At 34.9% G+C, this 144,179-nt stretch overlaps 2 protein-coding genes across 3 annotated transcripts; both read left to right on the forward strand.

Moving 5' to 3' along the window:
• The first annotated feature begins 13,174 nt into the window (after positions 1–13,174).
• On the forward strand, positions 13,175–86,180 carry LOC138713917 (ornithine decarboxylase-like). Of its 2 annotated transcripts, none has more exons than XM_069846454.1 (10): positions 13,175–13,346; positions 49,576–49,761; positions 52,492–52,684; positions 53,933–54,029; positions 63,412–63,488; positions 66,014–66,186; positions 69,170–69,467; positions 73,513–73,758; positions 74,924–75,132; positions 80,090–86,180. In XM_069846454.1, exons 3-10 carry the CDS (start codon positions 52,595–52,597, stop codon positions 80,343–80,345), a joined length of 1,446 nt encoding a protein of 481 aa, XP_069702555.1. In that variant the 5' UTR covers positions 13,175–13,346; positions 49,576–49,761; positions 52,492–52,594; the 3' UTR covers positions 80,346–86,180. The 2 variants fall into 2 exon arrangements, with proteins under 2 accessions (XP_069702555.1, XP_069702556.1); XM_069846455.1 differs by lacking the exon at positions 13,175–13,346 and adding an exon at positions 37,705–38,022.
• A 21,798-nt stretch (positions 86,181–107,978) lies between these two features.
• LOC138713918 (uncharacterized) lies at positions 107,979–125,399 on the forward strand. Its single transcript, XM_069846456.1, has 4 exons — positions 107,979–108,302; positions 115,327–115,447; positions 117,285–117,360; positions 125,158–125,399. Exons 1-4 carry the CDS (start codon positions 108,109–108,111, stop codon positions 125,214–125,216), a joined length of 450 nt encoding a protein of 149 aa, XP_069702557.1. The 5' UTR covers positions 107,979–108,108; the 3' UTR covers positions 125,217–125,399.
• The last annotated feature ends 18,780 nt before the right edge of the window (positions 125,400–144,179 follow it).

Raw genomic sequence — 144,179 nt, forward strand, 5'->3', positions numbered from 1 at the left:
TGTGGTCCATGTGAGTTAAGCCGACCACAAAAAAGTGGTCCGCGTGTGATCGGTTCCGCCGAGAGTACGAACTCAGGGAAACTGCGAAATAATCGCAAAGTTGTGGTCCATGTGAGTTAAGCCGAACACAAAAAAGTGGTCCCCGTGTGACCGGTTCCGTCGAGAGTACGAACACAGGGAAACTGCGAAATAATCGCATAGTTGTGGTCCATGTGAGTTAAGCCGACCACAAAAAAGTGGTCCGCGTGTGACCGGTTCCGCCGAGAGTACGAACTCAGGGAAACTGCGAAATAATCGCAAAGTTGTGGTCCATGTGAGTTAAGCCGACTACAAAAAACTGGTCCGCGTGTGACCGGTTCCGCCGAGAATACGAACACAGGGAAACTACGAAATAATCGCAAAGTTGTGGTCCATGTGAGTTAAGCCGACCACAAAAAAGTGGTCCGCGTGTGATCGGTTTCGCCGAGAGTACGAACTCAGGGAAACTGCGAAATAATCGCAAAGTTGTGGTCCATGTGAGTTAAGCCGATCACAAAAAAGTGGTGCGCGTGTGATCGGTTTCGCCGAGAGTACGAACTCAGGGAAACTGCGAAATAATCGCAAAGTTGTGGTCCATGTGAGTTAAGCCGACCACAAATAAGTGGTCCGCGTGTGATCGGTTTCGCCGAGAGTACGAACTCAGGGAAACTACGAAATAATCGCAAAGTTGTGGTCCATGTGAGTTAAGCCGACCACAAAAAAGTGGTCCGCGTGTGATCGGTTTCGCCGAGAGTACGAACTCAGGGAAACTGCGAAATAATCGCAAAGTTGTGGTCCATGTGAGTTAAGCCGACCACAAATAAGTGGTCCGCGTGTGATCGGTTTCGCCGAGAGTACGAACTCAGGGAAACTGCGAAATAATCGCAAAGTTGTGGTCCATGTGAGTTAAGCCGACCACAAAAAAGTGGTCCGCGTGTGATCGGTTTCGCCGAGAGTACGAACTCAGGGAAACTGCGAAATAATCGAAAAGTTGTGATCCATGTGAGTTAAGCCGAACACAAAAAAGTGGTCCGCGTGTGACCGGTTCCGTCGAGAGTACGAACACAGGGAAACTGCGAAATAATCGCAAAGTTGTGGTCCATGTGAGTTAAGCCGACAACAAAAAAAGTGGTCCGCGTGTGACCGGTTCCGCCGAGAGTACGAACTCAGGGAAACTGCGAAATAATCGCAAAGTTGTGGTCCATGTGAGTTAAGCCGACTACAAAAAAGTGGTCCGCGTGTGACCGGTTCCGCCGAGAGTACGAACACAGGGAAACTACGAAATAATCGCAAAGTTGTGGTCCATGTGAGTTAAGCCGACCACAAAAAAGTGGTCCGCGTGTGATCGGTTTCGCCGAGAGTACGAACTGAGGGAAACTGCGAAATAATCGCAAAGTTGTGGTCAATGTGAGTTAAGCCGACCACAAAAAAGTGGTCCGCGTGTGATCGGTTTCGCCGAGAGTACGAACTCAGGGAAACTACGAAATAATCGCAAAGTTGTGGTCAATGTGAGTTAAGCCGACCACAAATAAGTGGTCCGCGTGTGATCGGTTTCGCCGAGAGTACGAACTCAGGGAAACTGCGAAATAATCGCAAAGTTGTGGTCCATGTGAGTTAAGCCGACCACAAAAAAGTGGTCCGCGTGTGATCGGTTTCGCCGAGAGTACGAACTCAGGGAAACTGCGAAATAATCGTAAAGTTGTGGTCCATGTGAGTTAAGCCGACCACAAAAAAGTGGTCCGCGTGTGACCGGTTCCGTCGAGAGTACGAACTCAGGGAAACTGCGAAATAATCGCAAAGTTGTGGTCCATGTGAGTTAAGCCGACCACAAAAAAGTGGTCCGCGTGTGATCGGTTTCGCCGAGAGTACGATCTCAGGGAAACTGCGAAATAATCGCAAAGTTGTGGTCCATGTGAGTTAAGCCGACCACAAAAAAGTGGTCCGCATGTGACCTGTTCCGCCGAGAGTACGAACTCAGGGAAACTGCGAAATAATCGCAAAGTTGTGGTCCATGTGAGTTAAGCCGACCACAAAAAAGTGGTCCGCGTGTGACCGGTTCCGTCGAGAGTACGAACTCAGGGAAACTGCGAAATAATCGCAAAGTTGTGGTCCATGCGAGTTAAGCCGACCACAAAAAAGTGGTCAGCGTGTGACCGGTTCCGCCGAGAGTACGAACTCAGGGAATCTGCGAAATAATCGCAAAGTTGTGGTCCATGTGAGTTAAGCCGAACACAGAAAAGTGGTCCGCGTGTGATCGGTTCCGCCGAGAGTACGAACTCAGGGAAACTGCGAAATAATCGCAAAATTGTGGTCCATGTGAGTTAAGCCGACCACAAAAAAGTGGTCCGCGTGTGATCGGTTCCGCCGAGAGTACGAACTCAGGGAAACTGCGAAATAATCGCAAAGTTGTGGTCCATGTGAGTTAAGCCGACCACACAAAAAGTGGTCCGCGTGTGGTTGGTTCCGCCGAGAGCAGAAGCTCACGAAAACTGCAAAATAATCTCAGAATTGTGGTCCAGGTTAGTTAAGCCTTACTACCTTATAGAATTTTTCAGTTTGTTTACATTATTATGAGAACCGATTCATGACGGACTGTAATGTGACGTTGCATTGCACGTACAAATAGTGATACCTATATACTGTTAATTAATGACCGGAATTTACTCTACACGCATGGATGTGCGAACAGTGTTATCTTATGCGAATTGTTTTACAGAGGTAAAGGCTTAATTCATATTGCCAACACTTGAATACCGTAAAAATAGCTATGGATTTTTGTCTGAAGTCAGACGAAACATTAAGCGAAACTCTGAAAACCCTACAGTATTAAGGCTGGTACACAATAAACCGGGAACGAAAACCAGAATGAAAACGAGAAGCAGAGGACGTGAATATGAAAATGTTTGATTCACAATAAACCGAGAACGTAGACGACTATGCATATCGATATGTATGTCAATAACGATATGTAAAGTCGATATTACGCATTCTGATGTTATTTGTGTATAATTGACCAATGGTGTTCTCTCATGAGTACAAGGCAGCCAACATAAACACAGGTTAACCAACTTCGAAATTTCAACTGAAACATTTCATTAGGTATGGTACTATAAATATGCCCATGCATCTTTATTATCACAACCTTTTTAAGTCTACCATAACGTAAAATAATTAGAGAAGAAACATTTTGTAATAGAACAAAAATGAACACAACTGTAGTTATTGAATTGAAGCATGAATATGTAGTGGTAATACAACCAATACAGTAATAAAATATGATTCACTTACGATCTGTGTTCAAAGATGCAGCTATTGAAAGCCACGTATTCTCCTTCATTTTCTCATCTTTATACGAGGCGCGCCGCTTATCGTAAACGTGAGGATTTTCTTCAACACTCAAAATTAGAATCTCAGCAAACAAAACTTGCTCCATGATGCACAGCACAGAACAAAATAATGCATAGGTTATGTCACGGTCTTCTTGCTACAAAATATACGACGACAAAATAGCTTTTAGATGGCAATAGAATGAATCTAGTGGGCTGTGATCGGAAACGTGGACGCCAAAGTTGAAACTTGGCCAACTCTCCGTTCCCGATCCCGGGCTCCGGCAAGCTTTTCGTTAATTGTGAATGCTCACATTTAAATGTACACATTTTAACAATTTTACCGTTTTCGTTTTCGTTCCAATTCTCGTTTCCGGTTTGTTGTGAACCAGCCTTTACCATGTCCTTCATAGTACTTCGACTTGACACTAATTTTCTTTTTCTTTCCCAATGAGAAAGAGTGACTTCATGACTGTATACTTTGCAGTACAAGGAATGCAATGCAAGCTCTTCGTTCTATTTCAAAATAATTTTATTTTCATTATTTTTTTAGCATTTCTAGCTGGGAAAAATTACGTAGAAGATGAAGCTGCATAGTAGTATTGTCTGAAATCCACAGTCTTATTGAATATAGCCTACTACGTACATCTCAAATAGTTTCTTGTGTAAATTGGTGCTGTGAGGTTATCTTAAACTTATCGGTTGTATCATGTACTCTAGCACCCTCCTGGCGCCAAACCCGAGACTTCTCAGACGTCAATAATGATAATGAGGGTCGGTTTCTCGGATGTATTATTTAAACATCGTGAAGGCCTTATCTTCACGTAGTATCAATATCACAGACAAACATTCCTTGTGTCTCTCTTCAATACAATAATGCTTATCGCTTTAGAACTCAGAAAGATCGTTGACTTTGCTTGTTGTAGAATTCATGTCTGTTCACATGATTACCCCACGCTTCCAAAGAGACGAAATGTAAAATTGTCAAGACTATTACCATGCAAATTACACAGTTAGGTCCGTAACACACTTGAAGAGTTTTTGCTAGCGAGAAATGTGTTGCGAGAAAATTCAAAGATTGATAACATGGATTCAAATGGACGTCCACACACTGGAAGAGATTCTCGTTCGAGGCAAAAACCTCGCGCGAGTTTCTCACTGGAATCGGTAGCTCAGCGAATTTTCTTGACACATTTATCAAAGATGTTTGACATTTATACTCTGTATGACGATTGAATGTAGAAAGAAGATATCACAGGTGGCGATGAATTGTATTGTTTTTATTTGAAAATGAGGAAAGATGGCTGATAATTTCAGTCAGAAACTTATCGAACTTGTACGATGTCACCCGTAGGCCTATTTATAGGATACACGGGATGAAAACTATAAAAACAAGAAACTTAAAGAAGAAATCTGGAGACAAATATCAGATTATCTGAAAATAAATAGGGCTATACTTTATTTTGATGAGATTTAATAGTATTGATTAAACATTTGAAATAATGTATCTATATGTCTTAACAGTTTACGTAATTTTAATCAGAATATAGCAAAGAATTCTCTATCATATCATGAATGGCAAAAAAAAAAATAAATAAATAAATAAATAAATTGTGGTCCATTGAACCTGAAATAATGCCTAAACATATCATCATTCAAATCGAAACCAGTGTCCAAACCTCGCCCTTATTTTCGTAAGATACAATGTGATTTTCAGATATTTCTGGCTTTAATTTTAGGCCTACTTCTTCTTTTCATGAACAAAATATGTTCATGTAACTCCATTTCCTCATCATCTGAATACTCAGATTCAACATAGAGTTCGTACGTAATTTGTAAAGTACGAAGTACGACAATATACACAGGTTATATATTTAAGTACGACAATAACCTATAATATTCCCCCCAACGAGTGATTACTATAATCAGAAAAATGCTTTCTGCATGAAGGCAGTGCATAGATGATCATAGGAGGTGTGGTCTGTGATAGTCTTAGGCCTACTTGTGGTTTGTGGTGTATCAGAATTCTGGCCAAATTGTTGGGTCTCGCCTGCTATATCAATAAAGTTACACCGTTGATTTTCAAGTTCATTGTAAACAGCTGTTTTGTGATCCCATAAAATAAGTTGCAGTTTTGAAGATTCGGAATGCCTACTATATGTCAGAACTACCTATAATTTCTAGGTACATACGCTCAATTTGTTGGTTTTCAAGGTTTGTTAATTAATATTATTTCTTTTGCAATAAATTAGTTATAAACATGTTTCTTTTCACTTCGTATTTACAGGATTTAAAGTTCACTGAGTTTACGCTAATTGGCACATACCTAATAGATAATGATGTGTTTTGTTACGTATTATGTTGAAGGTATGTTTCTTCATTTTTTCATAGATCTTTATACTTGGCCTAACTGTATTTACATCCTCATACTTTATTATAATATGTCAATAGTTTCCTCTGTTTACATTTTTATTTTATTTGCATAATTTACATTCTTAGCTTGTTTTCTGTAGTTATATTTATTTATGCTCGACCATGCCGAAATGTAGTAATTATACACCTGGTAGCAGTCCTTCAATGCATGTCATTAAAGTACACCTACTCATTAAAGTTCAGGTATTTTCAGCCAATGACAACTCAGCTTACAGGTGTTCAGCCAATAACGAGTCAGCTTTGTACCGTTATAAAACCGCACGTATCGATTATTCTCGGATATGCAGTCGAAAGAGAATTAGCGAAAAGTCACGGAGGCTGGAAATCCAATACTGTCGCAGAAGGTTATGTTCTGTTACTATAATAATTAGCGTTAATTGTAAATAATATTCAAATAAATTCAATTTGTCATCTCGTTTGCAATGTCGAATTCAATAATCAAGGTTATACCAAGTTTAACGGGATTACACAAGGTCAATGACATTATTGTTCCTCGGAAAAAATCAATACTTTCGCGTCTGCGCACATCTCACAATTCACGACCTAGAACAAGGTCACTTCCGATCTTGTCAGATACAAATAAAATGTATCTGAATAATTTCAAGTCGAGCATAAAAAGTCGTATGAAACTCGCCTATAATGGTAATTAAGAAGCTCGTATGAAAATTATGAAACTCGCTTGCGCTCGTTTCATAAACATCCATACTCGCTTCTTAATTACTATCATTATAGGCTCGTTGCATAATGTACCATTAAAATTATACCGTATTTTAAAAAGTTTATAACAAATAATTTAGGATAACAGTATTGTTACGGTGACTGCCAGGTTCACGCTAAAACTGGCTTTCTGGGCATCTGAAATATTTATAGAAAAGCACGATAGATAATCACATGAAATTAAAATGTACATGATATTCTAGATCTTTCACGTCAGAGGTGAAACAACATAAAGCGGCAAAACATTGTCAATTTAGTAGCCACATAATGGTTAATTGATTGGAATAGGGTATTGCGAAAGTACGTCGTTATTTTATTTATTTTTGGTACAAGTAACATTTCTTTAAGTATTTATTTATTTTCCCTTGTACTATCAATAAAAAACACGTATACTTTTAATTTTTTTAAAGTTATAAGTGGATGTATGCACCCTACGTGGTATTCTGAAACTCAAATAAAATACCATTTCGGATTACGTACATCAATACACTGAATCTTGATCATATGCTCTTAGTTTTGTATCAGTTAATGTCGAAAATGTAAATGTGACAACGAAATCAAAGCACTAAAACGTCAAACGTCATGCCTTTATTTCGCTTCCGCCCGCCTCCACTCAGGGTTGCCAAACCTACCCATGCTCTGGCTTGTAACTGAAGATGGCTCTGGTGAATAAAGTCATATAGATAGAGATGAGCTTAAACGATATTTTCAAGTATCTGTGACAACTGTGACTGTGACAATTAAATATCTGTGACTTTTATAGGTGATTTTGTCACACCGATATTTTATATCGATACGTAAGCACAATGCATGAATGACACCGATATTTTGTCACACCGATAAAAATTAACAGGAAATAATGAAGAGCAATGCAATGTGAATACGATTTCTCTATACACACCAGACATAAGTGATTTATATGGGAAAATCCAACAAAGAAATTATGTACATGTACCATTAATAAATAAATACTTACCTAACTGAACAGTAACATGTCAAAAGTTAACCTCATGTACCAAAAGGTTATATTATAGATATTGAACCAGTTGGTCATTTTTAAATGTAGTTGGGTATGGAGAAATTGAGGTTATGTGATTATCCTAATCGTTTTAAAAATTGATCCTTTTTATTGTATATAATATAATGGATAAATTATTTTAAGTCGTGCATTAACATTATAATATTGAGTCAGAATAAAAATTAATGAAACATAAGTATTCAGAAAAACATTGGAACATAATTACAAAACAAAACAGTTGTTCAGATAGGATTTTACACAAGATTAAGTACTGGTAACCAATGCTGTTATTATTTAAATCGTGTAATAACTACATCACTTATAATAAGATGGAGAAACTACCGCCCGATTGCTGTTATTGTATCATGCGCACGCGCAAACCTCGACGTAGAGGAGAAAATATCAGTCACAGAGTACTGAATACGGAGCAGATTTCGATAGCGATATTTTGTCACAGATATTTCGCGTCATCAGTCACAGGTTTATATGTGACAAAAAATACCTGTGACAAAATATCGGTTTGTGAAATATCGGCCATCTCTACATATAGATAAGTAAGGAACCGGAGCAATATGAAATTCCCAACTGTCCATTCTCAGTGCAGAAACAAATGAATGCAGCAACGTGAAATACTCCACTGTTTACTTATGTCTATATCAACAAATATCTTAATGTAACTTTATTCGTTTTCTGGAGTATAACTTAACAAGGTAACATCACACATGTCACCAACATGTCGTGGGCGTTTTGCAATAGTTCACTTTACCGTGTTAGGAATATTTATCATTATTTATAGCGTATTTCTCCAATAAAGCTAAACTCAGCTCCATGAAGCCACAGCTACTCTTGTAGTCGACTCCTTAACGTCCACGGGGTAGGAGCGCTGCGAGCTCCCACAGGTATTGATAATCAACTTTTATTTAATCACTTTTTTTAAATTATGTTTTTATGTACAAGAATAAGGAGGTACACTTTCATTCATTGAACAGAATACAAAAACATTCTTCACAACAAAAAGTATATATGAGATTAACTTATAATTTGTAGGGCTTAAGAATCTTAGGTCAATGTAGAGTATCCACCGGCCACTGAACGAATGTTTCACACTTTTATCACTGCCAATGCTGCGCTATAAACCAATTTTCGGCAATCTAATGTAAGACTGCCTACAGATATTTGGAAAGTTTCAGAGAAAATACACAAATTCAATCTTCTAACACGATTTTTTTTGTTTTTATGAATTCAGTAATTTGCTGGGAGACATCGTTAGATATAGACCACTCTTACACTAAACCTGGAGTAATTTAAGCTTATTAATCAGATATGATTCTACTTACTGTTTTTTTATATGCTCACCTGTATGCAAATTTCTATTTTATACATATTTCATTGTTATTTTCCATCCAAAGATCATTAAGAACGCTGAATATTACTTAATATCTCCTATCTTTCTTCAAATAGTGTTTATATGCCATATTAGTTTTCATTTGTTTTCATAAGTTAACAATGATGCACATTGGGAGCAACATATAAGAAATTATTTTCCTACACAATCCACGCTATATTCACGTTGTTTTGAAATGATTACTCGAAGATGGTTTGCTTATTGTTTATAACACGCACATTAATTGTATGTAATTTCTATTCCATACGTTTTTTTTTATATCCCAAGATCATTAAGAATGGTGAATAATATTCATGCTTGTTTCCTGTATTTCTTAAAATATGTGGCATGTTAGTTTTTATTTGCCGTTATTTACGTAAAAATGATGCGCCAAAAAATAATAATTTCGTACTCACTCCACATCCTATATTCACATTTATTTTTCAGTGATTTATTAAAGAATGTACCGGTATTTAAAAGACTAATTTAGAAACATGTTACATAAATCATCCTTTTGCCAAAAGAGAATGCTCCCTGGACCAAATTATATTAAAGAATGTACCGGTATTTAAAATACTAATTTAGAAACATGTTACATAAATTATCCTTGTGCCAAAAGAGAATGCTCCCTGGACTAAATTATATTACAGAATGTATCGGTATTTAAAAGACTAATTTAGAAACATGTTACATAAATCATCCTTGTGCCAAAAGAGAATGCTCCCTGGACCAAATTATATTAAAGAATGTACCGGTATTTAAAATACTAATTTAGAAACATGTTACATAAATTATCCTTGTGCCAAAAGAGAATGCTCTCTGGACCAAATTATATTAAAGAATGTACCTGTATTTAAAAGACTAATTTAGAAACATGTTACATAAATCATCCTTGTGCCAAAAGAGAATGCTCCCTGGACCAAATTATATTAAAGAATGTACCGGTATTTAAAATACTAATTTAGAAACATGTTACGTAAATCATCCTTGTCCCAGAAGAGAATGCTGCCTGGACCAAATTGTCGTATTTTGCAGTGGTCGTCAGTACTCGTTGAAATGGGTAATAATATAATATAATTATGTTGTACGTAGCAAGATCGATTATTCAATTGATAGGATATTTTATGAGGTTGTCACGACTGAGATATCTATTGTCAATTGCTTTTATTTGTCAGAAGGCCTTGACTGACGGGTATATAAGAATTGGCGCTCTTAGGGGTGGAGGTCCGGGTTTGGGATGGCCCACAAGCAACAAGGTATACTAAATATTTTTGGGATTAGTGTAAAACTGGCCTATGTCTCCTATAGTGGGCGGGACATAAGTAACATTCACCATCACTTTTTTTTAACTATGTTTTTATGTACCAGAATAAGGAGATACGCTTTCATTAAATTGAACAGAATACAAAAAAATTCTTCACAACAAAAAGTATATATGAGTTTAGCTTATAATTTGTATGGCTTAAGAATCTTACAATAGATAATATCACAACGTTTCTTAATTATAATGAAAAAAAAAAACAATTACTATTAAATGAACTACTTTAAGCTGCTAACTTAATATATTTCACTGGCCGCATGGTCTTGGCCTCCTGCAATACGAAATCCATGGCCGAACATTTGACATTGGCAATGGATGAATTGCACAGTTAGCAAACATCCATTTTACATCCATAGTATCAGATTGATGGGGTATCATTCGCACACGGTGCTGGCGTACCACTATCTTATCGGTCTCTGCCGAGTCTAACGAACAGACTGGCAGCGTGAACAGCTGCTCACTGACGCAAGGCGCTCTGATGGGGGTCTGCGCCGGTTCTGTCCGGATCCTGGAAGATCTCAGCTTGCTCTTGTATGCTCTTATTTCTGTCCGACAGCATTACTGATAAAAATAAAAAAGGTTCCTTCATTCTCCGCTAAAATACGAGTTGTTCTTGTGTGCTGTTGCTTAATCTGAAGAAATATTACATGATTAATTACTCATTTATAGCGATTATGGCAAAGATCCATACTTTGGCAATGAATTAATGTATTATACTCGTATTTATGTTAGGAAAATGGTTCAGCGCTGATTTAAAACAAATATACGGGGTAAACTGTAAGTAATGTCATTAATTTCAGTGGGTTATTCTTTGAGATATTTGAAACAAAAACATTTAAAAACATTTAAATTCCACTGAAAATCATGAAAATTTTTGCAAAATTTTTTAGCTATTTCACTTATTCAGAATTTATATTTTCATACCCCAAATGGATTCAGCTCAATTCTGATCACAAATACTCGTATGTTTACACTTTTTAAATTAAGGCTGGAAGGGGGCGTGGAATTTAAAGAGCTGTCAAAATTGTTTTTCATCGAAGAATTCTTTTTTAAAATTTCTGATTACAAATCTAGTAACTTTTTGTTGGCTCCCTGAAGTTACTAGATGAATGTAGCGGAGGAGAATATTAATTTACATAAATATTCATTTTATTTTCAAATCTATTTTTCTCTGTCCATTTTTGTTGATTCAACACCAGTTTTCTTATGCCAAATATTAATCAATCTGGATGAAATTTTTACTGCAAGTATTAAATTTATGAGGTGGCTGCATGTTTCTATGCATTTATTTTGTGAGAAATGCTGCTAGTTTATTTTATTAATATTTTCGTAAGAAAAATATTAATAAAATAAACTAGCAGCATTAAGAAAAATATTAATAAAATAAACTAGCAGCATTTCTCACAAAATAAATGCATAGAAACATGCAGCTACCTCATAAATACTTGCAGTAAAAATTTCATCCAGATTGATTAATATTTGGCATAAGAAAGTTGGTGTTGAATCAACAAAAATGAACACAGAAAAATAGATTTGAAAATAAAATGAATATTTATGTAAATTAATATTCTCCTCCGCTACATTCAACTAGTAACTTCAGGGAGCCAACAAAAAGTTAGCTAGATTTGTAATCAGAAATTTTAAAAAAGAATTCTTCGATGAAAAACAATTTTGACAGCTCTGTAAATTCCACGCCCCCTTCCAGCCTTAATTTAAAAAGTGTAAACATACGAGCATTTGTAATCAGAATTGAGCTGAATCCATTTGAAAATATAAATTCTGAATAAGTGAAATAGCTAAAAAAATTTTGCAATAATTTTCATGATTTTCAGTGGAGTCTTCCCTTAATACAATTCTGCTCGTTTTTGCTTCCTTTCGAGATAAGAATTGTTTTATATGAAACATTTCATAGCGTGTTTTGGGAAAACCATTGATTTTGTACCCAAAAAAATCCACTTTCCTCACCTCCACGCTAGGGCCCTCTGGGATCACTTAAAATGCGAAAGAGAGAGTAGTGTGCGGAGAGCAACGGGAAGCTACCGCATTTATCTTTCCCAAAAACTAAACTGATGGGAATCCTAAAGAAAGAAAATAGGTGTGGATTCGAAAGAGAGTGGTACAAGTTAATAATTAGGGTCAACTGCAAATGAAAATCTGTTAGCCGAAAATGGCACGATACTTGATGTACAGTACATAATATCTTTGTAAGATGGCGTAAATTGAATAATCTTTGTAAGTCTGGCTTTTTATACTATGCACTTTATCATTCTAATTAAATGAGATAATTGTACATCGTCTTCGCTTCCTAAAGCTATTTCTTATCAGTTTAACAACACAATCCACTAACCAATGACCATAATTAACAATGTTTAAATATAATTTACACAATAATTATCATATTTTGGATTACTCCATTAACGCGCCTTTGTCGTCCGCAACCAATCACAATCACATGATACATCCAAATACATTTACAATAATTACTCAAATCCATCAGACCATCAGATTTATCAGTCAAAAATCGGGTGATTGATGAGTCCCATGCTCATGAGCATCGGTGAATTTAAAACGGGTTCCAGTGAGATCGTGCTGAATTTAAGAACGCTAGATGAAATATATTATCAGTCTCCTTTAGTACGAGTATAATATACTTTGGTGAACAATCGTCGATTTTAAGGACTATTTGCTGTACGGTCTACAATTCTTTGGTAGGGATATTATTTCCGCATCTGCACCGATGTACCGAAGTTCTTCCAATTAAAATTCGATAGTGTTGTTGAAAAGCTGACTGTGATAATGAAACATTTTACTTCAATTTATTTCTGTAGTAAAAGTCTAGAAATCATTGTTTCCAAATCAAGAAATTACAGATAAGAAGAAATCGATTTGTACTTTGCGCATGGATACGATAAACCATGAAAGTAGTTCCATGAAGCTATTATAGTTTATCAAAGTACCACTAGAAGGCTCCCCAGCGCAGCATGGTGGTTCAGTGTGGGTTGAAGGTGTAAATCTGGCAGGATTAACAACAAACGAGCCTTCCTTATTAATTCTTAAAGTGTTTAAAAACCATTCACCATTCCGTCATCAAATAAGCGCCGGCCCAAAGGGTGGCTAGCGTCGGTACAGGTGAGTAACTTGTAAATAGAGAAAAAAAAGAAAATTCATCATAGGTGTTATCCCCATGAGTCACAGGTTCGGTTGCCTTGAATTGAAAACGTGATTGTAATAGAGGATATTAGGCCCTGAAAGGATTGGATGATGTTATGAACAGTTTATTTTACGAATAGATGTAAAAATTATTATTCCAAGCCATGTGTATATAATTTAAATTTGGAGGGAGTAAGGAATCAGATTTATGTGCAGCGTGGTGTAAGGTTACTTTTTGTTGCTATGCTCAGAATTGGTTGCATCACATTAAGTAACGTTGAAGTTGAATGTAGTCGGTAATGTTGTAAGTAAAATCTATGTTACTTTTCTTCATGTATTGGAAAGAAAATGATTTATTTCTCACATTCCATCTAAACTGGTCAGACTGGTTCAAATTGTGAATTTCATGCACCGGGGAAGCTTTTCAAGCCCACCAGTGGAATACAGTAACTAAATGCAAGTCATCTTTGTGGTGCTTGCCACAGGATTCGGGGTTCACGGCTTCACACCCTGCCGAGGGGGATGATTTTTTAAGGGTGATAAAATATGCGGCAATGTTTGATTACATGGTACTTTACCCTCACGCACGCGCATTTCAGTGTTTCTGTTTTCTATCACCAGGGACGTAAGAAACGTTTTGACGCCTTTCTCTTTTCTATCGTCAGGGGCGCAAGAAGCGACTATCAGACTCATAAGAGCAATTTTTTAAAAATATAATTTATTTTAGTACGGTGTCGATTTAAGTACCTAGACAAGGCTTAAGTGTTGCTTAATCGAGCTTATCGTGTGTGACATGTTACCAACACATTAGTAATTTAATACTAATTTTGGTGAATCTTCGATCCCGCTATGCACAACATTGGGAGAAAACACTTATTTAAATCACTGAATGAAAATAACCTCAAAATTGTACACCACTCTAGAGACACGATGTGGTCATTGGGAAAGCTGTAAACCTACCCAAGACGCCCCCAAGTAACTTGGATTCTTTTATTCCCGACCGATGATTTTCTAAGATGTTTTCACACGAAATCATCACGTTTAACCAAGTGATTCGATCATTACGTTGCACTACTCGGGAAAACGCTCATTTCTTCGGTCCAGGGTAAATCTGTTTGTGTACTTATCTACCAAGAAGTCTATATGCAAGGCAAACTAAAAGTCTGAACAAACCAAACCTAACTTGTCACTGATCCTGGACCTTACGAATATCGCGTATTTATTTTTTCAGATATAGCCTAGGCCTATGTATATTTGTAAAGCTGTACCATCTCTGTTTCATTTCATCATGAGGCACAACACACATCAGACATCAGTCCAATGTGTGGTACGTAGTGAGATCAAAGATTGTCTAATTTTTACGCCACATGTATTACATTTTTTGCAGGGAAAAAACTCCTCTAAAAAATTAAATGTGTTTTTGTAAAAGACCAGAAATACAAATTCACTGACTTCACTATGATGGAGGCTTCTTACGCCCCTGTTGGTGAATAAAAAACCGCTCTTGTGCGCCAGTGGTAGAAAAAGAACTAAGGAGCAGGCAAATTATTAACAAATATCTGAGTGCTGTGTATTCAGACTTCACAAAATATCCTTAGCATGGTTTTCTTTTGAAGAAAAGTAAAGATTGAGGTCCCATGTCGTAGATTTACTGCATGTAAGATAACCTATTCAAGACGACAGATAGCTTCGGTGATAGCACAATGGGTCAAAGCACTCATAAACTTAACCCACCCACAGCCATACAAATTGTGTTAACGAGCATGACGTATTACCTTTCCCCCTCCCTACAGCATAGGCCACAGTAGTGAACAGTGGCGTGTGTGTCACATCAGATGAAGGAACAGATGAGGCGCGCTTTCGAACAGGGGCAGCAACATTCCCCCTAAGGTTAGAGCCCAGTTTAGGTGTGCGTGTATTAATCGAAAAAAAATGTCATATAAACATGCGACCTATTCTCAATATTTTCTAGCTCCTAATTTTCGATTAATACACACACACCTAAACTGGGCTGTAACCTTAGAGGAAATGCTGCTGTCCCTGTTCAGAAACGCGCCCAAGATGAATCGCAACGAACTTTCATTTTCCATCTCTGAAGGCTTTGCCAGGTATTTCAGATGACAGACGTTAAGAATATTGTAATGCCCTTGAAAAATCTATAAGTAGAAATTAAAAAAAGATTCCAAGATGTCAGAAATTGAGAAAAGTCGTTTACTGTAGTTTATTTTGGAATCCGTTTGCAATAGGAAATATTCAGGTTCCTCTTGAGTTACAAATGGAAGTAATTGAACTTGCACGTCAGGAATAAGTATTAGTCTTAGAGACTTAGAGGAATGGATTTATTCAGGAAGTGGCGGAAAGTTAAATACCCAGATATGCATGCTTTTGGAGCCAGGGTAATGGCAATATTTGGATCTACTCATGTTTGTGAGAAATTCTTGTTATACATATACCTACATCACGAGATCTTCTGTAAGGTCAACATGAACTTGAATTTGGCTCTGCGACGTGTGACATCAGATTTCATCCAAAGAATCACCTTAATAATTCGGAGCAAATGTAAATCTCCTTTTCGTAATACTAATAGCCTACTCTGTACATTATTAAAAAGTTAATTTCATAAAAGCAACTAATTAACAATTTATTTAATGCAGAAATTTTATTGTTGTGAAGAAGTCTTATGTTCACTTTATTGTATATTGCATTGCAGCGGCTAAGACATTAATTCATTTATTACGTTTCATCAATGGTTCAGTTTGAATGTTCTACTGTGTTATGTTACTTACTTACTTACTGGCTTTTGAGGAACCCGAAGGTTCATTGCCGCCCTCACATCAGCCCGCCATTGGTCCCTATCCTGAGCAAGATCAATCCATTCTCTATCATCATATCCCACCTCCCTCAAATCCATTTTAATATTATCCTCCCATCTACGTCTCGGCCTCCCCAAAGGTCTTTTTCCATCTGGCCTCCAAACTAACACTCTATATGCATTTCTGGATTCGCCCATATGTGCTACATGCCCTGCCCATCTCAAACGTCTAGATTTAATGTTCCTAATTATGTCAGGTGGTCCCGCACCGTGGTGTCATGGTCTAAGGCATCCTGCATCATCAGAGTTTTGGATTACAAGAAAGAATGTCGAGTTCAATACCCCTGATTTTTTCTTTTTAAATTGTAATCAATTCTCTTTACAAATTTAATTTTCTTCTCGTAAAGTTTCCAGCTAACGAATTACATATTATACCGGTTGAAAGGAGAACTAAACAGGGTCTTTTTGAAATACGAATCGTGCAGAAGGGTTGGGCATAGAAGTCTAATGATTGTGGTCGTTTGTGAACGGTTTTTGAAATTTTTACACAAAAAAACTGTACACTGCAACACATGTTCACGTAACAGCAGCAGATAAGTCGTGAAATTATGTACGTGAATGCACGAAAGCTTCAGTAACTTAATACGTCACAGAGGGACATTGGTGGCTGTGCATTTCCTCCTCCTCACTCTAGTCTTGCTTTCAATTTGCTGCTACAGTCACTGAATGCACGGTTGCCATATCTTACTGTTACATACTCTGTAACGATCTTCAATGAAATGCCTTCCGGACCGTCAATGCAAAAATAGAAAAAAAAAATCAATTTGTTATCTGCCTTCAAAATTCTCCAATATCTTTCCAAAGTTGTCTGTTTGCCTGGAATATACTTACTTACTTACTGGCTTTTAAGGAACCTGCAGGTTCATTGCCGCCCTCACATAAGCCCGCCATTGGTCCCTATCCTGAGCAAGATCAATCCAATCTCTACCATCATATCCCACCTCCCTCAAGCATGGTATTTCATTTCATTTATGAATTGTACTGTTCCAGTAGAAATTCACATCATTTTTTTTTTTATTTTATTGGGTTATTTTACGACGCTGTATCAACATCTAGGTTATTTAGCATCTGAATGATATGAAGATGATAATGCCGGTGAAATGAGTCCGGGGGTCCAGCACCGAAAGTTACCCAGCATTTGCTCGTATTGGGTTGAGGGAAAACCCTGGAAAAAACCTCAACCAGGTAACTTGCCCCGACCGGGATTCGAACCCGGGCCACCTGGTTTCGCAGCCACACGCGCTGACCGTTACTCCACAGGTGTGGACTTCACATCATTGATTGTAATTAATATTATTTTGTTTTTCGTGAACGTCGGTATTTTCATATTCAGAAATTGCTTTCACCACCACACACTGTCTACCTTCCCAGATCTGTTCCACCCTATGGAATCAGGCTTGCAGTAATCTGTCCTTTGCAGCATCCTGCAAATGAGAAGAAAGATGAAACTGTTCTTTAATTCCCTTCTTGAAACAGTTGTTGCAGATAGGCAATACACAAACATCTCCACATCAGTTTCTAGCTAACAATGAAGTCATTTCTAATGATATTTCATTCCTTCATACCAAGTGTGCTGCGTGATACAAACCAACTCTAACCAGTTCTCTCCTAGCTGGTTCGGTTCTTGTATCTTATCCCAATATTGTAAGAAAGAGGTCAAGATATTATCCATTGCAGGATTGATGCATTTGCCATTACGTAAGATTATGTGCGAGAAATCAGATTCAGTCTTGTTTAATAATAATCAATTTTTATGTACGGTACCCCATCAGCATAGTCCTGAGATAGTTTTGCATGGTGTTGGTCAAGTAATGGAGTAGAGATATATTCCAGGAACTGAAAATTGAACTTGTACTTTACTACATTCAAAATTACGTAACTAAAAAAGTAGGAAAAGTTGACTTCAGAATACATGGTTAGAGACCATAGGCTCCGACTTCTGATTTTAAGGAAGGGAGCAGAAAGTGATGCAGGAGTTACTTACTTACTGGCTTTTAAGGAACCCGGAGGTTCATTGCCGCCCTCACATAAGCCCGCCATCGGTTCCTATCCTGAGCAAGATTAATCCAGTCTCTACCATCATATCCCACCTCCCTCAAATCCATTTTAATATTATCTTTCTATCTACGTCTCGGCCTCCCCAAAGGTCTTTCCCCTCTGGCCTCCCAACTAACACTCTATATGCATTTCACCCATACGTGCTACATGCCCTGCCCATCTCAAACGTCTGGATTTAATGTTCCTAGTTATGTCAGGTGAAGGATACAATGTGTGCAGCTCTGCATTGTGTAACTTTCTCCATTCTCCTGTAACGTCATCCCTTTTAGCCCCAAATATTTTCCTAAGAACCTTATCCTCAAAAACCCTCAATCTCTGTTCCTCTCTCAAAGTGAAAGTCCAAGTTTCACAGCCATACAGAACAACCGGTGATATAACTGTTTTATAAATTCTAACTTTCAGATTTTTTGACAGCAGACTGGATGATAAAAGCTTCTCAACCGAATAATAACAGGCATTTCCCATATTTATTCTGCGTTTAATTTCCTCCCGAGTGTCATTTATATTTGTTACTGTTGCTCCAAGATATTTTAATTTTTCCACCTCTTCGAAGTATAAATCTCAAACTTTTATAGTTCCATTTCGTACAAGATGCAGGAGTTATCCAATGTATTTATACTTACGTAATACTCAGCTATCACACTTGGCTTTAAGTATTTGTTATTAAATTTTTCTTGCTTCCGCTCGTGTTTATGTTAGCACTCTCTGACACATCATAAATTATTAAACTCAGTCAAAGGTCCCTACTGTAAACTTTTAACATAAAGTTGTCTGTACAAAAGAAACCAAATGACCTGGAAATGTACAAAAACTTGCCCAGACATGTTCAAACATTTTTAACAAGAGCCAGAACAGGTCACATTGTCACTGAATTGTACCTACACCGATTTCACATTTCTGATAATCCTACTTGTCTGTGGTGTAATAATCATGATGAAGATCTGGAACACATTCTTCTATACTGTCCATCCATAAACCACAAAAGGAGTAAATTAAAATCATCAGTACCAGTTGCAGAAGACACAGCCCAGCAGTATATATTGACTACACCCCAACAGGCATCTATAATGAACACTGATCAAAATACCCCTAATTTCTCGTGGAAAACAACTGAATAAACTACAGTGGACTATATGTTAACAAACAGCTGGCTACATTAAGAAAATTGATAGATAAAGTTGTCCCCTGTTTCAGTCACCAATAAACACAGCATGAGTCAACTTACGGAATTGTAATGAAGTGAGCCCATCCCAATTGCCATTAGTAATTTAATTAAAGATGATATGTTCTTTCCCTTTTTCTTCCATATATTTCAATAATAGGCTATGTTCGTACAGTTAAAAAAAATAACAGGTGCAAAAGGACATGTTTGCCTCCGTATCCAAATGAGACCCCTCTGGAGTCTGTACCTATGTTAGATGCCATAACGTCATTGGGGTCAACAACTTGAGTGGTTATTCACCATCGAAATTCAGTGAAGACAAGAAATGGTCGGCATATTTTTTTTCTGGAGCCCTGAATCAGGAACAAGGTTCATTTATGTTCCTTGAGTACATGACAGGAATCTCCTAGCTCCTTCCTACACAAAGAGGAATCATGCTAAGGAATTTATTGCCCTATAAAATCCATTTCCCTCGACTGGGTTTATGATTATGGAGATAATAAGCCTCTTAGGAGAGTTCAGAATAGTAGCAAAAAATGGAAAGAAACTTAGAAGTTTAATAACAAATTTGGTATATTATGTTGGAGAGGTTGGAAAGAGAGACCGTTATTAGGTTGGTGCATAAGTGCTGAAGATAAGGATAGTTTGAATTCTTGACCACTGTCTTTCCTACAGAGGTATTCAACAAATCAGTTTAGTCACAAATTGAAACATGATCATCTTCCTTACATTCTGCACGGGCGCCTTGCTTTTTTGGAGCAATCTTTAACTATACTTACTTACTGGCTTTTAAGGAACCCGGAGGTTCATTACCGCCCTCACATAAGTCCGCCATCGGTCCCTATTCTGAGCGAGATTAATCCATTCTCTATCATCATATCCCACCTCCCTCAAATCCATTTTAATATTATCTTCCTATCTACGTCTCGGCCTCCCTAAAGGCCTTTTTCCCTCCAGCCTCCCAACTAACACTCTATATGCATTTCTGAATTCGCCCATTCGTGCTACATGCCCTGCCCATCTCAAACGTCTGGATTTAATGCTCGTAATTATGTCAGGTGAAGAATACAATGCGTGCAGTTCTGTGTTGTGTAACTTTCTCCATTCTCCTGTAACTGCATCCCTCTTAGCCCCAAATATTTTCCTAAGCACCTTATTCTCAAACACCCTTAACCTATGTTCCTCTCTCAAAGTGAGAGTCCAAGTTTCACAACCATACAGAACAACCGGTAATATAACTGTTTTATAAATTCTAACATTCAGATTTTTGACAGCAGACTGGATGATAAAAGCTTCTCAACCGAATAATAACGGGCATTTCCCATATTTTTTCTGTGTTTAATTTCATCCCAAGTATCATTTATATTTGTTACTGTTGCTCCAAGATATTTGAACTTCTCCACCTCTTCAAAAGATAAATTTCCAATTTTTATATTTCCATTTCGTACAATATTCTGGTCACGAGACATAATCATATACTTTGTCTTTTCGGGATTTACTTCCAAACCTATCGCTTTACTTGCTTCCAGTAAAATTCCCGTGTTTTCCCTAATCTTTAACTATAAGCTCACAATAATAATATCGTCACCTGAATGCAAGAACTAGGTAACTTGAATTTTCATATTTTGTGACATCGCCTATTTACTTATTTATTGCACTAAGGAATATGTCTCGTTTTCTTTTACCTATTTGTTATATTGGAAAATAGATGTCGCTGGTATCGTTTGATCAGTTACCTAGATCCTGCGTGCGAATTTTGCTATGCTATAAAAGCGGTAACTAAAAAACGCAAATTTCGAGTTACCTAGTTCTTGCATTCACACGACGATATGAACATGGAGAAATATAAAGCTCAAGGCTTAGATGGGTGGGGCACATTGAAAGAAGTAATGAGAGGTTTCTAGAATCAAAAAGATATTCAGTAGTAAAAGATGTATCGGCAGACATAGAAAGAGATGGTTGTAAGATTTGGAGGAGGATATTAAAGAATTGGGAATAAGGTGTTGGAGAAGATGAATCAGGACAGTGAAAACTGTGTTCAATAGTTCAGCAGACACTGGCCATAATGCCAAAGAGAGAGAGAATCTTTAACTACAGTAGCGTGCAAATTAATCCGAACAACGTAATTACTTATGCAAAAACACTCAAACGGGATAAAAAAAGATCTAAAACATACCTCAGTAGTCTATGTGGCCTCCCTTGTTCCTAATAACAGCTCTGAGACGATTTGGCATGGATTCCACTAATTTCCCACAAATATTCTTCATTTCTTCATCGCGAAACCATACACCAATGAGGGCAGAAATCATCTTCTCCTTTGTAGAACAATCCATTTTTTGCATTCTTATTTTGCAAATTGACGACAAGTTCTCAATGGGGTTGATGTCGGGTGAGTTGCCTGGCCAGGGGAGTACCTGAATATTCTTCTTGTTGAAGAATTCTGTAGTTTTTCGAGACGTATGGCATGGTGCCAGGTCTTGTTGGAACACACCTCTGCCATCCGGAAATGATTTTTGCAGCTGGGGTACGATTCTGGTTTCCAATAAGTGAATATATTTGTCAGAATTCATCATTCCCTTCATAGGTATTAATGCTCCAGGTCCTTCATGTGTAAAACAGCCCCAAAACATTACTTTAGGGGGATATTTTGGTGCTTGTTGGAGATGAGCTGCTGTTACTTTTTTGGATCCTTTCCGTACATAAGAAACACGGTGGCCGTAGATCTCGAAATGAGACTCATCGGAAAAAAGTACATTCTTCCAGTCATTCACTGTCCAGTGTTGTTGTAATTTTGCCCACATTAAGCGTTTTTTGCACATAACAGGGGTTAGCAGTTGCTTCTTAATAGGCTTACGAGCCCTTCGTCCAGCTTCCAAAAGCCTACGCCGCACTGTTGTGACGTGAATATTCGTTCCAGTGGTAGCCATTAACTCGCGGGTTAAGTCGACAACAGTTAGTCTAGGATTTAATTTACTTTTCCTGACAATTAAATGATCATCTGCAGGTGAAGTCTTCCTTTTCCGGCCACAGTTTCCTTTTTTCTGGGGTGTGATGGATCCAGTCTCCCTGTATCGTTTTATGATCCAATTAACAGTAGCCAAACCGATGTGACATTCTGCAGCAATTTGCCTCTGTGTCATAGAAGAATGCTCTGCTAATGTTATAATTTTAGACCGTTTTCGTGGAGTTGTATCCATTTGTGAAGACGACAGAATGTACACAGGATTGCAGTATTAAGTCTTCAACACAACTGAAATGCTTATAAATACAAAACGACAGGCAAAATGTCACGTATTATAAAAAAAATAATGACAGACCTTCAACAATGGAATTACACGTACTACAGATGTCAATTAAAGTGGTATGAGCAGCTGTGAGGCCAACAATGACAGAAAATGTAAAAATATGTTGTGTTCGGATTAATTTGCACGCTACTGTATATGCCCTCGTTTTAAACAAAGGAAGCATCTTATTTGCAGCCTGTAATTTTCTCAGTCTTATCTCGATTTCACATTCTTGTGCCTAGTGGTCTTGATTCTTGCAGAATGCCTCAAAAGTCTGTCTGTTCCTCTGTTTAGAGCATATTCATCAATGTCGACTCATGACAATCACCTCATATCCTTTTTGTATTGACAGTACCCTCCACTTCTTCATCCAGGAATTCTGATCTCGTGACATCTTCTGGTGCGCTCTCTTTGCATGAACATGTCTCAGCACACAAGAGTTTTGAAGTTGTCACTTGTCTACTTATATTCTCTCCTAAAACCTAAAGTGCTTGAATACGGTGATGACATTCCAGGTATGGGGGATTCAGTACATACGGATTATCTGTCTGGAATGACTTCAAGTTGCCCAAATAGTCCAAGTGGGATTGGGTAGTACGATTTTTGTAGCCATATCTTGCTGCGAGTATCCCCTTGTTCATGTGTCTGGTAATTGCTGTACCACCAACTGTTTAGGTTTCTCCTCTAAATATCCACTTAAGAACACGTGTTTATTAATCACGGACACTGATGAGTTTAATTGTTATAGAAGTTTCAAACTGTCCCCAAAACCTAGACCAGGTTTCTATTTCACCATTGAATAAGAATTATAAGGAAAGATAGTATGAAACTAGTTAAAAAGGGATGAAAAAGTAGAGTAATGAAAACGCAATATAGTAAAATAAATGGATTAATGTTACTAGATAATAATGAAATATAGAACTGGAAAATAGATATTACTTAGGAGAGAAATACAAGATGATATAATGAATAGAGATGGGGGAGTGATGATCATATATATATATATATATATATATATATATATATGGGAAATGCCTGTTATTATTTGGTTGAGAAGCTTTTATCGTCCAGTCTGCTGTCAAAAAATCTGAAAGTTAGAATTTATAAAACAGTTATATTACCGGTTGTTCTGTATGGTTGTGAAACTTGGACTCTCACTTTGAGAGAGGAACAGAGGTTAAGGGTGTTTGAGAATAAGGTGCTTAGGAAAATATTTGGGGCTAAGAGGGATGAAGTTACAGGAGAATGGAGAAAGTTACACAACACAGAACTGCACGCATTGTATTCTTCACCTGACATAATTAGGAATATTAAATCCAGACGTTTGAGATGGGCAGGGCATGTAGCACGAATGGGCGAATCCAGAAATGCATATAGAGTGTTAGTTGGGAGGCCGGAGGGAAAAAGACCTTTAGGGAGGCCGAGACGTAGATGGGAAGATAATATTAAAATGGATTTGAGGGAGGTGGGATATGATGATTGAGAATGGATTAATCTTGCTCAGGATAGGGACGAATGGCGGGCTTACGTGAGGGCGGCAATGAACCTTCGGGTTCCTTAAAAGCCAGTAAGTAAGTAAGTAAGACAGAGAGAAATAGCGAGTTTATGATATAAATCAGTGACTAGGTATAAAAGCTATATGTCAGAGGAGGCATAAATGTGACATTAGGGTAATAAGAGGGAATGAAATAGCAGTTGCGAAATTTAGGTGTAATAGGGCATTCCGGAAGAAAGTGTGTATGTAATAAATGTAATTGTGGCACTGTATGCGAAATTGTGAGGTCCACATTACGTGAATGAAATGTACAATATCACCACAGTCTAGTATATACAGTCACGAAGCTCAATACGTAGTAAATATGCAAACATTAGATAGTTGCTCACCACTAGGATCGCTAATATCGCCTCATTACAGGCAATGCAAAATAGTACCGTCACAGTCTATTGTTTCTAGCACCCTCAAAACTCAAGCTTCGTGACTGTATATAGTAGACTGTGATATCACCATTGAATGGGTCTAGTTTGACAGTAGATAACTTCATCTCTTGTATGATTTTCAAAGATCTAAACAACTGCTGTAAATCTGCAAAGTGACATGTATCGGCTATTTCATGATTTTCTTTTTTGTTGACATCACTAGGTTTGAGATATCTTTAAGGAAATGGGTTTAATGAAGAAAATCCTATATCACAAAAAAAGTAATGACTTTCGCCTTTTTGCCCGTCCACCAGAGAATTAAGTTTTGTATGCATTCACAATAATACTGCATGTCGTCACTTGTGGTGTAATCATTGAATTAATTTATTACAGATGCCAAATACATTACAAGGGATTGTTATGTGATACAGTTACATTTTAGTTCCTCAAGTTGCTCTGTAATATCTGCCGTTTTATGTTTAATTTTCGTAAATCATTATTGGATATAACATTTTCGTTGTGTTGATGACTGTTCCACTCCTGCAATTACTTTGACAAACTTAAGACTAGTGCTATAGCTTTGGCACAGGTAAATGAGCAATATATTTAAATTTAAAGTTTAACTTTTATATATTTCTTTCTTAGCAGTTTATTTTTTTCAAGGTTAATATCTTGGTTTTTTTACAGTTACAACTAAATTTCTCCAAACTCTGTAATGTCGGTGACTCTCGATTTGCCCGATATTAACGGGCTCTCTGTGCTTGGGTTAGGAATCGACATTGCACTCCCTGAGGATGCTCAACTGCCCATTCCTAGCGACACTGAGACCTTTGCAGCTACAGAGGAAAAGGTCATTGAATGGGTCTACTGGCAAAATGCAGGATTGCTTGACCGAGCCACGACTCATCTGTACCTCAATGGGGTCGTGGCGATCCTCCGGTATGGTCTTGTGAGGCAGACAGGTGCCGTGTGGGACGGTGATGTCCGCAGTGTCGCAGGGCTCCAAGGCCTCTCTGCTGCAGCAAAGAAATGGGCATCTGAAGCAATCAACAGCGCTTCAGTCCAGAAGGCATTGACAATCATTATCGCCACAAAGATCAACTGGTGGTTGATGAATGACCATACAGGTGCATCTGCTGGTACTGACCCCTGCAGGGGATATGTCAAGAATGTTCTCACTGCCTTCTATCCAGGGGCTGTGACAAATGATATAGGCCCAATTGTATAAAACTCCCTGACTAAAGATCAACTTTGATCGAAGATCGAAAAGTGAACCGAGTTCAGACACTTCTTCTATTGTATAAAACTTTTCTGCGATCAAATTACCTTGGTTCAAATGCAATCTAAGTTCACGTGAAAAGGATTTGGCAACATCGCATAAACAGGTGAAATACGTGATGCACGGACAGGTTTGTTCAGTGTTGTCAATCTAGCGACTTCAACTCTTTTTCAACAACAATTTCTTTTAACTTTTATATTGCTTAAATAGGGATTTAGTGACCTTTTTAACACTCCATAGTGACAAAATTTAATCTTTCTTTGTTGATAATGAGAAATCTAGCGACTTTACAACTACTTCTTGGCGACTTTCCGTACACTCTGTTGGAGACACTGGTTTTTTGTGCATTGTAAATAATGGCGGGCAATAATAAGAAGGTTGACTGTTCTCCGAGTTGTTATCATGTTATGGTGTTTGATACTGCTAAACATAATAAAGCTTCATAAAACGACAATTTTCGTTTAGTAATACAGTTAATTGAAAATTTATTAATGTACCTATCATATCCATTAATAATTAATGGTTGTTATAAACATAATATAATTATAGGTTATGTTATTTGATATGGCTGAACACGATAGAGCCTTATAAAATATAAGATTGTTTGTGTATTAAGGCAAGAAATTGAAAGAAATATATATAAATGTACCTATCATATCTATTAATATTAATAATCATGGATATTTTATTTGCACAATCTGTCACTATATTTCAAACAGAAAAGAAATAACTGAACTTGGATCATCTAACTTAATCGGAGAAATTTCTTCAGTCAAAGTTGACTTTAGTTTGAGACAAATTAACCTCAGATTAGACTTTATACAACACAAAATTCCAAGTTCAGCTGAAACAAGGATCAATTTAACCTCTGATCTAAGATTAAATGGTTTATACAATCGGGCCATAGTGTCCATAGCTGACAAACTTGGACGCTACACCAGCACCAGATACATCTTATCAGTTGCTGGGGTGACAGGAATTACTGAGACCACCATCCCGGCTTACCTGCAGAATGATGGCTGCTGTTTTGTGCTGGAGCCAGACTAGAAAAAGAGATTTGAGTCGCTACCTGCTGGTACAGGGCGAATCCGCATTGCCTGGATGGCACTAAGGAGGTTGTATCGGTCTCCGCGTGTTAAGGTGTGCCCTGGCTTGAGGGATTTTCTGGTCATCCCGCCGCTATATGGTGCAATCATGGCAGACAGGGCACGTTACCACATGGAAGCTGAGTATCTCACAGGATCACCACGGGCAGACTACAGAGATGCCTATATGGACGCATATTTGGGCTGTCTGGGAACCTACTTATGTGTGCTGCATCCAAGAATGCCCCAGGTGAGGTCACCCCGCCTCACGCGGAGTCGGCTCGAAGACTACTTGGACTTCTCACCAGAGTGGGAGATGTATCTCAGGACACGGAAGGACAAGCAAGAGGCTAAGATAAACGAATTAAGAATGCAGTGTGCATCTGACGAGGCAGTGGTTGAACTGGGTGCTGCCATTGAAGCCGTAGTTGCTCTCCAGCAAGATCAGGAAATGTAGGCGACCCCAGTCAAGATGACAACAGTGGGTTGGGAACTAGCCCAATGCTTATTGAACTCACTGCTGAAGGAGATTGCAAGAATAATGAATGTTTTTTGATCAATCATGCAGAGAAAAGAAACTAAATAAAACAGGATTGATAGCAATGTAATCATACATTATTTAGATTCCTGAGAGTGTGAATATAATTATACAGGGCTTTCATTTCAAAACTTTCCAGTCTAAATTACTAATTATTTAAATTGAATTCAATTTAAACAAACACGTCAATTTAGATATTGAGGGGAAAATCTGAAACCAGGCTAAATTGCATATTAGGTTTCACCCCCATCCCCAGCCACCCCCACTTTGAAATTTCAAATGGCACCCCTATATTTTTATATTTTTATTTCTTTGTTTATATTGGCAGAGTTAAGGCCATAGGGCCTTCTCTTACACTCTACCAGGTCACGAAGTATACAAGTAGTTAAAATTTAACAAAAAGTTAAAGAACAGAATACTAACATATTACAAAATGATGATGATGGTAATAATAATAATAATAATAATAGCATAATAAAATCGACACTAAACAGCATGAAAATAATAGCATAATAGAAAAAAGAAAGTAAAATACATTGGAATATAGTGAAAGTAACTCATTTAGTACAAATGGCTAATATGGAAAACGTAAAGAAGAATATAACAAAATGGAATGTAATAAAATAATAATAAAAAAGAAAAGAAATACAAATATTAAATAAAATTCACAATAAAAAGGCTATGATAATAAATTCATCGGCTGATAAAGAGAACAAAAAGGGGAAAGAAATATATAGCCTATAGGCTATTATTACAAAACTATCGCAGAGAAAAGGGCTTATAACTGATTATTTAAATTGGATTCAATTTAAACAAAAAACACTCAATTTAGATATTGAGGGGAAAGTCTGAAACCAGGTTTCTTTTTATACTTAAATATGAAAGAACATTCAATTCTTTATACACCCTCATTCATTTGTTTTCAGATGTTTTGTTTTCTATCGTCGCCTGACAACCAGTATTTTTGTTATTATCATTTGATTGCAGCATGAAAAGACAGCTTATTTTGTGTAATTTCTCAAATTTAATCAATAAAGATGATTCATGTTTTCTCTTGAAGGGTATACACCATTTTAAAATAATATAATACACAAACACAACTATTACATGAAATACTCGATAAGTTTTTGTAGCTTTATTCTCTTCAGCTCTAATCAACAATAACAATAATTCAAGTTGCCAGGCGACGATAGAAACAAAAGATGCAAAAACAATGAATGAAATGTATATACAATTGAATTCAGACTTCCCCCTCAATATCTAAATTGACGTGTTTTTTGTTTAAATTGAATTCAATTTAAATAATTAGTATTTAGACTTGGAAGTTTCGAAATGAAAGCCCTGTATAAAATATTTCAATAGTGCAATAAATGTAAATTTATTAAAGTACATTGGATTCATTATGTAGTTATTAGCATTTTTATAAACTGGGGCTAGACAATTCCCAGGCAGCTGGTTGCCTCAGCAACGAAACAATTGAATTTGATTGTTTAAAATATTCAAATAGACTGCTAAAATTCCATTCTGGTACTGGTGAAGTATAATTTTCTGAACATAACCACTAAATGCAAAGGAAGCTGTATTAATAACCTCCAGAATGGAACGAGATTCAACCAGGTTGCATTCTAAAGGAAAGTGAGTCAATTTTTAAATTATTTTGTATCTGACTACTAAAAATGTTGTGGTCAATTCGTCCAGTCCTGCTAAACTTATGAAACCAACGTAATATTAGTAAGAATGACTGGAGACAGACAAAATATGACATTTCATATTCTGTACCATTCCTGCTAGCGGTATCGGAACAAGGATATTCGCAATTGACGATTAATGCAAGAAATATTTTCATATTTAATAATATCTTCGTAAAATTTTCATATTTCATAAAAATCTTCATATTTCGTACAATTTTTTTTCCTCCATTAATATTTCTATAACTCCACTCAAATGGACTTTCCAACTATTATAAGGAAACAATACAGATGTTCTACATGACAAACATTTGAAAAACCCAAACCACTCATTTCATCAACATTCTGGGATACCCAGAGGCATTTGAAATCTACAAATTCCCCCTTGAGAATCTTTGAACTTGCAAGAACAGACTAAGTGGTAACTATTCCAACTTTGCTCATTCTTTCGACTCCAGTGAAAGTCTTTTCAGTGTTGCCATGTCTCTTTGTACTCGTCATGTAAATTAATATTTTAAAGTGGTTTCTATCATCAATTTTGCTGTCTATTTCATTTCTCTTTCTGCAATTTCATAGGTTTTTCATTGCACAAAACAGTATTACCTTACAGGAGGTGTAATCTTCTTCTGCCACAAGGATAGGCTTAGAAATGTTACTTGTGTTGTATTATAACCGGTGTTGAGTACAACTAATGTAAGAATTTGTTTTGATATTTTTAGTGAAGAAAATTGACTTTACTTAATTAATTATAAATTACAATATCTGAATGTTTATGCATGTCAAATGTTAGGTTACAATACTAATTGACAAACACATTTAAGTGATTGACAATAAGATAAAAACATACCAGAGCAATAGTTACATTGATGGCTGGTTTCACCAAGCTTCTTTAAATCAGCACAAACGACTTGTCAACAAATGGATCGTTTAATTTTAACGGAATCTTTAAAAGTTGACTATTTCACCAAGCCTCGTATCTTTAAAATTAACAGGCGTTTACTAATGAGGGGATTTTGTACTTGTATCTTGCATGTTTTGTTTTTCATACGACCATGGCTTTGAAATCGCGAATTTCATTGGTTACATATGATCATGGCTGACTTTGTTTGGCATGAAGAAACAATCATAGGCAAACGGGTAAGAGGCAGTAATTTTAAGAACATCTTCCTAAATACAGTATGTTGTCATACCGCAATTAAAAAAAAAAGACAGCTGCTTCCAAATGTAAATAATAGGAATGTAGAGCAGTTAAATTGTAGCTTCTAAAGGAAATCTGAGAAAATTTAGCGGACTACAAGGTCGACAGCTGAAAAATTGATGCCACAATTAATTATATACAAAGCATTCTAAGCAGTTATATTAGGCCTAAATTTAGGACGGGAAATCGCCTCTTCCATAAATTGCATACTACTTTTCCACTGTATTTCATGCAGATTTATTAGTACCCTGTAACAATTTTGCCATACTTGTGTGGCAGGATTCAGGAGAGGTGTCATTAAATTGGATTTTAAGGGGTATCCATTGTCTCCTAAAAGAAAATCTCTTTGCACCCTTTTCATTTAAAAGGCATCCTCCTTTGGAATGTTGTGCTATCCGTGTAGACCGTAACATTATCTTAAACCGAGAAGAATCTGTTGGAGAGGCGTTAAGTGGGTGATTCCTATCTGTCGTATTCTAACCTATTACAATTTCAATAAACTAGCGCTGAGGTAGAAGTGAAAATCGTTGAATTTATAAGGGATTTTTTTGTGGTAATGCAGTTGATCGTATATGCAAGGCATAACAAAAACCTAAACTAATCAAACGTAACCTGTCACAGATTCGTATGTGCAAGGTGTATAAGCAGAGTACGAAGGAAACTACCTCAGCGCTAGTTTAGCCACAATTTTTCTATGCGGAGCGTTACATAGGCCTCTGAAATTGTTTGAATATTGAAGGTAAAATAGGATCTTCTATTGCAGAATCTTTTGGCTATATTACTGCCAGGATATACGATTGGAACATGTACACAATCTATGTTGTCTATGACAACATAAAATTTAGCTATAAGCTTATTAGGCCTATAGAAATAATGACTATTGTAATGTTGGTAGTACGTCTGATAATTTATTCACATATCTAGACAATACAGCTTTTGATACCCGTTCATATCATCAATTACTATTTCAAAACTTCCCGCAACATTATTTTAAAACGAGAAATCTTGTCGTATTCTAACCTATACAATATACCGGTATTCAGTTTCTTCTAGAATCATTCTTACTACTTATTTCCTTAATGTGTAGCTTTCGTGGAATTCTTTATCACTTAAATCTTCAAAATGATTATTCCGAGTGTTATTACAACATATAAGTTCGTCGTTATGTTGAAGTTCTAAATAAAGAACTTCATCATCGAATAATTACGTCCGCCATGTTGTTGACTTCTTAACGCATCGTTACTGTTTTAACGCGACGAATAGGTCCTAATAAATTAACGATGAATTTAAAGATGCGTTAGCAATAATGATACTTGGTGAAACACAAAAACTGACTAACGTGTCATTAAATTATTTAACGAGACGTTATAATGATAACGAAGGTTGGTGAAACCGGCCATGATTGTTATAATACACTTGAATACTAATTTAAATAGAAATCATGGTTATAAGTTAAAAATAATAAAATGTTCATAATATAATTTACAATTGTACATGATGTAAACTTAAATTGACGGAATAAATTATCGCATCGATGTGTATAGTAACCTTAAATAATTTTTAGATACAATTTGTGTTACGTAAAAACATTAAAATATGTAGTAATTGTAATTATTATGTTGCCTATTTTATTACAGCAGTTGATAATACAGTTTAAGTTATCTATTGAAAACGTAATTTGCAATAATTTTGTTTCATATTACAAATTGAGTTTTTAACCTTAAAACTTTCTTAGTTGGAACCACAGTCTAAGACATACAGTCACGCAACTCATACGTATAAAATATGCCAACATTTGACAGCTGGCGCGACAGTAGCCCTCTAGCGGCAGGCAAGTTAAAAGTGTGCACACGACATATGATAACATATCAGAAAACTGGTTTTGCGTAATTTGTTTTATATTTTTATGCTATACATTAAGTGTATATGATTCTTATTAATTTTAATTTAGAATCCTAGAAGAATTTCACACGCAGTTAATCTACAAGTTTCAGAAGCTGAGAATAAACGTAATTCTTTCTGCTCCTTACAACTGAATCATGGAACTGTTCACGTATCATGGTTTGAAATAATATAATTGTTCGTACGTGGATGGTTAATTAAATTCATTCCTGAATATATTTATGAATCATTAGAACTCTATATTTCCTGTGAGAAGAGTCAAAATTAGTAGCTTCAGAATTGTAGGTTACATTGCGTGGTGAACTCCTCTCCCTATTTCCTGAGAAATTAACTATTTTCCATACCGCAAATTGGGGTAAACTCGGCCGCTGAGGTAAACTTGAAAATAAAAAAGAGGAAGATTTAAACCTTAATATGACAGACATTGATTTATGAAGTTTATTATTTTTCATTTCTTAAGAACCGGTATTTCCTTTATTATTTTGAGTGACAAATAGTGCTGATGTTATGGTTTAAATGTTTATGGCAAGTTTACCGCATTTTACATTACATTTCCAGTTTTCACACATAATGCCTAATTTTAACTTATCCTACCTATATAATACGTAATTCACATGCCCTTACTTTTAATATGACGTAGGTGAAAACAAATAAATGAACACACAATTTTGTTGAAAAAATTGTGACTTCAATTAACTCAGAAAATGTAGGCCTAATTTTATTTTCAGAGCAGAAGTGGTGTAAGTCAAAATGGGTAATGAGGGTTAAAGTAAACATTCTTTAAAATACAGCGCAAAGTAGCAGTTAATATTGAATTTATTTAAACTATTAGTAGTCGGTGAATAGCACGAAGGATATATTAATTGCTACTTTGCGCTGTATTTTACAGAATATTTACTTTAAATCTCATTACCTAATTTTGACTTACACCACTTCTGCTCTGAACAGCTCAAATAATCACTGGGAATGTAAAATCAACACCAATAGCAGTCATACAAATTATTACAGAAAAGATTGCTTTTTATATTAAATTTAAAAAGGCTCTTGAGAACTTAATACGTCTGCCACATGAATCTACACCAACACATCAGAAATCTATCGACACAGTCTGGATTTATTCAAGAAGTGAATATTTTACAAAAGGATTACAATACTCCATGAATTCTTGAAAAATTAACACCATGATCCCTACTTGAATGCAATATAACGTTCAACTTTTGAAAAATATATAGAAAAAAAAACACGAATACAAAAAGTATGGAATTACTTGCATTAAAAACTGTAGATACATTATCCAAAATCGGAATGGTTACACATTTACACATATGATTTCTACAAAAAAAATAATATACTGTAACAGGTATTTACTTTGTTTTTATTTAAACTCTCCTTCCTGACATACAAATAGGTAACTGATAAGTAATAATAATGTTTTATAGAACACAATACGTAGGCTACCTACAACGTGGATTATTGGTTATTCCTGAGTTATGTTTTTCTCATGGTCTTTAGGGAATCTGAAGAACGACAAATTCGGAGATTTAAACTTGTTGTTACTGCAATTTTCGTCATTGCACACATTGCCTTTATTCCGATGCATGATTAAAACGTTATTATAACATCTCGCATCCCTTTAAAGCACGTGCTGGCTGAACGAGACTATGGCCAGTGCCTTGCCTGCCGCTTGGGCGCTAGTGTCGCGAATGTTGGCAGAAAAAGTGTTGAAGTTTCGTGACTGTATGTCTTAGACTGTGGTTGGAACATTGAAAGTGTTATAATTTTAAAGAGGTTGTGTGCCTTATGGCAGACATGTCTCGTTTCGACACCAGTGTGGTGTCATCTTCCGTGTTTTTCAAACTACTGCTGCTCTAGCTGATCTTGATTTCCGGTGTTTATCATTGTAGGGTGGGGGTGTTGTGTGTCATGTATTGTAATACTGAATAATATATGGATATTGAATTGTAATTGTGTATTAAATATATGATGTGGGTGTGTTATTGTATGCTTGTATAACAGCATATACTTAATACACAATTACAATTCAATACCCATATATTATTCGATATCACAATACATGACACACAAACAACTACCCTCCATCATAAGAGCAACACACTCTACCCAGCGAATAGGGATTATAAAGAATGGACACTTCGCGTCGGTACCTTTGATGTAGCCGGACTGATTTCAATGACCTTCAAGCCAGCTAGAGCGTGAGATTCTGCTTTCTCCCTAGAGTTGGCGCTGACATCACACCAGCTAGCAGTCGACACAGCGGAAATATAACACATATAATTAATACATCTAGGTACATTATGTACTCAAATAAAATAAATTGGATCCATAAAATAATAAATCCGTCATTAACTGTAATGTCTAGACTCTAGAGTTCCTTTATAATGAGAGTTGAGACGTTGACCCCAACAACAATTAAAATATGTAATGATTTGATAGCACTGAAAATGGAAAAACAAAACTCTTATGAGAAGTAAAACTATATACCTATATTATATTATATACAAATATTAAACGAATTCGATACTTAATTTTATAATGTATTATATTATTTTATAATATAATTTATTATACCTGAAATATAAAATATTATTATTACAACTAGTTTGCCACTGAGAAATAAGGAAAAGCTGTTAACTTGAATTTATTTGAAGCAAAGCGTTACTGCATTATGTAATAAGGTAGGCCATGTTTGGAGCCTGTGTCTTAATTCTATTCTCATTTATTATCTTAGTGTATGCTCGATTACACTAACCTCTAGTGCTTGAAAGTGGAACTAAACGCTGCGCACGAGAGAAACAAAAGACAGGAAAATTCGCTCAGTGTCCATTCTTTATAATCCCTATTCGCTGCTCCACCCCTACAACTGACGAACACTGGAATTCAAGATCATCTGGAGCAGCAGTAGTTCGAAAGACATTGAAGATGACACCACACCGGTGTCGAAATGGGACCTATCTGTCGAGGCATATCAGTTAATTATTTCGTTTTGGATCATAATGCAAAATAAACTCGAAATCTGTTTTTACGAGTTTAATAGTGCCAGATTAAATTATAAAGGGGCGCTTGCGTTCACAGTGACTTGCAGTCAGCAGTAATATCAATTAATGATAAATATAACACTAACATTATAGCTTCAGAAATAAGAACTTTAATAATGAAAAGTGTCGTCCATATTTGTATAACTTGGGTCAGAGGGCATACTGGGATAATTGGAAATGAGAGAGCCGATGAATTGGCAAAGATGGCAGCCAACTGTGATGTGCCACTGTCGTACAATTTATGTCCGATATCATATATAAAAAAAGTAGCCAAAGAACATTATATGCAAGAATGGAATGAAAGATGGGTCAATAGTGATAAGGGAATTCTTACAAAAGAGCTGTATTTTCCAACGGTCTATGATCGTAATAAATGTAAAGTAATAACGCCAAATTTCGTACTGACACAGTTTTTCACTGGGCGTGGAAAATTCGGGGAATACTTTAATAGATTCCATATTAAAGACGATGCAACTTGCATTTGTGGGGAGGAATCTCAAGATGTCAAACATGTATTATATGATTGTCCAGTCTTTTCCCGTGAAAGATACGAGCTTGAGTTGTTACTGAACACTTTAAATTATACGCTTACCAAACCGTTAACCAATATACTTACCAACTCTAAATCATATAAGTATTTTATGTCCTTCTTGAAACTGTAAAATGTTAAATTATTCCGGGGAAAAAAATCGTATTAGTTCTAATCAACTATAATGAAACTGTAAGTCTTGAATTTCGCATACTATAATATTGTACTATTGGTTTTAATTTTTATTTTAATTAGGCATTTGATTTCTAATTTTGAGCCATTTCTTGTAATACCTGATTATTGCCAATTGTTGTTACTAAATGTATTTAATTCGAAAATTTTAAGCCATCTCTTGGTATAGCTATTTATTGCTTCTAAAATAACATGTTTAATAGCTATTATATATATATATATATATATATATATATATATATATATATATATATATATATATATATATATATATATATTAGAGTTGGGCAACACGATTCTTTTTCAGAAGTCGATTCCAACGATTCAATCACACATTAAGAATCGATTCTAACGATTCTTCTCAGTCTGCGATTCCAACTATTCTTTTGAATCGTCGCAAGACACTTTCCTTTGCAAATCACGCGTAGAACAAAAACGTTCTACATCTCTCTCATAGATGGCATAAAAGGCGAGACATTGGATTGTCTCTTTCTCATTGGCTGGAACCATTCAGTATGAACTCCATTAGTCTACAAAATTACCCAAGATAATGTCTCTAAATTATAATTTATCAACTGAACCTTATTATGAAGTACATTTTTTGCATTACATCTCTATTTAACTATGCAAATTTCAGGTTTGTGTTCATTATTTTCCATACTTAACAAATGCAGTACATATTTTGATTTCACTCTCGCTCGGGAGCATTCGACACGGTTCGGAAATGTCCGTTGACAGGTTACATCAAACAACGAATAGAATCGTGGGTTACGATACCATGCCGATTCCTTCATATTCTTTTGAATGACGATTCGTTACGATTCTTTTGAACGACGATTCGTTGATACCACGAATCGATTCTTACGATTATTAGTCGTTTGAATGAACGATTCGTTCACGAATCGACCCAACTCTAATATATATATATATATATATATATATTTCTTCCTATAAACATTAGATATAAATATAGAGACATGTCTTGAGACTTTATGAAACGACCCATTCTTTCATTAAGGTGCATTCTTGTACATAATTCATGTGAATTGTAACCTTGACCACAATTTTGTATTATAATTTTATTATTGTTTATTGATTATAAAATATGTATTTTGATACCAACTATAACCCTAATACACCTCAGGGTGAAATAGGGTTTATTAAATTGGATAATAAAAAAAAATTATAAAGGGCTTACGTCACTTGAGGGAATGAATTAGCTGTTAATAGACAGAACAGAAGCTGCCGAGAATTGTGATTGCAGTTCGTCAGATGATCCTCCCTTGATGCATGTTATAAAATTAGTGCTTGATGATCCACTCATGACTTTAATACGAAAACAATAGATGGCATGTTGGTGCAACGTCCTGTGTGCAGAATCTAACAAAACAGAGTTGGACTGATCACGTGGTCACCCATTGCCCTAACATTAATAGGGGAAGGAGGAGACTTCTTAGAGCTGCTCTCTTTCCCTCCCTCCCCCTTCGCCTCGACTATCAAGTGAACTTAGGTCTTTGGATCTGCTGTTGTGTATATACTAGCCCAGAAGCCATTGAGTAGTCAGTATCAGAAGTTCATCACCCACGAGTGCGACGAGTTCTTGGAGCCAATCTTTCTGCTTGGCAAATAGCTCTTTTTACTTTACTGTGGAATTTGGATTTCAAGTGCTCACATCTGTGAGTTAGCATCACCACAGCGAACTTGCTTTTGAAGAAAAGGAGAAGAAACTGGTATAAAACAACAGTACAAGAACAGCTCGTAAAACGGCTTCCTCAAGCTCTTCTTACCCTGTCATCAGAACGGCTGGTTGGCTTTCTTTTAAGGAGTTACCATCTTAGTGAATGAAATTCCAAACCTTAAGAGTTAGGATCCCTCCTGACTCCGGTTGTTCCCAGGTATGCTCATCATATTGATGTCTAGGGACCAGATTTTTATGTAATATCAAGGTGTGAAATATGTACATATTTATGTAAGAAAAATAAGTTGAATATGTACCAAAATATGTAAACTCATGAAAATATTTAATATCAATATCTGCGCTGGTTTGTATTGTTAAGCCTAGATATTTGTAGTTTGGTACACGTTTTAATTTTCTGTTCTTCATAAGGATTTCTACTGTTTCTGGTGTTCTTCCACCGTTTCAGAGTGTCATCATTTCTGTCTTGTCCACATTTATACCAAACTAGCCGTACCCGTGCGCTCCGCTGCACCTGTTAGAAATAAATATAGATTAATTACATAATTAAAATAGGACATTTTATCCAGGGAACATTCGTGTTTGATAGAAGGATAAATCTTTTATTATGTTACTTAATTTAAATTGTATTAAAAAATTAAAATGCGATCATTTTGATCCAGAGACCACTCAAGTGGTCATAAAAATTATTTTAGGAAATACAGGAAACGAATGCACAGAATAGCCTATCAAATTTTCTGTGCATAAGAAGCTATTTTAATCTTACCTGTCCTCGACTCACTCAGAAGCTACTGTAATAACATTATAGCATTATGTCCATCTAGAGAAACTACACTTTCCAATGGTGAATTAATAATTAATTATACAAATCGGTTAATTTAGCTTCTGATATTACTTCATACAAACACAGAAACATTCCCTGTAGGCTATGTTTCATAGTTTTCGATTGTTGTCCAAAACCCCTTATAGACGAAGTCATTTGTTTTTTATTTCATTACACCGCCTTAGATGGCGTTGTTATTGTAATTTTGAAACTCATTTATCTCATTAATTATCAGTCCTATCAAACTTATCGGACATTATGTTTAAAGAAACTTTTGTTATGTAATATTTTTCATGAAAATTAATAATAAGGGAGATATTTCGATTTAATTCAAGCCCCCATACAACCCCCCTTTTAAATAAAGTATTTTGAATGCCATATAGCCTAAATTCTAAGTTACAACGAACTTAATTTATATTCCAATTTTCATATAAATCAGTTCAGCCATTATCGCGTGAAAAGGTAACAAACATCCAGACAGACATACAAACAAAAATTTCAAAAAAGCAATTTTCGGTTTCAGGATGGTTAATTATATATGTTAGGACCAATTATTTTTAGAAAATCGAAAATTACCAGAAAAATTTCGGCTACAGATTTATTATTAGTATAGATTTGTTTTTATTGCACCATTTTACCGTGATGTTTATTGTTTCTTTTAACGTTGTAAGGTCTTTAGACCCTACTGCTATGTCGTCCGCTTATTCGTATGAGATTATTCCCTTCTTGATTTTTACAATACAAAGTAGTTGTATGAGAAAGGTTGCCTTTTGTTCACTCATATTTACAGTGGGTGGTAAGGGGTGAGTACCTCTTTTACTTCCTGGAACTTGTTTCGCCCGAAATATATTCTTTCTCGAGTAGGTAAAAAGGCTTATTTCAAATTGTAAACTTCCCCAGCAGCAGTTTTCTTTTTCCTTTTAAAGAAGTGAAAATGAATAAAACCCCAAAATATGTAGATTTATGTAATACCAAGCCATAATATGTAATGTAAAAATATGTAGTATCAAATTTTAATACATTAATGGTAATTACAAGATTCGCAAAGATTTGTTATTTATATACAGTTATGTTCAAAGGAATATAATATGTAATTACAAAAAAATCCGGTCCTTATTGATGTCTAAGTATTCTTATAATTTGCTTCATCAGTCTCTGTTCCTTTAAAAGAACTGGATAGTTTTTAAGTTACTTAATAACTGATTTAAACCTCTCTCTTGTTGTAAAATTCAATTTTCTCGTTTTGCATTAATGTCTAAATGTTAATATTTGGATAATTTCAGTTTTCTTTCTTCTGGAGTCCCAATATATTTCACCGTTTAGTTTCTTTTACTTCTGTATATTGTATTTCATAAAGTACTTTCCTCCAAAATCGATTTCCAGTTTGTATTTAAATTGTTTTGAATATAGTTTCCTTTAATTGGGAATGATGCTTCTTTCTTTCTCAGAACTTTCAAGTTGTCTGCTTTTTCTAGATCAGTGTTCAGTGTTCTGTAACCTTTTTCTACTCACGGCACACCCTAGATGGGCCTAGACTCAACTGGGCACGCCAAAATGTTAATCCCCTCAAAAACATATGATGTGACTCTAGGACTGCACAAATCTTTTCTGAACGAACTGGCCCTCATAATTAAAGAGTCAGTCAAACTTTTACGGAACCACGTATATGGACTCTAATTCAGTGTATGGAAAAAAATTGATGCACCATTATCATTTTTCTTTTTCCTTCTTAGCTTTCATTGATTCTTTACTTGAAATTTTTTTTCTTCTGTAAACTGCCTTTGTTTGTTTATTTGTTTGCCCTTTTTTCTTACTCTTTTAGCCTCATCTTCTATTTTGTTCTTGTATTGTTTTGTATGCTTTGTCTAATGGCAGCCTCTAATTTGAGGAAGCTCTGATAAATAAAATATAATTACGTAGGCTCTAATGGCATCAAATTTGTTGTTGCTGCTATTATTATTATTATTATTATTATTATTATTATTATTATTATTATTATTATTATTATTATTATAAAACAGAAATCGACTCTTACATTTATTAACAATTTATAAACTTTAATTCACTGTAGAAAATAAACATGTCTATTACTAATATTAAAGTAAATAACTCTACTCAATCTTCAATCTGATATTTCGGCCTGCTCAGCTGCACACAGGTGGCTGATCTGTGGCGGAATCGTTGACAATGCAAGCCTCATTTCTTCATCAATGAATTTGAGTCTCTTTCTCTTTGATGTTTTAATTTCAGTTAATGTCGAGAAGACTAATTCACACATAAGTTATTATGTAGTTGAAAATGGCAATAACATATTAATTGCTATCTCGGAGATAGCCTGGTATTCACTCTTTATTGACAACCAAAATGTTTCCAAAAGCACTTCGAGAAGTTTTAATTTCAATGTTCTGTCTGCTTTTAAATCTGCTAGTTCCTCTTTATGGAGGCACACCGGTTGCGGAACACTGTTCTAGGTGATATTTTTTTTTAAACGTCTCTTTGGTTTCTTCCTGCTTTTTGATGTTTGTTATAATATAATTATTATATTTAAGATGTTTCGCATTTTTTTTTATTTGCAGTCATTTCTAATCTTGCATATCGTAACAGTCTCATTTCTGTTTCTTGTGATATGATATGATTTATTGTCTTTAAGCAATACATCAGAGTGATGATGGCCCTTCACATTTCTGTATACAGAGACTCATCATCACTAATTACAGAATTCTTTACTATCCAGTTCTTAAAATTACATTCCTGCCCCTAACTTGAACCCGTTATACATGTTCATACAATATTATCCTCAACACCACATCCTATATCACCCTACCACAGTGATACACCACACAGCAACATCTTCCCACCCTATCTGATCTGATGGCCACCCTCCAAATTCGTCTAATGTCTGACTAATTCTGTGGTGTTCGGGTAAAGGGCGATAAGTCATTTCTTTTATGCAGATGGAATTTTGTTCCACAGATGAACACACAAGTTAAATTATACAAATGGGTGTGCAAAAATCAAAGAATTCTAGCAGTTGTTGTGCTTTATTTGTGTAGAAAATTATTTGCAATAATGGTTCGAAGTTTAATTTTCATTTATCTTCAAACTTATTTTTATGACTTCTCTCCCTTTACCCAAACAACACAGAATTATTCCCCCTTTACATCAAAGTATATCACTATTATTGTATACTGAAGAACATTTTCCCCACATAGGGTTTTACATGACTGATGTCCCACACTATTGACTTAAGGGGAGAGGATGGTATTTTTTGGTGAAAAATAAGTAAATTAAAAAAAAAAAATTCTTTAAAATATTCTGTGATATGTATGGAATGCATAGCATAACATTTTGTGGGTATTTGTGCCCTTATCGGATGTTGAGTCGCCATTTTTAAACTTCCTGCGTTATGGATTTTTAAATCACTCGCCCACTTTTATTATTGTTTCCGGTAAATTAAATTTAAAAAAAATTCTTTAAAATACCCTTTGATGTGTGTGGAATGCATTGCATAACATTTTGTGAGTATTTGTGCCCTTATCGGATGTTGAGACATCATTTTTAAACTTCCTGTGTTATAGATTTTTAAATCACTCGCCCACTTTTATCGTTGTTTCCAGTAAATTAAATTTTCAAAAAAAAATTTTTTTTCTTTAAAATACCCTTTGATATGTGTGGAATGCATTGCATAACATTTTGTGGGTATTTGTGCCCTTATCGAATGTTGAGTCATTATTTTTAAACTTCCTGTCTTATGGATTTTTAAATCACTCGCCCACTTTTATTGTTGTTTCCAGTAAATTAAATAAAAAAAAAATTTTTTTTCTTTAAAATACCCTTTGATATGTGTGGAATGCATTGCATAACATTTTGTGGGTATTTGTGCCCTTATCGGATGTTGAGTCGCCATTTTTAAACTTCCTGTGTTATGGATTTTTAAATCACTCGCCCACTTTTATTGTTGTTTCCAGTAAATTAAATTTTCAAAAAAAAAATTTTTTTCTTTAAAATACCCTTTGATATGTGTGGAATGCATTGCATAACATTTTGTGGGTATTTGTGCCCTTATCGAATGTTGAGTCGTTATTTTTAAACTTCCTGTGTTATGGATTTTTAAATCACTCGCCCACTTTTATTGTTGTTTCCTGTAAATTAAATTTTCAAAAAACATTTTTTTTTCTTTACAATACCCTTTCATATGTGTGGAATGCATTGCATAACATTTTGTGGATATTTGTGCCCTTATCGGGTGTTGAGTCGCCATTTTTAAAATTCCTGCGTTATGGATTTTTAAATCACTCGCCCACTTTTATTGTTGTTTCTGGTAAATTAGATTTTCAAACATTTTTTTTTTCTTTAAAATACCCTTTGATATGTGTGGAATGCATTGCATAATATTTTGTGGGTATTTGTGCCCTTATCGAATGTTGAGTCGTTATTTTTAAACTTCCTGTGTTATGGATTTTTAAATCATTCGCCCACTTTTATTGTTGTTTCCTGTAAATTAAATTTTCAAAAAACATTTTTTTTTCTTTACAATACCCTTTCATATGTGTGGAATGCATTGCATAACATTTTGTGGGTATTTGTGCCCTTATCGGACGTTGAGACGTCATTTTTAAACTTCCTGCGCTACGGATTTTTAAATCACACTCCCGCTTTTATCGGTTTCCGGTGACTTCATTATTATTTTTTTTTGCTACATTGCCAGACAAAAATGGATATAATTTCTGAACTATTAAAGATACATGCATAAAATTTAGAACACACATTGTTTAGACTATTAGGAAACTTTTCTCTGTAACAGAATTTTGTTAATTGATTTAATTTAAAAAATATGTCCGTTTGTTTGCAAGAAAGGAAATCAGAAAATTTTTATTATATTTTAATTGTTTATTTTACAAACGTAGGGAGTAATATCAAAATTCTGTTACAGACAGTTTGTAGAACATGCTTTTGCAAATACATTGCAAAAAACTGTTTGAATCTATCTTTAAAAACGGTTTAGATATATCGGTTTTAGTACAATCCTGCATTGGGTATAATTTTTTCAAATTTGGGCCCCCAAATATTTTTTTTTTTTTTCAAAATATTTTTATTTGGTTGAGTTGCCACAGCTATGAGCTCTCTACATACAAAAAATTAATATTTTACACCAAATAGGAAAAAAGTTTTAAAAAATACCATCCTCTCCCCTTGAGCAGTTTGGCGTATACTGGTTAAAGGGTTTGGGCTACCGCTGACCCTATTATTACACAAAATATATCTAACAATTACTTTAATTTTAATTACTATGGTAAAACTAATAATACAAAATTATTACATTATGTTATATTATAAACTTTTTCTTTTGTAATTTCCTTGGGCTACCGTAGCTCGCAAAATACGCCCCTGAGTTAATAACTATTTTCATATTTACAGGCCATTTTTGAACTACTGCTGTTACTGAAATTATAGTCGTGATTCGTGTTCGAGCTTTTGTGCTAAATATTCTTTGCTGATCTTTTTGTTGTGTATATTCAGAACGTTATGGCTTAGCAGGATTATAGTGTCTGTTAATTGAATTTTATTTTGTTGACTGTTATGTGGGACCTACCGAAAACCACTATAATGCCTGTGACAATTTTTCTACCCCAATACAACTTTTGTTTATAACTTTTCAACATTGGCAAGAATTGATTTGTAGTATGAGATTTTCCTGAGTCATCCACGTTCTTTGCAGGATGTTTGTGTAATATCTTCTGCAATAATATTGTGCAGCCTAAAATGGAAACAAGGTGTTTTCTTTGCTTCGTGATAATTCCTGCATGTATAGATACGTCTTCTTTGAAACTCTGTCTGATAAAACTCTTAGTTAACCAGGATGGCGCAGTCGGTAGAGTGCTGGCCTTCTGTACCCGTGGTTGCGGGTGCGATCCTGGCCCAGGTCGATGGCATTGTAAGTTTCCTCAAATGAGACAGGTTCATGTCAGTAGATTTACTGGCATGTAAAAGAACTCCTGCAGGACAAAATTCCAGCACACTGGTGACACTGATATAACCTCAGCAGTTGCGAGTGTCGTTAAATAAAACCTAGTTTAAATTTAATTTTAAAATTCTTAGATTTTGTTTTATAGTCCTGTGGCCCGTTTCATAAACACTAATAATATTAAGTAATATTATTAGACTCATAAAATTAATCTTATTAGTTCACTAAATTCTGTTTCATAAAACTCGTAAAATAAATAACACCAATATTATTAGTTTATTAGTGAGCTGATTCGGTATGAGATTAAATCTCTGATGGTAATGCGTGGTAAACAATGGTTATAATGTGTTTATGTCGTTTGTAGACATCTTTCAGAAACGATATAACGACGAGCATACTAATAGAAGGTATGGTCTTCTACTGATTTTTATGATATTGCCCTCTCTGTTGTCAAAGGACAAATATGTAACAGTATTTGCATTGTTTTTATTGTTTTCCGGACCTATATGGTCACCTGTTATGACAGGCGGATTTCATTATTATTATTATTATTATTATTACTATTATTATTATTACTATTATTACTATTATTATTACTACTACTACTACTACTACTACTACTACTACTATTATTACACTGATGTTCAAAGATATCTGACCTACGACTTTATGATCGTGTAAGCGAACTTTCTAATCATTGGAAAGTCAGAACAAAAGATATAACAAATTTACAAACTTTGAAATAGTTCCGGTAGTTCTCAATAGATGACACAATTATTGTGACGATTAAAAATGTTTCGGAAAAAATGATGTAGATGAGGGGGATGAAATATTAAATTCTATAATGAGGGTTATATTTGTGTACAATGAATAAACATTGAACTTCAATTGTTGTCCAAGAGGGAAACAAAACCTCGAAAATATGAACACTGAGGAATTTCTTTCCACACATTTGCGGTAATCGCGATTAGCAACTGCAGTTCTGTCGCTAGTATTAGGGTTATAAATTCTTCGCAACCATGGTCCTGTTGCATGATTTTACGAATGTTATTAAAATAAATTTACGAATTATTAATACTAATAATTCCTGTTGAATAATACCACAGCTTACTATTATTATTAGTGATTTTCGCTAGAAAAATTTTACAAATTAAAAGTTCATCAGAGAACAATAGGAATGTCACGGTCTCTTGGACTATAACTATTTACCAGCAGTGTTGCCAACACATAAGTTGTATTCCCGTCAGTTTAACACCTGGAAATCCGTCAAAATTAAAAAAAGAAAGGCCTACTCAATATATAAATAAAATGCGAATTTTAACACAACTTACCAATCTTGATTAAAATAATAATTCTTAAACCTCTGACTTGATTACGAGGATATCTGAAACGGGGGATTCCTTAACATGGTATGGCATGGACAGGGCTGTTCAAAGAAAAAGTAAAATCCCTAGAAAATTAAACAGTTAAAGAACGATGGCAGCTATAAAATCAAAAGGTGATGTAAAATTTCCATCATCCGTCAAAGCTTTTTTTTTCACCCCCCCCCCCCAACTGCTATGTTGAAATTCAGTCAGTTTTGACGGTATTTCCGTCCAGTTGGCGACATTGTATGCCAGTGTCATGATGATCACGATGGCAACTATGATAATCTCCATGGCAGTGAGTGTGAATACCACGTAAATTAAAGGATAAACAGTTGTGGCTAAATGTGCATACCACGTAAATTAAAGAATAAACAGTTGTGGCTGAATCTTTTGCAGTGGGGAAGAGAGAAGAGTAACAAAAACTCAGATTTTGCATATGAAACAAAATTAAATGTAAAAAATCAATATATTAATTTTTATTACAAAAACATCAGACCAGTAACATTGTCAGATCGCAAGGATCCTTAATTCTAAAAAATAGAAATTTCTGAGTGTTTGAAGTATAGTAAATTATATATATCTTAAAGAAAATGGTAACAAACTTTTGTTAAAATAACATTTTCAATCATTCCCACAAAACATTAATCAGATACACTACATATTGTTACAGTAATGATATTATTATTATTATTATTATTATTATTATTATTATTATTATTATTATTATTATTATTATTATTTGCGTCAAACAGTTACTTGTGCACCTTTTGGGGTTTTTAGGCACACATGTGCATTGATTTATATTTAAATTCTTAATGGATCATGTGCTGAGACTTAGAGGAAAGCAGAAAATATGGAAGATTGAAGAGTGCTGGGTTTTCAGTGAAAGACTTGTCCTTGGGCAGAAAATATGAATGAATGAGTAGGAGAAATTTAATCTGATTAGAATTTAGTAAACAGTCTTTATCATTAGTGAAAATCGTTCATAATATTATTGTACTAGAGCCGTAAAATATTACCATGCCAACTAAAACGTCATGACTTCTATTATGACGGCATAACTTGTGCCATAAAGTTAACATTATGAAACGATTTGCCATGCTATAATATTTAATACATCATCCTTGCCATAGCAACCTCTTTCTTCATAGACCATGATATCAAACTACCCATCATTACAAATTTAATATGTTAGGCTATTTCTTTATTAATATTGTTTTATAATGCTTTGTTCCTCTCCTAAGCATTGACCCATATAATAAAGTATAACATTATTTACTTGTTTCGTGATATGTTAGATCTTTGCTTTTGCTTTTGGGATATTTTTGTCATGAAAGTCATGGCTCTGGTAATGATATGTATAACATATCAATTTAGAAATCACTTATTACTGTACATACATAAGTATATTCAGTAGTGTTTTATTGCATGTTTTTATAGTTTGGGACAGTCACTATTGCTTCTGTCATTGAAATGAATGTTGATTCGAACTCAAGATGGCCATTTACTAAAGTGACAATATAGAAATGAGAAACAAACTTTATTTACCACAGTGAAATGAAAGCTGCATTGTATAGGGGATTTAAAGCTCTTTTTTTCCTTGCTACATATACAGACATGTGCAAATTATTAGACTCAGCAACACATTTTTTACATTTTCATAATTATCATGAATTACTGGCCACAAAATAATTCTGTAGGACTCTATGCGACAGGATCAGTACGAAAAAGTCCTAGAAACCCTAATTTTTCCACAAATGAGGGATTGGTTCCCTGATGGTGAATGAGTCTTCATGCAGGATGGAACACCCTGTCACAAAGCCAGATCAGCAACTAATTTTCTGGCTGAAAATAATGTAGACGTCCTTCCCTGTCCAGGTAACAGCCCAGACGAAAATCCAATTGAAAATCTTTGGTCTATCATAAAGAGAAAACTAAAAAAAACAAGACGATTACCACCAAGTTGGACCTCATAGAAGCACTTATCCAAATATGGCACAGGGATGAAGACATCAAGAAACAATGTGAAAATCTCATGAACAGCATGCCAAACCTAATAAGATTTGATGATAAAGAACGAAGGGTTTCATACTAAATATTAATTGTTGCAAACAGTGTGTAATAAATGAGTTTTGTAGAATAAATGTTACTTGAATCATATATATTATCGTTTGAGTCCAATAATTTGCACACGTCTGTATGTCAATGTTGAACTTATATGCCACGAATATGTGAATACAATGTTGTTGTTGTTTTCTAATGCCAGGCATTTGACAATAAAGTCATTTGACCTCTTGCACTCCAATATTTTTCAAAGATATTATCACGACTAGACACTGAAGCACAGATTTTGAGATGTTCCGAATCCATTTCTTGGTTTGAGTTGCACAATGGGCAGTTAGGGGACTGATATATTCCAATTCTATGCAGGTGTTTGGCCAAACAATCATGGCCTGTTGCCAATCTAAATGCAGCTAGAGACGATTTTCGTGGTAAATCGGGAATTAACTGTGGATTTTGATGCAGTGAGTTCCATTTTTTTCCCTTGGGATTGAGTTATCAAATTTTGTTTGTTGAAGTCTAAGTATTTAGATTTAATAAATCTCTTCACAGAGTAATACGTAGATTTAGTAACAGGTCTGTAAGTAGCAGTGCTGCCCTTCTTTGCTAAAGCATTCGCATTCTCGTTTCCCAGGATTCCACAAAAATGGCAAGTTGTAGCCGATTTAAGTGAACACCATATTTTAACGTTTTGGTGGCTACTTCATTCACACACAACCCTCAGAATGTCTGGAGGACCACACCTGCTGTTGGTCGACGGGTCCATTGGACCTAGCTGGGAGATCTTGTTGATCACCAGCTTTCCCTCCGTAAGCCACTGGAGGACGATTTTAGTGCCATAGCAGGTCAGCACTAGGAACAGAAAAGTAGAAAGAGGAGGAAGGAAAGGGAAATGAACCCCTAGGCCTCGAATGCTCTAATGCCGTTGGGGTTGAAGAAAGTAAGAGTTCAGTCAGAGGACTGGATAGGAAAGGGTAAAGAGGGAATTAGGTATTGAATAGAGGAAAATTATACCAAATTCAGTCATTAACTCATCAAGCTGACCAGTGCTAATTGAGGAGTTGCCCCTCCCTTGTAAAATTATGCTTACTAACAGCTGCACCACGGGAAGGTAGGGATGGGACATTGGGTATTTGTCCAGGTTGGTTCCTTAAAGCCTTCAATGGGAAGGATTAATGGCTCTCCCCCCTGTATCCGACAGATACCCTTTTGCAGCCAAATGTAATGGTGTGAAAACAGTGGATGATGTGGTAATGATTATTGTTGGTAATGGAAGTTGTGGTGTCTATCTTCATGGCATTGGAAGCAGGTAATGGTTGGCAGTAGTGGTGGATGTGGTAATAAGAAATAATTGAACTGTCATTGTTGTTGCTGTTGTTGCTACTTGTCTTGACAGGAAGGGAGGCTAGAAAGGACTCAGGAAATGTTTGAGATGGCAGTATTCGTGTGCCAGAAAACAAACGACTGGATCTGACATTTTGGAAGGATGATTGATTTTCACCGTGAAGGAATTAATGAATTTGTGTTTGTTTGCAGGGTTGTAACATCACTGTTCGGCTGGTTCAGAGCCCAGCGGCAGGTTTTTGCTTGTACAAGTCCAACTGGAGGCTTTCTCTTAACGGAGAACCACCTTGGGCCGCGAGTGATTCGTGCTTCAGCTCCTGCTAGGTCTCCTTGACATCTTATAAAACAAACTGCCTAACACTGAACTAAGGCTGCCTCGTAAGTACACACATTCACACTTAATTACACATTAAAAGTTGTGAAAAGTTAGTAACATTGTGATAAAAGATGATGCACATTCATTGTATTGTCATGTGACATTTTGGCTGGATTATTAATAAAAATACATTTAGATCTTCCAGGTTAAATAAATAAATTTATAACACACTGCATTATACAGTCATAGAGTGAGAATATATTTTGTGCGAGATCGTGCGTATTTGCTTGCTTTCCACACAAAACCAATCTGCGGTAAGTCTAAAATTCCACATTCAGTATTCCCAACCTAACACACATAACAATTTCCCTCTTCTTACCGCTTAAGTGACATATTGATGTTACTGCTTTAGGCTTTTAACATATTATTTTTAGAGACGTTCAATATAGTAATAATTATAAATTGGAAACTTACCACTACAATCTCACCTAAATTGCACTGTTAATTATTGTTTTTAAATATTTGCAAAAATTAAGTAAACTCTACTACTCCACTAAAGTTACTGCATTCGTGATACAAGTAACATTAAGGAAGCCGTGAAAAAATCAACAAGATTCCAGATGCCGATGTTATTACTGCAATATGTTATATAAATAATATTGTTAAAATATTAAAATGAAAATTAATTCATTACATAACCTTACTGTTTGTTTTAAGTTCGCATTTATAGACTGGGGGGGAAAAAAAAGACACGTATATCACTGCCTGCTGAACTATAGTAAACACAGAAAACATTTTAAAGCAACAATGTTGGAGATAGATATTTTTGTTTTCCAAATTTGCCGTCATTGAAAAGAAACCAAGATGGAGATTTCATTGTAACTAATTAGAAATTCCTCTTTCAGGTATGTAATAAACGATCTTCACACAAAATAATGTATGATACACGAGCGGTATGTTTTCTTTCAATTCTCGGAAATTAAAAAGCTCAACTACGTTTCGCTTTTTCAAACTTTTCCTCGAACATGAAAACGTCTACATACCGCTCTTGTAACGCATAGGTATATATGTACACCCACAAAACGCAAAAAATGATGAAAAATTAGAATTTTCAAAATATAACTATTTTAATAGAGAATTTTCTCCTCTTTAATTTGATATAAGCATTTTCGATTTATGCCTTATGGTTTTTCAGATAAGTCCCATTTTCCAAAATGCTGCGTCATCAGCCATGGTCACTTACTTTTGGAGTAATCTTCGTAGTAGTCAATCCCCTCGTCCAGCATTGCTTGTAAAATGAACTTCTTTCTAGTCCCGAAATAAATGCATAGATATCAGGGCATGATCATTGGATTGAAAAAACTTTTTTACATAATGAAGTAATTTATAATCTTTTACTGTTAGTCATACAACTGTAAATTTGTGTGTCAGTGATGTTGTACGTCATTTTAATAAGAGTCCAAAAGTAGAAATTAAAATTCTGAGGAAAATGAGCATAAACCCTGGGACAAACACCATCGCAGGATTTGTTGCACCAATGGAAATAGGGACAATAATGCCAAAAAAAAACATTCAATACCTGAAGTTAAGACAAGGCAGAGGTATTTGAGAGGCAGAAAGAAGCTGAAACTGGACCGACATGAAGCTGCTTAAGGGGTGACATATGATGATGGAGTCTTCTAGGCTCTGAAAGTTTGTGGTTCATTTCCTGTAAATAGTGATTTTAGAATAATTAATTCTTTCAAACATGATATCTCAGTCAAATATGGTGATACCAAGAAGATATTCGTGTCATTTTTAAGCTTGAAATGTCCCCCAGTGCCTGACAATGAATAAAATAACATTAATATAATTAATAATTATCTATGGATTTTTACATGATTTATGCAACATAAAATATTATTGTAAGTTACATATATGGTAATATTTAATTAATGTAAATAAAAATAAAAAATAGCTCTATGTCAGGCACTAAAGAATAGTTTTAGCTATAAAACAGTGAAAAACCTGTGGCTCTATCTTAAAAACTGCATGAGCTATCATGTTTCAAGTTGTATGTCAAAATTATAAACAAAATAATTTTTAAAAACAATTTAGACATAATTTCAAGGGATCTGTTCACTTCATTCTCTTTCTGGTACCATTCGAAAGTGTATAAAAATTTTACAGAGCAAAATTATACAAAACAAAATTTTTTGTATGTAAAAGTGTACGTAAACCTTAAGGAGTAAGCAAAGAGGAGGAGTCACGCCGGAAATAACAGCAACGTGACTATAGCTACATATTTCACTAATCAGACTTCTTTGTTCTTCCTCTGACACATATCGTCAAGTGAGATGTACTGCCTGATAATAGATGTACAGATCAGCCAGAACCTCAATCATAGGAATGGTTCTCTTTATGGGTATTTTATTTTTCAATTCTAAGTTTGTACATATACTTTATGTTGAGAATTCAGTTTGGTTAGAATTTTCAAACTCCTTTTTCTCATGAGTAATATTTTTTACTAATGTGTTTTGCTTGTAAACTAACAAAATACTGGGTAACTTTCAGTGTCGGATTCTGGGTTCATTTCCCCATCATTATCAGCTTCATCTTCCTCCAGCCTGCTACTTCCACACTCCTGTCAACCTGTCATACAGGGCTAACAGAATCCGACCTCACGGGTGCCCCAACCTCTGAACAGAATTCGTTGTTATAATTGCCAAAAAGTAGGCAGCAGTACAAATGGCTTGCTGCCAATATGTGCTGTGTTAGTTAAAAAAAAAAATCATTTTTATTATTTTTTTCAGTTCACTTGTTCCAACAAGTCTTTCCGAACACTTTCGACACTTTTGACAACTGTCAGCCCCAAACACCACAGGTCTGCTATTAACTCGATTAACTACGACCAAGATGAAGTTGACAAATCTTGATGAACGAATCCATGTGCTGGATGGCAACTCCGATGTGTGGAAGGTGGTGCGTGATATTGCAGAATCTGGAGTAAGTATCGTTCTTGCTGTATTTAAAAATGATGTTCATTAATAGAAGGGGTTGGCACTATAAGAAATTCCATAGGAGTTAGTACTCTTCATCTTTCACGGTCTCTGCAGCTCATCTCTGGAACTCTCTACCACAACATGTCAGAGACTGTCGGACATTGTCTAGTTTAAAAAATAAATTAAAATTGCACTTTTTGAATTAGATTCCTTTCAGTTATAAGCCCTTTTCTCTGCGATAGTTTTGTAAAAATATAGGCTATATATTTCTTTCCTTCCTTTCCCCTTTTTGTTCTCTTTACAGCCAATGAATTTATTATCATAGCCTTTTTATCGTGAATTTTATTTAATTTTCGTATTTCTTCTCTTTTTTATTATTATTTTATTACATTCCATTTTGATATATTCTTCTTTACGTTTTTTCATATTAATCATTTGTACTAAATGAGTTGCTTTCACTGTATTCCAATGTATTTTACTTTCTTTTTTTCTATTATGGTATTATTTTCATGTTGTTTAGTGTCGATTTTGTTATGCTATTATTATTTTTTTTGTAATATGTTGGTATTCTGTTCTGTAACTTTTTGTTAAATTTTAACTGCTTGTATACTTTGTGACCTGGTAGAGTGTAAGAGAAGGCCCTATGGCCTTAACTCTGCCAGTATAAATAAAGAATTATTATTATTATTATTATTATTATTATTATTATTATTATTATTATTATTATTATTATTATTATTATTAAATGACGTACAGTAAACCTTGTTGTAGTGTTCCCGTTTTAAAGGAATAATTTCAAAAGTCATGGCGGAACTACGAAAAAAAAGTTATTTATTTCTGGCCTTCTTTAAGGTAAATCCTTCAAGGAATACATTTAAATGCGTTTACTAATATAGTTCACAACCCATTTTAGTGAAATTACGAACTTATACCAAAAGTTTGATTGATTTGTATACAAGATATGTGGCATTGCAATAGCACATTGTGATCGATAGTATGCATTGATATCACAATAGAAAGGAAGCTTATTATGTGTTTCTTGAAGAGGGGGAGAATGTATGTGAATGGTGGTCAAGTTTTTAATGAGGTTTTTTTAATTGACAATATTGATATTTGACGTAATGTTGCAGTTTTTTTTGCCCTTTGCCTGTTAGTATATTTTTTCAGTTTCTGTCTCCTTGCTTCCCTACAGATTTTCTTATGTAATTGTTTATTTCACATGAATTATAGTATGCTTTAACATTTTCTGCAGGTTCAAGAAGAGCCATTCTATGTATGTGACATAGGTGATGTTGTCCGTAAGCACAAGGAGTGGAAACTCAAGTTGCCTAGAGTGGAACCACACTACGGTAAGTTGGATGACGCTTACAGATTTAGTAAATTGAAATCACAGTTGTTAGCAGCAAGGCTGATACTCCAGAGGATTAATTTTTAATATTTCTCTATTCATTAGCAACTTTTATATTGAGTAAAGATTAAGGGTATATGTACGTGAACAACCACAAATATTATCAGAAAATGCAGGCTCTAAATTTCTAAAATTTTGTAAAAAAAAAAAAAAAATGAACTGACAACTGGACAAAAATTACAAGGTACCACAACAAAACTTATTAGAACTTAAATATCTGTTAAAATTATAAAAATGGTTACTAATAATATTTTTCAATACAGTTTTATCAAAGTATGAAAAAGAAACAAGCAAATTCTGCAGTTACATCATTTCGTAACATTGTTATGGTCTCTCTGACATCTTTAATATTTTTCCTGCATGTAATAAACACTTATTTCTGAAAAGCAGACTACTCTCAGACATGTAGAGTTGTTTATTTTAATACAATTAATTTTTTATTTGTCCTATATAAAATATATTAAAATTTACATAATGTTTTGTGACCTAATTTCTCTATTTTCAAAGAAATGGGCATTATTATAGTCTATCTTTTGCATAAATGCATGTTAAATCAGTGTAGAAAATTTCAGAATTCTATCTCTAATGGTTGTGGAGTTATGAAATAATATGTGTGAAAATTTTCAAATTTTGGAATATTTAATTTAAAGTAAAAAGTGAATTCTAAAAAATATTATTGGTAATCTTTTTTGTACCTTTATCAGATATTTAAGTTGTATAAGTCTTGTTGTGGTACCTTCTAATTTTTGTTCAATTGTGAGTTCATTTCCTTATAAAATTTTAGAAATTTAGAGCCTGCATTTTCTGATAATATTTGTGGTCGTTCACGTACATATACCCTTAAGGCATTAAATTTATGACTTAATGAATAGGAAGGCACATGAAGAAAAGCAGATGCCACACTTGGAATTGACGGTGTCAGAAGGGATGTAAGTGCACTTAAGTTTCTTTTGAGAAAATGGGATTGAAAGTATTTAAGTTTTCGTAAATTCGGAGAAATTTGTAATTTGGATGCACTTAAATCATGTTATTAGAAATGTCACTTGCATCCCTTTGCTTCTAACCCCATCAATGTCTTTAGAAACTGAAGACAATGGGGTATCAAGATATTCAGCATTGGCAGAAATCTTATATCCTGAATTTAATATTTGAGTATTTCCACTCAGTCTTTCCAGTGTACTGTAAAGAGATAAAATTCAGCTGCATAATTGGCTGTCATGGCTTCTGTAATGCACTCTTGCAACACCTTGACAGTTTGAGGGTTTCTTACAAATATATTTATATACTAGCCGTACCCGTGCGCTCCGCTGCACCCGTTAGAAATGAATATAAAGTAATTACATAACTAAAATAGGACATTTCATCCAGGGAACATTCGTGTTTGATAGAAGGATAAATCGTTTAATATGTTACTTAATTTAAATTGTATTTAAATAATTAAAATGCGATCATTTTGGTCCAGAGACCACTCATTGGTGCAATGACAATTCCTTTAACATGTTTCTTAATTTTTATTATATGCAACCATAGTTTAATGAAGATTGACATCATTTAGATTTAATGTGTATATTTTATTTTACTTGTTATAGGTTTCCATTGTATTATGGTAATAACTTAATTTTAACCCTTGTTTTCTGCGTATTCAGTAAATGGCGCTTGGCCCACTATGGTTCTGAACCCTTCAAATAACTTAAATTATATTATATAATATTACATAGTATATTATATTATATTATGTTATATTATATTATATTATATTATATTATATTATATTATATTATATTATATTATATTATATTATATTATATTATATTATATCATATCAGATCAGAAGTTACTGTAATAACATTATAGCATTATGTCCATCTAGAGAAACTACACTTTCCAATGGTGAAATAATAATTAATTATACAAATCGGTTAATTTAGCTTCCGATATTACTTCATACAAACACAGAAACATTCTCTGTAGGCTATCTTTCATAGCTTTCGATTTTTGCTGTCCAAGGCCCCTTATAGACTAAGTCATTTTTTCTTATTTCATTACACGGCCTTAGATGGCAGTTATTTTAATTTTAAAACTCATTTATCTCATTAAATATCAGTCCTATCAAACTTTTTCAAGGAATAAAACTTATCGGAAATTAATTTTAAAGAAACTTTTGTTATGTAACATTTTTCACAAAAATCAATAATAAGAGAGATATTTTGGTTCATTTAATTCAGGCCCCCTTGTAAACCCCCCCTTTTAAATTATGTATTTTGAATGCCATATAGCCTAAAATCTAAGTTACAACGAACTTAATTTATATTCCAATTTTCATCGAAATCCGTTCAGCCATTATCGCGTGAAAAGGTAACAAACATACATACATACAGACAGACAGACATACAAACAAAAATTTCAAAAAAGCGATTTTCGGTTTCAGGGTGGTTAATTGTATATGTTAGAACCAATTATTTTTGGAAAATCGAAAATTACCAGAAAAATTTCGGCTACAGATTTATTATTAGTATAGATTCTGCAACAGGTAATCATCTCCTGAGTGTATGAGAATTCTATTGTCCAGATTTTGCCAGTGTTCATTCTTTCTTACCGAAAATTCCGAAAATGGACATCTTCTTGGTAGTCATAAAAAGACAGTACTGGCCTGAAACTCAAACACTATAATATCACCACTATTACCACACAACCACCAAGATGAAATCGACAACGATAATATTATAATAATGATAATCTTTGGTGCACAGATTAGTTTTGGTCAAACCTATTTTGGTGGCCATTTTCTTCTTTATCTTCTCCTCATCTCTTCTACTCGTTGGATGATATTTCTTTGCCAAAACTGCAGCTTATATTCTGCAATTGGTTACTGATGCTCACTTAGTTTCATTTTATTTTCTTTAATGTTTTCATTTATTTCTTGAACGTCCAACTCCTTATGTACATCTATATTTATTTTCTTATCTAGCCTTGTGTATCCTAGAGTACTTCTTAGATATTTTATTTCCACTGTCAGGATTTGCTTCTCATTTCTTCTACTTTGTATCCACTTTTTGCTGCTATGCGTCAGTGTTGGAATTGCCTTTGTTTAAAAAGTTTCATTTGTGTACCTCTTCTTGTTTTGTTCCTTAATGTTCCATGTACTGTCTCACATATATTTCGGAACCTATTGAACTTTTCATCTACATCTCTATCCAGCTTATGAGATATGGTACTTCCGAGCTTTTTAAAAATATTTAACTTACTGTAAGTTCTTGTCGTCTGTCACTATCTATAATAATAATAATAATAATAATAATAATAATAATAATAATAATAATTATTTATTTATTTATTTATTTATTTATTTATATTTATTTAATGTGCTGTACAACAGCCAGTGGCCAATTACAGTTCAGCACAAATATAACAAAAACATAAAACAAAAATAATTATTACACATAAATATAATTACAATTAATTACAATAATGAAGATGAATGGATAACTAAGAATACTATGAGACAATGATAATTGAGTACAATGCCTAAAAGAATACATAAATGATAAATCGTTGCCAAGAGCAAACTAAGTCTATACATTGAAGGGATCGAATTCGCAGCTATGCATGTTGGCATTTTTAATGCATCTGGAGACTGGTGAAAGGAATTTCGAATTTCTAATATAGAAAAGTTTGTGGGCTCTCATATCTTTTGTTGGAATACGTAAGGTAATATTGTTTAAGAAAGAGTCACAGGATATATGACCTTTGAGGACTTTACAAAAGAACAGATAATCTAGCTCATGGCATCTAGCATATAGATATTGACAATTAAAATATTCACATTTTCTCTCATAACTGTACCCGGAATTAATGGGCAGAAATCTGAATAATAATAATAATAATAATAATAATAATAATAATAATAATAATAATAATAATAATAATAATAATAATCTATACTATTAATAAATCTGTAGCCGAAATTTTTCTGGTAATTTTCGATTTTCCAAAAATAATTGGTCCTAACATATATAATTAACCACCCTGAAACCGAAAATCGCTTTTTTGAAATTTTTGTTTGTATGTATGTCTGTCTGTCTGTCTGTCTGTTTGTCTGGATGTTTGTTACCTTTTCACGCGATAATGACTGAACTGATTTATATGAAAATTGGAATATAAATTAAGTTCGTTGTAACTTAGAATTTAGGCTATATGGCATTCAAAATACTTTATTTAAAAGGGGGGTTATAAGGAGGCTTGAATGAAATAAATCGAAATATCTCGCTTATTATTGATTTTTGTGAAAAATGTTACATAACAAAAGTTTCTTTAAAAATGATTTCCGATAAGTTTTACTCTTTGCAAAATTTTGATAGGACTGATATTTAATGAGATAAATGAGTTTTAAAATTAAAATAACTGCCATCTAAGGTGGTGCAATGAAATAAGAAAAAATGACTTCGTCTATAAGGGGCCGTGGACAACAACAATCGAAAGATATTAAACATAGCCTACAGAGAATGTTTCTGTGTTTGTATGAAGTAATATCGGATGCCAAATTAACAGATTTGTGTAATTAATTATTATTTCACCATTGGAAAGTGTAGTTTCTCTAGATGGGCATAATGCTCTAATGTTATTACAGTAACTTCTGAGTGAATCGAGGGCAGGTAAGATTAAAATAATTTCTTATGCACAGAAAACTTAATAGGCTATTTTGTACATTTATTAAACTATGGTTGCATGTAATAACAAATAAGAAACATGTTAAAGGAATTGTCATTGCACCAAATGATTGCTCTCTGGACCAAAATGATCGCATTTTAATATTTTAAATACAATTTAAATTAAGTAACATATTAAACGATTTATCCTTCTATCAAACATGAATGTTCCCTGGATCAAATGTCCTATTTTAATTATGTAATTACTTTATATTTATTTCTAACACGTGCAGCGGAGCGCACAGGTACGGCTAGTAATAATAATAATAATAATAATAATAATAATAATAATAATAATGATGATGATGATGATTTCTCTTGCAAATCCTGGATTGAACCTTGGATTCTAGTGTAAATAAGAACAGGTTAGGGGTAATCTTTAGCTTGATAGAGTTGTCAAAGATATTACAGAGCCAATCAAAGATGTTAATATCACCAGCTTCACACTGTCATGGTCGATATGCTCTAAAATTAATAGAGATGAAAGGTAGGGTCCTGAGACAGGAAACATGCACTCAACATTTTAACTAATTATTAGAAACAGGCAAAGTATGAAATCTCATTCTAAACCATTCCTGCTAGCGGTATGGGAACAAGGATTTTCACTATTCACGATATGTAGAAAGCAATTAACGCCAAAAAAACAATTTTTCATAAAATAATCCTCATGGCTTTTCATGTTTTGTACAATTTTTCCCTCTCCATTAATATTTCTAGAATTAAAAGACCATAAAAGGCGAAAATAGGATGTTTTTCAGGAAACACTTGGAAAAACCAACTGATTCATTCTGTCAACGTTCTGTCTGGGATTCCCAAGGACAAGTGAAATCTTCAAATTCCCGTTAGAGTCATTGAACTTGTAATGTCAGTGAATTCAAGAAGCCAAAACAAAATAAATGATTCCTTCCTATCCCACCTTTGCTCATTCTTTCGAATCCAGTGAAAGCCTTTTCAATGTTGCCATGTCTGTTATTATACAATATGTAAAGTAATGTTTTAGATAGGTATGAACCATTAATTGGACGACATTTTGTAGAAAGGAACCCCACATGATACGTAAACTGAGAAAAATGCACTTTAAAGTTAAACGTGAGTGATACATTCACAAATAAATGTAACTACATATTTATTTAGTTTTGATGGAGAAATCATTGCAATAAGTCAAAGTCTCAGGAATCTTCTATGCCACATCAATAAATTTAGGAATGCAGTTATATTGTCAGACTCCAAAGCAGCTATTCTATCAATAGTCTCTAAACACACACCTTCATCTCAAACAGCAGAAATAACTAAAATGCTCTCTCAATTAATATCACTCAGTAAAAGAATTGTATTCCAATGGATACCATCCCATTGTGGAATCCTGGGAAACGAGAATGCGGATGCTTTAGCAAAGAAGGGCAGCACTGCTACTTACAGACCTGTTACTAAATCTACGTATTATTCTGTGAAGAGATTTATTAAATCTACATACTTAGACTTCAACAAACAAAATTTGATAACTCAATCCCAAGGGAAAAAATGGAACTCTCTGCATCAAAATCCACAGTTAATTCCCGATTTACCACGAAAATCGTCTGTAGCTGCATTTAGATTGGCAACAGGCCATGATTGTTTGGCCAAACACCTGCATAGAATTGGAATATATCAGTCCCCTAACTGCCCATTTTGCAACTCAAACCAAGAAATGGATTCGGAACACCTCAAAATCTGTGCTTCAGTGGCTGGCCATGATAATATCTTTGAAAAATATTGGAGTGCAAGAGGTCAAATGACTTCATTGTCAAACGCCTGGCATTAGAAAACAACAACAACATATTTATTGCTTTAACCAGAAGCATATTATACGACGTATCTTTGTTCTAAATATGGATCCTTGGAATTATTTACTGTAGTTATTGAGACATTAAATTTGTCTGTGAGTTGATTCCTTTCTGCAGAATGCGATCTAATTTGCTGTCTACTTAATTTCTACTGTTTTTACAACTATAAGATTTTCATTGCATAAAAAAATATTAACTGACGAAAGGTGTAATCTTTTGCAAGATAATGTAGAAAAGTTATTTGTGTTGTATTGTAACCAGTGTTGAGTCAGGCAATGTGAGAATTTTTTTTTCCAGTGTAAAAATCGCATTACCTAGTTTGTTCTTGCATTCAGTAAGGATTTGGTGATGCTGACAAACTGTTTAATTATGCAGAGTTATTGTATTTTATTAAGTAACATATTAAATATAGACAAAACTGTTGATCTCTGAAGGCTTATTTTGTAAATACTGATGTAAACCTGCTCCAATGGTTTAGTAACGAAGATATTTTGAAATTGAAATATTTATTTCTTATTTTCATGTTTTTCCAAAATAAATGTAATATTTTGACAAAGTTTTCTGTAAATATTGTGTTGATCTCTGCTTATTATATATCCATTTTATTTTAAGTTGTATCTAACTAGAGTCGAAGGCAATTCAGAAGGCGGTTGTCTGCTAGCGTTTGCATCGAGAGAGACAGATAGAGAGAGCAAGGCAGCGTACAACATTGCCACATCGTACTTCACGAGCATGTGCAATACAAATAGCGCAGGAGAGAATTTAAATTATCAAAAGACAATAATGACCTTAGCCGTTGATTACTGTAAGCATGACACAAGACAAACCCCCCCTTTCCTTCACTAACAATATTGTTAGCACGGTTCTCAATCCCACACCACATGCTTCTGCAGTCGTTTCTTGCATGTTGGCAACGTTGCTGCCAGCATCAAGATGGCCGGCAGCGTTCTGCTCGTTAACGTTTTTAAAATAATTATACACCTTAAACACTATTTTCCGTGCCTGCTTATCTTTTTACAGTCTTTTCTTCCATTTATTTACCTTACATACACACAGTAAATGTTAGTTTTACTTATTCAATGTATTGAAACACTCGTGAACAAACGAACTCGGGAAGTGCTTGTTACAGACTGATTCTGATTGGTTCTACTGTACAAGCTTATGACGTCACATACCAGAAATGCTACGGCGCATATAGAAGCTAACCGCCTTCCGAAATGCCGTCTAGTCTAATTGTTTGCAACTATATTTTATATCTACTCCCTTGTCTTCTTAGAGCAAGAATTATGGAGGACACTAAAATATATAAAATGGGAATTAACACTAAAGTCTTAGAACAAAAAGCAGGTAAGTGACATTATTTTAAAAAATTAGATAAGTGTGTGTTGTGATAGCCCAAAAGGATGTTTCTTTGGGATAAAATCAGGTAAGTGATCACACTGTGCAGTGCTGCTATATGGGCATCATTTCACCAAACTAGTGTGTAATATTCCATTGCATGTAGAACTTTAACTGTAATTTTCTCAAAACTAGGTTTCCGTCACTTACCTGCTTTTTGTTCTAAGCTCCTCAATTATGCAGTATATCTTCGTTGTATTATAGCCAATCTGCCACTCCACCCTTGAAGTTATACATACTAGGTTCAAAAAGTTCCCGGAATTTGCTAGCATCATAGAAACAACGTACCTTAAACACTATTCTACAGCATTCCCTTCAAAATAGTTGCCTTCCGCAACAACACACTTTTGCCAACGCGTGTAGAGTTCCTGGAAGCAGGCCTGGAAGCCATTTTGTGAAACCCGTCTTAGTGCTCTCGTCGCGTTTGCGATAACCTCTTCAGCATTGAATCTCCGTCCTTTCAGATGACTTTTCAGACGGGGAAACAGAAAGTAATCAGGTGGTGAGAGATCAGGAGAGTATGGTGGGTGATCCAAAGCAGTTATGTTGTGCCTGGCAAGAAAATTCTTTACAATAATTGCGCGATGAGCAGGTGCATTGTCATGCATAAGGAACCAGTTGTTTTCTACCCACTTTTCTGGACGTTTCCTTCTCACTGCGTCCCAGAGGCGACGGAGGGTTTCTACGTACAATTCTTTCGTTACAGTACGACCTTCTGGAATGAACTCATGGTGCATGAGACCCTGAGAGTCGAAGAAAACTTCCAACATAACTTTGCTTTAAGTGAGCTTAAATGCGACAGGCTCATGTTAGTAGATTTACTGGCATGAAAAAGAACTCCTGCGGGACAAAATTCCGGCACATCCGGCGATGCTGATATAACCTCTGCAGTTGCGAGCGTCGTTAAATAAAACATAACATTTAAAATAACTTTGCCTTTGGAAGTGTGCCTAGGAAATTTTTGCTTCCGAGGAGATGTTTTCGATTTCCACTCAGATGACTGTCGTTTAGGGACTGGGTCGTACAAGTAGCACCAGTTTCATTTTGTTTAAGAAATCACCATCTTCATCAGCCATACTGATCATGTCCCCAGCAAAACACAGAACTTGATGTTTGTACGTTGCTCTGTGGACATAATTACAAAATGCGACGAACAAACGAAACACTATGATAAACAATTGCCTACAACTCAAAACCAATAATTGCCATTATCAACAAACTTTAAGGAAATGACATCATGAATGTTACCAACAAAACAAATGTATAATATCCCTTGTTATATATTAATACGAAAAATGGTAGTAAAATTCCGGGAACTTTTTGAACCTAGTAGTAAATGCTAACCTCTTATTGTGAAAATTTAAACACTTAAATATTTTGTGTTCACTGTTTTCAGCTGTGAAGTGTAATGATTCTTTAACCATTTTGGAAGTTCTGGCTGCATTGGGTACTGGCTTCGACTGTGCCTCTAAAGTAAGTCCAACATAACATTCTTTGTGTTGTACTCCTTGTTTGTTGGCATTAAGCAAAAAGGGAATGTATTTGAATAGTTGTCCATGCTGGTTTAGACCTTGCCATTTCATCGTTATATTTAGGTTTGTGGGTTGAAACAGCTGAGACAGAGGAAATATAACTGCATGACTTCCTTCTCAAGCGAAGTAATGTGGATTCATAGCTTTACGGCATGTGAAAGTACCTTCTTACTAATTGAGAGAGACTCAGGACACATTTACTGTTCAGCTGTCCCTCACATCATCATATTTTTCATTACAGACATACATTATGTTTTCTGAAGGACATAAGCTGTTGAAACTGCTGAGTCCTTTTGATAGACACACCAAGAAACCAAGGAGAAAAATGATGACGAGCATCTAAATACACTGTAGTGTATCTGAGGCTTAAAGCTAGATCTGTTATCGGTTTCATTTACCAATGTACTGGTGTGCAGATCCTTAGCAAGGATTGCAATTGCAGCTGCCAGAATTAATACTGTAACAGCGCAATTAACCTACTGCAACACTTAACCTTATAATGTCAGCCCTCTTGTTCTTCATAAATGGAATATCGCGTAAATATGTTCTGGTTCACTCTCCAATTCATCCACTGAAATTCTTGTAATTTCTATCTCAGTGTTATCTTTCAGTTCCTGAAATGTATCTGCATTAAACTGATGCATTAATGGATTGATTATAAAATTAATTCATTCATAGTGTTTTGTCCAAGGGCAGGTCTTTGACTTCAATCTCAGCATTCGCCAATCTTCCCTATTTTCTACCTTAATCTTCGCATATGATCCATATATCTTAATGTCGTCTATCATCTGATATCTTCTTCTGCCCTGAACTCTTCTCCCGTTCACATTTCTTTCAATGCAACTTTCAGTAGGCAGTTTCTTCTCAGTCAGTGACTCGCCAGTTTCTTTTCCTCTTCCTGTTCAGTCTCAACATTATATTTCATCCACTGTTTCTAGCACAGCTTCATTTCTTATGCTATCTGTCCATTTCACACGCTCCATTTTTCTCCATACCTACATCTCAAATATTTGTAGTAATTTTTCTTGACTTTGTCGTAATGTCCATATTTCTGATCACAGTGTGGGATTTAATGCAGTATTAGTTATTTTTCTGCACACCAACACAATGTCTGTTACTGTGTTGGATTACACATCCATTTAGATGGAAGCAATGATTCACTTGTATTTGAAACCATTAACTTTAACGTTTTCTTTTCTATATTCATTTTACTTAAAAATTATTTTGTTATATTTATCCACCCAACAATTTCTGAAATCATTCGTTGCCGCACAATTTAAAGCTACTGTATGCAGTTCATCTTCCGCTTCTCCACATAATGGACACTTATCTTTTTCAACATTCCCTCTCTTATTCTTGAGTCTCCAGCTACCTAATCTCCACCATGCCATTCCTTTCCTCTCTTCACTTGAAAATACTGAATGTGAATAAAAACCATTAATAGTATAGGAGAAAGCACTGTACACAATGTACAAAAACCACTTTTTTTTTTTTTTGTCTCAGGCATGCTACAAACATGTTTTTGTAAAAAGATCGACATAGATTCTTTTTGCACAGTCACAGTCACAGTACTTTCCTTTTATACTAAAATCTTTTCGCTGTAAGAAAAATCCTAATGTAAACAATGGCACGTGACTGAAGTGAGGCTTCATTGGCCGCTGTTTGGCGCCATAGATTTTCAGTACGTGTTCCCGCCTACTGTTGTACATTCTGTTTCATGTTAAACATTTCCCGTTACTCGTCAAGTAGGCCTAACCTCACTACTATGCATTCGTTTGCTTAGGGAACATTTACTTTATAATTAAAACTCACATAAGTTATTATATACATTTAAGACTTTCTTTTTCTCCACTTTTGAGAGGGTTTCCACTCTTATGATTAATAACCACACACACCGAGGATGCAGAAGCCATACTTCAGTACCACGTGCTTACGTGAACAACTACGAGCTCAAGTGATGCCAGCTTGTTACAAGAACAGACTACCTCGGTATTACTGTTGGTATTCATCCGCGTTCATAGTACATAACAAAATATAAAAGTAGCTTTTCTTTTACATAGTGTTTTACATATGAGTGAAGTTATATGTTTCATCGTATTTAATAACTAGAATTCAAATTTTTATTTTCAAATAATACAAGTTTATGATTTCCAAATACGAACTATATTTTCCTGCGTTGTGTGGGTGTTTCGACTGGGAGCCAATCGTGGGTATGACAGCCACATGCTTATGTTTACATTAGGATTTTTCTTACAGCGAAAATAGTATAAGTAGAATGAGAAAGCAAGAGGGTTAAGGTATAAGGATGACTTGCTGGATGAAAGGGTAGAACGTTATTTGCCGTATTTTGCATGCAGCCAGTTCCATCACATGTCAGTTTAATGTTCTTATTTTTGTACATGTTATGGCATCAGATTTTTTTTTTATTATGAACTTTTAATATCTTTCACGTGTTGTTTGTTCTAGGGAGAAATTAAGAAGATTTTGGACTTGGGAGTAATTCCCAGCCGTATCATTTACGCCAATCCTGCCAAACCAGCCTCTCATATCCGTTATGCAGCTAATTGTGGAGTAGATACGATGACCTTCGACAACGAATGTGAACTGCACAAGATCAAGAGCTTGTTCCCTACTGCAAAGTACGTCAGTCTTTGTTTGTAGTTCATGAGAAAATTCCAAGTAGGGCTGTGATTTTATGGTGGTTATTTTTCCCTGATTTTGGTGATTAAAATGGTTTAATTTCGTAAAAACATACAATTTCGCGCATACTTTGCACCTTAAAGAAAATTAAAGTAAAATAACATTCTGCACTATACTGGAGAATTACCACGGTAGCTTTGAACCGTCCCATTACGTTTGCCACCAAATTTAACTACATACACAATGTTGCCAACATAAGAACATGATTTTGGTCTGTGGTGTCGTTAGAAGGAGAAATTTGTTTCTTTTTCTCTCTACCTCCTTCGTTCTGAACATTACTGAGAGATAGCACCACTGTTACTCTCATCTATTGCAATGATTTTTCCCTGGACCACCAATTTGCTTGGACGACATTTCTACATAGAAGATTAAGGCAGATCTTACAAGCGATCTCCAGTTACTAACAGTATGGTCATCAAAATTGTATTTGCATTTTATCTCGAACTAAAATCTCTCTCGCATTTTCTTTTGTTTCATCACGGCCAAATGGTTTTATCTCTTCGGTATCGATGTTTCTAGTCGGTCATGGCCTTTATGACAGTTTTTGTTTCGTAATATTGATAGACGGTAATATAATTAAAGCGGTGAATAATTTCATGGCCCCTAAAAGTTTTTTTTTTTTTTTTTGTAAAAGGCTAGGTATTTTCTCTAGGCCACAAATATGAGTGCAACGCGGTCATAATTATGTACTTAATGCTTTGGTGAATATTAACCGGAAATTTACTTTCCGTTATTTAAATGATATTTCGTGAACCACACCTTTTCCCTCTTTATTTCGTGTCATAACCTACTTTAAGATCTTACTACATAAGCATTTTCTTTTAGTGCATTCAAAACATCGTCGTTGTACTGCATAAATCTTGCACTTGACTAATAGAATGATTTATTTAAGAATATAGTCGCGAATTTCACTACCACCATTTCGATTGTCTTCTGTTTGACACGGCTCGGTACGGCCCGGTGACTAGTGGCCAGCGAGTAACGTGACTATCGACATTGCTCTGCCGTGGGTGTTATCCAGTTGTTCCTAACATTCTTAAAAATTATTACTGAAACAATTCCTTTGAAACTAACAGAAAACTGTTTGCGTCATTAATTAAATTCATAATTCAATTTCATTCGACTGTGAGGGGGTGGCGGCACTGCCTTCTTGATCTCACGAAAGCAGTTGTTGTGGGAAAGAGAAATGACAGTCAGAGTCCGTGGATACCCAGAGTAGCGCAATCAGCTAGACGACCATCATTGTTATTCCATTTCAACATGCTTGGGATAGCAATATTTAAAGTAAAACTCAATTCAGGTCAGTGTATGCGGGCCTTAAAATTAAAAATATTTGTCTCTGATTTAGGCTATATTCATTTTCTATAAACTGTATATGAAAAATAGTGTGCGCTGGAATAACAATGGCTGATTTGTTGGCCTGTCCAGTGCAAATTGCTGTACGCTGGATATCAACGGACTCTGATAACCGTTGTCTGCGTGCTCTGCTCCCTGAAATTATGTGTACATCGTTGCCAGATATCACGCACATGTAATGCTAAATGATCAAATAAGTAAAAATGTTTATGTATACGGTATATATTTTACAACAAAGAAAATTTTCACATTTCATTTGGAAGAAAGAGTCATTTTTCGTGAAAATTCTACATAAAATCTTTTTTTTTTTAATATTTATTTATTTTATTTATTTATCTATTTATGTCCATAACAGGGCAAAGCCCCAATTACAATAGACAATACAAATAAAAAAAACATAGAATTGCATACAACACGAAAAAAGAGGTAAAACAGATACAAGTGTAATTACAAATTAAAAATGGAAAAGAGAAGAAAAAAAAACAAATAGATACCACCTAAATAAAAGACACAGATACAGATATAAATGAAAAACACCAAATAAAAACAAATCAAAAAGAGCCAAGTACAGACATCACAGCCAAAAAGGCAAAATGTAGGCGTAGCTATAATTGTCAAATTGCAGAGCAAATACAACACTGTGTTAATAAATTCAATATACAGCACTACACGGCAGGCCCAATAGGCTCAATTCATTTATTCAAAAAACTCACCAACATAGAACATGTGTTTCAAGTAATGCTTTACATAACTTTTTCTTGTACATATTGTACGGTAACGAAAAATCTAAATCCTGTTTATTTGATAGATGATTGTAAGTTCGAAGCATTAATAAAAGTGGAGACATTTAATGAGATAGTGTTTTTGTTGTCTGTAAATAAAAGAGAGATCGCTTTCTCAAATTTGATTTACCAATATTGAAACTAATTAGCTGTAGAAGATCAGGGTTGTCTATTAAGCCAGTTATGGTTTTGAACAAATACATTTGTTGTGCTCTTATCCTGCGACTACTGAGAGATGGTACATTAAATTCAACAAGCATGAATTAATGAGATTGGAATATGTTGTAACATGAATGTTTTTTTATATATAGCAGTTTTAGGATTTTATTCTGTACTCTCTCTAGAATGACCGAGTGCGAGTGATAGTGAGAGTTCCAAACTATAGATGCGTACTCTAATTTACTTCATATTAAACTATTATATATTTTTAAGACAGTATCGTGATTATGAAGTAATTTCGTGGTTTTCTATCAAGTTTGCGAAAATTCGCGGATATATTTCACTTAATTTTGGACTTCCACTAAGAGATTTACATGTTCCATGGATAAAATTAAGTTTTTTACACATTTCGCATATAGGACCAAAAAAAATCACTCCTCTATCAGTAAGTCATCCTAAGAGAATCTTTTGATAAAAGGTAAAGAAATTATTGAAGAAGTTGGAAATATAATTAAATGTTAATTATTATGCACACTTGATTCTTAAAGAAGGTTTTTGTTCTAGAAACCCTGTGACAAGAGATTGTAGAGATATTATTGCAGCTGGTCTGTTTTGTGTGTCACAGATTGGTGATTCGTATCCGCTGTGATGCGGCTATTGTACAGTGTGAACTTGGGATGAAATTCGGCTGTGATGCAGTGATCGAAGCCCCTCGCTTGCTGAAAGTTGCCCATTCTCTCGGGCTCGAAGTCGTGGGTGTAAGTTTCCATGTTGGGTCCGGCTGTGGCGATCCACCGGCTTTCCGTCGAGCCATATCTGCAGCCAGAATGGTCTTCAACTTCGCAGAATCTCTTGGGTATAATTTAAACCTCTTGGATATTGGTGGTGGCTTTCCAGGCAACAAAGGCTCCTCCATTGATAAGGTAATAGATAAATGAAGAATTACGCTAATGGGCTATTCCATATGAAATCGATCAGTAAAAAACCTCGCATTTTTTTTATACTCTAATTGTTTTCCTACTTATACAAGATGCTGAAGAGAGTGCATTTTCAAAAATATACTATCGAAAGTCAAACGGTTTTCGTACTATTGAGCGACAAATTTAGCGTATTTTATAAAAACAAGCCTCTTTCAGCGCTCAGAACTCTGGAACCATTTACTGCAGAACATTGAACGAGAGCTCATTTTGAAGCTGACATTTGGTAGGTTATGTTAAGAAGTAATCCTTTTATTGTACACAGAGAGACAGATAATCTGATTTTACTTACTTTTAGGCTTTTCGGCCATTTGTAAAATATAAAAAAACATTGAGAAAAAAACTTGCATTATTAAGAGGGATTCGGCATTGTTTGCTTAGTGGCTCGGCAATAAGTTTCGAGGGTATTAAATAGATTATTTTCACACGCCTGGACTTGAACGGCGCAGTACCGCACGCACTGGCCGAGAGCTGAAGATAAGCGAGCGTTGGGCGTCATTTTACTTCTGTGTTTATGAAAACCTGTGATAAAACTAGTACGGCCATGTGCTGCTAGACGACACATCACGTGTTTATATCTCCTGGCCTTGCTTACCTCGGCTAGCTCCCGCCTCACAGTCAGCTGGTTAGTTCACGCGCGTACTATTTATTTTCTTCATTTGATATTTTCAATACTTCCTTATCAACATACCATCAGTAAAAAATATGTGTTTATTTGTACTTTCAATGCGGAATCTAACTATATATTTTAAAAATATTTTTTCCTGGCCAAAGGCATCTTAATGAGGAAAAATCTAAATTTCTCCATTTCCATAAAAAGTAAGAGAATCTGTTTATATGTCAATATAAACTTTAATTTCTCAGCATCAAAATAAACCATGATTTTGATCATTGGGTGAAAGGGTTTCAGAGCCACAACAGTTTAAAGTTGCTAATTTTATGAAAATACGATAAATTTAAATATTTTTAATTTAAACACTATGAAGTTCTGATGCCTCAAACTTTGCACAAAGCATTGTATCACAGTTCTCTACGTACAAAAAAAAATTTCATTGTATTTAGAAATTGTAAGGTCAATTTTCTCTGTATTTCGGTCGATTTGAGATGGAATAGCTCTAATGTAAGTTAAATAGATAATGGAATATAAAATCTTCTTCTAAAGTCGTTAAAGAAAAATCATAATTCTTATAAATATCAAGATTCGAAGTGTTTTGGTAAATATTTGAACAGTATGGACTATGATTTATTAGTATTATGATGATTCTGTGGTATGCGGCAAAACAAATGACACTGAAATTATTGCTCATCTATTGTCCACGTTTCCCTAGTTATTTTGGATTGCTTGCTTGTAAGGAATAAACCATGCTCTCAAATTCTGATAACTGTTCCATAATTTGTTCAGTCACATCATGATGTGTTACAAAATGTTTCACTGTTTCTAAAGCACTCATATCATTAAAGGTCACAAGATTGTTGAGGACAAGCACGGGCAGCTTTGAATTTACATGAACTTCAAAGTGGACTGTATCTTGATGATGAACATGTAGCTGTATTTTTGCATTTTTGCGTTTTCATGGAAAATCTAATTTTGAGCAAAATTGATTTCAATCAGTCAATCAAACTCCTGTATCTCCTCATGAGGAGCATAGGGCATTCACAAAGTGCCTCCATCGGACCCTATTTGTAGCCAACTTCTTCACTTCGCTCCATGTTTTCCCCTCCCTAGCAATTTCCTCCAAAACTGTTCTCTTCCATGTATTTTTTGGCCTTCCTCTTGTTCTACTACCCTGGGGGTTCCAATCCAAAGCATTTTTTCTACTGCTCCATCTTCTTTCCTGATTGTGTGCCCTATCCAATTCCACTTTCGTCTTTTGATTTCTTTTGTGATTTCTTTCTGATTTGTTATCTTCCATAGTTTTGAGTTTGTGATTATATCTGGCCATCTAATTTTTAAGATACTTCGTAAACATCTATTAACAATGTTTGCAGTTTATTTTGTATAATTTTACTTGTTTTCCATCTCTCACAGCCATATAATAAGACTGATTTCACATTACTGTTAAAGATTTTAATTTTTGTAGATCTAGATATAATATAAGATTTCCATATTGGGTACAACTGGACAAATGCACTATCTGCATTTTTTATTCGGTTCTTTACATCCTCAAAGGCTCCACTATCCTTGTCAATTATACTACACAAATATTTAAATTCTTGAACAGTGTCAATGGTATTATTATTTATTATAACTTTATCTGTCTTTTTACTATTTAATCTCATTTCTTTAGTTTTCTTTACGTTTATTTTCATATGAGCCTCTTTTATTACTTCTAATGAAGTATTAACTTTATTCTGCATGTCACCAAAACTATGGGAGAGCAAAAACAGATATCATCAGCGAAATCCAGATCTTCCAAGGTATCATAAAATTGATTTAGGATGTATAAATGACGTTTCATATCTCCCAGGGTTTAAAATATGATCATATACTATAAGTATAAAAAAACGAATAAACGAAAAACCTGTAACGGAAATAAGTTAAGGGGGATGATGGGTGAAATTTCTATTTTCTACATTTTTCAAGCTACGTCCTTGATTTTCTGTACACAATCACAGTGTGATAGATAATGATGTGGTGAAATTTCATTTCTGTGAGTGAATTAGTTTCTGAGGTATTAACAAAAATATTCTCAAAAATTTACATATTTCAAAATGAAATGTGTCGCTCAATTTTTCAGTAAAATGTTTGAAATTTTTTTTTTTTGCAAGACCAGTGGCATATTTAGAAAAAAGTCACGTATTAGTTTTCCTATATATTTACTACAAAAAGAGGAAAAAATTTTATAACCACTGCATACCAAAAAAATAGAAACTTTCCATTGCCACTATAAATATTTCATTTTTTATTTTAAGAAAATATTCATTTAACCATAAAACTCATGTGATATTTCGTTAACCACAGTGTATAGAACATGCAGTAAAAATTTCATGTTCCTAGCATCAAAATTGTAAGAGACTTTAGACTTCGAACCTGACGAAATGTGCTGAAAAAGAAGTGTGAGAAAACAGCTTTTGGAACTTGCATGGGATTGAAGTTCAAGGGTGCAGCCATTTATATTGCATAATTGTTATGCTTTCGAGCGCTGCAGAGGGTTGAAACTTGCTCAACATATAAATAAGAGATTGCTGATTCATTTTTTATAAAAAAAAAAAAAACGAAAATGCGATTTTTGAGTGAAAATGGCTAAAATTTCACCTATCTTCTTCTTCTTTTTCTTCTTCTTCTTCTTCTGCCTGACAAGTGTTATGCCATCTCTTAGCAGGACGACCCACAGATCTTTGACCATGTGGTACATAATCATAAATTGCCTTTGGGAGTCTACTATTACTCATTCTTTCCAAATGATGTTTCCAATTAGACTGATATTGAACAATGTAATCTAAAACTGGTTGAGTTTTTAGTTCCTTTAAAATTTCACAATGTCTTTTCAGATCCCATTTAGTATAGCCCGCTGTTCTTCTCATGAATCGCATTTCACAAGCCGTTATTCTGCTTTTATCTGCTTTCCTCAGTGTCCATGCTTCGCTGCCCCTTAACATGAAAATTATAGGACTTTTGCTGGGAAAGTGTGAAAAACGCATAAATGTGTTGATACATATAAAAGAAATTTTACTGTACTTCCCTTGTGAAGATTGCAGATTTGCATTAAACTTGGGCATTGTATCTAGCATTTTTTTACAATGTGTGTGATTTCTTACTTGCTGGCTTTTAAGGAACCCGGAGGTTCATTGTCGCCCTCACATAAGCCCACCATTGGTCCCTATTCTGAGCAAGATTAATCCAGTCTCTATTATGATATGTGATTTCTGAGACATAAAATGATTGTATTTAGCTTTATTTTGTTGTCAGGAAAAACGTCGAAGACTGTCTATCTTTCCATATACGTACTGTAAACAATCTGATCTTTGCCTTGTTATAATCTGTTGACAGATAGCGGACGTGGTGAACTCTGCATTGGAGGAGTACTTCCCTGACCCAGGAGTGCGGGTTATTTCTGAGCCGGGCCGATTCTATGTTGCGTCAGCCTTCACTCTTGCAACCAACATCCACTCCAAGCGAGAGGTCCCCATTAATGACGAACTGGCTCATATAATGTATTACATCAACGATGGCGTGTACGGCAGCTTCAACATCCTGCTGTATGACCATGCTAAAGTGACACCGCTACCACTCAATGTAAGCCCTGCTCTTCTGGAGTCTTTTGAGAACTTCCTTCTGTTGAGCTGATTTTAGTAAATTTATAGCCTATGTCTTGAAGAGCTTCACAAGTAATGCTTTTTTTTTCTCTCTCTCTTTTACGGAGGAGGCACCCAAAGGCTTAAGGCTGGTTCACAATAAACCGGAAACGAGAATCCGAACGAAAACGAAAACGGTAAAATTGTTAAAATGTGTACATTTAAATGTGAGCATTCACAATTAATGAAAAGCTTGCTGAGCCCGAGATCGGGAACGGAGAGTTGGCCAAGTTTCAACTTCGCCGTTCACGTTTCCGATCACAGCCCACTAGATTCATTTTATTGCCATCTAAAAGCTATTTTGTCGTCGTATATTTTGTAGCAAGAAGACCGTGACATAACCTATGCATTATTTTGTTCTGTGCTGTGCATCATGGAGCAAGTTTTATTTGATGAGATTCTAATATTGAAATCCTCACATTTACAATAAGCGGCGCGCCTCGTATAAAGATGAGAAAATGAAGGAGAATACGTGGCTTTGAACACCGATCGGAAGTGAATAATATTTTATTACTGTATTGGTTGTATTACACACTACATATTCATGCTTCAATTCAATAACTACTGTTGTGTTCATTTTTGTTCTATTACAAATGTTTCTTCTCTAATTATTTTACGTTATGGTATTCTTAAAATAAAGATGCGTGGGCATATTTATAGTACCATACCTAATGAAATGTTTCAGGTGAAATTTCGAAGTTTGTTAACCTGTGTTTATGTTGGCTGCCTTGTACTCATGAGAGAACGCCATTGGTCAATTATACACAAATAACATCAGAATGCGTAATATCGACTTTACATATCGTTATTGACATACATATCGATATGCATAGTCGTCTACGTTCTCGGTTTATTGTGAATAAAAAATTTTCATATTCACGTCCTCTGCTTCTCGTTTTCATTCTGGTTTTCGTTCCCGGTTTATTGTGAACCAGCCTTTACACTGCAGCCTGACGCTTATTGTGCTTACCACTCCTTTTCTATGAATGATACTTGTAAGACACCAGTGTAGCTCAGTCGGCTAAGGTACTTGCCTGCCAATCCGGAGTTGCACTTGGGCACGGGTTCCCACAAAGTGAAAATTTTACTTTTAATTTCATCTTCAGGCTCATATGGGGAAACTTGTTCCGTCATCAATCTGGGGCCCGACTTGCGATGGTTTGGATCAAGTTATAGAAGAAGCTCTGCTGCCAGTGATGTCAATTGGGGACTGGATCATATTTGAAGACATGGGTGCCTACAGCTTACCCGTGGCTGGGACTTTCAATGGTTTCCCTATACCAAAAGTCCATGTTGTCGTTGATGAGTCTGTGTGGTGAGTGCTACATTCTGAATTGCCTCTTAATGATTGCATAAACTAGCTTCCCGAATTCAAACACCTGTCTGTAATTAATGAGTCACCTGTACCACCACAACTATACTCTCCTCACCAGTACTATAGTAAAACTTCACTTACATAGGGTGGGGCATGGGAAACTATCTGTTTTGAAAGTAAAATAATTTTCTTTCAAAAGAACAAAACATTTGAAGACTCCACTGCAAGAATGATGGATGTCACTTTCTTGTCGAAAATGAACCAAGACTGTCAAAGCATAGCTTAAGACATATACGGTCTTACTAATAAAAACTCTATATACAGACGTTTAACTGTCTTATACTTATACAATGAGTAGCTTGTTTATAAGTTGTGTGTAAATTCCTTACTAATAATCACTACATACGTCGTGTATAACAGTATAACTGTTACACAGCTACGTCATAGTTTCGTCATTACTTCTTACGAAAGGTTATTGAATATCAGAGGTTCTCTACTGGATCCGGTAGAGCGCTCTAGTGTGGCATGTTGAAATATCGATAGTACAACTAGCTCTAATCGATTACCACACTACATTTTGGTCAAAGAGTACAAGCTACAGCAATATTATTCTAATAATTCTATAATCTTTGGTTTGTTCTTCTGTGGTTACAAGGTAAACCTCATCATAAAATGACAGTCGATACGAACAGCTGTTAAAGGGGCGGCCATTTTTTCGCTATATACAACGCTTAAACAAGGGGTTTCGTGTATATAACTACCGCAAAGCAATTCACATTGTATAGTTACAGCCTGTTTATACGTCCATAGCTTATACACGGTTTATTAGTAACGTTTTCTGTCTCAACTCTGCATAAGTCTCGTATAAAAACTATACACGGTTTATTAGTAAGACAGATAGAATGTACATAGAGAGTTATATGGCATTAACACTGATAGTCATTGTCCAGTAATGATCGGAAAATCACAGTTAAGCATTTCAAACTTTCAATTGCTTCTCCTGAGAAATGTATTCCAAATGACATCCATCATTCTTGCAGTGGACTCTTCATTTATTTATGCATGTTACAAGATAGCTCTCAGTCTTGGATTATCATTTACAAACCCAGAAACATGGAAATTATCCTCACCAGACATCAGTAGCACGTCCAGTAGCAATGAATCTTGTTGAATTAATTCCTGCATTTGTCGACAAAAATGTAAGCGATGCAATTTGTCATTAGTATTTACTTGTTGAACAACTTGCATTTTGTAGGGATGAAATGAAGGATCAAGAGGCAGTATGTGGCATAGGCTGCAATTTGATAAGTTTAGGGTGAGTGCGTGTCTTTGTGCTGAGCAAGTTGAACTTTGCTGTAAATGCAGTTTCAATATTGTCAGGAGTGTGTACAGTTTGCATTGGTCCAGTTGTCTTTGCATTGCACACTGAACCTGATTCCCTCCACTTATTCACCCATGAGAGAATTGTTTTATGAGTTGAAACTGGTCCTCTGCCTCGGTTATCGCCAAATCATCATCAAAGTGACCACTGCACATGCACCACACTGTCATGTTTCAACTGCAAACAGACGATGTTGAATACTCCAATTAGCCATGTTGCATATTAAATCCAATGCAACAATAACGATAACGTCATATATATTGTTATTGATACTAACTTAAAAATAGGTTATATCCCATGTCCCACCTTGTACTTTTATGTGAAACATAACTGAAATAACATCTGAAATAGCATTTAAAGACTACAATTTATTAAAATTTCTAGCCATCTTTGAGTCTATAATGCAGTGCTCAATATAGGTAACACATATTCTTAAAGAATGTAAGATTATTTATGGAAATCTTAGCTGGCTGATATATTCACTTTGTAGCTTCAATCCAGAAAATTTTACGACTTTGACTTACCTTCTTCTGCACATGTGTTCTTCATTTAATAACGTGTGATTATTTTACAAAAAAATAAAAAGGGTTAGTTATTTTGGACTGCTTGCCCTCAAATTGTGATAACTCTTCCATAATTTGTTCATTTACATCATCAATCAATCAATCAATCTTCTTAATGTATCCAGCTGTTTGCCGACAACATAAAGTTCACTATAGTCCACTGTAGTCTATTCAGTTGTTGTTTTTTCACGAGAAATGAGGGGTATTTTGATCGGTGTTCATTATAGATGCCTGTTGCTAGTAGCCTGAGTTGGAGTGTAGTCAATATATACTGCAGGGCTGTGTCTTCTGCAACTGGTACTGATGATTTTAATTTACTTCTTTTGTGGTTTATGGATGGACAGTATAGAATTGGATCTTAACAATGAATACATGTTGTATTTTCATGGCAAACCTAAATTCGACCAAAATTTATTTAAACAGTCTTACTAATAAACCGTGTATAGTTTTTATACGAGACTTATGCAGAGTTGAGACAGAAAATGTTACTAATAAACCGTGAATAAGCTATGGACGTATAAACAGGCTGTAACTATACAATGGGAATTGCTTTGCAGTAGTTATATACGCGAGACCCCTTGTTTAAGTGTTGTATATAGGGAAAAAATGGCCGCCCCTTTAACAGCTGTTCGTATCGACTGTCATTTTATGATGATGGTTACCTTGTAACCACAGAAGAACAAACCAAAGATCATAGAATTTTTAGAATAATATTGCTGTAGCTTGTACTCTTTGACCAAAATGTAGTGTGGCAATTGATTAGAGCCAGTTGTACTGTCGATACTTAACACGCCACACTAGAGCGCTCTACCGGATGCAATAGAGAACCTCAGATATTCTATTACCTTTTGTAACGAAGTAATGACGAAACTATGACGTAGCTGTGTAACAGTTATACTGTTATACACGACGTATGTAGTGATTATTAGTAAGGAATTTACACACAACTTATAAACGAGCTACTCATTGTATAAGACAGTTAAACGTCTGTATATAGAGTTTTTATTAGTAAGACCGTAAATGTACAAACAACATTTCATATCTCCCAAGGTTAAATGTGAAATAAATTAAATAAGTTTTACTATACTACCAGCACTGTAACTGCAGTAGAGGATCGATTATCCGAATAGCGATCAACTGAAACATTGGTTAACTGAAAGCGTTTCAGTCGACAAATTCAAATTTGCGCGAGATTTGACGGCAAAAAGAACGAGTCACCTCTGAAGGGGGGAGGGGTTGGGAATTGGATTTCTTTTTCTAAACTGTAGACTAATTTTAATGACCGTTTTGAACTTGTCAGTTCTCTGTTTTATTTGTAAGATGTGTGATACTAAATATAATACTACTAGGTTCAAAAAGTTCCCGGAATTTGCTAGTATCATAGAAACAACGTACCTTAAACACTATTCTACAGCATTCCCTTCAAAATAGTTGCCTTCCGCAACAACACACTTTTGCCAACGCGTGTAGAGTTCCTGGAAGCAGGCCTGGAAGCCATTTTGTGAAACCCGTCTTAGTGCTCTCGTCGCGTTTGCGATAACCTCTTCAGCATTGAATCTCCGTCCTTTCAGATGACTTTTCAGACGGGGAAACAGAAAGTAATCAGGTGGTGAGAGATCAGGAGAGTATGGTGGATGATCCAAAGCAGTTATGTTGTGCCTGGCAAGAAAATTCTTTACAATAATTGCGCGATGAGCAGGTGCATTGTCATGCATAAGGAACCAGTTGTTTTCTACCCACTTTTCTGGACGTTTCCTTCTCACTGCGTCCCGGAGGCGACGGAGGATTTCTACGTACAATTCTTTCGTTACGGTACGACCTTCTGGAATGAACTCGTGGGTGGATGAGACCCTGAGAGTCGAAGAAAACTTCCAACATAACTTTGCCTTTGGAAGTGTCCCTAGGAAATTTTTGCTTCCGAGGAGATGTTTTCGATTTCCACTCAGATGACTGTCGTTTAGGGACTGGGTCGTACAAGTAGCACCAAGTTTCATCACCAGCAATAATTTTGTTTAAGAAATCACAATCTTCATCAGCCATACTGATCATGTCCCCAGCAAGAGTCATTCTTGTTTCTTTCTGTTCTGCCGACAACATTTTCGGAACTAACTTCTGAGACACGTAATGCATGTTGAGATGCTTGTGAAGAACATTGTGCACACTTCCGACTGATATTCCGACCTCTGCTGCTATCTCTTTTATGGTTTTACGTCGGTCGTCCCTCACAACATTACGCACACGCTGAGCGATTGCTTCATTTGTTGCAGTTGTTGATTGGCCACTGCGTGCTATCGCGGCCACCAGAAAAGCGTTTATGCTAGGCATACACTTGAGTTTTTTTCATTGCTGCTTCGCCATATGCTTCTTCCAACAATCTTAATGTCTCTGCAGGAGTTTTGTGTAACAAAACACAGAACTTGATGTTTGTACGTTGCTCTGTGGACATAATTAAAAAATGCGACGAGCAAACAAAACACTATGATAAACAATTGCCTACAACTCAAAACCAACAATCGCCATTACCAACAAACTTTAAGGAAATGACATCCTCAATGTTACCAACAAAACAAGTGTATAATATCCCTTGTTATATATTAATACGAAAAATGGTAGTAAAATTCCGGTAACTTTTTGAACCTAGTAGTATATGTACAGTTTTGTGTTTAATATCAATGTTTCTTTGTTTCATACTGTTTCTATGACACCACTACAATTTGTTTTCGGAAATGATTAGTTATCCAAACACTCCCTGTCCTCAATTGTTTTGGATAATCGATGTTCTACTGTAATATTGTTGCTGCTGCTACCTCCATCACTACTACTGTTACCACATTGGCCACTACCATTAACTACCTGTACTACCACTATCATCTCTTATTCAGATGCATTGGTACAATTATTTGACCTTGGTATCTCTTCAGAATGTTAATTATAATTAACTCGTATTAGCAGAATGCATGATAATGAATTATTGGTTCTCCAGCCTGTCATGGTAACTGTTTACTCTTGCTAGGTATATGCTGAAGGACGTGCTACCTGTGAATGAAGACCACTTTGTGATGGGGAACACACTGGCCATCAAGCGGATTGGGCTTGACGATGGACAGATGGAAGATTGGGCCATACAGTTGTCCCCTCGACCGACGCTGTGCCACCAGGAACTGGGTTTCGAATCTGGCTCTTCTATGGAGGAAGGAGTCGTTGATCATTCCTCTACTCCGGCATCACCTTTCCGATTCGACTATGTAGAGGTTGGGCCCATCAATTAAATAACGGTGCTAGGTTTTGAGTCATTTCATGTTGTCCAGAAGTAAGCTGACAGAAAACTGCTGTTCCGCTCATGTGACCTACGTTATACATACGGGAAGCCACTGTTATGAATCTCACACTGAAATACCACACGACTGTGTTTTCATCTACTTTTCATACATTAATTTTAGTATGGGCATCAAAAAAAATATTTTCCTTAACTTTAGCATATGAAGAGCTCGCGTGAAAAACAATGAATGTCACAGTTTTGTTAAGGTTGATGTCATTATCTAATTCAATGAATCACTGCGAAATTTAATGTTGTTCTTATGAAAAATGGTAAAAAAGAGAATTATCACCACGAATACAGTAATCCTTTGCTTTATTTTTTTTTTGTAGAAACCGCACTGCATCCTGCAGTTACAGACTCAATTAGATCATTATCTAATCCTTAACAGAAATGTGACATTCATAGTTTTTCCCGCAAACTCTTCATATGTAAAGTAATTCGTTGCTACAAACTTCCCTTATTAAAGGGTTGCCACACAAGGACAAAGTGTTATAAATAATTAAATTTAGGGAATGTAAAATGTTTCGTTTATACACTAAAATATGAGATTTAAAATTATTTAAATTTATACTTATCACAATCTTCAATCAATTTTTAAATGAAATACATTAATTGTTAAATCCATAAAGATGATTTTTCAAAATTGAAACAGAGCCCTTAAATAGTGATGAAGGCCAATCTAACAAAGAGAGCTTTATCTAATCCCATTGATGTCCAGAAATTAGCAAAAAAATTTTTGAATGGTTACCATACGATCATAGTCTTAGGAGTAGATTTATTTGGATCATATCTGGAGGGAATCGAAGCCAGTCAATGGAGAGAGTTCTTGTTAATATTATTGAATTTGGTATCATACATATATGCCATCTGTTTTTTTTCCCCACATATTATGGTTAATTAAAATTTCTTGTCCCCTTTTCTGCATTTGGTGTACTTTCAGTGATACATTCCACAGAATTTCCAGAGTCAATGTATAGAACACACAAAAAATGGATCGTATTATGCTTTAACAGGTAATAACAGGGCTGGAACACAATGACAATATTAACAACAATACAATCTGTGGAGCAATTACTGAATAGCACAATGTATCACTGTTTTAGTTCATTTAACAGATATGTCGAATGGGGCTAGGTTGTAATAAAGGTAGAACGAAAATTGGCTTTAACTGATTCAGAAAGAATACAGATACTGAACACGGTAATTGGGGAAAGCAATAGAAAAAAATGTGGCTGGAAAGAAGTGGAACCATGGAGTGATAAAAAGCAAGTTGAAGACAGGATAAGAACCTAGGACGGCATAGATACAACCTCAGCTAAAGCCTTGAGCCAGCAGACCTTACATAACATTTCCTGGTTCGTGATTCATGTTTCTGTACAAGTACTATTGTCAGGTACTGGCAACTGCTATTTTGCCTACCAGACTGTGAGCAATTCCATTTATGGCTCAGGAAATTTGTACCTGTCAGTGATATTCTCATATTTCTTCTTTAAACTCTTAAAATATTTACAGTAACACTAGTCAACAAATTTTATTTTATTTTTTTGATAAGCTTGATCAAAATACGCGATTAGGGTAATTTGATTCTCTGAATTCGGGGGAGAAAAAAGTCCATATTAATTAGGCAATTAGTTCAGATTTTTGAGTTATTGAGATTCCTCCTAATATGCCTGAATTTGCGAAAATGCAACAACAACAACCAAGAAATTGGTCTTTATTGAATATGTTAATTAAAGACTACAAAATAAATATAATTTCACATTTATAAAGTACGCAAGAAACTCGAAATAAAGCATAAAATTTCTACCTTGCATCAGAAATGCTTTTTGTTCGTTTTCTCTTTAGGTCTTTGAGACGTTCCCTCTACAGAAACTGGCAGTGATTCACCATCATGACTGAATCACAACATCTTTGGTAACTTCTCCTTTTTAGTTGCTAACAGAACGCAGATTTTCAGAGAAAAAGGCGAGATGTGAGTTGAAAATGAAATTTGAAAGACATACCTGTTTAGAAAGTTGTTTACCAAGTCTACATATACAATTTGAGACCTTCTTGTCTCCCAATTACTTCTAATCCATTCAGGTTTATCAGAAGCATGATCTGTAACAGCTTCCTGATTTGCAGACCAACAAAAGCACCCTCCTTCAACTTAGCTTCACAGATGGCTGGATATACTTCTCTTAGACGCAGAAATCCACACACATAAAGCCTTAACAAGTATTTTAATTTGATGTGCAAAACTGGTAAACCTTAGTTGGGTCAATCAGTGGAACATCTCTCGCATTTCTGAATGTGTGCTGGCCAGACCCTCATTTCATAACGATTTTTTGTGTCTCAGCTGTCCCATAAAAACAAGAAGCAGTAATATTTAGTAAATCAACTTTCTAAACCAAGAAGCAAGTTGCTTATGTCTTTGCAAACACTTGATCCATTTTGTGTCTCATTTGATTATTACGCTCCTACACAGTAACATATTTTGTTCCTTTATTGCAGTTTTTAAGCATACATTTTGGTCTGTTGCTTTGAAAGGTTGAGATTGTACCCTGTATCATTTAGTTCAAATTGCTTGCTGGCTAAGATGTGGAAGATATACTATCATTCAAACTAATTTTTCTTTAGGGAGGGGTAAAATGTTCTAGAAATCATCAGAGCTGCAAAAGGATAGCTCTCTGTTTTCTCTTTTGCCACTGACATAAAATTACAAAGCAAGAGTATAACCAATCTGGTCACCCAGTGAACATAGTACAGTTGGTAAACTTTTGTAATAGTGAGTGTAATATTTTTCCTGCCTGATTTCAGAATAAATTTTCTAAAAACATAAGAGAAAATATTAGGATAATTATACAGTATGTTAACATGTGAACCTTTAATACTGTTATTTGATTTTAGCTATGTTAAGTTAGTTGAAAGTTAATCATCATAATACAAAACTTCATTGGCATTTCTTAACTCAATCACACTTTTATCCCTCACTTTCTTCCTAGATAGATGGGTTCTGTCTTACTACTAGTGGATGAAAGACTACCTCAAATACATTTTCTCTCTGCTCTGAAAGTCAAAATTTTGTTCAGCAAGGCTTTTCCTCCTAGGTACTTCTTTATAGAACAAAATACAAGTCTTTGCCAACAGAATGGTTTCTTCAGTTATGGTTGTTGCTGCTTAGTTCCATACACTAAAATGTTTACATTTATACATATTTCCCTTCATATACTTTATATCTCAGAAACTGAGCCTGGTAGAGACTTTTTGGTGGTGTACTCTAATTCAGCACATCAAGATCACATGGTCTCTTTTATGTTACAAAATGGCTGTAATGAATAAATAATTCAGAATGAATACTTTTCTTTGTAAATGTTTCGTTTTCCACAATTATTTAAAGATTTGGAAGAATAATTACAAGGTAGTCAAAAGTGACGATGAAAGTTGAGTCAAATATCTGGTCATCTGCTTTTCTTATAGTTAAGAAATTCATATAATTAAATATTATGTTCTTGTGTCTTCACCTACACTTGATTTTTACCTTCATGTATGTTCCAGTACACATTAATGTTAAATTCATTTAATATGTAAAAAAAGAAATCATAGTAATAAAACTTTTAAAAGAGGGGCTAGCCAGAAGTGGCAGTTTTTGTGTCCTCATCACACTTCACCATCTTCAGACACAATCAAAAGCTACTTCCACTTTTCTACTTTCTTTGAGGCTGGGAACAACAAGCAATGAATCACATTCTATGTTCAGCATGTATTTATAAACTACAGCTCGACCAAGTTAAGTCTGGGAGCCGAGAGGGGAAGTTGGAGGCAGTTCTGTAGTGAAAGGAGGCGGTAACGAGAGGAGATCAGTACAGTCTCATATGACAGCAAAGTTTTCGTACTGCGCTTCGGTTCATAGAGCGGTAACAATTTAAGACGCTTTGAAATAGACTGTACTTCTACTTCTGCTTGACAGTGAGGTTTGGCGTTGTGATTGGCAAGCGTGAGCGTAGGGGAGAAAGTTGCATGAGGGGGGAGGCAGCGTAACTGTTGCCTTTATCTGAAGACACGGACAAAAAATGCGTGCGCTCCGTGGTGTATTTTAAACGATGTGCACACGTTGAAATCTGAGCATCAAGTGACCTATGTGGCAACAGTGTTTTGCCTCTACATTCCATGCCGATATCCCCACTCGCAGACTTGACTTGGACAGGCTGTATCTTGCCTGTTGTATCTGATAATGTGGCAACAGTGTAAAAGGAAGTAAATGGTTGCGAGAGAAATGTCTTTCATTGGTAATTGTCAAATGAAATGAGAGAGAGAATAATTGAGGAGCGTTTTTGCAAAAGTCGATAGATGCAGAAATCAAGATTTTACAGAAATTACACTAAGTGACAGGATCTATCGAGTTTTGAAAAAAACCTGGAAGGTTTGGTAGTCTCTACATACGGTATGAATCAAGTTTTAGTAAATCTGATTTCATAGATCGATTCCGGAGGTAGAAAACATACGATAACCAAATGTGATTCACTTTCTAAAATTTCTGCATCTATCGACTTTTGCAAGAACTCTCCTCAATTGTTTCACACCATTTCTGGCTACCCTCAGCGCAAACAGTGATGCCTGGTAGGTCACATTACTCCTATCAAAGTTGAGGATACATTTCCTTCCCAAATTTGATACATAATCATTCAAAATTGAGGTTATCATGGCGGACAGTGTATGAAGTACAGCGCAGGTCTGAATATTTCAGCTTATTTCTCACATAAACGAAGTACTTGAATACTTCTGAGATGGTTCCATCAGCTGTTAATTACTTCTGTCTAAGGGACAACATGAATTGAATTCAAACAGCACAGCTCTCACTCCACGTGGTACATACAGGACTTGAATACTAACATGTCAGTTGGTTGTACTAGATGTCGTCACCTGAAGCCGGTGCATGTTCTAGTATCTCACGTCTTTGTGTATCGTTGCTGCTTGTTAATGGGGTATTTGTCCAGAATACATAGGCCTGATTTATCATTCTTCCTTGATACACATATATCGATATACATATATTTTTTACGAAGGTCCAACTTTTACCTTTACACGGTAGACACAACGTATAGGATTTTGTATGTCCTAATGTAACATTTTTGTTACAGTTTTCTTAATTGTTAACTTGAAAGTGGAATCTGCTCTTACATCATGTTTCTGCAGTCGTATTAAAACAACAACCTAAAATGAAAGCCTTAAAATCAAATTTTCGTGTGCGAGGACCACAATGTAAAACTTAAATCATAATAAATCATTGTTTCTTGTAAGTAAATTGTCCATTCTTTGGATTTGAGATGTGAGAGAAACATGATACAAGTATCAGAAAGTGCTTTCTGTGAAATTCCTCTTTCCAGTGAAGAATGTGTGTATCATTAGAGATGGTTACAGGGGGTGTGTGTAGTTAATATCACATGCATTTGAAGTTGAGACATTTCTTAACAACAGTTTTACCAGGACCATTATTTTCTCGTCTACAGTTTATTTCCATCTTTGTTGTATCTTCTATATTACATTTTTTGTTTTGTTTTTGAACACATTTAGCTTTATGTCAAATTGATGAATGAACAGAAACATATTACTGCATATTATATACTTAGTTTCTGTGGTCTTGTTTTGGTTTTTGTGTAATTAACAAAATTATTAAAGTATCACATATTTTGTAAGTTGACTCTGAAAACATGTGAAAATAGCATTTGCCCTGTGATGTTTGGGGCTCTTAAAATAACAGTTTGATGAAATGTCGTAGAGTGAAGGAAGACAATGGGTTTGGAACGAGTGAAGAGGCAGCTTTTTGTGCAAACAATGTAATAAATTGCAATTTGTGCAATATATATGATGTAACAAAAAATTACGTGTGTTATTATTAACACCCTTCATAGTGAATTCCTCGTCCTTCCTTCTATACTTCATTCTTGAATGCACTCTCTTAACACTTGTAGAATCACTGCACAAGTAATAAATGCGCTGTTTATTTGTCTGTGATGTATACAGTGCCCATGCCTGTTTTATACAAACATTGATTTATGGTGGTAGTTGTCTCAAACGAGAAATTTATTAACAACCATTGTAGTCATCAGTGGCTTTGTGGGTATCATGTTAACTGTGGGTTCGAAACAAGTCGAGAATAATGAATATTAAAGCTTTAAAATTCATATAATGTTTCCTACAGAAGGAAAGATAAGTGGTGGTTCGCATGCCATGCATTTATGGTCCTGATGAGGGCAAAATGTGTTAGTCATTTCTGGCCCACATTGAATTTTCACACTGAAGTACCTTTGTATTGTATAAAACATTATTTTGTTACAGCTTTAAGAAGATGATGCTAGCATTCTACCACATAATTTCAGCTTTTATTTAAAGGAATATAAAAGTCAAATCAGAATTCTATGATTTGACTATAAAATGTGTTGTTGTTGTTTTCTAATGCCAGGCGTTTGACAATGAAGTCATTTGACCTCTTGCACTCCAATATTTTTCAAAGATATTATCATGACCAGCCACTGAAGCACAGATTTTGAGGTGTTCCGAATCCATTTCTTGGTTTGAGTTGCACAATGGGCAGTTAGGGGACTGATATATTCCAATTCTATGCAGGTGTTTGGCCAAACAATCATGGCCTGTTGCCAATCTAAATGCAGCTACAGACGATTTTCGTGGTAAATCGGGAATTAACTGTGGATTTTGATGCAGAGAGTTCCATTTTTTCCCTTGGGATTGAGTTATCAAATTTTGTTTGTTGAAGTCTGAGTATGTAGATTTAATAAATCTGTTCACAGAGTAATACGTAGATTTAGTAACAGGTCTGTAAGTAGCAGTGCTGCCCTTCTTTGCTAAAGCATCTGCATTCTCGTTTCCCAGGATTCCACAATGGGATGGTCTCCATTGGAATACAATTCTTTTATTGAATGATATTAATTGAGAGAGCATTTTAGTTATTTCTGCTGTTTGAGATGAAGGTGTGTGTTTAGAGACTATTAATAGAATAGCTGCTTTGGAGTCTGACAATATACAGTAACTGCATTTTTAAATTTACTGATGTGGCATAGAAGATTCCTGAGACTTTCACTTATTGCAATGATTTCTCCATCAAAACTTGTTGTTCCATATCCAAGAGATCTATAAAGTGAGAAGAGAGAGCACGTAACACCTGCACCGGCACCTTGTTCTCTGGAGATCAAGGATCCGTCGGTGTATAAATGAAGCCAGTTTTGTGGAGGGTACCTAATATTAATTGTCTCTAAAGACAATTGTTTTAGTATTTCAGTGTTTACTTCTGATTTCAGTATTTCTTCTGTTAAATTTAGATTATATTCCATATTTAATAGAGTTAAAGGGTTTGGTTTAATTTGTAAGTTTTCTTTTAAATTCGGGATATTGATTTTCTGTTTTAGTTCTTGAACAATGGATATGAAACTTTTTTGAGTTTTCAATCTACAGAGAGGACTGTATGAATGCCACTTGTTTCCTGGTAATCTAATACGTTTTTCATATTGAATCAGTGCTTTTTCTTCTATTGTCATTTTGATGCTGTTAATATTAGTGAGGAATCTCATAGAATCTATTGGAGTTGTTTTGATTCCACCAGTAATGAGTCTGAGAGCTTGGTTTTGAACATATTCTATTTTGTTTATGAAAGGTGAAGTAATTAAAATTTCTCCGCAGTATGTCAGCAGTGGCTGTATAAACATTTTGTATGTAGTGTTCAAAGTATTCCTAGAGCATCCCCATTTCTTTCCTGCTAGTCTTTTTAGAAGGGAGAATCTTTTACGAGCTTTTTCAGAAATGTATTTCAAATGGTTGCTCCATGTTAACTTACTATAAAATGTGTAAATTGCAATCTAAAGCATTCTTCAGTATTTTAATATGGAGCTTAAGCCACCAGCGTAGCTCAGGTGGCAGACATATTTTCCTGCAGATCAGAGTTGTGCGTTGGCATGGGTTCGATTCTTGCCTGAGCTGAGCACCTGGTTGGGTTTCTACCTATTATCAACTGTAACTGCTAGGGAGATCATCATGCTAACCACACGATACCACCATTCTGGTTGGATGATCGTTCACCTTTGCTTTGGCACATGGACGTGTGGCCAGCAGCCGGCTGAAAACTGGAATACAAAATGCAGGCGAGTCAAGCTACACGTGCAAGGTAGGGGTGGGATAGAAGACATCGTTTCGTTAGTACTTTACGACTAACGGACGAGACGGCATTAATGGAATCCAATGTACTATTGAAGAGAGAATCTCAACATTTTTAGCGTAACACGAAGTTCAAAAAGTCTCTGCTAGATGCTGCATATGAAAAGTGTATGCGTGCTACCATCTGTTGAGTGTAGCACAATCAACTGTACTTGCAAGTAAATAAGCAACAAGCGTTAAATGTTGATACAGTAATTTATATTTTATATACAAAAGAAAATTTCGATCATATCCTTAAATAACCAAAAATTAAATTGCAATTAAACATATTTGACCATAAATCACCATATCCCTAATGGTAAAAACATACATTTTACTTAATAATCGGATTCTGTATATTCCATGTTTGTTTCATTATAATAAAATGTTCTTAAACATAATAAAGACATAGGTCATTGAAAACCTTTACGATTCACTAATTTTATCTAATAATTAAGAATACCATGTTCAGAATCTTGTAGGGATATTGCTAGTGTTTAGGAAATTTTTAGTTTTGATTGGCAACATTGATCACGATAGTGACGTATATCTCTCGTAGTGGTGTGTTACCAGGTGACAGTATCAATATTGCCACGCCGTCATATTTCTAATTTTCTGAAGAAAGAAGTAATTTACAGGTTAAGGAATTACTGCGGAGAAAATGACAAATTTAAAAGTAGTTCTGAAGAAATTTTACGGGGAGTATGTCAATAGTACTCCTAAAAAACTGAAAATAATTGATGCATATTTGTTGTATGTGTTTTTAACTGGTGTTGTTCAGTTTGTTTATTGTTGTCTCGTTGGAACATTTCCATTTAATTCGTTCCTGAGTGGATTCATTTCAACTGTTAGTTCTTTCGTCCTTGCAGGTTAGTGAACATTTTTATCTGTTTCTCAACAATCGCATACTTACTTCTTAAGTAATTACCGGTACCGGTACATCACCATAACCAGCAAAGAAATAGCACAGTCTTCTGATTAATAGTGGGTACGGAGCACTGGAAACGTTGGGAAAAGTTGTAACAGGTTTGCAATGATCTGCAGAATATGTGTATTGAATTCAAAGATTTTCTAAATTTATATTTGTGTATGTTTTACGCATATAAATTGAGGAAAAATTGTTCCTGCATACCATACATTACATTATGGGTCCCTTCGGCCTATGCTGGCAACAAATGTCATATAATAAAATTAACTTTGCTGTCACTGTGATTGATGCAATTAGCATTAGGTCTACGTACTCTCTGTAAGCGTACTAATTTTGTTAGGTTATGTAAGGAAGGGTTGCTTATCTGAGGTTAGTCCTTTAAAGGAATGGTGAAGGGGAGAAAAGTACGGGACAGAAGAAGATATGAAACGTCAGACAACTTTAAGATAGATATATGGATCATATGTGAAGACTAAAAGAAAGAAGGAAAAGAGGCAAGAAATTGGAGAATGCTGGGTTTTCAGTAAAGAAGCTGTCTTTGGGTAGAATTTTACAACTTTGATTCACGTATTGGGTAATTGTGGATATCCACTCCACCATAGATTTTCGATTTTTTTTTTAAAACCTCCAATTTTTACTCCCTTCTCAAAAGAAGTTAGAAAAAAAATAGCCAGATGCCCTAACCTGACCTAAATTTCTACTTAGACATCAATTTCTGTTACAATGTGCATTGATGTTTAAGTCGAAATTCAGGTTAGGTTAAATCATCTCGCTACTTTTTTTTCTAAGTTCTTTAGAAAAAGAGGGTAAAAATTAGGGGTTTTCAGGGGGAAAAAAAAATAGAAAATCGATGATGTAGTGGATCCCCACAATATTACTAGGCCTACTACGTACTGTTTTGTATAGGTATGGACACAGATATTTTCGTAGCACCGATAATTGTATTTCAGTGTTCCATGTTAGTAAATGTGTACATCTTGTATTGGTACAAAATGTGATCCAAAGCTATTGTAGTTATGTGGTCATTATTCTGAACACTGACTGTAGCATCTGATTTCTTTTTTTTTTCCAGTGTGTCTTAGACTCCAAGTAAACCCACAAAACAAGAACCAGTTCTATGGAATCAGCCCTGAACGAGGTTTTGCTGACTTCATTTTCGCGCATATTGTACTGCATATAGTTGTGATGAATTTCATTGGATAAATGTTGGATTGTTCATTTTGTAAGATGGTAAGGACCTTAAAATCTTGTGTAACCCTCATTTGAACTACTGTAGAATTTGGTACTTTGTGTATGCTATTGTTTAAATCAGTGCTGGGCATTGAGAGTGAATCCAAACTAAACGAGGACTCTTAATATTCATCCGTCACAGCATCAACGCTGCACGGTGTTCGGTAGGGAAGAAAGGGGTTGAAGAGAAGTCATATGGCTCCCTGTGAGAGAGTAGAATTCGCTCTTGGTGCCCAGCCCTGGTTTAAATGTAGGCTACACGCTACATGTTTTATGGTTTGATCTCAATTTCGTGTCAAATAGATAATTCCCGTCTGTTGTAATTTTATTCCCCATGGAATATCAAATACCAATATTGGTAATTCTTCAGAAAGTCTACACCAATGACGCCCTTTTCCCCCACTCCAAGAAGCTTTCGGGTGTGTGGGTTATGGGGTGGAGAGAAAAAGACACATGGAGGAGAAATGGCGACATCGTGGATGGTTATTGTAAGGAGCACTAGATGGCGAAGCAGTTGTAGAGATGCAACTTTAGCTTATAGATGGCTCTTCTGTCTTATTTTCTCTCTCTATTCTCCATTCTTTTCTTCCTCCACAGTCCTTCCTTCGTCATCTTCTTCAAGATTCTCTTCTTTGTTTCTTCTCTGTTACGTCCTGTAATTACATGTTATTAATGTACAACTTTTTTTATATGATATTCTTATTGAATTTGGTATTCCCAAGAAACTAGTTCGATTAATTAAAATGTGTCTCAGTGAAACATACAGCAGAGTCCGTATAGGTCAGTTTCTGTCTCATGCTTTTCCAATTCACTGCGGGCTAAAGCAGGGAGATGCACTATCACCTTTACTTTTTAACTTTGCTCTAGAGTATGCCATTAGGAAAGTCCAGGATAACAGAGAGGGTTTGGAATTGAACGGGTTACATCAGCTTGTATATGTTGTAATATGTTAGGAGAAAATCCACAAATGATTAGGGAAGACACGGGAATTTTACTGGAAGCAAGTAAAGAGATAGGTTTGGAAGTAAATCCCGAAAAGACAAAGTATATGATTATGTCTCGTGACGAGAATATTGTACGAAGTGGAAATATAAAAATTAGAAATTTATCTTTTGAAGAGGTGGAGAAGTTCAAATATCTGGGAGCAACAGTAACAAATATAAATGATACTCTGCAGGAAATTAAACGCAGAATAAATATAGGAAATGCCTGTTATTATTCAGTTGAGAAGCTTTTATCATCCAGTCTGCTGTCAAAAAATCTGAAAGTTAGAATTTATAAAACAGTTATATTACCGGTTGTTCTGTACGGTTGTGAAACTTGGACTCTCACTTTGAAAGAGGAGCAGAGATTAAGGGTGCTTAAGAATAAGGTGCTTAGGAAAATATTTGGGGCTTAGAGGGATGAAGTTACAGGAGAATGGAGAAAGTTACACAACGCAGAACTGCACGCATTGTATTCTTCACCTGACATAATTAGGAACATTAAATCCAAACGTTTGAGATGGGCAGGGCATGTAGCATGTATGGGCGAATCCAAAAATGTATATAGAGTGTTAGTTGGGAGGCCGGAGGGAAAAAGACCTTTAGAGAGGCCGAGACGTAGATGGGAAGATAATATTAAAATGGATTTGAGGGAGGTGGGATATGATGGTAGAGACTGGATTAATCTTGCTCAGGATAGGGACCAATGGCGGGCTTATGTGAGGGCGCCAATGAACCTCCGGGTTCCTTAAAAGCCAGTAAGTTAGTTAATGTACAACTTACCTTTGGTGGTTTCAATCCAGCGATGTTGCTTTTGTGAGAATGTTGCCTGAACAATCTCGTACATCAAGGCATCTGATGGAACAGATTCTAATTATGCTGATTGCAGTAAGACTTCATGAAGAATTTGTATGTGGCAGGCATACCAACGTAACATGCAGTTTAGTGCATGGAAATTTCTTCGCGTACAATGCGGTTAATGGTTGTTGTGGTGTATGTGTAGCAATAGAGTGCAAGGGATGTGAGATGAAAATTTTCGAATCTGTAAGGCATAACAAAAGCCTAAACTAACCAAACCTAACCTGTCACAGATTCGTGACCAGGGTGTTGAAAAGAGATACCAGTTGTGTACTTTGTGGGGGAAATGTACATTTGCACGAAAGTGCAGAATATTAGATAATTCTATAGAAAACGTTGGTGAATATGATGGACATAGGCCTAGATGACATCATTGAGGATCAATGTAGATCTATTGACATTTAATTACTTTTTCCTTTCTCCTGAAAAATTATGCTCTCTACTGTCACATGGGAGGTTTCATAAAATCATTAGCGAAATTGTCCTCTGTACCATCCAGCGCATTACTATTGACTAGGGCCAGGATTTTGATGACCTATAAATCATGAAAAAATGTCCTAAAAACAATGCATTTATGGCCTAAAAATCTTTCAAAAATGCCCTTAAAAATGCCCTAAAAATTGATCTTACATTCTAAAATTGGCTTAGTACGAAAAGGAGTTTTGTGCTACTTAATATTTAGCCTAGTAATTAAATTAAATTCTAGTACCAACATTTAAGTTTACTTAATTTTAAATAATTTTTTCTAAGTGGTACACTTTAATTATTTTACCTGATGCAGTTTCCATGTAGCCCATCACAAGGCCACTCTTATCTGGAGCTAGCAGGTATAGAGGAGTCTATATTGAAGAGGTGGTTGGACTGATCCATTACATGGGGTGTACTACGTTAAAAGGGCAATATTTGTGTAGAAAAACTAAAATATTATACAAAATAATGGGTATTAATGGACAATATATATAGAGAAAATATCAAGGCTATAAATATTATTTTACATGTTGTTGTTGTTATCTAATGCCGGGCTTTGGCAACGAAGCCATTAGCATTCTTGCTCTCCAATATTTCTCTGTGGTGATCCATCAGGTAGACCTTCACAGGTTTGTAGATGATCTTCAGTCATTTCTTCTTCTTTGTTGCATAGAGGGCAATTTGGATTTGTGTAAATTCCTATTTTATTCAAGTGTTTGGCCAAATAATCGTGTCCTGTAAGCAGTCTGAATTTTGCTACTGCAGATTTACGTGGGATTTCTGGAATAATTTCTGTTTTTTTTTTATTAAAATGCTCCATTTTTTATCTTTGGCTTTGGTACATAGTGCTTGGTTTTGCTTGATTTTATATTTATTTTTAATTAGTCTTTTGATGGATGTGAAAGGTGGGCTTGTATTTGTATTCTGAATTAAATTGGATCCTTTTTTTGGCAAGAAAGTCAGCAGTTTCATTTCCAGCAATTCCGCAATGTGCAGGTATCCATTGCAATTGAATTCTTTTCTGTAGTTTTTGAAGTTGTTGGATCATTTTGTGACATTCTTGAATTTGGATTGACATCATTTTATATGAATTTATTGCACATAATGCTGCTTTAGAATCAGAGAGAATGACAGGATTTTGAAATTGATCTATTCTGTATAGTAGGTGTTGGAGTGAGATATGAATAGCCATTATTTCCGCATCAAAATTTGTTGTATGATGTCCTGCTGGTTGATAAAATGAGAATATCGCACATAATTCCTGATCCTGAGTTGTTATCGATAGTAGACCCATGTGTGTAGATATGTAACCATTCTTCTGGTGAGTATCTATTGTTCACAGCTTCTAATGCTGTATTATTTTACATTAATAATGGGGATTTATGATCAAAATTAAATGAAAATGTCTAAAAAATTACCGAATAAAACAAAAGATGCTCTTATGAGTTGAAACAGGTAAAAAATGCAAAAAAAAAATGCCCTAACAAATATGTCTTAAAACATTCAGTTTATCACATAACACATAAATACTAAAGCAGCTATGTTTCTGGCTTACTAGAAAAAAAGATGCAATTTCATCAAAATCCTAGCCCTACTAATGACACACTTCTTAAATGATCTAACCACTGTGTCAGTTTTCGTAGCATTCCATGGAGCTTTGACCCATTCACAAACTCAGTATCAGCGTATAAGACATGCCCTGTTTTTCAAACCCATTTTCATAGAAAAAAAAAGTGTGTCTTATAAGCAGGCAAATATGTTGTTGTTTTCTAATGCCAGGCGTTTGACAATAAAATCATTTGCCCTCTTGCACTCCAATATTTTTCAAAGATATTATCATGGCCAGCCACTGAAGCACAGATTTTGAGGTGTTCCGAATCCATTTCTTGGTTTGAGTTGCACAATGGGCAGTTAGGGGACTGATATATTCCAGTTCTATGCAGAAGCAAGCAAATATGGTAATTTAAAAGGTACTGCATAGGGCCTATAAACTAACCACTTGATGCTGGTAAGAATTTAATTGCAACAGCCTCGAAGAAATGTGAAATTTCCAGATATTGTTACTTTTACTGCATAGTCTAATGCAATGTCGTCAACATTATTTTAATCATTTTCTTTGAGGAGATAAGAGAAAGCATTTAACCTTGGGGTCGTGAGCTCATATCGAAGGATAAATGCAGTGGCAACCTACTTCACTTTTTGTTCACATAAACAACGCAAAGTCAATGAGTGGTCATTTGAGTCACATGACAGTCATAGTCTTCATCAGTGACAGATGTGACTTGATACAATTGACTGTCTTTATAACTACTCTATGTCCATAACATTTTTTTATATTTGCAGTCGCTGCACAAAGATTCTCCCGAAGTATCGTACAATGTATGGCTTTAAACTCATTTGTACCCACGTCTGTTTCATTAAAAATTATTTCTTCATTGTTCTATATACATTTTTAACTTTACAACTTCTTTACTGTGTTAACTTTTTAGGAAATTACCTGGTTGACTAGTTTCGAAGTGTTATCCTTCATTGTCCAAAGCCTATTGAAGGTCCTGCACTATCTTCTGGTTTCCTGTTGTGGTGGGGTGTGTTCATGATTGTGTCAAAAAGGGGGTGTGTTCTGAAATTAATTTTTTTATTTTTTATTTAAATTTAAATATACAGAATAAAGAATATAATTACAAAACAAAACAAGAGAAATACAAATAAAATAATACAAGCAATATAAAAAGAAGATACAGTAGTATTAACAAAATTTGAGACCGAATGAGCAGCGCTCGTGCTCGGTCGCAGTTCAGATATAATATTAAAATAAAAAATAATAATAATATAAATAAATAAGTAAAATAAAATAGGAACTAAAATATAATTACAGCGGCAATGGAATTATATAATATAATATTAACACTAGAGAAGAATAATATCGCACGTGAAAAGTAGGACTAATATGTATTTAAAAATTATAGAATACAAATATAATATAGGTTGATTAAGTCATACACATAGGCTATAAATTTATTTAATCAAATTGAAGATATTAACACGTTTCCAATTTTCTTGTTATATGTTAGTGGGTTACATGTTAGAAGTTCTGGGTGTAATTTAGTTAAAGCATTGTACAACCGAGGGCCAAAATTTATGCTATGCTTTAGACCAGCAGATGTGAGACATTTAGGTTCTACTAATGTTGAATTAATATTTCGTCTTGTGTCATAATTGTGTGTCTGTAATAAAAACGTATTACGATTTTTATGATACAATTTTAGCAGCGTATACTTATAAATTTGTTCAATATTAAATACATTAAATTCAGAATAAATTAATTTAGTTGGATAATCGAAACGTTTCTTCAAACAAATTTTAATTATTCGTTTTTGTAGTAAATTTAACGGACTAAGAAATTGAGTTGAGTGTTCAGGATGTGCTGTTGTTGTGTTTTTGTATGTTTGTATATTTCATATTGTTTTCGAGTGTCAAGTTTCTGGTTTTTTTTTTTTTGGCTGGATGTGTAGTATTTTGATGTCAGTGTCTTTGTTTCTGTAGTTGTGATTGGAGTTTGTAATGTGTTCTGCATAGGTTGAATTGTTGTGTAGTTTGGTTGTATTGTATTGTATTGTATTGTATTGTATTGTATTTATTAACGTTCCATGGTATTCATACATGCTCACAGCTAGAATATGGAACAAGTCAAAAACTTAATACTACTATAAAGTCTTAATTTATAGTCACAGTCTAGATGAAATATATACAGACGAGATTTACAATATAGTCTACTAGTACAACACAAAGTTTTAGTATCAATTTCATGAAGTGTTATTGAATGTCATCATGAATTCACCTACAGAATAGAAGGCGTGAGAAATTAGCTACTTCTTTAATTTGGCCCTAAATGATTTTATGTATGTTATGGCTGTGATATTTTCCTTGTAACCTGTTTGAAATTATCTTCCAGTCTGTCCAATGTAGAAGTTGCTGCAACTATTGCATGATAGTTTGTTGTTGTTGTTTTCTAATGCCAGGCATTTGACAATAAAGTCATTTGACCTCTTGCACTCCAATATTTTTCAAAGATATTATCATGGCCAGCCACTGAAGCACAGATTACATGATAGTTTGTAAACTCCTGTTAAGTTGTATTTATTTGTGTTTCTTGTCCGTGTGTTAAGATGTTTTTGTAGTGTGTTTTGTATGCAATGTTGTATTTTAGTTTCTTAAAAGAAGACTCTACACAAACACAAGACCAAAACAAATATATCACACTAACACAATGGTGATATTCGACCAGTTCGCACCAGTTAGGACGAATCTGTTGTTAATTTATTTCTAGGTAATATTTGCAATAACCCTGGATATTTACCGTATATGTCTAGCATAGGTTCACATGAGACAACTCTTGTTAAACTTCTTGGATATCACCTCTGTACTAACATACGAAAACAAGAACATATACAAGATTGCGGTATCATATGTTATTTTATACTAGCTGAAATCACCCGTCGTTGCCTGTGTTTTCCTTTCTGCTTTTATTTTTAATTAAACTGGTTATTAAGATTTTCGGAAATCTCGGAAATCCAACTACAGACATCCAAAACGAATTGTCTTTACTAAGCTTTCCTCATCCCTAAAAGAAAAATCTTTCTATAGTGTTCACGTACTTGAAATAATGAACTTCTTAGCCAAATACCTGCCAGGGCTAACTCAATTTAATCACCTGTAGATCAGGCATCGAAAAGAAAACATTTCGTCATGTGCCTTACATTCAACTGTTTTTAATATATATTTATTTGTTTTTGTTTATTTATTTATTTATTTATTTATTTATTCTGACGTAGTTAAGGTCATTAGGCCTTCTTCCACACCACCAGAAATACGAATAAAATAATAGAAAATCAAACTATAAACAAAGTAAAACCAAACGAAAATATTATATAGGCTACAGTCACACAACCTAGATTGTCTAGATTTTGGTCTTCATGATGTATCAACAATGTTATTTCATGTCGTGTTATTTTTCCATGGCCTCATGGAAGTCGATGTTGAATACAACAGACAATAATAAAGAACAATTGACTGTATAAGATTGCATTTTAATATTATACATCAATGTTTCATCGTATTTATTTTTATTTATTAACGTCCATTTGTCCGATTTTAATGTAGCCTATGTTCTTCTCCTGGTTATGAAGGTTAAATGTGGAAACTTTGGGAAATATCAGTCAAAGCGTGTAGATTTGTATAGAGTACATACATATATACATACATGCATAGCCACATTGACTTTTATATATAAGATATTAATGCATATAGCTTTATTTATCTCATTTATTTGTACTTTATACTCCTCATTCTCTTTTAAAACTCTAAAAATTGTCTTGTCGTTGAGAACTACAGCTGTAGATTATATGAATGTGCAATGGGAATTTAAATTACACCTTTAGTGTGCCACATTTAAAAAAAGTCGAAAAACGCTGGTGTAGCAGTTAGGACATTGCATTGTGAATAGGGAATCTTGATACTTGTAAAAATATCAGGTCTTCATTCAGAGTCCTGAAAATTTATGATGCTCTTGGTCAAATGAACCAATTCTATGAGTAGTTGATGGTGAATTTGTGTGGCATATGATGATGCAGCAGTAATTTCAATATGCTACGATAGTATTGAAATTTAGATTAATTTGACATAATATATCACAATAATATCAGAGTACTAGACTCCTTGTAAAGAGAAATGCATTTATGGAAATTGCCATTAACTGAATCTTTTTCTCTTTTCTTTACAGCCCTCAAGAGGTGTGTTGAGAATTACGAAACAAAACAAGAAGTGTATACAAAGAAAATTCGGTGAGGAGGCTTTCAGGCTTGAACAATAAATAGGAAGAACTTTTTATATTACTAGGACATAACGTGACATCTGACATGAGTAGTTTAGATATTTCACAGCAGAAACATCTAAACCACTCATGTTAGAAATGCTTACAGTTAATGTTGTGCAATAGGTGAGAAAATTGATGAATTGTCTTTTTTCTAAATGAATATTGTAAAAAATGATGAATATTAAAATGTGTTCAGTTATTGTCATTTTATGATAAAAAATATTATTCCCAGTACAGGAACATGTTAGCCTATTTTTATTGAGGTACCTAAATTTCATAATCTATTTGTTTTTATATGAGTATTTACAAAATGCTGTTCCAGAACATCTTACTTCTGTTATGTATCCACATCTAAGTCAAGTTCAACTTCGTACTGCATTTGAAATGTAAACTTTGTCTCATATCATTGCCAATATTGGTTCTGTTCTTGATCCCAGGCACTACATAAAGAAATATCTTATAGAATGGTTGCATTAATAAAATTATAGTCTTTTAGTTTTGAGAGAACATATTATTCACTGGTGAGTGATCATTTTTCTCCTACAAAACAGGATATACTTTCCAAAAATTAGTTAGAAAAATGTTTACTTTTTATTCACCATTCTACAAATATTTTTGAACTTAACTCCCTGTATTGGCCATAGTGGATCCTTCATTTTCCTTTTTCCTCTATTAGACGTTTCCATTAACATGGATCATCCAACTTAGTCCCCTCTTCAGACATTTCTATCCTTCCGAGATTATTCAGTCATCACTAGGGAGTGGATTTTGATGTGCTAAAAAATTTTAATATATTTATTTTTTATGTGCTAAAAAGTACGAAAATATTTGCTAAAAATAAAAAAAATATGTATATATATTTTAAATATGACAAAAATACCTTACTTAGCTTGAAAAAAAAAATGTTACTAGGTACTCACCAACCACACTTGAGTGCTAGTAGTTGGCCGAGAATTGCAGTGAACAACAAAGGTCATCTCCAAATTCTCCATCACAAATGCATGCCGATTATCTTTGAATACCGTCAATTTCACCTACAGGCACACCCTCCAATACTTGAGCAACTTTACACATTTTTTTACATCCACTGTTTTTCCTGAACACATTCTGGAATTTTGTCCCTTAGTACTTGTACTTCTGAACCTGGTAGCGAGTCAAGTGTAATTTCCACGGCACGCACCTCCCTGTTTCAGACAACAGGTTTTTGGATGTTTCGAGTTTTTTTTTTTGGTGTCACACAAAAAGTTTTTTAAAAACCATTTTTCAGTATATCTTGAAGGATATCGATTGACGAAGCCCGATAACAGGGAATCACAACAAGACGTATTGCCTTACTTGATGGACATGAGCGAGAGGCGAGAGATTTGTTTAAATTAAATAATGTTCATACCCGAGCTCTTATCTGTTGTGTTTCACAAACAAAGCGTGGAATGAAATCATCTTCAGCAACAATAAACATTCCTAATTATGTGTTACAAGATCTCTCCTCCTTGTCCATGTTAATTTATTCTCTAATAATAACACTGATATGCTGCCTAGCAGTTCTCAGAACTTGAGGCGATACTATTACGAAAATGGATCACGGATACACCACACAGCGCTTAGAAACACGAAGCAACCAAGAATTCTTAAAAAGATAACGTACTTCTGAGTGATATAATTGATTTAGTTTTAAAATATTTAAAAGTTCTTGTAAAAAATTATTTAATTTAAAAAACTCCAAGATTTATGTGTTTAAAATAGATTTCCTGAAAATATGTATTTACATAATTTTTTGTGAAAATATGTGTTTTTATGTGAAATAAAATTCGGGTTTTAAACTTGAAACTTGACATTCGGAATTTTTAGCTTTGTTAATTGTGTTTTATCACACGCAAAAAGAATATTTAATTACATAGGAATCCGCTCCTTAGTCATCACTGTTGTTCATTCCATTCCTCTTGCATTTAAGTTCTCCCTTATATGGCCCAACCACCTCATTCTCAGTGTTATCATTTCCTCTTCTTATTCTGTATTCTGTATTGAAATAACATTTCAATGGATACCTAGTCATTGTGGTATACCTGGAAACGGGAAAGTCGATAATATTGCAAAACAGGCAACATATTTGCAACCAAGACCTCTTCAAGTGATATCTCTATTCACTGCTTTTGCTTCAGTAAAGTTTCATTTTACAAACCTATGGATCAACAACTGGCTCTCTTCTGACAGGAAAAATTTTACAGTCTGTACAAAAGAAACCAAATGACCTGGAAATGTACAAAAACTTGCCCAGACATGTTCAAACATTTTTAACAAGAGCCAGAACAGGTCACATTGTCACTCAATTGTACCTACACCGATTTCACATTTCTGATAATCCTACTTGTCTGTGGTGTAATAATCATGATGAAGATCTGGAACACATTCTTCTATACTGTCCATCCATAAACCACAAAAGAAGTAAATTAAAATCATCAGTACCAGTTGCAGAAGACACAGCCCTGCAGTATATATTGACTACACCCCATCTCTGGCTACTAGCAACAGGCATCTATAATGAACACCGATCAAAATACCCCTCATTTCTCGTGAATAACAACAAATGAATATACTACAGTGGACTATAGTGGACTTTATGTTGTCAGCAAACAGCTGGATACAGTAAGAAGATTGATTGATTCTGTATTCTCATCTCAAATGCTCTTCTTGTTAACCTCTGTGGTACCATCCTTTTATCATGTCTGAACCACTGTAAACTCTTTTGCTCACCTTCCAGATTATAATGTCAAAGGAAAATGTCAGTGAGAAAAAATGTCCAGGAATAAAAGTCCAAGGATAAATGGTCAATGCATTTAATGTTCAATAATGTACTGTACTTTGGTATTCATTTATTGTATACTAGCCGTACCCGTGCGCTCCGCTGCACCTGTTAGAAATAAATATAAAGTAATTACATAATTAAAATAGGACGTTTGATCCAGGGAACATTCGTGTTTGATAGAAGGATAAATCGTTTATTATGTTACTTAATTTAAATTGTATTTAAAAAATTAAAATGCGATCATTTTGATCCAGAGACCACTCATTTGGTCATGAAAATTGTTTTAGGAAATACAGGAAACGAGTGCCTATCAAGTTTTCTGTGCATAAGAAGCTATTTTAATCTTACCTGTCCTCGATTCACTCAGAAGTTACTGTAATAACATTATAGCATTATGTCCGTCTAGAGAAACTACACTTTCCAATGGTGAATTAATAATTAATTATACAAATAGGTTATTTTAGCTTCCGATATTATTTCATACAAACACAGAAACATTCTCTGTAGGCTATATTTCATAGCTTTCGATTGTTGTTGTCCAAGGCCCCTTATAGACGAAGTCATTTGTTTTTTATTTCATTACACCGTCTTAGATGGCGTTGTTATTGTAATTTTGAAACTCATTTATCTCATTAAATATCAGTCCTATCAAAATTTTGCAAGGAATAAAACTTATCGGAAATTATGTTTAAAGAAACTTTTGTTATGTAGTATTTTTCATGAAAATTAATAATAAGGGAGGTATTTCGATTTGTTTAATTCAGACCCCCATATAACCCCCCTTTTAAATAAAATATTTTGAATGCTATATAGCCTAAAATCTAAGTTACAACGAACTTTATATTCCAATTTTCATATAAATCGGTTCAGCCATTATCGTGTGAAAAGGTAACAAACATCCAGACAGACAGACATACAAACAAAAATTTCAAAAAAGCGATTTTCGGTTTCAGGGTGGTTAATTATATATGTCAGGACCAATTGGAAAATCGAAAATTACCAGAAAAAATTTCGGCTACAGATTTATTATTAATATAGATTAATAATTACAAATTCTAATCTTGTGGTCTTGTTTAACAGGTGTTTGGATTCTACTATGTGTAATTTGTTTTTTATAACTTCCTTCTGAATCGAATTTGTTTTCTAAATATCCAAACTCCATACCAGACAGTTCACTGTATAAAAATAGAAAGGGGAAAAGAGGGTTGAAAAAGTCCCATAGTTGTCCTTTGTGTGGCTAATTCCTTTACAGCTCTGTGAACAATGTCACTGACTGTTTATGAATCACTACCTGACAACATTGGAGTTGGAACCTCTTAAACGTCACATGTTTAGGAGGAGTGAAAGAGGGTGAAGGTGAGACCAGCAACAAGCTGGCCATATTCCTAACATTCTTTTGGTCTTTGTCGTTTTGACAACTTACTGCTGGCTTCGTTTAACCACAAAATATTTCTAAGGAAAGGAAATCCAAAATAAATAACCATATGCAAACAAAATCTCATGACACAACACAGAGTTGGCAGCTGCCTATGGTGGTACATTTTCAGGGACAGCAAATTTTTACATAACTCTGCCTCTTTAAGATGGAAGGCCACTATTATTTGTTTCTTAATATAGTAATTTTCATTTAACACAATATCTTGGACCACCTATAGGAAGTGTTCCAATAGTCGATTACAGGAAACGTACATATTACCAGTCGCGAAGCTAAGGTGTAAATACTGAATAAGTCTGTCTACTTTATATTCTTTTATAGAGTCGATTGAGGTTCTGGCTGATATGTTGTTGTTTTTTTCTAATGCCAGGCATTTGGCAATAAAGTCATTTGACCTCTTGCACTCCAGTATTTTTCAAAGATATTATCATGACCAGCTAATGAAGCACAGATTTTGAGGTGTTCTGAATCCATTTCTTGGTTTGAGTTGCACAATGGGCAGTTAGGGGACTGATATATTCCAATTCTATGCAGGTGTTTGGCCAAACAATCATGGCCTGTTGCCAATCTAAATGCAGCTACAAACGATTTCCGTGGTAAATCGGGAATTAACTGTGGATTTTGATGTAGAGAGTTCCATTTTTTCCCTTGGGATTGAGTTATCAAATTTTGTTTGTTGAAGTCTAAGTATGTAGATTTAATAAATCTCTTCACAGAGTAATACGTAGATTTAGTAACAGGTCTGTAAGTAGCAGTGCTGCCCTTCTTTGCTAAAGCATCCGCATTCTCGTTTCCCAGGATTCCACAATGGGATGGTATCCATTGGAATACAATTCTTTTATTGAGTGATATTAATTGAGAGAGCATTTTAGTTATTTCTGCTGTCTGAGATGAAGGTGTGTGTTTAGAGACTATTGATAGAATAGCTGCTTTGGAGTCTGACAATATAACTGCATTCTTAAATTTATTGATGTGGCATAGAAGATTCCTGAGACTTTCACTTATTGCAATGATTTCTCCATCAAAACTTGTTGTTCCATATCCAAGAGATCTATAAAGTGAGAAGAGACAGCACGTAACACCTGCACCGGCACCTTGTTCTCTGGAGATCAAGGATCCGTCAGTGTATCTGGCTGATATGTACATCTATTATCAGGCAGTACTGTTCTCCAACCAGGAGATCAACCGTGAAAGGAATGTGCTCATTATTCTGACATGTATTGGAGCGAAGTAAATATATTATTGTTATAACGTCTGTTTAAAAAACCTTGCGCTCTCCTGCATTTGTTATTTCCTGTATGGAGAGATTAAAAGACCAGGAGATTAACAGTGATCTAATTTTGTAACTAGGGTAGTATAAACATGTGTGTATCAATGTTATGGTTTGTGCTGTGACAGTGAGCCAATAGAGATATGAGTACCCACGTGTGTGACTTTATGACATCAACATTCATTCACAGCATTACTCCCTTTCGTCTCAGCCGGCAGAGACTTTCTCGTGGTTAGAGCACAGTACATCTCACTTGACGATATGTGTCAGAGGAAGAACAAATACATCTGAAGTCTGATTAGTGTTAATATGTAGCTAATCGGTGATGTATGCAGTGGAGGGGGTAAGGCTCTGGCCACTCTACCCCATTTTTCTCCTGGCTTAATTACCTCATAAGTAGTACCTTGTTGTCTTTGATTCGGACAGGTGACTGAACAAAAAAAAAAGTATCAGTTGATTTCTTTGCTTTTTACGTAATTACAAAATGTATAGTTCTCTTAAAGATTCCTTTTACATTTGATGTAGACCCAATAGTTATTTATGGTACTTGTGAGGTAAGTGCAATAAAGATCACGCTCACAAGTACCATACGTAATTTTATCCATGACCATAACGAAAAATTATGTTTTATAAAAGAAAATATGTTGAAAATAAGTCCTCATGTAATCACATACCATGGCATGGATTTTAGAATCAATACGTGTACTAGGTAGGTCATGATGTAGGAGGCCATGATTAGTGACGAATGGTATCTAAGGCGTTGGATAAATAACAAATTATAATTAATTATATAATTGTAATATATATTTTTTCACTTTAAACGTGTATTTTCGTCTTTTTGAAGTTTCGGGGTTTATTTAGAAGTGTTCACGGGACTAATGTGATTAAAATAACTTCACATTTTACTTCTGTGAACTTAAGAGGAATATTAAAACTTAATTACTCATCGTGTCTGTTTAGCTCAGTTGGCTAACGCGTGTTGTTTTAAAATCCTATAAACCCAACTTCGCAGGTTCAAGTCTCCTCGCATCCCAAAAGGTAAATTATTACAAAATTTTAAAAAGATGCATATTAGATATGGATGTAATGTACAAATTACGACGTAGCAGATAGAGAAAAAAGAAGGAGATTGAGTGTGTGTATATTTAAGAAATGGTAATAAAGAAGTAGAGGTAGTGACATCTAGTAGCCCAAACCCTTTAACCAGTATACACCACTGATGAACTGTGAGATAAAGTACAAACTGTGAGGTAAAGTCTTTATCTCACTATTGGAATAAAGTAATGTTGAATAAAAGCCTACTTTACAAACGCAAAAGTATTTAGTAAAGGCATGTTTTTCGTTATGGTCATGGATAAAATAACATTATTACGAATACACATTCTGTAACTCAATCTATATTTAGATTATCTTTGAAGAAATTAAAAATAAATTAATTTAAAAAAAGAAATTAAGTTTACAGTAACGTTAAGTTTGTGTTAACTGCTACGAATGTACAGTAATTTGATTGGAAGGTATGTGATGAAACGTGTTTGTCTTGCACAGTGGATGTTTGCTGTTACATTCACTCCCCGCTGTGGATAATGACCTATTGCAACACGTTACATTTCGTACTCTCAAAACTATTGGACGTAGGGTCAAAAAATTTATATGACGTGATCCACTACCTCTGTGAATTAACATAATATCACAGTCTAGTATACAGGGTGTATCTAAATTGATGTCAAATATTTCGGGGACATGTTCCTAACACCAAAACATTACAAAAAGTTCATATGAACATTAGCCTCAAAATAATTTATTTCAGAGTTACAAGACAAAATTTAATGTTACAAAAATTGCTCGGAGTGGCTTCCTCCTGCTTCGATGTGTCCCCTAAACCTGCGTTACATGCTCTGGCGTGCTCTGTTGAAAATTCCTGGAGTGTTTCGTATTTCGTGAAATCCATTTGGATACGCTCTCAGAATATCAACATTAAGTACAGGAGTCGCATAAACCAGGGACTTTAAATGTCCCCAGACGAAGAAATCCATTGGATTCAAATCAGGCGATCGAGCAGGCCATACAATGAATCCCCTTCGACCAATACATCTTTGGGGAATTACGAACTATCAGACTGAAATGAGCTGGAGCAGCATCGTGTTAAAACACATTCGTTGGATGACGTCCAGAAGCACATCTTCAATTAAATGATGCAAATCATTTCGTTCTGTTCACTCACAGAATACATTTTCTTTGATTTCATCCTCTACAAATTACAAACAAACAAAAAACCATCAAACAATCAGCGGTGAATGACGGGAAAAATCCTTTAATAACTGCCTAACGAATGGTTTTCAGACCCTTGTTCTTATTAACTTTTTTAATTGTTTTGATGTTAGGAACACGTCCCCGAAATATTTGACACCAATTTAGATACACCCTGTATAGTCACGAAGCTTGAGTTTATGAGGGTACTAGGAACAACAGACTGTGCAGGTACTATTTTCCACATTGTAATTAGGAGATAGTAGCGATCCTAGTGGTTAGCAACTATCTATGGATGCGTATTTACTACGTATTGAGCTTCGTGACTGTATATACTAGACTGTGGCAATAGGTTCCCTTCCACTCTGGATAAATAAGTGCATCGATGGATAAATGAATAAACCAACGAATAATTGAATGGATGAATAAATCCAAATACACCCTATCCAATATTTAGAGCATGGAGGGTGATGGACCATATGGAATTAATTAAATAAGAGAAAAATAGGAGGAGAAACAAAAGGTAGTACACGATCGCGCGTCCTTGCAAGGGAATTTGGGGCCGATAGTCTTTAATACATGTACTGCCATTCGTCCTAATCAATGTAGGCCTACAAAAATAATTAGTTACGCAGTTTTAATACTTGTCGAGTTCTGAAATGAAAGCGTCTGATTTTATTATTGACGATGATAGGGCTTCTGTTTATGAGGAAATTACGAGAAATAATATACGGTACTGTAATTATCAGAATTGGCTGTATATTCTATCAATCTACACGATTTGGTTATGTTTAAAATATTGTTCTCAGTGTAGAAGTTGTTATTACAACACGTGACGCAATATGGTGGTGTCTTTTGTTATATCTGAATGATGTGCATTTGAGTTAAGAGAGGGCGTTTATTTCGTTAGTTTTTTTTTTTCCTGAAGTCCCTGCTTCGATGAGGAAGGTCGTGTCGCGTGTGTTAGATTGTAGATTTCATAAGATTGAGTGAATTAATTAATCATGGAGTTTTGTGTAATAGTTGTGCATGTGGTAATCGTTGAAACATTTGATAAACGTAGATTAGGATAGAGGTTATTTTAGATGCCAAGAAAGTGTGCGTTTTGGGGTCAATGTGTACGTTTTATCGTGCCGTGTATCATGGTACATTCGTAGTTCAAATTCAATAAGCATCGAAAAGATGTTTGCTTGTTATCTATTTACTTTTTCGTGATTTACACCGCAAAGTTTTTATAGAAAGAGAGTTGGGTTTAAGTGCTCAAAGTGAGGTTGATTGGTGTTCACTAAAAAAAAAAAATGTTGAAGTGAATGTTATTGTGGAAATTGTCAAGGCTAAAATAGGAAAGAGTACAATACAATGTGTGGAGTGTAATAAGACGCTGGTATCGGTGTTCGGAGAAAGAAGTTTTCAGATATTTTAATGGTGAATCATCATGTACATTTCGTTATTGGGACTCATACAAAACATATTGCGCATGCGTAGTGTGGGCAAAAGCTTCGCGCTGCAGCTGAATACAACATTACAGCTGTTGTTTGACGGACTTTTTGGTTATAAACTATCACCAGCAGAGACACGAGTTTCTTCAAGGAAGCTGGTTCCCAGTATCCACCACTTCACGTCTAATTGGTAAGTTGTCTTTAATGCAGATTAGGTTAAGTTGGGTTGTTTACAGTTTGTTACGAATTAAAATGCTTTCGTCGTTTTCAGGATGTAACAATGAGTCGAAAATGAAAGGACTAAACTAGCGCATAGTTAGTTCCTCGTAATCCGCTTGTACATCACAAAATAGTATATACAATTAAGAAGCTCAATATGTGGTAAATATGCATCCATAGATAGTTGCTAACCACTAGGATCGCTGCTATCGCCTCATTACAGACAATGCGAAATAGTACCGGCAAAGTCTATTGTTTCTAGTACCACAGTCTAGTATATACAGTCACGAAACTCAATACGTGATAAATATGCATCCATAGGTAGTTGCTAACTACTAGGATCGCTACTATCGCCTCATTATAGACAATGCGAAATAGTACCTGCACAGTCTACTGTTCCTTGTACCACAGTCTAGTATATACAGTCACGAAACTCAATACGTAGTAAATATGCGTCTATAGATAGTTACTAACCACTAGGATCGCTACTATCGCCTCATTATAGACAATGCGAAATAGTACCTGCACAGTCTATTGTTCCTAGTACCACAGTCTAGTATATACAGTCACGAAGCTCAATACGTGGTAAATATGCATCCAGAGATAGTTGCTAACCACTAGGATCGCTACTATCGCCTCATTCCAGGCAATGCGAAATAGTACCGGCACAGTCTGTTGTTTCTAGTACCACAGTCTAGTATATACAGTGACGAAGCTCAATACGTAGTAAATATGCATCCATAGATAGTTGCTAACTACTAGGATCGCTACTATCGCCTCATTATAGACAATGAGAAATAGTACCTGCACAGTCTACTGTTTCTAGCACCCTCACAACTCAAGCTTCGTGACTGTATATACTAGACTTAGACTGTGTGTACACCTTCAAGTGTTGAGAGCTCTGTCAGTCATATTAACATAACTTCGTGGCATTGCGATAGTTTCACGCTAGCCTACACTCACGGTATGCTTTGCATATACGAATCTGTGACAGGTTAGGTTAGTTTAGGCTTTTGTTATGCTTTAGATGAGGCGTCTAGTATCAAAACCGGCCAAGTCACAAATTTGAAGGGTAAATGATTAGTTGTAACTAAAGTAGTAAGCATAATCGGCAAGGTGTATCAATTGGTGAGTCCAGGTTCATTGCATTTTTCAGTATCATAATGGGTACACACACAGGCATTTGCAGATATTAAGAAGTACCTACCAGATAGCGAGAGAAAACGGGGTGAAACGAGCGTTGAGGGACTTCCGCCGATTTTAGCAAGACTTCTGACTTCTGTTGCATTCAAATAATTATAAAATACTATAATTTGGCCCAGGGAGCATCCGTTTTTGGTGAAAAGATAATTCACTTGGCATGTTTCTTAATTGAAATTAACCTAAGTGGGTCGGTGTCTATTCCAAAATCGGCGGAAGTCCCTCAACGCTCGTTTAATCGAAAGGGGTTCGCCGAAATAATGAAGAAGTAGGGTAATGGATGTGATTGAGTGTAAGAAGCACGATGTCAAAATGCTAAGCAGAAAGAAAGATGCATGGAAACAAATAGATATGAAAGCTAAAGCTAAAAAAGTGAAAGCTAAGTGAAATTGAGAAATAAATCAGACTGGGGGGGGGGGATTGAAACAAAAATTCCTTCTAAATTCTGTTATGTTTTAAGTAAAAACAAATGTATATAATTGACTTACAAATTATATTATTTTTTACTTGGTTATTTAACGACATTGTATCAACTGCTGGATTATTAAGTGTGGATGGAGTTGATAGCGAGATAGTATTTGGCGAAATCAGACCGAGGATTCGCCACAGATTACCTGACATCCGCCTTACGATTGGGGGGAACCTCGGAAAAATCCACCCAGGTAATCAGCCCAAGCGGGAATCGAACTCATGCCCGAGCGCAATTCCGGATCGGCAGGTAAACGCTACTGCTGTTAATAATAAAAATCAAATAAGTTTAAGTTATATCTAATCTTGTTTTGTATTTATTTATAATGTTAATGTAATTATAATTTCAGTTATGAATATGTTGAAGCATTCATTCCAGTCTTCAATAACAGCGTATATTTTACACCAAATCAAACTGTAAAACAAACATAATTACAAGTATCGTATGTATGAATTCTTTAACTAAGAATAAAAAAAAGAAGCACTCGTATGTCTTGATACAATAATGGGTTACAAACGTTGGTGCGAGATCGTGTGTATTTGCTTGTTTTCCGCACAGAACCAATACGCGGTAAGTGTGAAATACCACATTCAGTATTCCCAACGTAACACACATAATTTCCCTCTTCTTACCGCTTAAGCGCGACATTCATTTTACTGCCTTAGGCTTTTAACATATTATTTTTAGAGACGTTTAACATAGTAATAATTATAAATTGGAAACTTACCACTGCAATTTCACCTAAATTGCAATGTTAATTATTGTTTTTAAATATTTGCAAAAATTAAGTAAAGTCTACTACTCCACGAAACTTATTGCATTCCTGATACAAGTAACATTAAGGAAGCCGTGAAAAAATCAACAAGATTCCAGATGCCGATGTTATTACTGCAATATGTTATATAAATAATATTGCTAAAATATTAAAATGAAAAATAAATCATTACATAACCTTACCGTTTGTTTTAAGTTCGCATTTATAGACTGGGGGAAAAAAAAAGACAGACGTATATCACGGCCTGCTGGAATATAGTAAACACAGAAAACATTTTATAGCAACAATGTTGAAGAAAGATATTTTGGTTTTCCAAAGTTGCCGTCGTTAAACAGAAACCAACATGGAGATTTCATTGCAACTAATTAGAAATTCGTCTTTCAGGTATGTAATAAACGATCTTCGCACAAAATAGTGTACGATACACGAGCGGTATGTTTGTTTTCATGTTGCCGGAAATTAAAAAAGCTCAACTACGTTTCGCTTTTTCAGTCTTTTCCTCGAACATGAAAACGTCAACATACCGCTCTTGTAACGTATATTACTATTTTATATTAATAGACATTACAATAGAGTGCATTCCGATTTTGATAAGAAGTAACCAAACCATGCTCAGTCAAGGATATAAAAACTGAAAATGTTAGAAATTTCCGTAGTATCTGAACACTCGTAATGTATTGCACTGTACATAAAAACTGACAAGAAAAGCATTGTATTATGTAGCACACATAAGCTATTTTAAAGATTAGCAGATTGTTAAAAAGTGCCTTCTGACTCTAAATTTCCAAATTCAAAACGGAGTTAAGTTACAAGTGAAATAAAACAAGAAATGAACCTACTCGTATTGGTACAATTTTTCAGAAGAGAGCAGAGTTCTCCGTTAAGCTTAAAACAACTCTACTCACATGTGTTATTTTATATTTAAATAATGATGATGATGATAATAATAATAATAATAATAATAATAATAATAATAGTGGTTATAAATATAATATTTAAAAATCCGCGTGTTTGTTAAGTTTCAATACTGTGATATTCCATCTCAAATCGACCGAAATATAGAGAAAATTGACCTTACAATTTTTAAATACAATAAACTTTTTCTGTCCGTAGACAACTGTGATACAATGCTTTGTGCAAAGTTTGAGGCATCAGAACTTAATAGTGTTTAAATTAATAATATTTAAATTTATCGTATTTTCATAAAATTAGCAACTTTAAACTGTTATAGCTCCGAAACCCTTTCACCCAATGCTCAAAATCATGGTTTATTTTGATGCTGAGAAATTAAAGTTTATATTGATAAGTAAACAGGTTTTCTTACTTTTTATGGAAATGGAGAAATTTAGATTTTTCTTCATTAAGACGCCTTTGGCCACGAAACAATATTTTTAAAATATATGGTTAAATTCCGCATTGAAAGTACAAATAAACACATATTTTTTACTGATGATATGTTGATAAGAAAGTATTGAAAATATCAAATAAAGAAAATAAATATTACGCGCGTGAACTCACCAGCTGACTGTAGGCAGTCGAGACAAACAAGGCCAGGAGACAAACACGTGATGTGTCGTCTAGCAGCGCATGGCTGTGCTAGCTTTATCACAGGTTTTCATAAACACAGGAGTAAAATGACGCCTAATGCTCGCTTATCTTCAGCTCTCGGCCAGTGCGTGCGGTACTGCGCCGTTCAAGTCTAGGCGTGTGAAAATAATCTATTTAATACCCTCGAAACTTATTGCCGTACCACTAAGCAAACAATGCCGAATCTCTCTTAATAATACAAGGTTTTTTCTCAGTATTTTTTTTACATTTTTACAAATGGCCAAAAAGCCTAAAAGTAAGTAAAATCAGATTATCTGTCTCTCTGTGTACAATAAAAATAAGGATTACTTCTTAACATAATCTACCAAATGTCAGCTTCAAAATGAGCTCTCGTTCAATGTTCTGCAGTAAATGGTTCCAGAGTTCTGAGCGCTGAAAGAGGCTTGTTTTTATAAAATACGCTAAATTTGTCGCTCAATAATACGAAAACTGTTTGACTTTCGATAGTGCTCTCCCCTCAGCACGTTGTATAAGTAGGGAAAAAATTAGAGTATAAAAAATGCGAGGTTTTTTACTGATCGATTTCATATGGAATAGCCCATATGCATCGTGACTCTCGGCAAATTGACTATTTCTCATTTTTAGCTCTCCTCTAATTTCTCGAAAGTACTACTGCTCTACGCCTACCTACCTTCTTAAGTTAAGACTCTATTTGACTTGTTTTTGGTTGACTGGACCTGATTTACCAACTCGGAGTCAGCTGTGCGGAGAAAGAGTATAGAAAACATTTTGTGAGTTAAGCCAAAAAAAAAGTAGCGCACTCAAAAAGCTGTTGGTGTAGCATAAAATGTTAGAAATATGTGACGTGTGTTATGAGGAAGTGAAGAATGGCTGCTCTTGTATCCGATGGGCGAATGGGTGTCGTTCCTCAGCATGCCTTGACGGATTGAATTCAGATCCACCGCTCCGTGTTTTGAAGTTAGGACTACTTGGTGCGCGTCAGCATAACCAAAGTTGACAGGCGAGACATTCTGTGAAGTAGGTACAGTATTTCCAATCGTTTTAATTATCCTGCAAACCGTGGCTTCCCCTCTGTAGGCTTCTACGCATGGGTGGAGATTGTATATGACATAGGGGTACTAATTTTATTAATAACATGTCAGTATCTTCACAGTTACAATTTGATTTATATAGCCGGCACTATTGCAACCCAGCACCAGTGGCGAAGCTCTTAGTAGGCTTTTGAGGCGTAGCCTACTCAAAAAAAAAAAGTTGAGTTATTATACCTAGTAACAGTAGGCCTATAAATTCATAATAACGATGTATCGTAACACTTGGTTTCGCTCCGACCCTTACAAATGGATGTTTGTTTCTTAGATTGAATAAAAGTAGGCGATTGTAGAGACCATACTATAAAACTAATAGATCATGTATACAGAAATTCTTAGTTTTTAAGTTATTTCAGTAAGATTTTAGTGCATCTCAATTCACCTTTTGCTGGAATTAAATTGTAAAAGGTGTTAAAATATGCATCTTAACGTAAGTAAAGAACTAAGATGAATTTTAATGAAATGAATTACTTAAATCCCGCTAATGAATTCCAGTCTTCACAAGTATAAGTCAGCATATTTAAACAACAAACTATAGTGTCTCAAAATTGAGACGATTCAACAGGGCTCAGGACAACAATCACCTTCTACTTAATAGCGAAATTGGCTAGTCTCTTACATGAGACAACTCATTCTGCCTAAGGTATTCCGTGGTTTTCCTCAGGCGTAAGACAAATGTCGGGATGAGCCCTATAAGAAATGGGCCACGGACCTATATGCCCTTCCCCATATATATTCCCCTTTTTTATAAATGATGTATGCCCTAGTTCAGATAATATTAATAGTCTATTAAATATACGAGGTCACCCAATAAGTCGCAAATTGAAAGGACAGGGACCTCTCAAATTGCAGATTAGATTTCACGGCGCTTCTTCCGACGGCCTTCACATGCTTTGTCATCGAACAACAGATGACGGCGTCTTGCCATCCTAACGGCAAAACACCAGCCAACTCCTCGCCCCGTTCCGTGATCAATTGATCAATCTCAGCCCCCCTCGCGTATGTGGTACCTAAGAGGTTACGTCCAATTTCGGCTTCCCCTTCAAAATTTTCTAGAGCTCCTTCAGGGGAGCAGCGTAACCCGGAGTGAGACTAGTGGCCAACAGGCTTGGAGCTCACATATATAGTTTTGTACAGCCCCCAACCCCTTGCAAGGACGCGTTTTGCGTACCTTTTAAATTTTCCTCCCAATTCTCCTTCGATTTTTCGATTTTTTCGAACAAACTATATTATTGGCATATAAGTTGTGTTGAGAACAAAGTGAATGAAGTATATAAACAATGTCACAGATACTTGAAAAATATCGTTTAAGCTCATCTCTATTCATTACGTATTGAGCTTGATTATATGCTAGACTCTGTAAATATCCCAATGGGCGAAAATACAGAGAAATATCGTTCAAAATAACGAATAACTTATGTTATATGCCAATAATATAGTTAGTCTCTGATCTCTCTCAGACACTAACTATATTTGGCATATAACATAAGTTATTCGTTATTTTGGACGATCTCTGTATTTTTGCCCATTGGGATATTTACAGAGTCTAGTATATAATCACGAAGCTCAATATGTAATGAATAGAGATGAGCTTAAACGATATTTTTCAAGTATCTGTGACATTGGTTATAGAGTTCATTCATTTTGTTCTCACTTCTTTTGTTTTCTGTCGTCGCCTGGTAACACGCTATGTAGTGCATCGACGAGTCTCTTTTCCGAAAACATAACCGTTTAGTTCCAAATCAAGCTACGTTTATTCATTTTATGGCCCAGTTATAAGTAGTTGACTTTCTTCCATCTAATGTTAGTTGGATGTAAAGCAGTGTAGAAGATACGTCAATGCTTCATACATTTGCTAAGCTTGTTAGCCTTTGACTCGGTTTGTATTTACAAGGTGCTGGCAGTGCAATATGCCCCGAGCGTGGTTCATGATGGCCCTGGTGGCGGCTTGGCTGTTGTCGTTGTCGGAGGCCTTGTACATCCTGGATCATGTCTGCCTGGGAGAAGGCGATCGTGTAAGTCTAATGTATACATAGTTATCGTATGTACTCTTCAATGTGCGGTCCCATTTTGAAATTGAATACACTGTACACAGTAAGCTAAAGGAACGGGGGATTTTTAAGTAGTGAAATGAAACAGATATTGCATTAACTTTTATTACGGTAGGCCACGATAATTGTAAACAATTTTCACTGATTTCAAATGTATTTCAACATTACACAACCCTCAGTAACTGTTTTTTACGGTGATGGGTTGTTAGCCCTTCGCCCAACTCCCAAGCTGGAGGACCACCCCTCATCGGCTGTCCGCGACTGCTTATTCAACATATACAGGTTGTATCTAAATTGGTGTCAAATATTTCGGGGACGTGTTCCTAACATAAAAACAATTTACAAAGTTAATAAGAACATGGGTCTGAAAACCATTCGTTAGGGAGTTATTAAAGGATTTGTCCCTTCACTGACCGCTGATTGATGATTTTTTGTTTGTATTTTGTACAGCAAAGAAATCAGAAGAAAATGTATTCTGTGAGTGAACAGAACGAAATGATTTGCATCATTTAACTGAAGATGTGCTTCTGGACGTCATCCAACGAATGTGTTTCAACATGATGCTGCTCCAGCTCATTTCAGTCTGATAGTTCGTAATTTTTTAATGATCGATTTCCCCAAAGATGTATTGATCGAAGAGAATTCATTGCATGGCCTGCTCGATCGCCTGATTTGAATCCAATGGATTTCTTCGTCTGGTTTATGCGACTCCTGTACTTGATATTGATATTCTAAAAGCTTATGCAAACTGGATTTCACGAAATATGAAACACTCCAGCAATTTTCAATAGAGTACGCCAGAGCATGTAACGCAGGTTTAGGGGACAAATCGAAGCAGGAGGAAGCCACTTCGAGCAATTTTTGTAACATTAAATTTTGTCTTGTAACTCTGAAATAAATTATTTTGAGATCAATGTTCATATGAACTTTTTGTAATGTTTTGGTGTTAGGAACACGTCCCCGAAATATTTGACACCAATTTAGATACACCCTGTATATATAAATTCCTTACGCTATTTTTTGAATTTGCTGATACTAAAATTTTCCAAACTTGGGCATTTTCCACTTATTTTATTATATAACCTTGGATCAAAGTAGGTACCAAGGCTAAGAGCTGTGTTTGTGAAACATTTTGGTTCCTCCAATCGTATTAAATCGGATCTTTTGGTTCAAAGTGGAGAGTATGGATCTATGATAAGAGAAGTAATTAATGTAGGGCATGCTATATATTTATTTTTTCTTCATATGAAGCGATATTCCGAAATTTGTCCCAGCTCACAACAATTTTTTTCACTATGGTTCACTCAAAGTGTATCATACGCGTTTATTATCACTTTCATATTATAGAACTCGCGATTACAAATCATATGAGTTGTTGCACAAGTCTGTAGCTGCTCTAGATGCCGAGATATTGCTGAGAGAAGCTTCGCGGCACGGCTAATTTTATACCTAAATTCAGCGCCCTCATGACCGTAGCGAGGGACATGATCGTGGTCACACAAGTTACATTGATTGTTGACCTAACTACTAATAACATTAGCATTAGACTGTGGATCATAGTGTTGTATTAAGTATTTGAAATTATGATATTTTTCGTTTTACCACTGATCCCGGAATGTGTGCTTATATTCGGTGCGGAAGTGATGTGTTCTACGTCAAAAATCGGAGTTGCCTTTTCCTGGGTTTGTTTTACGCACGTTATCTGTACAATTCTTTATCTTATGAGATCTTCATTTCTTTCTTCTTCCACCCTAGAGTTGAGAGATGATACCTAATTGTGAATTTCTAATCTACCTTTCAGTGCGTCAAGAATGAAGACTGCTGTGAACTCTTGAAATGCTTCAACATTACCAAAGGAGGCTCTAAGATATGTGCCTGTAAGTGACACCAATAAGTGGGCATTGCACAGCTATTTAACTGACAAATGAATAAACGTTTTTATATCTTTCTCATGGTACGAGTACAAAGGCTAGAACTCCATCACAAACATTTTATGCACTCTAGAGAATTATATTTTTTATCTCTGCAACTGGGAGTAACATTATAATATCCAATAACACTAAACTTAGGTGATAAATAGTACTAGACCCCATGTAGGCCTACCCGGCACGTATCTGTTATACACCGGGTCCGAGCTAGAGAAATAATTGTTCACCATTTATTAACAGAAGGATATTTTATTATTATATGTTGGCACAGGATGCAGAAATTCTCTAAGATTTTATTTTTATAACAACAATGCTGAAATCTATAAAACAAAGAAAGAACATTGAAGAAAACAAAAAAGATACGATTTATCATTGCGATTTATATCACGAATTTGTCACTCAACTGTTTACGTGTAATTTATTTAGCATTATTTCAGTCTATATTTATGCATGGTATTATAGGTTGGGGTGGAACTTATAAATCCAACCTTTATCCGTTAATTTTACTACAGAAAAAAGTATTAAAAATTTATTTAAAAAAGCAGAAAGATTACCCAACTGAATTGTTTAAACACTTCAAAGTTTTCAACATTAAACAAATGTATTATTTTATTTTATTAAAATATTTTCATAGAAATTTTAATAACTTTGAAAGGTATATACATAAATATGGAACTAAAAATATGAATTGTCTGCGTTTGTGTGAACCAAACTGTAAAGCCAATGCAGCTTTTTATCATAGCATGAGTCAAGGTCCCAGATTATTAAACAAATTTTATTCCAATAATATTTCAACCACGAATCCTCTCCAAATTAATAGAAAAAATAATATTGGATTTATAGTTTGGGTTTAAACATATTAAACACTATTTAATCTGTATTTACTCTCAATTTTAATTTTATTTTTGTCTGTATTGGAATCCCCTCCTGAGCACGAGTCTTACTCATTCAGCAGTGGGCTAGTTTATCTTTCATTGTATTTATTAATTTGTATTCATTTCAAACTTACTAGCAATAAAAATAAATAAATAAATAAATAAATAAATAAATAAATAAATAAATAAATAAATAAATAAATAAATAAATAAATAAATAAATAAATAAATAAGTAAATAAATAAATAAGTGAATAAATAAATAAGTGAATAAATAGATAGATAAATAAATAAATAAGTGAATAAATAAATAAGTAAATAAGTAAATAAATACATAAGTAAATAAATAAATAAATAATTGAATAAATAGATAGATAGATAAATAAATAAATAAATAAATAAGTGAATAAGTAAATAAATAAGTGAATAAATAAATAAATAAGTGAATAAATAGATAGATAAATAAATAAATAAGTGAATAAATAAATAAGTAAATAAATAAATACATAAATAAATAAATAAATAATTGAATAAATAGATAGATAAATAAATAAATAAATAAATAAATAAATAAATAAATAAATAAATAAGTGAATAAGTAAATAAATAAGTGAATAAATAAATAAATAAATAAATAAATAAATAAATAAATAAATAAGTGAATAAATATAGATAAATAAACAAGTGAATAAATAAATAAGTAAATAAGTAAATAAATAAATACATAAATAAATAAATAAATAATTGAATAAATAGATAGATAGATAAATAAATAAATAAGTGAATAAATAAATAAATAAATAAATAAATAAGTGAATATATAAATAAGCAAATATATAAATATATGTATATATATAAGTGAATAAATAAATGAATAAGTGAATAAATAAATAAATAAGTGAATAAATAGATAAATAAATAAGTGAATAAATAAATAAGTAAATAAATAAATACATGAATAAGTGAATAAATAAATAAGTAAATAAGTAAATAAATAAATATATAAATAAGTGAATAAATAAATAAATAAATAAATAAATAAATAAATAAATAAATAAATAAATAAATAAATAAGTGAATAAATGAATAAGTAAATAAATAAATAAAATAAATAAGTGAATAAATAAATAAGTGAATAAATAAATAAGTGAATAAATAAATAAGTGAATAAATAAATAAATAAATAAATAAATAAATAAATAAATAAGTGAATAAATAAATAAATAAATAAGTGAATAAATAAATAAATAAATAAATAAATAGGTGAATAAATACATAAATAAGTGAATAAATAAATAAATAAATAAGTGAATAAATAAAAAAATAAATAAGTGAATAAATAAATAAATAAATAAGTGAATAAATAAATAAATAAATAAATAAGTGAATAAATAAATAAGTGAATAAATAAATAAATAAATAAATGAATAAATAAATGATTGAATGAATGATTGAATAAATGAATAAATGAATGAATGAATGAATAAATGAATGAATGAATAAATGAATAAAAACACCTTAGTGAAGATATGAAGGTTTTCATCAATGCTTTGCAAAATTTCAGTCGCAAAATATTGTCTTAATCTCGTATCGTTCAGCTGAATGCGGCGAAGACGCTATAGCTTGTATGACGTAGTTTGAGTCGTTTATGAAGAACATCATGAACAGTTGATTTGGGTATCTGTAACTGATGGCTAGCCTGCATAATGGACTTCCTTGGGCTCCGGTTGAATGCAGTTCGTATACGATCGACCATTTCTTCGGTTATTTTTTTCTTGGGATGTTTGCCTGTTTGTGGAATCAAGGATCCTTTCCCTTTAACAGCTCTATCCCATTGGAAAATTGATTTCGACGTAGATGGATCCATGTTGAATTCTACACGAAATGAGCGTCGAACTCTGGTAACAGATTTAAATTCAGCAAGCCAAAGCACTTTTTGCTGTGGTGTCCACATTCTACGTTCAATTAGAATGATTAATGTTCACTGTTAGCAATTCGGACATAAATCGCAACGATAAATCGTATCTTTTTTGTTTTCTTCAATTTCCTTGCTTTGCTGTATAGATTTCTAGTATTGTTGTTATAAAAATAAACTCTTGGAGCGTTTCTGCATCCTATGTCGAACATGTAATAATAAAATATCATTCTGTTAATAAATGGTGAACAATATTATTTCTTCATACTTCTAGCCCGATACGGTGGTATTTTACACATTTTGCTGGGAATTTTTTTTTGTTTCGTAACAGGTTTTGTTAAATATACAGGGTGTCCCTTTTATCTTGTGCACATATTAATCACTTAATCACTCATTTAAAGTTTGTGTGACTGCAACCTGTGTATATTTTTGTGTGGCTTTGGCCCCTATTTTTCTCTCTCTTTTATTTCTTGTGTAGCTTTACTTAGTATATAGTGTATTTTTTTCTGTGTTTATTTCTATTATTGTATTTGTACTCCTGGTGTTGTGGAAGAGAAGGCCTGATGGCCGTAACTACACCAGAATAAATAAATAAATAAATAAATAAATAAATAAATAAATAAATAAATAAATAAATAAATAAATAAATAAATAAATAAGTAAGTAAGTAAATAAATAAATAAATAAATAAATAAATAAATAAATAAATAAATAAATAAATAAATAAATAAATAAATAAATAAATAAATAAATAAATAAATAAATAAATAAATAAATAAATAAATGAATAAATAAATACATACATACATACATAAATAAATAAATAAATAAATAAATAAATAAATAAATAAATAAATAAGTAAATAAATAAATATTATAACTTTTTTGTTGTGATAGATATTGGAATTTTTGTTTTTGAGAGTTGTGTTAGAACGAGGGGCTAACATGAGTGTGGAGATTTGGTGCATGCAACTACATTATGGTGGTACAAGATACACGTGACGTCATCAATTTTTCAAATAGCACTACATACTTTAATCGTATTACATTGATTACACATATTAAGACGAGTTCAAAAATGTATCACAATGTCACCTTCCCAATCAATAACGAGTCCACACCTGTGGAGTAACGGTCAGCGCGTCTGGCCGCGAAACGAGGTGGCCCGGGTTCAAATCCCGGTCGGGGCAAGTTACCTGGTTGAGGTTTTTTCCGGAGTTTTCCCTCAACCCAATAGGAGCAAATGCTGGGTAACTTTCGGTGCTGGACCCCGGACTCATTTCACCGGCATTATCACCTTCATATCATTCAGACGCTAAATAACCTAGATGTTGATACAGCGTCGTAAAATAACCCAATAAAATACAAAAAAAAATGACAACAAAATGCAAAATGAATGGCATCAGAATGTGCCGTTTGTTGTGGTGCCCTATTCATCTTGTGCATTAACTTACACAAAACGAAAGACGACTGACATTCGTACACGTCGTGGGTTGTGTGTTTGCTGTCTTAACATGTAAACAAACCACAACAACTGTCGACGCCACAATCCACGTACAGTGGCCTGCACGTTCTCCGGACCTGTCGCCACACGACTTCTTCGTGTGGGGAACTGTACAGGACAGTGAGTACCAGAACATTCTGACAACACCAGACGACAGCCAGCACATGCCGGGCAGTCTTACGGTCTTTCGGGGAACGCCTTCGAATGTGCTTTATTGTGATTGGTCGCCATTTGGAACATATTCTGTGACTCTCAAAGCATAACATTATCACATTGGAAGTACGTTTTTGTTTCGTTTTGTTATTATTGATTAGGAAGGTGACATGATACATTTTTGAACTCGTCTTAATGTGTGTAATGAATGTAACATGATTAAAGTATGTAGTGCTATTGATGACGTCACGTGTACTTGTACCATAATGTAGTTACTTACATACTTATGGCTTTTAAGGAACCCGGAGGTTCATTGCCGCCCTCACATAAGCCCGCCATTGGTCCCTATCCTGAGCAAGATTAATCCAGTCTCTATCATCATATCCCACCTACCTCAAATCCATTTTAATATTATCTTCCCATCTACATCTCGGCCTCCCCAAAGGTCTTTTTCCCTCCGGCCTCCCAACTAACACTCTATACGCATTTCTGGATTCGCCCATACGTGCTACATGCCCTGCCCATCTCAAACGTCTGGATTTAATGTTTCTAATTATGTCAGGTGAAGAATACAATGCGTGCAGTTCTGTGTTGTGTAACTTTCTCCATTCTCCTGTAACTTCATCCCTCTTAACCCCAAATATTTTCCTAAGCACCTTATTCTCAAATACCCTTAATCTATTATGCAAATCTAGTCTCTCAGGTAAAGCTCCCTGTAAACCCTTAATCTATGTTCCTCTCTCAAAGTGAGAGTCCAAGTTTCACAACCATACAGAACAACCGGTAATATAACTGTTTTATAAATTCTAACTTTCAGATTTTTTGACAGCACACTAGATGATAAAAGCTTCTCAACCGAATAATAACAGGCATTTCCCATATTTATTCTGCGTTTAATTTCCTCCCGAGTATCATTTATATTTGTTACTGTTGCTCCAAGATATTTGAACTTCTCCACCTCTTCAAAGGATAAATCTCCAATTTTTATATTTTCATTTCGTAAAATATTCTGGTCACGAGACATAATCATATACTTTGTCTTTTCGGGATTTACTTCCAAACCTATCTCTTTACTTGCTTCAAGTAAAATTTCCGTAACCATAATGTAGTTACATGCACAAAATCTCCACACTCATGTTAGCCCCTCGTTCTAACTTAACGCTCAAAAACAAAAATCCCAATACCTATCCAAACAAAAAAGTTATAATAGGTGCACAAGATAAATGGGACACCCTGTATAGGAAGATTCGGGAGTACTTTAGACATTGCAGTAAGTTTCGACTTGCATCCCAGCCTAGGAATTTCTTTCTTTCTTTCTTTCTTTCTTTCTTTCTTTCTTTCTTTCTTTCTTTCTCTTTCTTTTTTCTTTCATCTTTCTTTCTTTTTCTTTCTTTTTTCTTTCTTTCTTTCTTTCTTTCTTTCTTTCTTTCTTTTTTTCTTTTTTCCTTTCTTTCTTTCATCTTTCTTTCCTTCTTTTTCTTTCTTTCTTTTTTCTTCCTTTCCTTCTTTCATCTTTCTTTCTTTCTTTTTTCTTTCTTCCTTTTTCTTTCTTTTTTCTTTCTTTCATCTTTCATTCTTTCTTTCTTTTTCTTTCTTTCTTTCTTTCTTTCTTTCTTTCTTTCTTTCATCTTTCTTTCTTTCTTTTTCTTACTTTCTTTTTTCTTTCTTTCCTTCTTTCATCTTTCTTTCTTTTTTCTTTCTTTCTTCCTTTTTCTTTCTTTCTTTTTCTTTCTTTCTTTCTTTCCTTCTTTCATCTTTCTTTCTTTCTTTTTTCTTTCTTTCTTTCTTTTTCATCTTTCTTTCTTTCTTTCATCTTTCTTTCTTTCATCTTTCTTTCTTTCTTTCTTTTTCTTTCTTTCTTTTTTCTTTCTTTCTTTCTTTTTTCATCTTTCTTTCTTTCTTTCATCTTTCTTTCTTTCTATTTCTTTCATCTTTCTTTTTTTCTGTCTTTCTTTCTTTCTTTCTTCTTCTTTCTTTCTTTTTTCTTTCTTTCCTTCTTTCATCTTTCTTTCTTTCTTTTTTCTTTCTTTCTTTCTTTCCTTTTCTTTCTTTCTTTCTTTTTTCTTTCTTTCCTTCTTTCATCTTTCTTTCTTTCTTTTTTCTTTCTTTCTTTTATCTTTCTTTCTTTCATTTTCTTTCTTTCTTTTTTCTTTCTTTCTTTCTTTTTTCATCTTTCTTTCTTTCTTTCATCTTTCTTTCTTTCTTTCTTTTTCTTTCTTTCATCTTTCTTTCTTTTTCTTTCTTTCTTTTTTCTTTCTTCCTTTCTTTCATCTTTCTTTCTTTCTTTCTTTCTTTCTTTCTTTCGTCACTCACTCACTCACTCACTCACTCACTCAATTCATTTATAGCAGCCTTGAGCATAAAGGGAAAGGGAAAAGGAAAGTGATGCCCTGCCTAGATCTTTTTCGCTTACACCGCTTTAAAAACAAGCACACAGTAAGGCACTTGCATCAGTGGTGGATTTCAGGCGACCAGCGAGAGCCGAAAGCTATGATGCCTGCCTTTTCACTCAGCAATGCTTACCAACCTGTGTATTCGTATCGGTCCGAAACATAAGTCTCTGCCGGAGAAGGTAGAGTGGGGAGTTAAAGGATAGTTTACACAATGACTCATTCAAGTTATTAGCGCCTAGGCCTGATTTATATTGTTCTACCCAAGGGCAGGCCTTTCACTGCAAACCCAGAATTATCCAGTCTTTCCTATCTTCTGCCTTCCTCTTAGTCTCCGCATATGATCCAAATATCTTAATGTCGTCTATCATCTGATATCTTCTTCTGCCCGAACTCTTCTCCCGTTCACCATTCCTTCCAGTGCATCCTTCAGTAGGCAGTTTCTTCTCAGCCAGTGACCCAACCAATTCCTTTTCCTCTTGCTGATCAGTTTCAGCATCATTCTTTCTTCACCCACTCTTTCCAAGACAGCTTCGTTTGTTATTCTGTCTGTCCACTTCACACGCTCTATTCTTCTCCATATCCATTTCAAATGCTTCTATTCGCTTCTCTTCACTTCGCCGTAATGTTCATATTTCTGCCCCTTGCAATGCCACACTCCATACAAAGCACTTCACTAGTTTCTTTCTTTGTTCTTTTTCCGGATAAATTTAAAACGTGCATGCGTAGGTTACATGCGATAGTGCTGCTGCCTACAGTCACTTCACTTAACCAGCCGTTACTAGAAAGCACTGGCAGAGAGCGGAAGTAGTTATTCTACTCATTCTGGAACAAGTAAAAAATTAGAATTAATACACATAAAGTTTCCTGAGTTCGCAAGTATTTTCACACGCAGCGTTTCTGTTTTCAGATCCAAGGCACTACGGACTCATCGCTTTTGAGGTACTGGGAGGAAACCCCCCTCTGTGAGTGAATTTCACTCTAGTGAAAGTTCAGCATGAAAACATGATTGTTTTATTGTACGCTGATTAATGGATTACAGTACACCTTTTGTTTTATATTGTGCATTTCAAATTTAAAGTTTAAAATTGTAGGCATCACCTTTATTGGATCATGTTGTAAGATGTTTTACAAATAAACTGGAAGATTAATATCATTTGCAGTAAGTTATTTTGTTATAATTTATAATTACATAGACCTTAATTTATTGTAATTGCTTACGCTACTGTAAACCTAATATTATTATAACTAAAGAACGGATTCCTATTTAATTAAATATTCTTTCTGCGTGTGATAGAACACAATTAACAAAGTTAAAAATTCCGAACATAAAGTTTCAAGTTTAAACCCCGAATTTTATTTCACATAAAAACACATATTTTCACAGAAAAATTATGTAAATACATATTTTCAGGAAATCTATTATAAACACATAACTCTCGGAGTTTTTTTACTTAAATAATTTTTTTACTCAGTTATTCATAGATTTCAAAAAGGCATATGACTCGGTTAAGAGGGAGGTATTATATGATATTCTTATTGAATTTGATATTCCCAAGAAACTAGTTCGATTAATTAAAATGTGTCTCAGTGAAACATACAGCAGAGTCCGTATAGGTCAGTTTCTATCTGATGTTTTTCCAATTCACTGCGGGCTAAAGCAGGGAGATGCACTATCACCTTTACCTTTTAACTTCGCTCTAGAATATGCCATTAGGAAAGTTCAGGATAACAGGCAGGGTTTGGAATTGAACGGGTTACATCAGCTTCTTGTCTATGCGGATGACGTGAATATGTTAGGAGAAAATACACAAACGATTAGGGAAAACACGGAAATTTTACTTGAAGCAAGTAAAGCGATCGGTTTGGAAGTAAATCCCGAAAAGACAAAGTATATGATTATGTCTCGTGACCAGAATATTGTACGAAATGGAACTATAAAAATTGGAGATTTATCCTTCGAAGAGTTGGAAAAATTCAAATATCTTGGAGCAACAGTAACAAATATAAATGACACTCGGGAGGAAATTAAACGCTGAATAAATATGGGAAATGCCTGTTATTATTCGGTTGAGAAGCTTTTATCATCCAGTCTGCTGTCCAAAAATCTGAAAGTTAGAATTTATAAAACAGTTATATTACCGGTTCTTCTGTATGGTTGTGAAACTTGGACTCTCACTCTGAGAGAGGAACATAGGTTAAGGGTGTTTGAGAATAAGGTGCTTAGGAAAATTTTTGGGGCTAAGCGGGATGAAGTTACAGGAGAATGGAGAAAGTTACACAACGCAGAACTGCACGCATTGTATTCTTCATCTGACATAATTAGGAACATTAAATCCAGACGTTTGAGATGGGCAGGGCATGTAGCACGTATGGACGAATCCAGAAATGCATATAGAGTGTTAGTTGGGAGACCGGAGGGAAAAAGACCTTTAGGGAGGCCGAGACGTAGATGGGAGGATAATATTAAAATGGATTTGAGGGATGTGGGGTATGATGATAGAGACTGGATTAATCTTGCACAGGATAGGGACCGATGGCGGGCTTATGTGAGGGCGGCAATGAACCTTCGGGTTCCTTAAAAGCCATTTGTAAGTAAGTAAATAATTTTTTTACAAGAACTTTTAAATATTTTAAAACTAAATCAATTATATCACTCATAAGTACGTTATTTTTTTAAGAATTCTTGGCTGCTTCGTGTTTCTAAGCGCTGTGTGGTGTATCCGTGGTCCATTTTTGTAATAGTATCGCCTCAAGTTCTGAGAACTGCTAGGCAGCATATCAGTGTTATAATTAGAGAATAAATTAACATGGACAAGGAGGAGAGATCTTGCAACACATAATTAGGAATGTTTATTGTTGCTGAAGATGATTTCATTCCACGCTTTGTTTGTGAAACATAACAGATAAGAGCTCGGGTATGAACATTATTTAATTTAAACATTTCTCTCGCCTCTCGCTCATGTCTATCAAGTAAGGCAATATATCTTGTTGTGATTCCCTGTTATCGGGCTTCGTCAATTGATATCCTTCAAGATATACTGAAAGATGGTTGTTTAAAAAACGATTTGGTTTTCCTATTAGCAGATCTAAGCTTTTTGTGTGATACCATAAAAAAACTGGAAACATCCAAAAACCTGTTGTCTGAAACAGGGAGGTGCGTGCCGTGGAAATTAAACTAGACTCGCTACCAGGTTCAGAAGTACAGGGACATCATTTTATTTTTACTAACATTTTTTATATTAACCTGGCTATACCTCTGGATCAACACCGTTTGCTACCTCCTTCCACAACTGGAGTTCGATGATACTGGCGTAATATACAAACAAATCACTTTGCTAGGTATAGGAGGGAAGAAAAGTAGTTCATCCATTTACGTAAACTAGGAAATATTGCGCTTTTGAGTTTGATCATTTTAATTAGGTTTTTGTTTAATCAAAATACAGTATAGTATTAACAATGAGTGTTTTTACTCACGAACTGAGCTGTCCATTCGGACGTATTCATTATGCAGTGTATATTATACTGTCTACAGCACATTAGCATACAATATAGAGAATGAAGTTAAATTGAAAAATAATCATAATATGGATATTTAACCACATTTTTGAAAATGGTGGCCGTTCATTTCGATACAGGCTTCAGTTCTAATGTGCATATTATCACACTATAGACTATTGAAACTAATCCCAGTTACCAGTTTCGTCCTTCGTAATTAGTAACTCATGTTGAAATAATTCTGTACTTATTCTATAAAAGAGTACCTTAAGTACTGTAAATTCAGTCTTCACTTCTGCCCGATCCGAAAAGATAAAATTACTCAGACATGCTATCTACTGTCCGTCCAAGTGGTTATATCGTAGGGTCGTAGAAAGGGAGGAAATCACGTGACAGTTAATTACTTAACGAGGCCCTTTTATTTAAGTTATTTTAAACAGTTGTATAATACTACGTAGACGTCCAATTCCTAACAGAAATTAATGTTCTCAGAAAAGAGCTAAGACAGCCCAGCCACTAGCTGGCGAATAAAAGGTGGTGGGGGAAACCGGGATACGACATAGACAAATGGACGACAGTACCTGTGCGAAAATGATTCAATATTGAAAGCTCTTTCGTCACTGGAAAACGCGAACATATTTTTGGAACGTACTGTTTACTATGACCGTAAGGCTACTATGTCTGTATATGCGGTCTTGGATCTGTGTGGAGGACGGTTGAACTTCATTAGTAGAAGGGGTGGGAGTGAAGTACATTCAAAAACTCAGGTACAATAAAAATTGAAGTAAAAATAAAATTATGTCCCTGTACTACCACTAATCTACCATGACGACCACGACCACTGTCATCTTTCTCAAGTATTCCACTTCCGTTTGATCACTTCATTGCCCCATTAGGAAATTCCCGACCTTACCTTCAGCGCTGTAACAACACAAGTGTTCGGAAACAGGTTAACACAGAAGTTGCATAATATATAAAACTTATATTAATTAAAATTCTGTTGTACAGCTGTCATTCACATAGAAGGCTAGTCTGTCATTGGAATAATCCATGAATCAGTAATAAGTCATACAAACTCATTGGAAGTTACTGTCCTCTCTCTCTCTGATTTAATAGTAGCAACACATCTGAATTAGCATTTTAATGAAAATTACAAATGCTGTTTACAAATTAGTAAACAGATTAATTACATTAACATAGTCACCATCAAGACTATCATCATCATCATCATCATCATCATCATCATCATCATCATCATCATCATCATCATCATCATCATCGTCGTCGTCGTCGTCGTCGTCGTCGTCGTCGTCGTCATCACTGCATTATAGTGCATTATGCAACGAGCCTGTAATAGTAGTAATTAAGACGCGAGTATGTTTGTTTATGAAACGAGCGCAAGCGAGTTTCATAATTTTCATACGAGCGTCTTAATTACCATTATAGGCAAGTTTCATACGAATTTTTATGCTCGACCATATTTCTAACTTGAAATTATTCATAAGTTTTCATATTATGGTTATGTAAGTGAGGAACGGAAGTGACCTAAATTGTGAGATGTGCGCAGACGCGAAAGTATTGGTTTTTTCCGAGGCACCAATGTCATTGACCTTGATATAACCTAGAGAATAACATGAAGATTAGGCTTGATATAACTTGGAAATTGATTTAGAATTGAAAAACGAGATGACAAATTGAATTTATTTGAATATTATTTACAATTAACGCTAATTATTATAGTAACAGAACATAACCTTCTGCGACAGTATTGGATTTCCAGCCTCCGTGACTTTTCGCTAATTGTCTTTCGATTGCATATCCGAGAATAATCGATACTTGCGGTTTTATAATGCTGCAAAAGTGATTTCTCATTGGCTGAACAACTGAGTTATAATGAATAGGTGTACTTTAATGAGGTACATTAAACTATTACTACTAGGTGTATAATTACTGCATTTCTGCATGGTCGAGCATAGATGTTTTAGTATTATGGTTATTTAACGACGCTCGCAACTACAGAAGTTATATCAGCGTCGCCGGATGTGCCGGAATTTTGTCCCGCAGGAGTTCTTTTATATGCCAGTAAATCTACTGACATGAGCCTGTCGCATTTAAGGACACTCAAATGCCATCGACCTGGCCCGGGATTGAACCTGCAACCTTGGGCATAGGAGGCCAGCGCTATACCAACTCGCCAACCAGATTGACTTACTGCATAAAAAGTAGCAGATATATAATTAATAAAGTTCATTACATGATAATAAAACTTAGTAAGTAGACGTGAGTTAAATATGACTATTACACTTTTACTACGTCATATTACTTTTGACCAAGAAAACGGTACGAAAGGACGTTTTTCAACCAATCATGGCTGTTTATCGGAAATTTTATCGCGTTGCATGCACAACACTGAAAGATGGGAGATTCCTCAGAGCTCAACATGACCCCCATTGCGCACCCTGCACAACTCATAACGGTGATGCAATTCAGCCCATGTCCGTTGTAACATAAGAGGGGTGATTTGTTGAAAATCTTGAGTAATTTTTACTCTCAGATCATCAATGTTCCTGGGTTTCTGAGAATAGACAATGTCTTTAACAAAACCCCACACGAAGAAGTCAGGAGGGGTTAGATCTGGGGAGTTTGGGGACCAAACCAAGAGATAGCTGCTTCTCGTACTGGGTTTCGCCTGCGACTTCCTGTATGTTTTTTTTAACACAGAACCTGTCTTCTACAAATGTTCAATGGAATCGTATTTAGGTACATTAACCACACCGTACTCACGTCGAAACTCTCTTAAAACTCTCGAATTTAGCATACCAAAGAACAGATTGTGCCCGCTGTTGATTTATAGTAGTCATTTTAATCATCTAATGTTTTCATTTCTCCTTTCAGATTATGCATTGTTGATTGTTATACAGGGCTAGTTAAAAGTCCCGCACCACCTAAATAACTTTTGAAGCGTACGGTTCAGTGACATGAAACTTGATATGTGAGGATAACCATATACTAAGAACTCAATAATGGTATTACCGAGTTTTTCTACTTCCGGTTTAACCGGAAGTAACTTCAACTATCTTATTTTAAATGGAACACCCAATATATTTTTTTATATTTTTGAATAAAGCTCATTAAGAACTTTTCAAAAAGTACCCACACTCGATACTTCTGTACAAATCCAGTGTTGCTAAGTCAAGAAAACAGAGAAGTGTATCGAATATTAGAATAATAAAATACTTCTTCCTTAACAAAAACAAAACAAAGCTAGCTCACTTTCTAAATTATGTGTTCAAATTGGTAGCCCTCAGCTGCTTTACAATGTGTCACTCGATCATAGAAACCATTTAAGGAATGATTTAACCAGGCTTTAGGAATATCTTGCACCACTTCCATTTTTATTTAGCAACACTGAATTTGTACAGAAATATCGAGTGTGGATACTTTTTGAAAAGCTCTTAATGAGCTTTATTCAAAAATAAAAAAAATATATTAGGTATTCCATTTAAAATAAGAGAATTGGAGTTACTTCCGGTTAAACCGGAAGTAGAAAAAAATCGGTAATACCATTATTGAGTTCTTAGTATATGGTTATCCCCACATACCAAGTTTCATGTCACTGAACCGTATGCTTCAAAAGTTATTTAGGTGGTGCGCGACTTTTAACTAACCCTGTATTTGGAAAATTCCTACCTTTTAATCATAATATAAGCAGCGAGAAATTTTTCCTACTATCTTAATACTTACTTACTGGCTTTTAAGGAACCCGCAGGTTCATTGTCGCCCTCACATAAGCCCGCCATTGGTCCCTATCCTGAGCAAGATTAATCCATTCTCTATCATCATATCCCACCTCCCTCAAATCCATTTTAATATTATCTTCCCATCTACGTCTTGGCCTCCCCAAAGGTCTTTTTCCTTCCGGCCTCCCAACTAACACTCTATATACATTTCTGGATTCGCCCATACGTGCTACATGTCCTGCCCATCTCAAACATCTAGATTTAATGTTCCTAATTATGTCAGGTGAAGAATACAATGCGTGCAGTTCTGTGTTGTGTAACTTTCTCCATTCTCCTGTAACTTCATCCCTCTTAGCCCCAAATATTTTCCTAAGAACCTTATACTCAAACACCCTTAATCTCTGTTCCTCTGTCAAAGTGAGAGTCCAAGTTTCACAACCATACAGAACAACCGGTAATATAACTGTTTTATAATAGCTTTATAATAGTAAGTTAATATTATCCATATCCAAACGGATCACACTGTATAAAGAGATCTTCAAATTCCCGTCCTGATTCTTTGGTGTTGCACTGTATTAAAACGTTGCCAATGTTGATATACTTCAACAGACTTGGTAGTGCAGGTTCCAAGCACTGTAGGAGACATCGTATCCATGTGGCCTGTAATCGCTTTCCCATGACCAACAAATGATATTTTAACGAGTAAGTCCCCCGTAGCGATGACAAGAAATTCATTACAGCAGTCCGTGCTCCTGGTTGTCTTGTTATTCCTGCAGCGCGTGCTGTTCATATTGTGCTCCTCTCTGGACGAAACGAAGCATCTGCCAATGAAACATTTGTCATATTCAGCTGAAGTAAGCCAGGAATGGTTTTCAAAAAATATATTTTAATAAATTAATGTGATGTTTTCGTGAATGAGGTACATAATTAGCCGAATGCATAGGCTTTCGACGCTGGACAGGCTGATATAAATACAGGGACATCATTTTACTTTTACTTGCATTTTTATTGTACCTGCATTTCTGAATGTACTTCACTCCCACCCCTTCACTAATGTCCTTGCTCCCGTCAGACACACAAACTTACGGCCGCTGTTGCATTCGAAGTCTTCAAGCAGTGAAGTAAACACTGCAGTGTATAGTGTGTTTCATAAATATGGTTGCGTTTTCTATAGAAGAAAGAACCTATATTAATAATATCGTACTAAAAAATTATATTCAAGAAACGATAAATTCAATTTCAGAGAATATGCTTCAAAATGTTTTTAATAATATGCGTACTGAATTGAAACCTGCATTGTAATGAACGGCAACCATTTTCAGCAACTTGTTTAAAAATTCAGATTAGCTTATTTTTAATTGAGGTGGCTAGAAGCAAAGGAATGCTAGTGACATTTGTAATAACATGAGTTAAGTGCATCCAGTGTAAGCTAAAGTATCTAAAATTTTAGTGGCAAAGGGATATTTTAATCGCATCACACATTAAAATTTAAATAAAAATTTCACCGATTTTACGAAAGCTTAAATATTTAAACCCCATTTTCTCAAAAGTAACTTAAGTGCACTTACAGCCCTTTACTTATGACCCCCTCAATTTAAATGCACTCTCTATATTGTATGTTGACATCAATAATTAATATGCTAAATAAAGTAGACATTACATAACGAACATAGCCGCCTGAAAAGTTGAGTTTTTGAAAAAAAAAAAATGTTACTACTCTACTGTATTTTGATAAATTTCGTAAAAGTGATGATCAAACTGAAAATCGTAGTATCGTATTTCCCTACAACATAAATGGATACACTACTTTTCTCTCCTCCTATACCTAGTAAAATGATTTGTTTACATATTGCACTAGTAACATCAAACCCCTGTAATGGAAGGGGGCAACATTGTTTCCGAATATAGCCAGGTTAATGTTAAAAATGTTAGTAAAAATAAAGTGATGTCCCTGTACCTGTGAGGTTAGGTCTATTTCTTGATGGTTAAAAGACGATGTTTCGGAGAAGATATGGCGTATTTTCTGTTAGTCGTGATTAGGGAGCGAAAGTTCAGGATGTAAATCATGAAGTTCAGTGAACATAATTATGTATTGTACAGTAGACCTTGACACAGTTCTGCATTTTCAAGCCGTATGTTCGTAAGTACCGTGAGGTTCAAGAACATTTTACATATTTAATAATCTTACACAGTTGAACGATTTACGTATTGTTAAGTCTGTTACATATATTAAATTGCTTACATATTTATAACATTGTACACACTTCAATAATTTTATATATTTTATATACTCGTACTTTAACACTAAACAACTTACATAATAGTTTATACCTTTTATTCATCTTAAATCTTCTCAATCATTTTACATAGGCCTACTTCATCAATTTCACACGTTATTTTAAACATATTAATTTTTTTTTGTATTTTTGAGCGTTGTGCATATTTTGAGCTTCTTGCTTATTGCGAGTTTTTTCATATTTGAGCTATTTGCATATTTTTCGCTATTTCCACCTTTTTTCTATTTGCATATTTCGAGTGTTTTGCATATTCTGAGCTTTCTGCACATTTGAGACTTTTTGCATATTTTAGGCTTTTTGCACGTTTGAGACTTTTTGCATATTTTACGCTTTTTTGCACGTTTGAGACTTTTGAAAATTTGAGATTTTTGCAAATTTGAGACTTTTTGCACGTTTTAGAATCTTTGCACGTTTGAGAGTTTTTGCACGTTTGAGAGTTTTTGCACGTTTGAGACTTTTTTGCATATTTGAGACCTTTTGCACGTTTTAGAATTTTTGCACATTTGAGAGTTTTTTGCACGTTTGAGACTTTTTTGCATATTTGAGACCTTTTGCACGTTTTAGAATTTTTGCACATTTGAGAGTTTTTTTGCACGTTTGAGAGTTTTTGCACGTTTGAGACTTTTTTTGCATATTTGAGACCTTTTGCACGTTTTAGAATTTTTGCACATTTGAGAGTTTTTTGCACGTTTGAGACTTTTTTGCATATTTGAGACCTTTTGCACGTTTTAGAATTTTTGCACATTTGAGAGTTTTTTGCACGTTTGAGACTTTTTTTGCATATTTGAGACCTTTTGCACGTTTTAGAATTTTTGCACATTTGAGAGTTTTTTGCACGTTTGAGACTTTTTTGCATATTTGAGACCTTTTGCACGTTTTAGAATTTTTGCACATTTGAGAGTTTTTTGCACGTTTGAGACTTTTTTGCATATTTGAGACCTTTTGCACGTTTTAGAATTTTTGCACATTTGAGAGTTTTTTGCACGTTTGAGACTTTTTTGCATATTTGAGACCTTTTGCACGTTTTAGAATTTTTGCACATTTGAGAGTTTTTTGCACGTTTGAGAGTTTTTGCACGTTTGAGACTTTTTTTGCATATTTGAGACCTTTTGCACGTTTTAAAATTTTTGCACATTTGAGAGTTTTTTGCACGTTTGAGACTTTTTTGCATATTTGAGACCTTTTGCACGTTTTAGAATTTTTGCACATTTGAGAGTTTTTTGCACGTTTGAGACTTTTTTGCATATTTGAGACCTTTTGCACGTTTTAGAATTTTTGCACATTTGAGAGTTTTTTGCACGTTTGAGACTTTTTTGCATATTTGAGACCTTTTGCACGTTTTAGAATTTTTGCACATTTGAGAGTTTTTTGCACGTTTGAGAGTTTTTGCACGTTTGAGACTTTTTTTGCATATTTGAGACCTTTTGCACGTTTTAGAATTTTTGCACATTTGAGAGTTTTTTGCACGTTTGAGAGTTTTTGCACGTTTGAGACTTTTTGCATATTTGAAACTTTTTGCACATTTGAGACTTTGAGACTTTGTGCACATTTGAGACTTTGTGCACATTTGAGACTTTCTGCACATTTGAGACTTTGTGCACATTTTAGACTTTGTGCACATTTGACACCTTGTGCACATTTTAGACTTTGTGCAAATTTTAGACTTTGTGCATATTTTAGACTTTGTGCACTTTTGAGACTGTGAATATTTTAGACTTTGTGCACATTTCAGACTTTGTGGACATTTGAGACTTTGTGGACATTTGAGACTTTGTGCACATTTGAGACTTTGTGGACATTTGAGACTTTGTGGACATTTGAGACTTTGTGGACATTTGAGACTTTGTGCACATTTGAGACTTTGTGGACATTTCAGACTTTGTGCATATTTTAGACTTTGTGCAAATTTTAGACTTTGTGCATATTTTAGACTTTGTGCACTTTTGAGACTGTGAATATTTTAGACTGTGCACATTTGAGACTTTGTGGACATTTGAGACTTTGTGCACATTTGAGACTTTGTGGACATTTGAGACTTTGTGGACATTTGAGACTTTGTGGACATTTGAGACTTTGTGGACATTTGAGACTTTGTGGACATTTGAGACTTTGTGCACATTTGAGACTTTGTGGACATTTGAGACTTTGTGCACATTTGAGACTTTGTGCACATTTGAGACTTTGTGGACATTTGAGACTTTGTGGACATTTGAGACTTTGTGCACATTTGAGACTTTGTGAACATTTGAGACTTTGTGCACATTTGAGACTTTGTGGACATTTGAGACTTTGTGGACATTTGAGACTTTGTGAACATTTGAGACTTTGTGGACATTTGAGACTTTGTGGACATTTGAGACTTTGTGGACATTTGAGACTTTGTGGACATTTGAGACTTTGGTGTGCACATTTGAGACTTTGTGCATATTTTAGACTTTGTGCACATCTTAGAAATTTGCAAGTTTTAGACTTCTGCCAATTTTAATAGTTACTAAAGAGGTAGAGCTGCCTTTACGGCCTAAGCTACTGAGCATGCGCCTCATAAAAATTCTCTCTCGTCACTATGAATAAATTCAATGCGCTTTAAAACATGAGAACTCTGCTATACATTACAACTGGACTTTGGGTATTAGGTACATGCTTAGACCTAGCTGTGTTGTATACATTAAGGTGCTGAGAATCTGGAAGGAGATACACTAGAATCGGTAAGGTACTATAATGCAGAGGAAGAGGGGTAACCAGGAGGTTACGGAGTGCACTGTTCCACGATTCTCCACCAGTTCATCATCGTACAGGTTTAATGCTTGGTCCAACTTTTAAAACATTTCTGGATGTATATGTGTGGCCTTTTAAGTATTTAGATATTGGAATTAAGTCCCGTTCACCCGAGGGATTAAAAAATTCGCGGTTTGGTGGCTTCGTTAGTGCACACACAATCCGATCAATCAGAACAGCCGTTTATCCGTCTCTGTGTGCGTTGCTTTCATGCAGTTTTTGCTTTCCATTACTTCATTCACTGAAACAGCTTTTCCCACACACTGTGGAAAGCATAACATATTACTGGAATAATGTATTGTTTTGTTTTTAATGGTACTTACACGTGATCATGTCCAGAATGCAGTGATTTTAGAAAGAGATGGTTGGGGAATTGAGGTTTCCGCATAACATCTGCTTCCCAATCGAATTTTCTTGGCAGCTAAATGTAAATTAATTTTGTGCGAGATCTAGCGTATTTGCTTGTTTTCCGCACAAAACCAATACGCGGTAAGTGTGAAATACCACATTCAGTATTCCCAACGTCACACACATAACAATTTCCCTCTTCTTACCGCTTAAGCGCCATATTCATTTTACTGCTTTAGGCTTTTAACATATTATTTTTAGAGACGTTCAACATAGTAATAATTATAAATTGGAAACTTACCACTGCAATTTCACCTAAATTGCAATGTTAATTATTGTTTTTAAATATTTGCAAAAATTAAGTAAACTCTACTACTCCACGAAACTTATTGCATTCCTGATGCAAGTAACATTAAGGAAACCGTGAAAAAATAAACGAGATTCCAGATGCCGATGTTATTACTGCAATATGTTATATAAATAATATTGTTAAAATATTAAAATGAAAAATAAATCATTACATAACCTTACCGTTTGTTTTAAGTTCGCATTTATAGACTGGGGGAAAAAAAAGACAGACGTATATCACGGCCTGCTGGAGTATAGTAAACACAGAAAACATTTTATAGCAACAATGTCGAAGAAAGATATTTTGGTGTTCCGAAGTTGCCGTCATTAAACAGAAACCAGCATGGAGATTTCATTGCAACTAATTGAGGTATGTAATAAACGATCTTCGCACAAAATAATGTACGATACACGAGCGGTATGTTTGTTTTCATGTTCTCGGAAATTAAAAAAGCTCAACTACGTTTCGCTTTTTCAATCTTTTCCTCGACCATGAAAACGTCAACATACCGCTCTTGTAACGCATATTACTATTCCTTTCTTAGGAGTTGAACGTATGTCTTGTTTGTCCTTGACATTTTGTTATGCCGACCACAGAATCTCCACTTCTGATTGCTGTAGATTAATAACACAAGCTTGCGATGAAAAAACATAAATAAAATTTTAGCTCTCCTTTATATATTTTTGTGTGCTGAAGCCAGAAATGACATAAAAAATGGCACATCACGCACCATTTTTACACAAAACTATATTTTATGTTTTACACTATTAACCCTTAAATTGACAAAGTATCCTATAGGAGACGACAGGTTAATAGGCTATCTATATATATAATTTGAACTGGTAAAGGAAATTACGGGAAAACGGCTGAACGGATTTTTATAAATGACCCCTCATTTTGAAACTTGGAACCCAAAGTTTTTCAGAAAAATAGTAGTTTTCAGTGAAATTTCAATTTTTCTACATCATTTTCCTATTTTCCAAAATCCATCTGTCGTCAGTTTTGAGAAATATAGCTTCAGAATAAAACAAAACACACACTACAATAAACAATATTACACGAAGGCCATGATCTGCAGGATTGCTGACATATTCAGAGTTCAGATGACGTATAAAAATAATTTACAGATCTGATTCTCTGGTCCGTAGTTTTCCGAGTACAGCTCTGTATTGGATATTAAGAACTACAAAACTTAAGAATGTTTGATGAGATTATTACCATTAAAAATGAAATATTATTATAGTTAATGCAATATTATGCGAGTAGACCTGTTTGCCACTTATTACACACATTAATGCTATATTGATGATATGAAAGTGAAACCTTTTGAGGTTTTATAGCCTATAAGTAGACGCAGAGAAAGAATATTTTAAATTAGATCTTTATTTCTATAATTTACTGAGTAACAGCTATATATATTGTTACTGAAGACTATAAAACTTACGTAAGGTAACAATATTGTTATTAAAAATGAAATATTTTTATAGTTATTAGTCAAGTGATGTCTGTTTTTTCATATATTTAATGGCAGTGTGATGTAGATATTTATATGTGTGATTCTCTAATTTTCGTAGGTAGTAATGAGTCAAGCTTCCTATTTTAGCTGCGTCATGAAAATAAATCAAAATTAATTTCATATTTATTTCGTTTAATCGAACCTGAAATTTTCTTAACTCTCACCCATAATCCGCAATGACCTGAAATAGCTACTGCATTACTCCCACATGAAAAATTCCCTGATCGTCCTAACATTGTTACTTGCGTTTTCGCATTGAAACTGAAGATGGATAGATCCAAGGAAATGTATTTGGCATAAAAAGCATTCAGAGGGAGTATGTTTCACTATTATGGAAGCAAATAACTTTCAAAATGTCTGCTATTCTTCATTGGAAATAAATTTGAAAAATGTTTATTCGAACTTCTAATGAACTCAGCAGCATTTGCTGCACAAGCCACTAGTAGGCTATAATGTTAATAAAACAATACAAAACAACTTGTTAGGAAAATTAAAATCTCAGAATACTATAATGTTGTACAACATATAAAATATGGACATTGCGATAGTTGTTTTCTTTACGGTCCGACAAGGTTTAATAAACTAGTGTGAGAAATGAAGTTTTGTCAAGTTAAGGGTTAATAGGCCTATATTGGTAATAATTTTTTTGCATCCGTAACCCAGTTCTCTAATATAAAATTTTGTACTAACCTCATGGATAAATATATAATAGGATGCGAAACTTAATGAGTTTCCCGTAACACATACTAGAGGCGCTGTTGTAGAAATTGATCTTGCTGCCATCTATTTCTGGGAGGGGCGTTATTACATCTAGCAGCGCACCAAGTAGCGAAAAGAGTAATTACTCCATGTATTTAGCAGCGCACCTGGTGACGAAAATGTTAAACTGTGCAGAAAGTATTCCCTCCCTCCCTCCCTCCCTCCCTCCCTCCCTCCCTCATCGATATTCGAAACTAACCCAATTTAAAATAAAACATTTACGGTTTTATTCCTCACAGCATATTCTACTGAAAATTCTTACCGGAGCCAACAGGAAGATAAAAGAGACGATCTATTTTACACTACCCGATTAAAATATAACCAGACAGAGACAAAAAATAAAGCAAAAGGTTAGATAATTGGGATTGTATTCTTTGGGTATGGAAAAGTCTGCAAGAACTACTTAGATAGTTCAATTTATTATATTACTATTACTTTACAATACATTAAACAACACTATTTTTACAACGTCCATAAACATCAATGTTTAACATACACTGCTTATACACACACGTGTCACTTTATGTTCACTTATCAGCAAGTTTCAGTCCGCCATCTTCATCTTCGACTCTCCCGTACAGCAATATCTCGAACGGATAAAAAGAGAACTCTGGGTAATGTACCCAACACGTAGTTCTAATATTCACCACCTACGACCGTGGGCGCTGATCACCTTATTTCAAACCCCCAAATCCAGATGGTGCTGACCGCAGTTTCGCATCCTGTTATATATTTATCCATGCTAACCTGATGAAAAGCAACAGAAACATAATCTAGAAGGCTGTGTGATGTAGAAAGTGCAAATAGCGTGATTGTTTATTACCATAAAGAAACAATGCAGAGAATTGTACTGGTATGACAGTAAAGAGATTCAACAGAAATGTTGATAGTGTTGAATAACCTTGGTCATAGAACTTAGAAAATAAAGCTATTTTCTACTCGTGTGTCAGTTCACTGCTTTTTAAACTGCATTTTCACGCCGCTTACAATAAAGAAAAACGTTGATTTAATTATATTTCTCCCATTTTCTGAATTTTTAACACTAGGAATTGAAAAGTTTAAAACAAACCAGCTGTGTCATCTAGAGGTAACACATTATGTTTCTATGTGATTCATAGGAAAGTTAGGAAAGTTCAGGATAACAGGCAGGGTTTGGAATTGAACGGGTTACATCAGCTTCTTGTCTATGCGGATGACGTGAATATGTTAGGAGAAAATCCAGAAACGATTAGGGAAAACACGGGAATTTTACTGGAAGCAAGTAAAGCGATCGGTTTTGAAGTAAATCCCGAAAAGACAAAGTATATGATTATGTCTCGTGACCAGAATATTGTACGAAATGGAAATATAAAAATTGGAGATTTATCCTTCGAAGGGGTGGAAATATTCAAATATCTGGGAGCAACAGTAACAAATATAAATGACACTCGAGAGGAAATTAAACGCAGAATAAATATGGGAAATGCCTGTTATTATTCGGTAGAGAAGCTTTTGTCATCTAGTCTTTTGTCAAAAAATCTGAAAGTTAGAATTTATAAAACAGTTATATTACCGGTTGTTCTGTATGGTTGTGAAACTTGGACTCTCACTCTGAGAGAGGAACATAGGTTAAGGGTGTTTGAGAATAAGGTGCTTAGGAAAATATTTGGGGCTAAACGGGATGAAGTTACAGGAGAATGTAGAAAGTTACACAACGCAGAACTGCATGCATTGTATTCTTCACCTGACATAAATTAGGAACATTAAATCCAGACGTTTGAGATGGGCAGGGCATGTAGCACGTATGGGCGAATCCAGAAATGCATATAGAGTGTAAGTTGGGAGACCGGAGGGAAAACGATCTTTGGGGAGGCCGAGACGTAGATGGGAGGATAATATTAAAATGGATTTGAGAGAGGTGGGATATGATGATAGAAACTGGATTAATCTTGCACAGGATAGGGACCGATGGCGGGCTTATGTGAGGGCGGCAATGAACCTTCGGGTTCCTTAAAAGCCATTTGTAAGTAAGTAAGTAATGTGATTCATAGCCCTACATTATCTGCGTATTATGTTGTATATAAGATTTACCTATTTGTTGAAAACACCATGATATATGATCAATAATGTCTTTTGTCATAACTTCACTATTAACACGACAAATAAACGAAGGGAAATCAAAACGAATGGCACATTGCACCTTCTTATAAGAGAGCCCTCGTAACTTTGCACCACTGCCATCTTTTGGTGGTGTTAATAACACTCTACAATCTCCTATGGACCTATCCCTGTTGAAATTTGCACAGTTCTAGTGAATTATATGCATATTTTTTAATTTTGGCACTTAGCACCTTTCTACTGTTTTAAGTATCCAATTGCAGATATCGTAGATGGGGAGTGGATTGGTATGGGTTGATGATTGGATTGAATAGTGTATGGGTGGACGAATATTGTATGTACGAATTGATGGATTTATTGGATAGAAGATTAAATGGAAGGATGCGTGATGGATAGATTGAATAATTGCTGGAATTATGGATAAATTTAAGAATTGGTGGATATATGGCTTGATTGAATGGCGAATGAATACACGAATCGAAGGCTGTACTTGAAGATGGATATAAAGTTAAACGTAAGTGGTTACAACCCAAACATAATAGACATCATAAGGAAGACAAAACAAAAACTCAACAAACACAAAAACACACAAAACACAACACAAACACAAGAACACAAGAAATACATCACACTAACATACGAAACAAAAACACACACAAGATCGCATCCCCATTTAGAAAACAGAAATACAACATAGCATACAGAACAGAAAACACACTACAAAGACATCTCAACACACAAACAACACAAACAAATAAATACAACCACACAGGCGTATACAAACTCACATGCAATAGTTGCGACAGTTTCTACATTGGACAGACAGGCAGATCATTCCAAACTCGATACAAAGAACACATTAAAGCAATAACCAGAGGACACAATACATCTACATATGCCGAACACATAACTAATGCCAACCACACATACAGTAACATAAATATAGACATGGAAATCCTACACATACAACCCAAAAACCAAAAACTCAACACACTAGAACAAAATGAAATATACAGACACACTAAAACACACCCTAATAAAATTCTCAACAAACAGATCAATTTCAGAACACACACACTATTTGACTCAACTCTTCATCACACGAACGCACCCACACAACAGGCAGCGAAATTGAGATGACGCCGAGACACAGAAGGCTCTGAGGATGGTGTCAAGTAGCACCGAAACAGCTGTAAGCCGCACATGCTTACATAATTAACACGAGTAAGATCGCCATTTAATCAAATAAATGTAAGGATGGATGGTTGATAAATTGACCGAGAACTGGATGGCGAGATGGATGGATGGACAGATAACAGTTGACATATGCAAATCAAGGTTTCAGGTAAAGTTCGATACCCGGCCCCGGAACAATTTTTCCCTCAAAATTATTCAAACCAACTTTACAGGGAGTTATACCTGAAAGCTTGATTTGCATAATACACGTCACTGTTCGTTAACAGAAAACCACAATTTAAGTCACACAGAGTTAGTGTGCACTCAATGTTGGTTGCTTGACGGTTGTCAGCCCACTTTGAGGTCTGTGGATATAGAGGGAAAAATTGGATAGAGTTCCCGGGTAGCTCAGTTGATAGAGCGTTGGTACGTTGAATCAAAGGTCCCGGGTTCGATACCTGGCCCCGGAACAATTTTTCCCTCAAAATTATTCAAATCAACTTTACAGGGAGTTATACCTGAAATCTTGATTTGCATAATACAGGTCACTGTTCGTTAACAGAAAACCACAATTTAAGTCACACAGAGTTAGTGTGCACTCAGTGTTGGTTGCTTGACGGTTGTCAGCCCACTTTGAGGTCTGTAGATATAGACGGGAAAAATTGGATCGGTGTCGGATAGAGTTCCCGGATAGCTCAGTTGGTAGAGCGTTGGTACGTTTAACCAAAGGTCCCGGGTTCGATACCCGGCCCCGGAACAATTTTTCCCTCGAAATTATTCAAATCAACTTTACAGGGGGTTATAGCTGAAAGCTTGATTTGCATAATACACGTCACTGTTCGTTAACAGAAAACCACAATTTAAGTCACACGGAGTTAGTGTGCACTCGAAGTTGGTTGCTTGACGGTTGTCAGCCCACTTTGAGGTCTGTGGATATAGAGGGAAAAGTTGGATCAGTGTCGGGTAGAGTTCCCGGGTAGCTCAGTTGGTAGAGAGTTGGTACGTTAAACCAAAGGTCCCGGGTTCGATACCCGACCCCGGAACAATTTTTCCGTCGAAATAGTTCTCGGTGTTTCCATAGTCGATGAGGTAGACGTAAATTGGCTTCTGTACGAGAATAAGTGCCCAAAGGCAACTAGTTCGACAACGGATTTCTTTACAAGGAATGTCTTAAGATTTGTCGGGGATCGAATCACTGTGCTTCCGTTGAGAAGCCGTGCGCTGACAAGGCTGCAAGGAACTCAGAAGAGAGTAGACCGATGTTCAGAACGCGGTGTGCGTTTTAGCTCAGTTAGTAAACGCAGTTGCAGATGATCGAAGAAACTGCGGGAGGAGGCCAGCACAGCACCTTGTGGATCACAACGGCTTAACGCGGCG

This window comes from Periplaneta americana, chromosome 14 (genome assembly GCF_040183065.1).
Source record: "Periplaneta americana isolate PAMFEO1 chromosome 14, P.americana_PAMFEO1_priV1, whole genome shotgun sequence".
In the NCBI taxonomy this organism is placed as follows: Eukaryota; Metazoa; Arthropoda; class Insecta; order Blattodea; family Blattidae; genus Periplaneta; species Periplaneta americana.

Coding starts and splice junctions, on each gene's coding strand:
- LOC138713917 (XM_069846454.1), top strand. CDS start 52,595: ATGAAGTTGACAAATCTTGATGAACGAATCCATGTGCTGGATGGCAAC. Junction 52,685..53,932: donor GTGATATTGCAGAATCTGGA/GTAAGTATCGTT, acceptor CATTTTCTGCAG/GTTCAAGAAGAGCCATTCTA. Junction 63,489..66,013: donor GCTTCGACTGTGCCTCTAAA/GTAAGTCCAACA, acceptor TGTTTGTTCTAG/GGAGAAATTAAGAAGATTTT.
- LOC138713918 (XM_069846456.1), top strand. CDS start 108,109: ATGTACATTTCGTTATTGGGACTCATACAAAACATATTGCGCATGCGT. Junction 115,448..117,284: donor GCCTGGGAGAAGGCGATCGT/GTAAGTCTAATG, acceptor TCTACCTTTCAG/TGCGTCAAGAATGAAGACTG. Junction 117,361..125,157: donor AGGCTCTAAGATATGTGCCT/GTAAGTGACACC, acceptor TTCTGTTTTCAG/ATCCAAGGCACTACGGACTC.